The following is a 121,896-nucleotide window of genomic DNA, read 5'->3' on the forward strand; positions in this document are numbered from 1 at the left end:
GCATTTCTTGCAGCAGATGAGGAAACTTAAGCCGACAACCAGGATGTTGGTGCAATTCTACACGGCCATCATCGAATCTATCCTCACCTACTTCATCTCTGTGTGGTACGCTGTTGCTAGTGCCAAGTGACAAGCACATAGTGAACTGCTGAGAAGGTAATTGACTGTAGGCTCCAATTCATCAAAACCTGTACATCTCCCTTGCCCGTGGGCATACAGTCTTGATTATAGAGGCGGTAACTCAGTCTGGACACACACCTATTTGACCTTCTCCCCTCGGGTAGGACGTTACGTTGCATTCTGACCAGAATCTCCTGCCACGTGAACAGTTTCTTCTCACCGGCTCAGACACGTGACGACTAAATAAGCAAGTATCAGTTTAAAGGGGAACTGAAGACCTTTCCGGATTTTGGTGTAATTTTATGAATATAAACTTGGGACAAGTTCGTCAAAACAACCATGACATTATCAACACGTAATTGTAAGGATAATTTGCGTTTTTTTTAGTTTTTTTGCACTCCGTTAATGATCCCTTCGCAAACCCGGAAGTGTGACGTAGGCAACAGAAGACTACTCACAGCTAACATAGCAGCAACAACGATGTCAGTGATATTTCCACCAAAGGTAACCATTCAGGATCGCTCTTTCGTGACGCTACCGATGGCAAAGGCTCCCAGGAAAGATGAACTACAATTAATCCCTACATGTTTGAACCTGAGGCGTCAGATGACGGCGATTTACTTGACACAGCAGATGGCGTCATGACGCCAATTGACAGCTCGACACTTCACGAACGGGAGAGTGGTAAATCCAGCATCGTGATTTTTTTATTAGAATGCGATTACATGATTGTATATTTTTCCATGCTCTACATATAGCTAAAACTGGATATTAGGTAATGGGACAGCTCCTACCGATCTAAATATGATAAAGCTAGCCCAAATGTGGCTAAATGAATGCTCTACACATAGCTAAAACTGGATATTAGGTAATGGGACAGCTCCTACCGATCTAAATATGATAAAGCTAGCCCAAATGTGGCTAAATGAATGCTCTACACATAGCTAAAACTGGATATTAGGTAATGGGACAGCTCCTACCGATCTAAATATGATAAAGCTAGCCCAAATGTGGCTAAATGAACGCTCTACACATAGCTAAAACTGGATATTAGGTAATGGGACAGCGCCTACCGATCTAAATATGATAAAGCTAGCCCAAATGTGGCTAAATGAATGCTCTACACATAGCTAAAACTGGATATTAGGTAATGGGACGGCTCCTACCGATCTAAATATGATAAAGCTAGCCCAAATGTGGCTAAATGAATGCTCTACACATAGCTAAAACTGGATTTTAGGTAATGGGACAGCTCCTACCGATCTAAATATGATAATGCTAGCCCAAATGTGGCTAAATGAATGATATGGTATTGATATTTCAAAATAAATGACAAAACCATTTTATTTTTCAGGTGTTGCTGTAAACCGTCAAGTAATTACCCTTCCAAGAGTATGCCTGTGTCATCAGGAGATCCCAGACGTGAGAGCCAAACTTGCGGAGGCTGAAGCACTGACAGGGGCATGAATTTCATTAAAAAAATAAAACCATAAATTGTTAATAACATTGAAACATTTTGTTGACTGTTTAATGTATTCTATTGGTATATAATATATTGTAATTATATTACATTCTGAAAAAATATTCAATAGGCCGCAATAATAAATGATACCAGGTTTATGTTGAATCAGCATTAGCTTTCGTTGTCAGATTGTGACACGTTATACCAAGCACACAACGGCACACATCAAAGAGCATAATTTTAGTAAGCAACACAAAGTTAGGATAGCAACGGACTAGCGCAACATTGAAAAATGATAATGGCAGTGGGAAATATGTATTTACTCTTTTCTGTAGCATGAAGTGTTCTCTATACAAAGATAATGCATTATCATTAAAATATGAAGGTAACTTGATTTTTCTTTAAAAAAATGTGTACTGTATATATGACTAGTTTATGATTTCATATCATCAAAATTTGCTACATTTATTTCTCCTAAATCATCGTCATCTGATGTCGCAGACGGAAGAAATTCAGCATCTGGCAGGCCTCATAGGATCTCTTCAGTCGTCATCGCTGGACACCGCATCACTTCGGTCATCATATGACTCGACCCACTCTCTCTTGATTTTGGGAAACTGGGTGGCAACTGACTTGCAACGCTTTTTTTCATCGTGTTGAGGGTTTCCGCCACTTAATTTTTTATGTTTGGCTTCCTGGAGGAAAAAAAAAAATCACAGCAGCATGAAAATATTGGATGAATCCCAATTTTAATTTAATAATAATTTCTTGGTGATCAAATAATAATGCCCCAGTCATAGCAGCATCTATTTGATGCTATTGTTCCCTCTTCAAATAGGCAGACCTTGATGTTGAAATATAAAAAACAACGAGCCAAGGACCTATTTGGTGCTGGGGACATTTGAATTTACATAACACCTATTGATATAGTAATAAAATCACATGAGTAGACGACATGTCAGCCAACCTATCTACTTATGACAGGCCAACAGCAAAAAAAAAAAAAAAAAAAAAAATGTCGCACTTCAACAAACTGGCAGTAGGAGTCCCCCTCGTTTATAAAAAAAAAAAAAAAGCCATTAATGTTCTACTTACGTCTTTGGAAAACCAAGGTTGCATTGTTGTAGGTTTTCAAAGCTGTCGTGGCTGAAATGATGAAAACAATGAGCCGATTGGGGACCTGTATGCATGCTAATAAAAACGGTCCAAACCTTTGCAGGAGAAGTTTTTTTTTGGACCACTCCTAGAGTCTCGAGTCTTCCTGTGAGTAATTCATATCGCTACACATCGAGATGGCATGACGAATCCCGCGAGTAAAACCCAGAAAATGTTTGCAATATATGGCGAGGATAGCGTGGTGCTATATTTCCGTGTTCAGAGTGGTGGCGAGACTTCCTGGAAGTTACGTCACGAGGTAGGGGTCGGCAGGACGGCGCGTCCCTCGTTGCTATGGTGTTGCTATGGCCATAACTCAAAAACTACGCGGTCAATTATTATTATTTTTTTTATATGTGACTTTTTGAGAGAGCGAATGACGCATTTAATACAATTCAACTGAGTAAAACACTTAAGAGCGAAATCTGAAAAGCTCTTCAGTTCCCCTTTAAACTAGGGCTGTTAAACGATTAAAATCTTTAATCGAGTTAATCACAGCTTAAAAATTAATTAATCGTAATTAATCGCAATTCAAACCATCTATAAAATATGCCATATTTTTCTGTAAATTATAGTTGGAATGGAAAGATAAGACACAAGACGGATGTGAACATTCAACATACTGGACATAAGTACTGTATTTGTTTATTATAACAATAAATCAACAAGATGGCATTAACATTATTAACATTTTGTTAAAGCGATCCATGGATAGAAAGACTTGTAGTTCTTAAAAGATAAATGTTAGTACAAGTTATAGAAATTTTATATTAAAACCCCTCTTAATGTTTTCGTTTTAATAAAGTTTGTAAAATTTTCAATCAAAAAAATAAACTAGTAGCTCGCCATTGTTGATGTCAATGATAATTATGGTGCTGAAACCCATAAAATCAGTCGCACCCTAGCGCCAGCAGAGGGCGGCAAAATACCAAAAAACACAAGTAACAAATGGAAATGACACTTTGCTGTCATTTTAATCTGTTTGAGCGGGGCATGTGCGTTAAACGCGTCAAATATTTTAACGTGATTAATTTAAAAAATTAATTAACCCCCGTTAACGCGATAATTTTGACAGCCCCAGTTTAAACTGAACACCAGCCTAATTGTACAAGGGGCTATCTAATTGGCCTGGAGAATACAAGTTTTCGTGACGTCTCATGAAGTTTAGCGATGTCACCATGCAGCTGTTTTACTTTTTTCAGCATTTTTCAGAGATGTCACAGGGTTGCCAGATGTTTTTCAGAGCTTACAGTTTTATTCGGGTTGATATGGCAAAGAGAAAAAAAGTTTCAGTGGAAGTCAGCTAATAAATGTATTGTTTTTATTAAATTGTTTTTATTCCTCACAAGCAACATTTCAAAAGATCATGTTTTCACCAGTGGGTTACGCCTATTGTCTTGTGGCCTCTGATCAGTGGGAAATTGACAAGCAGAACTACAAAGTCTATATTAAAATATTTTAACTTATTACATAACTTGGTCAACATCAAAACAATGATGACAGGAAACAGTTGAACTCTAAATGAGTCACAGGCATCTACTGCAGTTTATCAAAATAGGACACTCAAAAGGCGAGCTGATTATTTATTCATGTGTTGATTTGGTAGTTGTTTTTGTCCTCAATGTCACACTTGCGTTTCAAATTTTGGAAGACCTCATTTGGCCAGTTACAACATATACCAAGAATATGTCATAGCCTGCTCACGGATGGATTCTGCAATTTTGGAACATCGAATTGCAGTGAAAGCTTTGGTTGTCAGCTTTTCGCAATCCTTTCATGAATATGGATCACATTATAAAAAGAAACAGGATTTGAGGCTGTTGATCCATGTCATTTACCTAGGAGTGATGGGAGAAGAGAAAAATAGTAGCTCAAGGTCAGTATGAAAAATTGTCCATTTGTAAGATGGATCATAGACTTCATAATGTATTGAAGGGACACGGGGCCGATTCATAGGGGGCCTATCTTCGTCAAAACTGACCGAGTGGAAACACAGGCAAAGAGCTTTTTCCGTTGAAAATTCTTTTGAATAAGTACTTAAATCCCTAAATTCTTTATAGTTATGGACATAAAACAGTCTCGGTTCTTGGTTAAAAGCAAAAAACCGTGCAGGTAGCATTTATTTTACATAAATATTTTGAACTATGCGGTTAGTCAGTAAGATAATTAGTGGCCACCATATGTTAAAAAAGAGCTTTTTCCGTTGAAAATGATTGTGAATAAATGCTTAAATCCCTGAATTCTTTATAGATATGGACGTGAAAAAGTCTCGGTTCTTGGATTAAAAGCAAAAAAAACGTGCAGGTAGCATTTATTTTACGTAAATATTGCAAACTATGCGGCTAGTCAGTAAGGAAATTAACGGCCGCCATGTGTTAAAAACAAAGCTTTTTCTGTTGAAATTTTTTGTGAATAAATACTTAAATCCCTAAATTATTTATAGATATGGATGTAAAACAGTCTCGGTTCCTGGTTAAAAGCAAAAAAAAAAAACGTGCAGGTAGCATTTATCTTACGTAAATATTGCGAACTATGCGGCTAGTCAGCAAGAAAATTAGTGGCTGCCATACGTACAAAAAGAGCTTTTTTCCATTGAAAATTATTGTGAATAAATGTTTAAATCCCTGAATTCTTTATAGATATGGACGTAAAACAGTCTCGGTTCTCACACACCAGCTCGGGCTCCTTCCCTGCCAGAGAGGTGACATTCCATGTCCCAAGAGTTTGCTTCTGCAGCTGGGGATTGGACCGCCAAGGCCCCCGCCAATGGCTGCCGCCCAACTCACTACGCACCCAACCCCTTTGGCCCTTCCCACAGGTGGTGAGCCCATGGGAAGGGGAACCCACGTTGCCTTTTCGGGCTGTGCCCGGCCGGGCCCCATGGGGACAGGCCCGGCCACCAGACGCTTGCCTTCAAGCCCCACATCCAGGCCTGGCTCCAGAGGGGGCCCCCGGTAACCCGCGTCTGGGCAAGGGAAACCTGAGTTCATTCATGTCATTCATCATAAGGAGTCTTTTTGAGCCATGCTTTGTCTGGCCCCTCACCTAGGACCTGTTTGCCATGGGCGACTCTACCAGGGGCCCAAAGCCCCAGACAACATAGCTCCTAGGATCATTGGGACACACAAACCCCTCCACCACGATAAGGTGATGACTCACGGAGGGGAGAGAAGTTTCGACTACATATAGTCGGACTCTCCTCCACACACAGCTTGGGTTCTGGTACCAATCCTCTCGAGAGGCGTTGGACTCTCTTCCACTCTGGAGTTTCCCACGGTGAGAGGCGCCGAGCAGGTGTGGGCATTCTTATTGCCCCCCGGCTTGGTGCCTGTACATTGGGGTTCACCCCGGTAGACGAGTGGGTAGCTTCCCTCCGCCTTCGGGTGGGGCACGGGTTCTGACTGTTATTTGCCCTTATGCACCGAACAGCAGTTCAGAGTACCCACAGGTATGGTTTGGTGACCTCAACATTGAATCTCTGCTTTTTGCAGATGATGTGGTGCTGTTGGCTTCATCAAGCCGTGACCTCCAACTCTCATTGGAACGGTTCGCGGCCGAGTGTGAAGCGGTTGGGATGAAGATCAGCACCTCCAAATCCGAGACCATGGTCCTCAGTCGGAAAAGGGTGGAGTGTCCTCTCCGAGTCGGGGATGAGATCCTGCCCCAAGTGGAGGAGTTCAAGTATCTTGGGGTCTTGTTCACGAGTGAGGGTAGGAGGGAGCGAGAGATCGACAGGCGGATCGGTGCAGCATCTGCAGTAATGCAGACTCTGCACCGGTCCGTAGTGGTGAATAAGGAGCTGAGCCGAAAGGCAAAGCTTTCGATTTACCATTCGATCTACGTTCCTACTCTCACCTATGGTCACAAGCTGTGGGTCGTGACCGAAAGAACAAGATCCAAGCAAGATACAAGCGGCCGAGATGAGTTTCCTTCGCAGGGTGTCCGGGCTCTCCCTTAGAGATGGGGGGGGGTTCGGTCATCCGGGAGGGATTCGGTGTTGAGCCGCTACTCCTCCGCATTGAGAGGAGCCAGCTGAGGTAGCTCGGGCATCTGGTTCGGATGCCTCCTGGATGCCTCCCCGGAGAGGTGTTCCGGGTATGTCCCACCGGTGGGAGGCTCCAGGGACGACCCAGGACACGCTGGAGAGACTATGTCTCTCGGCTGGCCTGGAGAACGCCTTGGGATCCCGCCGGAGGAGCTGGCTGAAGTGGCTTAGGAGAGGGAAGTCTGGGCTTCCTTGTGAAAGCTGCTGCCCCCGCGACCCGACCCCGGAGCAAGCGGAAGATGATGGATGGATGGATGGATGGATGGATGGATGGATGGATGGATGGATGGATGGATGGATGGATGGATGGATGGATGGATGGATGGACAGTCTCGGTTCTTGGTTAAAAGCAAAAAAAAAAAAATGTGCAGGTAGCATTGAATTAATGTAAATATTGCGAACTATGCGGCTAATTAGTATGAAAATTAGTGGCCGCCTTATGTAAACAAAGAGCTATTTCTGTTGAAAATTATTGTGAATAAATGCTTAAATCCCTGAATTTTCTATAGTTATGGACGTAAAAAAGTCTCGATTCTTGGTTAAAAGTAAAAAAAAAAAAAAAAAAAGCGTACAGGTAGAATTTATTTTACGTAATATTGGGAAGTATAATGCCAATGGTGTAGCAGCTAATTTCTACCATTGATTTTTTCCCACAACGTTTCAAAACGCATACATTGTACGAAAATTACCTTGAATCCTCAACCAAATCACTCCTGAGACAATCCTTCCTGTTTGTATGCAGTACAGCTTCCGTACTTTTTCAACCTAAATCCGGCATTAGATCGCTGCACGTGACCGATTGCTAATAAATGAAGCGGAGTGTTGGACGGCTCCCTTCGGGAAGTCGTGACGCAGCGAATGGGGAAGGTGTCATGTCAATACATAATGAAATTTACGGTCTGATGTAAACAATTACAGTTTGTGCAAGCTTGTGAAATTCTTAACTGTGACTTTTGCTTGTTAAAAAAAAAATGGAGTGTTGGGCCTTGTCACAGGGAGGGAGAAGGGGAACAGAAAGCAAAGGCTCATGGGCTTAAGATCATCAGTTCCAAGTTAATAAATTAACTTACCCCATTGGCCTTAATTTGATTCATCTTAACACTGTTTTCTCCAAAATGCTTAACCCTGAGGAAATCGTAAAAATTGATAATGGTGCCATTCTTGTTCAATCATCAAAGTGGCAGAATTGTAATTGAGGCCTTTGTAGTTTAACTGTCTTTATCAAATGGACCTTCCTCTTGGCAAAAAGGCTATTGAGCTTGGGCACAGTGTGCACAACAAGGCATCAATAATGAGACAATTAGTGATAGAAATTGATATTCTTTGCTGAGACACTGCTGTTGTCGCGAGAGGATGCTTGGTGTAAGATTATTATACTTGTGAGCCCCCCCCACCTCCCCCCCCAAAAAAAAATAAAGGTAAGGAGTTGCTTTGGTATGATCCACTCCTCTTTCTATTTCTCCCCTCATGTTGATGCCTACAAGGATGTGTAGGTTTGGTACAGAGGTGAGCAAGCTGCCCGACATCCCTCCCTTCAGCCCCCACCCCCCTTGGTAAGCTTGTGCCCAAGAGCGATCCATTTGAACTTCAATGAGAGGCAGCTTTCTTGTGAACACTTGAAACACACACTTTGGGCGGCTTAGAAGTGCCCGGGCATGTCTTCTTTACCTGATGTGATGTGAAGCTTACTTTTGTTTGATGATTCCATACATAGATACAATCTGGTGTCCTTGGCTAGAAAAGAGGGGAGAAGAAACTGAAGAGAGGACAGGGAGAAAGAACAAAAAGATGACTGACGTAATACAACAGCTTTACCATACCTGTTACACAACAGTGCTGAGGGTAAAGTCCACAAACTTGAATTCAATAGAAAGTTCCCCAGTATACTGTGTTCTCAACAATTAAAGTTTCAAAGTTGTGAAACTATAATACGCACCTGTGTCAATAATAGTTTTAAGACGAATATTTTTGTCGTGACATGATTTTTTTTTTTTTTTTGCAAGGATCTCAACTTATACCATCATAAAGTTGAGAGCTCTGGGTGTGGTTATCTGATATGTGTCTGTTGCTGCACAACTCAAGTAGGGCTAAAGCTATCGAATATTTTAGTAATCGAGTAATCAGATAATACATTTTTTTTTAGGTAAAGAGCAATCATACATGTGAAAACAAGACATTTGAGCTAATATTGAACCATTTTCAGTCAATCAATGTCTTTATTTTCGATGTACATTGTTAAAAACAGCCAACAATTGCCTCTCAAATGTGACTAGGAAAAAAAAAAAAAAAAGAGTAATTCACTGCTTTCACTCAAAAAACTTTAGATTAGGGAAGTCCCGATCCAGGTTTTTGCACTTCCGATCCGATACCGATATTGTTTTGCACTTCCGATCCGATACCGATAATGGCCGATACCGATACCGACCTATCTGAGCATGTGTTAAAGTTTAAAGTTATTTAGCCTCCTTACTTAGTTGTCAGACTCATGTTGAAAAAGCTTTTAGTACTCTTGATAACAACTAGCCAGCTGAATTAGGTGAGTTTGAATAACACACAACGGTTGGTAACAAGAAACTGACCTGTTTATTCAGTGACAAACACAAAACATTATAAATAACAAACAGAAATGGCATAGTCAGTCAGTAAAACGTGCAAATAATATTGTAAAATGTCTTAAAAAAGCAAAACACACCAACAACCTCAGTGGAAAATCCTACAAATCCCCCAAGCTATTAGATGCTTTTAATGTTTCGTGCATTAGTTACAAAAATTGTATAAAAAGCCTCTCAGGTTTAAATAAACGACTATTTCAGTATCAAGTTAACATTTTAAAACAGTAAATAAAATACTCAAGTCCCCATTCTGTATCAGCAGCTTTAAACTACATTCAATTCATTTAATTTTGCGAAGCAACTGTTAAAGTTGTTAAAATTGCTCCCGTTATTCCATAATTTCCCTTCTGTCTACTTTCGACATGTGAAAGTTTTAAAACTGTTTTGAAGATAGATTCAAGTCAAGATTTTGCCGATTTAGGAGTATTTTAGATAAAAAGTTAATTAGGTTCGCCTGGAAGGTTCACAACAGCCTACTAGGGAAGTCTTCTGCTTTAAGATGGCGGCTGTTTACTAACGCATCTGGTTTTCAATACTTCAATGTTGCTAACGCAGTCGAGTCTGTCGTGTAGCATCTAGTTCTATATACATATGATATCTATTATCTCCAGTAAAACGACGTTGACGTAGTTTGTAGTGGCTGTCAGCAGCAGTCAGGTATTCTTGTGTTTTTTATCCAGCGGCATGAGTTGAGCTAAAGCCGTGAGTTGAGCATTGGCATAACCCGGGTCTATGACAAGCATTATGTTTACTTCGGGACGCAACGCGGTCAGTTTCTCGTTGCGTCCCGAAGACCGCGCTGTGTATTAGTTCCGCTTTACTTGACATATTTCAATAATCGGAATTTGGATGTTTGTGAATCGTTCTCGAATCTTCCACGGCCGAATCGCTCAAGGATGTAATGACGGCTGGGCATGTTGTACGGTGGTTCTAAGTGTTGGATGGTGCGTCTTTACTCACGTGAGATAATGGCTCGTCATCCAGAATGAATTCTTCGGCAATGACTTTTGTTATTCTCTGGGCTTTGGGACTGTCGAGTGCCAGTTTGTTACGCATAGCAAAAGTTTCTGCCAGTGTTAGTTGTGTAGGACCTTTCTTTTTGTCTTCAGTTTTCTTAACATACTCCTCATATTGTTTGTGGTGGTATTTCGCTATATGCTTGATTAGGTTGGTTGTATTCAAACTTCTTACAGCTTTACCACTACGCTTGACTTTATTGTGGCATATGTTGCACTCTGCCTCTTCGTCTTTGTCGTCCTTTAAGGTTAAATGATCCCACATAGCTGACATTTTTACCGATAAAGTCTCTCGGTAAATTGGGAGACGGTAATGTAAATGTAGTGTGTTGAAGGTGTGCCGTAAAATGCGGACCGGATTTTAGGGAAACCGAAGCAAAAACTAGAATGGATTATGGAAATCGGTGCTCTGGAAAACCCGGACCGGACTTTAAAAAAAAAAACTGGATCAGAAGTCCTGATTGGAATTTTTCCGTGTTCTGATCCGATACCGATGCGCATTTTTTTGCCCATATCGGCGTCTGATCTGATCCAAATATCGGATCAGGACATCTCTACTTTAGATCTATTAAAAAATATATGTATATATTTTAGGGCTGTCAAAATTATCGCGTTAATGGGCGTTCATTAATTTTTTAAATTAATCACGTTAAAATATTTGACGCAATTAACGCACCCGCTGGCATATTGCCTCAAACATTACAATGAGGCCGTTTATGGACATTAAGAGTGAAGAGAATGCCGCTTGGGGGCAGCGCCGTTCCATACTCATGTTATGTCTTCTAAACATGGGAGAATTAGTAGTTGTGAGACGTTTATGCTGTATTCACAATGCAATGCAAATTGCTATTTGTGCTCCACACATATTTCGGTAAGTTTTCTTTCTTTTAGTGGCAATTATGTGTCTCTTGTTTTATTTTGGGTAAGATATGTACATATACAGTGGTGAGAACAAGTATTTGATACACTGCCAATGGGTTTTGGCAGTGTATCAAATACTTGTTCTCTCCACTGTATATGTTATACAGTAAAGGCGAGTGGACACAGGCGTTTATTGGCATAAGCTTCTCCTTGACAACAAACATAAGTATCGTTTAGTGAAAGCACAACACAAATAATATTCCTATCTCTCAAAAAAAAATAATGTTCTCAAAAAGAAAAGCACTTCAGTCTATAGTAATGAGGCCCTATTCTGACACACAGTTAAACAACAATGCTAAATAAACTGGCATTCCATATCAATTTAGCTATGCAAAATACACGTAAGACTTAGACTTTGGTCACTCTATTTTTATTCTTCTTATTATTATATTAACTCTAGTTTTGATTGAAAATTTTACAAATTTTATTAAAACGAAAACATGAAGAGGGGTTTTAATATAAAATTACTATAACTTGTAAGTATAACATTTATCGTTTAAGAACTACAATTCTTTCTATCCGTGGATCACTTTAACAGAAAGAATGTTAATAATGCCATTTGTGGATTTTTTTGTTACAATAAACAAATACAGTACTGATGTACAGTATGTTGTATCCGTCGTGTGTCTTATCTTTCCATTCCAATAATAATTTACATAAAAATATGGCATATTTTAGAGATGGTTTGAATTGCGATTAATTAGATTAATTAATTTTTAAGCTGTAATTAACTCGATTAAAAATTTTAATCGTTTGACAGCCCTAATATATTTCTCACCTAAAAATGCCAACGCTTGATAACATACATCACTTAAAAGTTTTTCCCACGTGTTTTACTTGAATTTGTGTCAAGCTTATTTTTAAGTTCTTGTTAAGTTTTAAGTTAGTCTAAACTGTAAGTCCTAATAGGATTTTGAGTTTTTGCAGTGTTCAAAATAAAGGTATTGTAAAATATCAGATTATAATACGGCGGGGATATTTGCATGCATTCCTGAATGTACCGCGTGATGTGCGGGGGTGAGGGAGATCTGGGATAACGAGAGACGTGCCTTGTTGTTGTTGTAGTTCTGGCAGGTGCGTGTGCGTCGGCTTCCGCAGATGGCAGTCATGTGTTGGATGTTCCACAAGTTCCCCAAAAATAAATAATTGCAACCTAACGAAGCGGGTGACTTTTTGTTAACGTTACAGTATGATACCTGCTGTATTGGAGCACATTAGGGACAAGTGCTACTTGGTGTTTTATCCAGCAATGAGTACTGAGCTAAAATTGACAGCATTATTAAGTTTTTATTTTACACCCTCATCACTCTACAGCACTATGTTTTCACAGATTAAATAAAGCCTGTATGTAAGACACGTTTGCCACGCATTGGCAGTGGTCGTAATTAATAGAAACCCTCCGCAGGGCTAACGTTATGTGAGCGAGTGACAGTAACGTTAATCGTATTTATTAGCTCTGAGAAGTGTACTGCTTTAGGATGGCGGCTGTTTACTAACGCCACTGACTGTCGGCTTAGTTTGTAGCGGCTGTCGGCTGCAGTAATTTAATTTTTTTTAAAATTTTTATTGCTTCTTTCTCTACGCACGTGCCATCAGCGCGTTGTCCCGCATTAAAAGTAGTGCGGGCAAAACGTGATGCTTAGAGCTGGCAAAATTAAACGATTCCTCGAGGTGAATAAAATTACTCTGATCAGTTTTTAAACTGGAATTACTCGAGTATTTGTTTCAGCTCCAAACTCAAGTAATTTTCTAGAGCTGAAAGGAAACATGATTTACCATTAAAAGTTAATAATGATTTTAAAAATTATCATTCATGGAGTGCCATGTATCAAAGAAATTTAACAACCTAATGTGCTCCCCAACTCTGCTATGGTCTGTTCAATTTATTTTTGACCTAACGGCCATTTACATGGTGATGCTCCGAAAATACGACAAATTTCATGTTTGCATTTATATGGTTCCGTCTCCATTCAAACGATGTCGCAATTCCGCGATGTCCAATGTATCATTACTAAAACATCCAGTGGAGCATTACAGTAAATTAGCCATAATATGTTAAGTCCACGACCGCATATACAGTATTGGTATCGGTTTGATATCGGTATGCGATTTTTGGAGTTGGACAGCATCGGGATATTGGTTAAAAAGTCATTAACGGACAACTCCAATTTTTTTTAGCAATGAACAATAAATTAAAAATCCAAGCGATAACTCACAAGGTTTCTGCAGGCTATATTCACAGCAAAATATCTTAAATTTACCCCTTTGTTGCAGGTTTAGATTTACTAGTTTCCCTGTAATGAGTCGGTATCGGCATAATGAGGGGCCATGATGGGCTGATTTTTCCAGAGATGATCCAAATATTATACTGTCATATCGTCAAGACAATTTTGGCATACAATAGATGACAACAAGTGTAAAAATAACAACTCTGGAAATTATGTCATGCAGTCATCTTTGTTTCTTCCCACAGAGTCTCCAAACAACTTGGTTGTGAGCATGCACAAGCATGTGATGTTCATTCATAAAGGAGAACGTGCAACAGTGCTGCAAAAAATAATTTTGCACATGTACTCTGACCAGTGTAGACACATTACTCCTTTAACTCAAAACCTCAACCCAAATATTTGCAAAGTAGAATATATAAAATATACATTTGAGAAGAGGGGGAATCAGTTGATGTTTCCACGTTATTCTGGCACTGTAAGCCAATTAGGATTTTCACTCAGTTTTTTAGCTCCGTGTGAACTGACATCAATAAAAAAAAAAAAAAACCTTCACTAAACAACTTTTCTAATTCTTCATTCCAGGTGACATTGGCTTTTTTGGAGTGCCCTAGTTCTGGGCACACAGTGACACATTTCCAACTCCCTTGTCAATTACAGATATGTTAATTAGTTGATTCAGAATGCTTGGATGACAAAACACTTCCATCTCTTGTACAGTAGTTTGTGTAGAGATTTTTAAAAAATAATTACTATATGAATTGATAAAAATCGATGGCTGATGCCTCGTCAATTTTCAAAATGCAATTTTGTCTGTTTTGTGAAAAGCTGAATTTGTCAGTGTACAGTATGATGTTAAATACAAACGAAGTACCCTCAGGGTGACAGGCATCATGTTCAAATGGCTAAGTTGGTCAAGTAGCAAAGATGTCACCAAAGAGCCCATCCTGAATTACTTTTCATGAATCTTCCTTTTAACAAGACTCCTTTTAAGATCTTTTCCCATCATCGAGATCGAGAAAGGGCAAGAGACAGCAGACAAAAGAACTCAAAAGCACAGACTTCACTTCTCCCTTGAAGATGTTAAAATTAGTGTCTTCAAAAAAAAATCAAAGGCCTAACATTAAACGTTAAAAGATTCTTGAAACGTCGACACTTCTGTTTTTTCTGAATAAAGGACATTAGATGAGAGATACTTGGAAAACCACTTTGGTGTCACTTCAAAGGCTTAGCTTTAAGAAAGTGGGCTAATATAATACTGAGAGGAGAATCAGTACCTGGCTCTGCTGACCTCTTCTGCGGCTACTGACAGTCCCACCAAGGATCCTGGGACGATGCCTTTGCACCATTGGGAGAGGGTGGCCGCCAGGGTCTGACGGTCAAGGGGGTTCAGTTTTGACGAGTAACCTTGAAGGTCGTCTTTGGTGTCTTGCTATGTGATGGTTTCTTTCTTCTTTTACTGCAGTAAAAAATATGAAGGCCTTCTTTGAACTCCAAAGTAGATATAAAATCGGCTGGATTTTGTCCACTCGCGATCGGCTGTCAGTGCCCGACTGCGCCGTCGTGATGGGCCAACATCATTAGACAATGCCATACACAGGACAGATTTGTTGACACAGCGAGTAAAAATAAAGTCCCGTGGAAGAGTCTGTGTCAATTTGTTTGTCTTTAGGGGGTAAGGGGTCCTTTTAATTGGGCTGGCCAACTAACCTAGAGACATTGGAGAACTCGTGAGCAACAGGCCTCTTGTATTTGGTTTTATTTCAGTGTGGTTTGTGGCGTTTTCATGTCACTGATTTAAGGCTTTGCGAAGGTTCACATCTCCCGCAAGTGCTACATGCTGAATCTGACCCCCGAAAAACAGTCATGGTAGTGAAACAGTAAATCCTAGCCATCCAAAAAGAAATCAGAACTTACACAATGTGTTCCACTGCATAGCAAATGCTTTGACAAACAAGATTGCTATATCTATTTACAATAGCTGCCAGTTACTTCTTTGCAAGGCGTGTGAATATAACCCGCCTCCTTTGATTTTTTGGTCTGGGCAACTTTAAAGGCTGCACAGTTTGGGAGTTCACATCTCTATTTCTTTATTCCAACACCCTGCTAAGTAATGACGTACATTAGCAACAGTAGATTTTACTAGCTGGACTGGAAAACGAAGGTTCTTAATGTACAGTGTATCACAAAAGTAAGTACACCCCTCTCATTTCTGCAGATATTTAAGTATATTTTTTCATGGGACAACACTGACAAAATGACACTTTGACACAATGAAAAGTAGTCTGTGTACAGCTTATTTTCTCCTCAAAATAGCTCAAAATATAGCCATTAATATCTAAACCCCTGGCAACAAAAGTGAGTACACCGGATGGGAACTACGTATATCTCTAAATGTCCAAATTGAGTACTGCTTGCCATTTTCCCTCCAAAATGTCACCTGACTCGTCACAGGAGTGCTGTCAGCATTGCTGCAGAGATTGAAGAGGTGGGAGGGGGAGTCATTCCCACCACCATGCTTGACTGTAGGCATGACACACTTATCTTTGTACTCCTCACCTAGTCGCCGCCACACATGCATGAGACCATCGGAACCAAACATATTTGTCTTCGTCTCATCAGACCATAGGACATGGTTCCATTAATCCATGTGCTTTGTTGACATGTCTTCAGCAAACTGTTTGTGGGCTTTCTAGTGTACCGTCTTCAGAAGAGGTTTCCACCTGGGGCAGCAGCCAAGCACACCAATTTGATGTAGAGTACGGCGTATGGTGCGAGCACTAACAGGCTGACCCCCACCTCTTCAATCTCTGCAACAATGTTGACAGCACTCCTGTAACGAGTCACATGAAATTTTGGAGGAAAAATGACAAGCAGTACTCAGTTTGGATATTTAGGGATGTACGTTTTACGAAGGGGTGTACTCACTTTTGTTGCCAGGGGTTTGGATTTTAATGGCTATATTTTGAGTTATTTTGAGGGGAAAATAAATTAAGTCTATTATATAAGCTGCACACAGACTACTTTTCATTGTGTCAAAGCGTCATTTTGTCAGTGTTGTCCCATGAAAAGATGTACTTAAATATCTGCAGAAATGGGAGGGGTATGTCACTTTTGTGATACACTATAAATATTAATATGAATCATAAGGATTTACATTTGTTTCTTATTCATAGAATATTCTTTCATGACTCTTTCCCTTACAGAATTAGCAAATGAACTGTACACACCAAACTCCTCTGGATTCATAATTTCATTGGGTGGAAGACACTCTTGTTCAGTGGCGCCTCCAGAAATCTTTCATAGGGGTGGCCAGATGGGGCCAAACTAAAAGCCATAATTTCAGGTTTTCATTATATTATTGCAGTAAAAAGGTCAGGGGAAAACTACCAGAAAGACTTAAGGACACGGCTACTGATATACTTAGGTGTATTGTGTAATATTTGATGTTACTAATTATTTAATGTGCATAGTCCATAACTGTCCAGTCAACATTTTGAGTTCCACAACAATTCCATTTTATTGTGTACATTACACATAAAGTGTACATTTAACAAAACAAAATAATTACTGGGGAAAAGCAGGTGCTGGCAGATACAAATAAAAGCAAGTACAGAAGCAATCACATCTTAACTCGATATTTCCCAACACAATGGTAATGTGACACAAAAATAATTATTACTGAATAAACAAAACATAAAAAGTTATTCCCAAAAGGGATCAACAGATTACCAGGCTATAACGTATATGAAATGCATAACTGATGCTACAACAATCTAACGATATACTGGCAAGCGGGGTGGCCAGTGGGGTGGCCAACAGATTTATATGGGGGGGCCGTGGCCACTCCTGGCCACCCCCTGGTGGCGCCACTGCCCTTGTGCCCTCCGCCCCCACACCTTTTCCCCTTGAACCATTACGTGTTTTTGATTCCGCTGGTTGTGTTGTCGAAGATCAATGGAAACACCATTGCAAGTGCCTTTTGTCATTATTTTTCACACTGATAAAAATAAATGACAGGCAAGTGGGGTGCAGGTGCGAGAATTTTAAAGGGACTCGGACTTAAAGACTTGTAGGCTCTAATAAGCCACAATTGATTTATTTTACTAAAATATGTCATTAGAAACACATAAAATATTGCCATTGATTTAAAAATCTATAATACTTAGTACATGTTTTGACCTACGGAGGGCATCATGTTTTATGGATGCTTGGGGTGATGACGTAGATTGTCACTGTCATTCGAAGAATACTACCGGGTTTTTGCAATATCTTCTACGCAGCAAGACGTCAAACACATGCACTCATCGGTTAAAAGCGGCAAGTACTTAATATTTGTGTTTTTAGTGTCTTTTTTTTGTTGTTTTTTTTGTTTTCAATGTCTCAAAATACTTTTTGCATGTGTTTCCCTCTCGTACTTTTAAGCATTGTGTTTTCTTGTGATAGCTTTAAAGCATATTGTTGATCTGTTGACCACATTAGTCACATAGCACATTTAAACCACGCTTATTTGATATTGCTATGTTTTAGTATTTTCTTAAGGCATTTTCAGTATGTTCTGTCTGTATGCAGCTAAACAAAACAAGCTGGAAGCGCACAGTAGTACTTCGGGTGTCAATTTTGCCTCTTGTAGCACGTTTCGCCGGTGTAGCACGTTTTAGGAGAACACCATTTTTTCCCCCTACTCTCGTCTCGTCTCATCCCATCTTTCCTTATTTCCTTAATTCCTCATTTTGCTTTTGCTGCTGGTTTTGTGAAATATCAACAGTGCTGTCATGCTCTTTAATGGTCCTCTCGGGTTCAATTTGAAAGGGTCGAACAGATGACATGTTTATGTCACTAGAGTCATACTCTAGAAGCCCAGCAAGAGGGGTTTCAATATCAAATTATTTTATCTCATAATAACGTTTATTTAACAACTACAACTCTTTCTATTCGTGGATCCCTTCAAGAGTTAGTCTAAAGCCTGAGTCATGCTCCCGCGTTGCGGTGACGGCGCAGTGACTACGGCGTCATTCGACATTCGATGGTTCTCCGACCAGGTGACGCGTTGCTCTGTAATTCACCACCAAGCCACTAGAGTGGTGTGCCGTTATGTTTGTACGGTTTTGGGGCATGCTTGTTGACTTCCTCTTGTCTAGTTTAACGGAGAAAAAATAAACAATGCAAGATGGAACGCTTGAATGTGGATCTTCAGCTCATCAACATTGAATAAGTGTTGATCATACAAATGTTGAGGCGCAGGCGATGCAGAAGACGGTTTCGAGGCAGTCCATCCAACTTTTAATGCCGCATAGAGTTTTAGCCTCGGGTGAAAACCAAGTAGCTGTGGCGGCTAGCTTCAAACTGGCGTCGAGCATTGCGTCCAGCATTTTGTCCGAGGTCTGGAAAGCCCTCCAGACCGATTTGTTTGCAGTGTTCTACAACCAGCCAGTTGGAAGCCATAGCAGATTTCTGGCATCTATGGAACTTCCCAAACTGCGTGGGAAACCTTGACGTTAACGTTATCATAAAAGCACCGAGGCACTCTCAATCGGTGATGATGTATCTTGTGTGAACTGTCTGTTGTTGAAAATGAAACATCAAAACAACTATTTTGACACCAAACCTGTGCTTTATTATTCATATACTTCAAGTGTGACCAGTTGCGGTCTTGGCAATTTTGGGGCCTAAGGCGAATATATCCAGGGGCCCTCTTCATGGGTCAAGGGTTAAGAAGGTGAGAAGGGGTGTGGAGGAAATATGTTCAGGTACACTAGGGCTGTCCTAAACGATAAATTTTCTCCTGATTAGTCAGCCGACTAGTTTTACGATTAGTCGACTAATCTAATAATTTTCTTCACCGGATGTACGTTCGCTAAACCGCTAACCGAAAGCTTTACACTCTGTAAAAAACATTCTTAGTCATTGCTTGTGGTGTCACTAATTGATTTTTAAAAATTTTAAGTTTAGTTAAGTTTATTTTTATTTTTTTGTTTGGTATGCTGACATAATTATACATGACGAATAGTTGGGGGTGCTGCTGGCTCCGGTGGCCCAAGCCCTTGCTCGTTAGGGCAAGGCAGCTGGTTGGGGGCCCCCTACTGGTTGGGGGCCTAAGGCGATTGCCTACTTCGCCTGAATAGTAGAGTGTGACACGTAAATAAGTCACAGACTCACAGCAAACAGATGTACACAATAAATGATGAAGTGCACAAACCAAAGATACGACATGAAGTGATGAAAAGCAGACAGTTTTTGGCCGACTGGGTCACCGCTTCGTGTGGCCACTCGATTCCGAACACACACGTCTCGGTGGTTCTACCATTTTTTTATTCGATCACTGACCTTTCCATTTTGCAATCTTAATGATGTCTTGACGAGACTTGCTCTTTGATGATACTTCCGTCTGCTTGGTCCATTTTTGCTTGTACAATGGTGGTGATTTCGAGCTGAACCGGAAAGAACAGTCTGAGCAGTCCATTTCCGTCACGTCATATGCGTCGACGTGATGCTTGGGTTTGAAAATTCAATAGGGCCGCGTCAGGCTACGGCGCAGGGTCGTAAATCGGGTCTTCGTTGACGCAGCATGTCTGACGTGGAAGCATTACTCGGCCTTTATGTGTAAGCAATTATCATTCTGTGTCAATTTGGGGAAGGTTGTTATCAAAGTGTATGTTGCAAGGGTTGGCACATTTATTTAATGGACCAAGTAAGAAATGAAGTACGCAAATTAAGAAGTAGGTATTAATTAGGTAAGGAATTAAATTCTAGCAAGCCACCAGTGACCATGCTGAGTGAAATGAGAATTAGGGTCATTAATATGCAGGTGTTTGGTGCCCTTCCAGTTTAACACAGGGATACTTTGACCTACAATTGCCCCACCTTTTAGGTTTTTTCGACTAAAGAGTCATTCAATTCCAGCCATGTATCTCAGTCGCAACAATTAATGGAGAGTTTATTATAATATCTTAAACTAAATCAGTTTATGAACTTGGTGACTAAAAGGATCAAACTTACTTAAAATACGTGAAAACAATAAAAGCACATCAAATGCTGAAGAAGAATGTGTCCGTTTCCTAAAATGTCACCCTGGAGGTAGTTGTGTCACTGTACATTTGTACATGGTAATGGAATCTTAATTAATTAACTTTGTCTCAAGTGTAGGTCTAAAAACGTTAGAAAAAGTTGTAAAAGTTTTAAAATCGTGAGTTTGACTTCTGTCTTGCCAAGATGTGAAGAAAGCATTGCCCTCCACCTTGAGTTCCCTCTCCAGTAAGGCACCGTGAGCCATGACTGAAGCAAATGGGGATTGAGGCATCCCACAAAGTATAATGAGTGATGGGACTTCTTTGATTCCTACTAAGCTTTCATCTTCAGTCAAGACCTTGGCTGCACTTTCTTTCTCCCTATTCGTCTTTGTCTCTTGCCCTGATGTCTTTCCGTGGTGAAGATGAAGAAAAACATCTTTCATAGGCCCCATTCCGATTATCTACAAAATTTCCAAAAGTTGACATCCAGCATTACCTCTCCTTTTGTTCAGTTCTTTCTCGGGATTCCATCGCTAACTCATTGTACCTGTTGTCGTGCGGTGGAGACATTTGGCATACGCGACAGTTCAAGACAATTAAAAGGCTCACATGGGCTTTTTGTAGAGTTTTAGGGGCACATGAAGTCACAGAGGCAAAAAAAAGTTTGCATGATTTGAAAAAAAACCCAGACAACTTAAAAGTAAAACAGCACAGCAGCCATTTGTTCTTTCTCTGCATGCTCTCTCAGTCTAAGGCTCTAATCTTTTAGTTTTTCAGACCTACACAAAAAAAACAAAGAAGTCACAGATCAAAACAAATGACTATCAAGCTATCAAATGAGCACCACCCTGCCTAACGCTGACTGCAGGAGAGTGAGAAGCGAGTCAGAGTCAGACGGGTCGCGTATTGTTTCCACTCACTTTGATGCCGAACTTAAAACGCTTGCAAAAAAAAAGAAAGAAAGAAGAAATCAAACGATGATGAAAGAAAGACGGAGGAAAATGAGAAAAAGAAGAAAAAGCGAGGACAATGAAACACAACGTTTACATATGTGCTCATGCCTTTGTTTCATTAGTGGACCAGCTGATAACCTTTATGGCGCTTGATCTGGAATTAAACTCATGGACCAACAGAGCTTTGAAGCTCCTTTCCTGTTTGTGCTCTAAATGTAGGTTGTGGTGCGGAGATAAAGAACTTCTGAAGGATATGCAGACTTGAAAGTCTCTTGGCTATTCATCGGGACATATTTGATGTTGTTCTTTTGCTCCTTTGCTAAATTAGCATATCTCTTTCAAAGCATTCCTCCCCCTCCCCATAACAAATGCAATCCTCTACCATCACGTGTTCAGCAAAAGTCATAAATGATAGAAATATAGCGTGTATGCTACTGACACATCAAAGCTACTATAACAAGATTAACGACGATGACTCAAGTTTGTTGTCTCCCCTCCTTCTCCGCCTCTCTTTCTTCTCATCACTGTAATCAGGGACCTTTTGCTCCCGCCTTTATTTCTCACCACTTTCTTTTCAGACAAAATCACAGTCACTGTTGCTGCCGCCTTTCCAGTTGCAATGGGTGAGATGACCTTTGCTTCGATGTGTTCACTTTCATTCATTTTGTCGACATAAAGCGTTATCGCAAGCTAAATTTAGTAGCTGTTGCACCGTCTCCCTGTGTGACAGATTTCTCTTATCCCGCACGTTTCTCTTCTTGAAACAAGTCTTGTGCTGTGGGTGACAGGGCAAATGTGGCACACAACTGTGGATGAGCAGCCCTGTGTAAGTTAAACAGCAAAGCACATTCCGCGCCTCATCACAGTGCACACATCAAAACAAAAGACAGTGACAGAATCATTGTGATCTATTATTTAGCCCTCCTCCACATCAGATCACTAGTGCGTGCCATAGTGATGATCATGCAGATTAGACCTCTTTTCTTCCTGCTGCCCCACTAAACTCCTTCGCTTTTATTTCTTAGGGGATCTGCATTTTTTACTTTGCTTGCAAAGTGACAAAGTGGCTTACTTTTCAATAACCAAGCTCAGTGGACAGTTGATGTGTCATGAGGTAACAAGTAAGTGTAAATCATAACAATATTGAAGGTTGGTACACAGTAAATACAATGGGTTGCTGCAACGTGACCGTAAATGAGGACATAGAAACGGAAACAACTTGGTCTAACCCTGTCAGACCTGAGCTTGCTGCTGAAGGGCATGACTTGTTCGCGTCTCTAAAGCCCCTTTCACACACTCCGAAACACCGGGAATATCGCGGGATTTAACCGTGCAGTAGTTGTATGTGAAAACAATTTCCCGGGTCGACTGACACGGAGATTACGCGGACATTTCACGGGTCGCGTCTTACTGTCGTGTCCGGGACTTTCCCGGGAAGCTGTGTGCGTGAAAGCAGGCGTTGAATTCCCGGGTCACAGCACGATGGCTAATGAGGTAAATCCCGTATTGGCCCGAATATAAGACGGTGTTTTTTGCATTGAAATAACACTGAAAAAGAGGGGGTCGTCTTATATTCGCGGACTAGACATTATACCTATTTACGACGCTAGATGGCGCCAAATCTCATTGAAGCGATGTTCTGTCATGATAGATCTCAGCTACTCTCAAGTTTAACCAGTTTGCATTATTTTATTGCAATGTTTTTCCCTATTCAGATTTGTTTCAAGACTACAGTTACAGTTAGTCTTCACTTTGATGGTTAATGCAGTTACTGCAATTTTGTCGTTTTATTACAATAGATTGGTTTATTTACATTTCAAAAACAAGAAGCCATTCATTTACAAATATGATTGCACTTTAGTTTACATATTTAAATGTTTAGATATTAAGATCTGAATGAGGCAAAATAACATGCTTTTTCGCTCATATATATTGTTATAATGATTTGTTTCAGATGTACTGTAATTAGGTACTGTATAAGAATTAATTTGGTGTTCAAAAAGTCTTTTTTCAATCTTGAGTCTTATAATAGAGACGGTCGTCTTATAATCAGGGCCGTCTTATATTTGGGCCAATACGGTATCATGGCGGGCCGATCGTCACTTCCTCCCTCTTCGCAATAAGACGAAAAGTGGTAAACAAACACCACAATTCTCAACATAGCAAGCTGGAAATAGTTAAATTAAACTGAAAACATTAAAAAAAATAATTGCTACGCGATCGTAGAGCCAAGGAAGAAAGTCCATCGTGCATCTTTGGAAATGTGTGGTTTATTTTGTTGCCGATGTTAGGGTCCGCTACTGCGGAAACAAGGTTGTACTTAAAATCACAAAACAATGGAGGGATGCGTTCAAGGGTTTATTGGATAGAAAAATACATGCGATCACTGAAAAGGGGGAATTCACAGTGCGTCCTTGACAATGGAACTGAGAAAGTCCATCGTCCATCTTTGGAATTGTGTGGTTTATTTTGTTGCCGATGTTAGGGTCCGCTACTGCGGAAACAAATTTGTACTTCAAAGCAGAAAACAACTGAGGGACGCGTTCAAGGGTTTATTATATACAAAAATACGCACGATCGCGGAAAAGGGGGAAAAACACAATGGGTCCATGACAGTAGGTCGACAAGGATCAATAAAATACTAACCTAAGCGACCGATAGGACAACAAAACAAAGCCAGCGGGATTCTTCCTTCCCAAGCCAGTGGGATTCTTTCATCCACCCTTCTCTTGGATCGCCTGAGCTAGAATACACTCTTGATGAGCTTGAATTGGCTGCAGTTACAACGTCGGGAACACTCCCTCTGGAACAAAACGTCGACCAAAAATGATGTAATGTCTGGGTTATAAAATTGCGCCAGCAGGCCTCCTCGCACAGAGAGCACCAGTGGGCAACATGGGACAAGTCTGTGAAAGTGTCCACCCCGCGTCATTCTCAGGACATCTCTACATGTGTGAAAGTAATGATGCGAGTAAATCCTGCGTCCCTTTACACGGGAATTTCCCTGGATATGTGTGTGAAAAGGGCTTAGTTAATAAATACGCTGTATGTACTTACTATTGCCACTTCTGGGAGATGACTGGATGAAACTTTGCCCATCGAAATCAAATCATGAGGTTGAGCATGCCCTCTTTGCTATTTTTGGCTCTTTGAAAATGGCTGAGACAAAACGCAACTTCAAAAAGGCAAACATAAGTGCTCATTTCTCATTAAAAACACATTAAAGGGGAAATGTGAACTAAGGTTGGCCAACCATGTTTTTGAATAATATCAATGGCTAAACAATTATAAGCATATTTTCATTATTTTTTTTAACGCAACCCTTCCAGATTCTTTGTTTAACCCATAGCAACGCCCTTGACAACGAAAATGCTTTTCTTCGGCAATCTTCGGAAATTACGTCACACCGGGAAGTGCGAGGGAAGTCCGCCATAGAACAGTATTGTTTGTTGCATTGCTTCTCGGTAAGATGCCGCGGCGGTGTGTGGCGATGTTTTGTTCTCGCTCAAACGAAAAGTTGTATGAGTGGCCAAAGGATAGCAGGGCACGTAAATGGACATCTTTCATTCGCACAAAGCGAATGAATTTCATGCCATCATCGAGTAGTGTTCTCTGCTGCAAACACTTCGAAGATGCCTGCTTCCTTAACCGGTCTGCTTATGATCAAGGATTTGCCAAAAAGTAAGTGTGATTTTTGGATAGATGACTGATGACATAGTGTCAAAGCAGAGCTGCCAACTGTTGTGGAATGAACAGTATAAGCTAGTGACGTTAGCCGAGGCTATCCCCGATCATAGCTGTTGTTGCGTTCGCTAGGTTAGGCGTGTTTAAATTGTGCGTCATCTACGATCTTGTCCGAAATGGTTAATCCACTGTCAATCGGGAAAGGGGTGTGGATGTGCACATAAGCGGGTCGGCGTCGCGGTAATTCACGGTCATGCTGCAGTAAGAGACGCACATTTATTTGTATTTGTATTATGTATTTCCACCTTCATGCTTCAAGCATTGCATTGCACTTGAACGGTTCGCCGTTTCTTTCATGGTGATCGCTTGATAGCCTTCTAGTTTGTGTTTCGCCGCTTCGCGAGAGCCGCTGACAGGTGACAAGTGTTGCTTTTGATGTCTGGCAGCGAATCAGCGAGCGCGCAGGCCACGCAGTGAATCATGGGAAATGTAGTCTCGGGAAAACACTGAAGTGGTGCTTTGTAATCTGTTCGCTTGTGTGAATAAACTACATTTCCTCACGCCATTAGACGCCACTTTGTTTTCTTATTGTTGCCACAATAAAGTGGAGAAAGCCATCGGCGACTGTGATATAGTGGATATTATTTAGTTGTAATACGGGAGTTCACCAGTAGAGTGTACGCATGTCATTTAGATGTGTTATTGTTTGTGCCTTACTCCTTCACTAAAAGAGAGAAAAGTTGTTCAGAGTCACTTGGCAAGACGTTGAGTAAAGTTGTAAAAGCCAATAAAGGTGTCGTGTGGGTCACTCGGTCAAGATATAACAACGACTCATCTCCTTCTTTTCCCCCCAACGTTTTTATATTATTATTTTATATGCACGAGAGCTGCCGTATCTGCCAAAACGAACATGAAGTCTGATTATTATTTTTTTTAACAATGTCATCAGATAGACAAAAACATAAAATTATGTGCAAATTTCTGCATCTTCAAATCATGGAAATAATAACAGCCTATATCTTACCAATGTTGTAATCTCGATGGGTCTTGTATCCATTCCATGTCAGGAAGTCTAGGCACATTGTTTGCATCCTGATTAGCGTCTGGCTTATAACATAAAATTCCAATCTCCTCTTCTTCCTCCAACTCTTCAAAAACTTGGATCTCCTCCCTTGCGCTTGATCTATCGCTTATATCGCTGTTTGAATCATTGTTTGAAGGGCTTTGTATGGCGGCCGTATGTATGGAGGTGCCATCGCGTTCCCGGTGTGGCGTATCACTTCCGGGTTCGTCCCCTTTCAGGCTCGAACTTCGGAAACGCGATTATTTTGTCAAATATACAACATATAAATTCTTTTTTCATGCTTTATTTGTTGGACAATGTTTAATTACTTTACTTGTGACCCTTTTTGGCATGTGAAGAAATTACTTCACATTACTGCTTTAACATTAACATAAAAAAATAACCAATAAAAGCATGAAATATCCCCGACCAAAATATTGCACTTTGTTCTGGTGTTTGAGTAAAGTAAAAATCAGCGAAGATTTTTTTTTTTCCCAGCAGGAAAAAATACAGGTCTAAAGGTTTTAAATGGTGCCCTAAGCAAACAGAGGTGTGTGCGCCCTTCGTGAGGACTGGACATGTAGGGGTGCAAGCTAGGGATAGAATGATACAATTCTCACGAACTCACAATACGATGCACTTCTATATGCCAAGATAAGAAAAATTAAAAAAAACAAAAAACAAACAAACTGTAAATACATGTATTTTGTTCCACATATGGGAACACAATGCCTATCAGCCAATTTACATGTTGTGGATTTGGGGCTGTGAAAGTATATTATCTAAAGCTAGTGAAATACTTTCCTTAAAAAAAAGAAACTGTTTAAAGTCAAACACTGTAGGAAGACTATTTTTCTAAATAAAAATGAATAACAAATTATCCCCATAGCACTTGTTGCATTTTGTTCATATACTGTAGTAACACAAGCACATTAATATCATTTTCTTGATCAAATATCATTTTCTTGAACAAATACCCATAGTACTCTCAACACAGTTGAGCTTTCTTGCGTCAAGACCACTTGATAGCGCCATAGAGAAAATGAACCACCATGAAGATTTGAAACAACTGGCTGCAAAGCTTCATTGCTTCAAGAAGATTCATTTGGCCATCAATGCCCTATGTAATTTCTCACTTACCTTGTAACAGACGGACAGACAAAATCTGTGGCTAACTGCTGTCAAACACTGTCCAACATTCCTCATGCCTCTCACCTTCCCCTCCCAGTTGTATGGTAAGCGGTGCTACGCTTCTTAAGGTGCAGCAAAAATGACGCCTATCTGTCTTGCGCTCACTATTATCAGGGAACAGAGACATACTTTGTGAAATGATGGCCCATTTCCACTGCAGAAAATGTCTTGTTGTGACTAAATCTCCCAATTTTTTGTTAGCGTAGTATTGTGCACAAGGGCGTAGGTTTGGTCTTAACATTGGTAGGGACGATGTGACAGCATAACCTGCATGTACACTTTTTGCTGGGGACTGGACATTAATAAGACCAAACATATATGGTGAAATGGGGCTCAAGGCTACATTTCTCACCTATATGAACCTAATTAATTGATAGGCTAAATGATTAATGCAAAATAAATCTGAATTGACCTTTACTAACTTTCACACTGCAAATTTATAACATCTTAATCTGATAATTTTTGTTAAATCTAGTCAAATAATTTTCTCCGTCTTTTTTTGAGTGTAAAAGGCTAATTAAAAGATTAATGCGTCATATTCTTCCACTTACTTTAAGTAAATATTACTATTTGTTTGTATTGAGTCCATACATCTAAAAGTTGGTCATTTTTCACCTAAATCAAGAAAAAAAATCTTTCAAATAATGTTTTGAACAATATTCTTGAATTAAGAACATTTCTGACGAACAAGTTTTTCTTTTAAGATTAAATATTAGAGCTGAAACGAATACTCGAGCAACTCGAGTAACTCGAGTTTAAAAACTGATCCGAGTAATTTTATTCACCTCAAGGAATCGTTTAATTTTGCCAGCTCTAAGCATCACGTTTTGCCCGGACTACTTTTAATGCAGGACAACGCGTTGATGTCACGTGCATAGAGGAAGAAGCGATAGAAAAAATATAAAAAACCTTTCTGCAGCCGACAGCCGCTACAAACTACGCCGTCGTTGCTAAAAACTAGCCCGCATGATGCGGTGGTAGCAGGTAGCATCTGATGCGTCTCATAGATGTCACATGTATGTTGAACTAGCTGCGAAATGACAGCGGTGTTAGTAAACAGCCACAATCTTAAAGCAGTACACTTCTCAGCGCTAATAAATAAGATTAACGTTACTGTCACTCGCTCACGTACGTAACGTTAGCCCTGCGGAGGGCTAGGTTTCTATTAAGACCACTGTTGATGCCTGGCTAATGTGTCTTTCATATAGGCTTTATTTAATCTGTAAAACATAGCGCTTTAGAGTGATGAGGGTGTAAAATGAAAATATGATAAAGCTAACTGTCAATTTTAGCTCAGTAGTCATTGCTGGATAAAACACAAAGTAGCACTGGCCCCTAATGTGCTCCAATACAGCAGGTATCATACTGTAACGTTGACAAAGAGTCACCCGCTTTGTCGGAAGGCACGTCTCTCGCTCTCCCGCACCTGCCTCACCCCCCGCACGTCACGCGGTGCATTCAGGAACGCATGCAAATATCCCCGCCATATTATAACGTGATATGTTACAATACATTTATTTTGAACACTGCATAAACTCAAAATCCTATCAGGACTTACAGTTTAGACTAACTTAAAACTTAACTAGAACTTAAAAATGGCTTGACACAAATGGAAATTCATTTGAAACATGTGGGAAAAACACCTAACTTTTAAGTGATGTGTGTTATCAAGCGTAATGGCATTTTTAGGTATGAAATATATATATTTGTTATTAGATCTAAAAGTTTTTGGAGTGAAAGCAGTGAATTGGTCTTTTTTTTATTCTAGTCACATCTGAGAGGCAATTGTTGGCCGTTTTCAACAATGTACATCGAAAAGAAAGACATTGACTGACTGAAAATGGTTCAATATTAGATGAAATGTCTTTTTTTCTCATGTATACTTATAATTGCTCTTTACCTAAAAAATATGTTTTATCCGATTACTCGATTAATCGATAGGATTTTCAGTCGATTACTCGATTACTAAAATATTCGATAGTTGCAGCCCTATTAAATATACAACCCATTTGCTTAAAATAAGTCTGTTAAGCTTATTTTCAGCTAGCTGTTTTTCTTATTTCAAGAAATCTCAGGGAGTAAAATCGACTTGAAGCACTGTAGCAGTATCAAAATGAGTGAATTGTTCCCCACCTCCACAACATTGACACCTTTTTACATTACTTACAGTGGCTGCTGCTGGTGGAAAAAAAACTTCTAATATGCCTCTTCTTTGAAGGGGGCGGGGGAGGTGGCATGTTGTATTTCTGTCGGGCTGTAAATTGGTGTATGTGTGTGTGTGTGTGTGTGTGTGTGGGGGGGGGGGTTCAAGTTAACAGCCAATCAAACGTGCGTTTGAGGCGAAAAAATGAGCTGGCACATTCAGCGAGTGAAAAGGGGTCAGTGTAAATCTGAACATAATGAAAGTACTGTATTCAATTAATAATGGTGGGATCAATTCTATCCTGACAACATATAGGAAGGCAATCTAAATGACCTATATAACTGAAATCATTATATAATGCAAATAGGGTTGCTTAAAAGTTGGTGGGGATAATTTGAGGATCCTGAAAAGTTGGTAGTGTTATGTCCCTACCGTCCCTATGCAAACCTACGCCCTTGGTTGTGCACAGTGTTGTTAATCTTACTATAAACAAGTTTTTAATTACAGTTACAAATTACTTCTCCAAAAAAGTAATTGCGTTAGTAACTCAGTTACCTGAATTTAAGAGTAATTAGTTACTTGGCAAAGTAACTGGTGATAATTTTCATGCTTTGTTTTGTTTTCTTCAAAAAAAAAAAAAAAAAAAAAAAAAATAGGTGAAGTGAAGTTTAAAAGGTTTTTGGGACAATTGGCCCTAGCCCAATTCTTTACCCTAATTTACCGTTTACCCTGAATCAACCGTTAAAAGGTGTTAAAATTGTTCACATTATTGCGTTAGTTCCCTTCTGTCTACTTTTGACATGTGTAAGTTTTAAAACCGTTTCATCGTTTAAAGATAGATTCAAGTCAAGATTTTGCCGATTTAGGAGTATTTTAGATAAAAAGTTAGTTAGGTTCGCTAGGAAAGTTCTCTACAACAGAGCCTTCCAAAGAAGTCTACTGCTTTAAGATGGCGGCTGTTTACTAACGCATCTAGTTCCTATACTGTACATGTTGCTAACGCTGCCGTGTCCGTCATTTCGCATCTAGGTCTATATATATATATATATATATATATATATATATATATATATATATATATATATATATATATATATATGATATCTACCATATTTACCATATCATGTGGGCGTAGTTTGTAGGCTGTCGGCTACAGTCAGGTATTATCGGAGCCACCTAGCATCGCGTTTGCTCGGCGTCACAACTTTTTTGCCTCCTCCCCACTCCTGTTCTGTCGTCTCGGTGAGTCAGTCTCCCTCAGACTTTTCTCGAGTCATTCAACCAAAATAGTAACACATAGTAACGCACGCCTTTCCAGCCTCAGTAACGGTAACGGCGTTGCCAAGATGAGAAAACTAATTAATTAGATTACTCACTACTGAAAAAAAATAACACCATTATATTGTAACACCGTTATTAACAACACTGGTTGTGAACGTATGTGTTTTAGAAATTAGAGGTAAAAGATGGATGAATTAAGGTTCAACAACTACAATGCCAAAATGTTTCATTGTTTGGGGAGCTTACTGTGTATATTTTTTTCAGAAAAGAACTCATCATTCATTTCATTAAATACAGAAATCCTGAAAAAGTCAACTCAATTTAAAGTTCGCCAAAATTCATACACTGAAGACAAATTTGAACATAAATAAACACAACCCAAATTATTTCCATCAAAATGTAAAATTACAACATATTACTTGATACTATTTAAAGCACTGAATAGTTTCAAGAGTGATGTGCTTGTGTCCTTTGCGACATTCCTATTCTCAACATACTGAATTGTTGATTTTATTAATTATGTAAATAATAAAGTTGTCACTTTGATAGTTTCAATTCCCAATATGCCTCACAAAATAAAGCACTACCTTGCACTCAAACGAACTCACATAAAACCAAAAAAACTGCAGTGACCAATCGAAAGGGGCCCTCAACTTTACTGTTGATAGCAATGTCTTGAACTAAGAGTTTTGACCAACATTTCCTGGTATGTTTACCATGTTTACTTTTATCCCGCTGGATCAGGATGTGACATTGCAGTGACTCTGTTTCAAGACATCTACTCGGCTTGAAACCGTCATGTTTGTCACATCCTGGCGATCTGTCGCTCAGTCACACAGATACAAAGCTTAAAGATTTCCTCTTCAGAGAGCCGTGGATATGTGTGTGTGCATGTCTCTGAGCCAAAGAAGAGGGGTGCAGCAATATGAAGTGGAGGGGCTTTTATCAGCTTCTAAGATGGAAGCCTTTGAGGGCCTCCTCAGAAGCTCAGCACTTCTTCCATTGTTCTATTTCCATCCCTCGTTTCACTCCTGTCACATGTAAAATTACAAAAGGCCTCCTATACCCCCTCTCAACTCCTCATGCGTACCCTTCCTCTTTGCTTATATCCCACCTCCTTCCCCTATGTTCCAACGTCAGGCATATAACCCACTTAGGTCTTCTCAAAATACTTCACAACTTTACAGTCTTCTCCCTACAAATTGGTGTTCGTGCAAAGAACTGTAAAGTCGAGGTTGTGAACTTCTAGGAGTAGCTAATTGAGTCTCACTTAATCTGTCATACACACAATAGAGGACATAATTTACTCTGAAATTCTTTTACTCTTCATGGTGTTGGAATTAATGTGATCCTGGAATGTGTGGCAACACCAATATTGTTTTGTTAATATTACACCCCATACAATCAGAATAACACGTGCTCCTATTCATATTATTCCTTTCAGCTCTTTTCTGCTTTCATGCTTTTTGGAACCTACAGAAAGGACTTTATTATCTGAGTTAGCATGTATTCTTTCATTCCACGGTTACATGTGTAAATGATTTGACACTCAACAGTCAATCATTTCCTGAAACCACATGTCATAAAACCCAGAAAGAGAACAGATGGTCAGTGTTTACCTAAACGATTCAATTTTATACTGATTCTGTTGTTTTGGTCAAATGATTGTTTTGAAACTACAGTGTTTTTTTTAAATGGAACCTCGGATTTAAAGACTTGTAGGCTCTAATAAGCCACAATTGTTCTGTTTTACTAAAATATGTCATGAGAAACACATAAAATATTGCCATTGATTTAAAACTCTGTAGTATTTAGTGCATGTTTTGACCTACGGAGGGCGCCATGTTTTATGCGAACAATGGACGCTTGGGGTGATGACGCAGTTTTGTCACTGTCACTGCAATTCCTTCTACGCGGCAAGATGTCCAACACATGCACACATCAGTTAAAAGTACTCACTATTTGTATCTTTATTGAGTCTTTTATTACCTTTTCATTGCCTCAAAATACCTTTTGCATGTGTTTCCCTCTCAAACATTTAAGCATTGTGTTTTCTTGTGGTAGCTTTAAAGCAGATTGCTGATCTGTTGACCACATTAATCACATAGCGTATTTAAACAACCCTTATTTTATTTTACTATGTTTAAGTATTTTCTTAAGGCATCTCTCTAGTATGTTCTGTCTGTATGCATCTAAACAAAACAAGCTGGAAGCGCATGGTAGTACTTCAGGTGTCAAATTTGCCTCTTGTAGCATGTTTCGCCGGTGTAGCCCGATTTAGGAGAACACCATTTTTTCCCCCCACTCTCGTCTCGTCTCATCCCGTCTTTCCTGTTCAGTTTGCTTTTGCTGCTCGTTTTGTGAAATATCGACAGTGTTGTCATGCTAATTAATATTCCTCTTGGGTTCAAATTGAAAGGGCTGAACAGATGACATGTTTATGTTGATGGATTCATACTCTGGAAGCCCAGAAGCGTAACCCAGTGACGTCACCACCCTGCAACCTCAACAACAATGGTGACCTATGAGTTAAACTAATTTTACAAATTGTATAAAAAACAAAAACATCAAGAGGGGTTTTGATATCAAATTATTTTAACTCATAATAACGTCTGTCCTTTAAGAACTACAGGTCTTTCTATCCGTGATTCCCTTTAAGGTAATTGAATTAAGATCTAAATAACCTTGTCAAGAGTCAAGAATCTGCATTAGACAAGGTGATGATGCTGGAACTTTTGTTTGGTGCTGTTCCAGTGAGATTTGCAAAGATGACTGCCTGAACAAGACATCAAAATTCCCTCAGTCCTTGATCATATGGGGCTGCATGACAGGCAAAGGCACTGGGGACATGGCTGTGGTTAAATTTTCAATAAATGCACAAGATTACATTGAAATTTTAGACAGCTTTCTTATCCCTTTAATTGAAAATATGTTTGTCATTTTCCAAGATGACAATGCATCATGCAAAATAGCTAAAACTGTTAAAGCATTTCTTGGAGAAAGCCAAAGTCAATGTCATGGCCTGCAAATAGCCAAGATCTCAACCCTATTGATAACCTGTGGTGGAAATTGAAAAAAATGGTCCACATCAAGGCTCCGACCTGCAAGGATGATCTGGCAACTGCAATCAAAGAGAGTTGGCACTAAATTGATGAAGAATACTCATCAAGTCCATGCCTCAGAGACTCCAAGCTGTCATTAAAGCCAGAGGTGTAGCTACTAAATACTAAAGATGTGTTTTGATTGTTATTTCTTTGTTTGTTTCTCATGATTCCATATTTTTTCCCTCAGAGTGGAGTGATTCCATATATATTTCCCTGCACTTGCTCTATAAAATCAACATTTACTGACTACCACAATGTTTTTTATTCATTTCTTGTAGTGTTTCTGAATGCTAAAGAGTTGCACTTTAGAAGTTATTCATTATTTTTTTTCAAGCTTTTTATCCTAGTTTGTTCTACATGATAAAATGTCTGAGTGACTGCTCGTCTGAGACTGGTGATTCCATACTTTTTGGTCGGGGTTGTACTAGATAATACCACTTTGATTGAGTGAATAATAGTGCAACACACCGAAAAGCAGAGGGGCTAAGCTGGGGAATGAGCGCGACTCGCGTGTGTCATTGTATCCGCAGATGTTGTGTTTTCTCTAGGTTAAGGATAAATCATTTGACATGGTGAACACTAACGATGTGACAAAATGCCGAAAAGGTAGATATACAGTGGGGAGAACAAGTATTTGATACACTGCCAATGGGTTTTCCCATTGACAGTGTATCAAATACTTGTTCTCCCAACTGTATGAGAAAGATATATCGTGATACTTTGCATCCCAAAAGGGTTAGCGATATGCTCATGCCAAGACTTGAGATGTCGTTTTAAAAAGGTGTCAATGTTTAAAAAAAAAAAAAAAAAAAAAGGAACCAACAAGTTGCAAACAAAATCTTCCACCATGATAGTGTCTCAGTTAACTCTATGGCTGCCTTTGACGGCGCTCGCCGCCCAATTCATTAAGACCGGGGAGGGTGAATGAAATCAACTCTTTCCAATTTTTGGATCATTTCCAGGCCACTTCCTGTTGAGTTTGAGGCAATGCCTATTCATTTCCGGGTCATTTCCTGTTCTGTAACCCCACAAAATGCCACAAAATCAAAAGGAAGTGATGGAAAATCAAGTGGCCCTAATTACCTCATTGTCTGGCATTGGTTGCCACTGACGGCCATTGAAGTGGGAGGGGTTCATTCGCTGCCACCCTCCCAGTTTAAATAGTTTGCACGTCTACTAGTGATAAACCTACAGCAGAAGGATGAAGATAGCTTGTTTTTTCTGTTTATTAGTTTTTTTGTAGAATGATTTCCTGTCCATTGTATCGATAATCACCGTATCGCCATATCGTGAGATCATCTTTATCGTTTTCTTTGTATCGTAAATCGTAAGGTATCGTGAGGTATCAAGAGGTTCCCACTCCTTGTGAACACACCATACACATGCACACGCACGCACCCACATTGATACGTGAGACTTTGAAAATGGTGCCTGCGGGCCGCTAAACAGGTGATACCAGTATGTCACGTCTTAGCTTCAGCAGATAGACCCCTTCCCATTGCTGCTTTATCTTCTTCAATTACCACCCCCTTTTAACCTTTATCTTTCTCCCCTGCTCCCTTTTCCTCTACTTATTTTCTGTTACTACTGTTGCTGTTGTCAATTTGACTTTTGCCCTAAGGTACATTTTGACTTCAGATTTCAGTGTGACAAACACAGGAAAAAGAAGATTAGCTGACCATTTCCCTAAACATAAACGGCAGCAGGTGCATTGGAAATCCCCCGATTCACATTTTTCCAAAGCAAGGATCACCTTTGTGAGATGACATGCCCACAAGCATGTAAAAACAAAATGTGCAAAGGAATGTAAAAAGTTTTATGTCCCTGAAATAGATGCAAACAAAACACGCTGATGCTATTGTTGGTACCATTCCTCGTGATGCACAGCGTTATCAAGGCATACTCCTACTCCTTTTATTATGCGGCATCAGCAAACCTAGTTGATCATTTCTATAGATATCGTGCAAATAAATCAAACTGACTTCCAACCAAAAACTTGTTGGGAAATCAATGATAAAATCTTGATTTATCCTTGGGGCTCCTTCCAATGATTGTCAACGTGTTCCTGAATGTGTCTTTATATTCTATCAAGATATGGTAAATGGCGTTACACTTATATAGCGCTTTTCCACCTTTCAAGGCGCTCAAAGCGCTTTACACTATCTCACCATCCACCTACTGGTGACGCAGCACCAGGAGCAACGTGGGGTTCAGTGTCTTGCTCAAGGACACTTAGACGAGTTCATCAGGGTGAAGAATCGAACCCACAACCTCCGGGTTGGGGGACAATTACTCTACCACTGAGCCACGCCACCCCAGCTAAGATATCATTGTTTTGGTTCCAGGAGCATGTCTGTGCAAGTTAGATTTTACCAGAGGATCTGGAGAACAATAGACCTCTGTTAAAGTACACACCTGAGTCAGTGGGGGTGGGAGTAAATGGGTCCAAATACAGAAAGATTACACAAGAGCAGACTCAATTAAACCCGGGGCAGGGAAGAGATAGAGTAAAATGAGTCAGAGAGGTGCAGAAAAGATAAAAGAGCAAAAGTCTTGACAATTTTTATGGTAACTTCTTAAATGTCTTAATGCATTACAGTTTAATGCAAATAAGTTTGCGGATGTGTTTTTTTAAGAAGGGTTCCAAAGTGGATGAATGGATACGTTCATACTACAGGTTTTAATGCACCAATCCGATTTTTTCGTGTTTTTCCGACTCGAGTGAGGCATTAAAGTGCATGTGACACGAAAAAGCATGTTTGTTTCATAATACACGCGGTATTTTATGCTCTTGAATGATATGGACCGCTTGGATGTGTGTGGAAGCGATCGCTAGGGAGGGAGAGGCGTGTGCGCCTTTTTGGAGTTTCAAAAAGTTCCCATTCACCGTGGATATTGGCCAAGCCCTACTACTGTGGGACCATTGGACTTACGAGGAAGTGAGTAAACATCTTGTTTTGTATTATGTCAAATATTAATACAGCGATTACAAAGTAAACACTACAAACTTTCTTTAAATAAAGGACTACTTACGTTTGATCATTGATAGGCATGTAAAAAGCTCTCCTCGTGCACATTAGCTGCACGTTAGCTGCACAACAACTGCAGCCTCCCTCCTTCGGGGAACGTACTGTAAATTGCTCTCCGCCGGGCGGTTTGCCAATCCATGAAGACAATTGACAACCCAGTCGTCATGTCAAATAATCCGGGCTGGTTATGTGTGATTTTCCACTTCGAAGACTTTGAAACATGACTCGGTTCGGGTTAGCATGTCGGCTAGCTGTCGCGCCTCTTGGTTTGTTTACATTCTCCGAAGCCGGGGAAGGGAAATGACATATGTCCGATTTAGGTGTCATAAAATATCATTCGGGAGGTGCGACAGTAAAGGTGAAGTCGACAGTTTTGACCATTATGGAGTAATTTTGCCATGTCGTCCTGAATAAGTGCATTTTTATTATTTCATATTCCGTTTAGCACAAGACTGTTATTTGTCATGATCATGCCATTTATTTAGCAATTGGGGAAAATACTTGGATAAAAAGAATATCCTGTAAAAATATTGAAGTAAAGAGACAGAAACAATGACATTTTGCAGCTCTCTTCGTCGCGTTTTCCTCGTTGTGAATAGTTCCCCCTCGACAGGCTGACTAGTCCTTCTCAAGCCATTTATTTAGCTATTGGGGAAAAACACTTGGATAAAAAGAATATCTTGTAAAAATATTGGAGTAGAGAGACTGAAACAATGACATTTTGCGGCTCTCTTCGTCGCGTTTTGCTCGTTCTGAATAATTCTCCCTCAATGGGCTGAATAGTAAAAACGATGAGTCCAGTCACCCGCTGACGTCATCCACCTGTTGGGGATACTAGAGCCCTATAACGGTAGGCGCGGCTAACCGGCATATTAAAAAACGAATTTCTCGTCATCTGCGCTTTGCTAAGTTGTTGTATATAGTCGAATCGTCTCAAAATATGATTCTAATTCACATAATAATGCTATTTAAGTGTTGTTTTCTCCTGTCGTATGCTCATTAACTTGACGGTCTGAACGGGACAAGTCGCATAGAAGTGGACCATTTCAAATCCGATCTGGGTCAGTTTCGTATGTGGTCTAAATCCGATCTGAACTGGTAAGTGTTGCAAATCAGAATTCATGCAGCAATTACGTCATCAAAGAGCGAGAGAGACAACGCGCTACGGTAGCGGTGCAGCGTTAGCTTCTAGCTCACCTTGAACGCGGGTTTTGGGGAGGGGTCGGGCTTGGCAACAGTCATAAAAAAAAAAAAAGGGTTGAGGATAAGACTGAAAATGATCGTTTTTCTCTCTGCTCTATATGAGCAATACGTATTTCAAGATTGCTTACACGGCCGAGAGTCGCGGCAAACTGCCCGTACGTGTGCGTGACATGCACGGACAGTGCGTGCATGCTATCGGTTTGCAGAAACTTTGAATATAAGCTTAAACGGGGATTATTTATGTCTGTTATTTGTGTCTTCTTTTTGGAAATCAAAATATGATTGCCCTGGAATGACGGATGACAGCCAGCATGTGTAGTCTTATTTTTTTATGCTTCTGCTCATGCGGGTCTTCTTGCTCCGCACGTGTCGGACTGCGAATTAGTGCGCATGCGCAATACTTGAACAGTCACAATGGACAAAGGCAGTCTGAACGGGCACGCCAAAAAAACAAATATGACAAAAAAATCAGATTTGTGCATTAAGACCTGTGGTATGAACGTAGCCATAGTGCCAAAACCTTGACACGGATTTCTTAACCTTGTAAAAGTATAGACCCCCAAAGTTAAACTTGGGCACTAACCGAATGCTTTGAAATTGGAAAATTTATTAATTTTTCAAAATGAACCACACATAAGGTGCACATGCAAAAAAACTTATCTGATTTATTATTTAAAGTGGTACCTCTACATACAGTATGACATTAATTCATTTCGGGACCTTGTTTGTAAGTCGAAAGGTATGTCTTGTATGTCCAGCAGGATTTTCCCATAAGAATACATTATAATTCCATTAATTCATTCCACAGTCCGAAAACCTACACTAAATACTTTTTAAATACTGCTGGTACTATTGCAAATAGCAATTACACAGATCAAAATAAATAAATCATAGATAAAAATCGGAATAATATAATAATAACGAATTGGGTTCTAATGTGGCGGATGTGTTTTGCGTGGTGTACCTGAACGCACCACGTGGCTGACGACAAAGTGAGAGAGTGCATTAGAGTTTTTACTTTCAGTTGTCATGCTCTGTTGTTGGGCGTCAATTGCAGCAGACAGTAGGGGTGTTGTCTCGCACAAATTCTGAAATGATTAAAAACCTGATGAAGTTGGCGATTTCTTTGGCGATGTTACAATAATAATGTCACGCTAACTTATAAAGAATAGTGAACGGAGGTCGGAGGAGGACCGTCAAGATCGTAGACATTCTACGGCCATATTGTCGAGCCAGTTCACAGACGCGAACACCACGCTCACATTTTACTATCATTTCCATCTTCGTTTCAATGGTAAGCGTCATCTTTTCCCTTTTTTCACCACCTGGACTAACATTCTTGGAAACCTATGTTGATTTCTCACAAGAAAATCAGCAGCGCTTCCGTCTTGCGGGAAAACAAAGAAACGGCGACGCTGTCATAAATCATCGTATTTCAAGCATGTCGTCGGATGTAGAAACAAATGACGGGTCAAATTTTACGTCTGATGTTGAAAATATCGTGTGTCGAAGCGATCATATGTCGAGGTAACACTTTACTTCCAATCAACCTGCTTTGTGCTGTCGCCTTAAATAGACATGTTTAAGAAAGTAAGGCTTAGTGGCATTCATATCATCCCCCCCCCCCCCCCCCCCCAAAAAAAATGTTTTCTTTAGTTTGAATCTGTATTGTTGTTAAAATATATATATATTTATTGATGGAAGGATAGAAACTTTTGCACAATGTGTCTTTACATCTGATAAACCACTGACGGAAACACTCCCTACCAAGGGTGTAGATTTGGTCTCAACATTGGTAGGGACGATATAACAGTATAACCTGCATGTACACTTTTTGCTGGGGATGGGACATTTATAAGACCAAACAGACTGGGTGAACGGGGGTCAGGCCTACATTTCCTAACAGTTTGAACATAATTAATTGATAGGCTTAATGATCAATGCAAAATAAATCTGTATTGACTTATACTTTCGTGTGTATTGGTTCAGGTGATACACTGTTCAATTTAAACCTTTGTTTTCAAAAACTACTAAAGAAACATTTTGAAAACTTCCAAAATATATGTCTGGATTTTATTAGCAAATTTAAATTGCAATATTTGAACACAAATTATATTAACATACACTAGAAATACAAACTTGTTAATCATCCTTTAACTATCTATAAAGGGGTAATCCTTAGTTCACTAAATATCTTTATATCTTAAACAGTTTAATTAACCTTAACAGTAGAAAACATACAGGGGGATATTTCTCTCAAAGCAGCTTCCTCTTTGAGTTCGAGAAATTTACACAGATTAATGTTATGCTAACTCTGATGCAGGTCGGACTCTCAGTAACAAAATTAGTGGTGTGTTCCCCACCTCCACAACATTGACGTCTTTTTACACTACTTACAGTGGCTGCTGCTGCTGCTGCTGCTGCTGCTGCTGGCCGGAAAAAAAAAAACTTCCAATATCCCATGTGTTCGATGGGGGCGAAGGAGGCGGCATGTTGTACCGTATTTCAGTCGGGCTGTGAATGTGGGGGTGGGGGTGGGGGGTGGGGGGGGCTGAAGTCATCAGCCAATCAAATGTGCGTTTAAGGGAAAAAAATGGACTGGCACATTCAGCAAGTGAAAAAGGGTCAATGTAAGTCTAAACATCATGAAAGTACTGTAATTCACTTAATAATGGTCCGGTCAATTCTATCCTTACTACATATGACAACTGACAAGACAATCTAAATGACCTATATAACTGAAGTCATTAAATAATGCAAATAAGGTTACTTGAAAGTTGGTGGGGATAATTTCAGCATCCTGAAAAGTTGGTCGTGTTATGTCCCTACCATCCCTATGCAATCCTACGCCCTTGCTCCCCACCCTAAAAAAAAAAAAAAAAAGGGATATGATCAAACGCTGGTTATGTAACATTGTCTTTGAGTGACATTCAAAACTGGAAATGATTAAAAAATTACCTAGGTAATACTGTTTGCGAAACTATCATTACTATGTTATCATTGTTACCTCATACATTAGTAAGGTTAACTATGAATGTGTCATGCTTTGTCATTGCTTTGTCAGGTAAAATAACAGCACTGAACATTCACTTTAAATCGTAAAGAAGAAGCTTCCAGAGGCTTTTGTCACTAATTCATGACAAATATGCTGTATTGTTGGATAATAGGGAGGAGACACAGTGACATGATGACAAAAAAAGAAATTACATCGGCATAGTATGAGATTTAATTTGGCTCTCATCTCCCTTTCTCCTCCTCCAGCTTTCAATCATACTTCCCGCTTATGCATCGTTGCAAAAAAGTTCAGAAAGTCAAAGCATTCGTACGTTCACTCAGGATGAGCTCTGTTTCTGTCTCAACTTCTCAAAGATGAAACCCAAATGAATCTTTGATTCTGTTTAATGTTTCCGGGCGACAAGGTACAAACAATAAAGAGTTTTTTTTTTTCCCCAGCGCACATACCTTTAAAGTGTTACAGCACACCATTACAGGACAGTGGACTCCCTGCTGTGAGGATAATAGGAAGAAATTGTTTTGGAGTGAGATGATGTGATAAGCGGAAAAGTATCATATTTCAAAGACTGCATAACACCTTTAATGTGTTCCATCTGGGGCTCATGACAGAGAAAAGTTGAGCGTTAATTGAGGGATTGCTGATTGTAAATTCTAAATCTTTGAAGTTTAGTCTTTTCTTTGCAGAGTATGTCAATTCAACATCAAGGAAGTTGAGTTTTCCACATTAAGGGGCCGTTTACATGGTGACTCTCCGAGAATACGAAAAATTTCAAATGTGCATTTGCATTTGCGTCTCCATTCGAACAATGTCGCAATTCCGCCTGAAAATGATGTAGTATTCATGCCAGGCCCTAGGGGGCAGTGCAGATTTACAGGGCGACAGAGAATGATGCTCCCTCGGCCCGGAAAAAAACATGCCCGCCCACTTGAAGCAATGACATTTTTCTTTTGTTCAAAAAGGCACAAAAATTGAAAAATTCAACATATTTTATTTAAAAATATTATCAAAACAGTAAATTAAAGCCAAAATTCCGCCATACTTGCTGTTTTTTATTGTTTAGTAGAACCGCTGCGCACGCCCAATGTGACGTGTACGAGTGCTGACGTTAACGGCGCGATCTCGCGCCGCAGGAGCCTTTGATATGCATGCCGAGGAAGCCCCCCTCAATCCCCAGCAATCGGATTCTTCCACTTTCGAGGCAGGATTCAGAATTTTTTGTCTTCGCCTTCTGTCTTCGCCGACACCATATGCACGCGAGGCGAGTCCGCTACTCAGTCTTTGCGTCTTTGTGTCGCAGAGTCGCCATGTAAAATGCCCCTAAGTGAGAAGGCCTCAGAATCATATCCCAAGCAACTTTAAGGGGCCGTTTACATGGTGACTCTCCAAGAATAAGAAAAATTTCCAATTTGCATTTATATGAGCCCATCTCCATTCGAACAATGTCGTAATTCCGCATGAAATCGATAAAGTATTCATGCCAGGCCCTAGGGGGCAGTGCAGATTTACCAGGCAACAGCGAATGATGCACTTTGACCCCACCAAAGTTCCTCAGCCCGGAAAAAAATCTGCCTGCCCACTCGAAGCAATGGCATTTTTCTTTTGTTCAAAAAGGCACAAAAATGGAAACATTCAACATATTTCATTTATAAATATTATTAAAACAGTAAATTAAAGCCGACATTCCGCCATATTTGCTCTTTATAATGTTTAGTAGCACCACTGCGCACGCCCAATGTGACGTGTACGAGTGCTGACGTTATCGGCACGGTCTCGCGCTGTGGGAGTCTTTGATATGCATGCGGAGCCAGCCACCTTCAATTCCCCACAATCGAATTCTTCCACTTTGGAGGCAAGATTCAGAATTTTTCGTCTTCGCCCTCCGTCCTCGCCGACACCATATGCATGCGAGGCCACTCCGCAACACAGTCATTGCGTCTTTGTGTCGCATGTAAACTGCCCCTGAACCTGAACCTGACAACATTTATTTATGCCTTTTTCACCCCCTCATGATTAAGCAATTTGTGGCCACTTCCTGTCGTTTGCTATTAATCTCCTGATTAATGCTCACATTTACAGTAAATATCTCGTTCCTTCTGCAATAGACTTTGCCTAATTTGTTCATGAACATTTGACCTCAGTGTGTTGTCACTAACATGTCACTGTAATCTGATTACTTTCTTTTATTAACGAGCAATCTAACGCGTTGATTTTTTCAAACCTGTAATCTAATCAGTTTCCTTAGTGTCTGGATGTTACTATTTTGTTATTGCCTCATAATGTATGTAGAATGAAGAAAATTGTAGTCATGCACAAAGAGCATTTTGAATAGAAAATGTTAGAAAGGTTCCCACAATGAATTCGTTTCCATGGTAACCGCTCACAGTTACTTCCTGTTTTAATCTCGAGTCACACGCGCTAAGTGGTTTGGGACTGAGAAAGACAGTGGCAGTGCGGGTGTTGAGATGTGCTAGGGAATGTTAATCTGTGTGTGTCCGTGAATGAATGTATTTTTCCTTCCTTCTGAAGGGTTCCAGTGATAGGTTGGAGCCGCTACATAAGCGGCCGTTTCGTAGCTTTGCCGTTGCAACGTTGCTTCCGCTTGTTCTCACGAAGTCGGCAAGCATTCTTTACATCACATTTCTGTTGCACATTTATGCCCTGAGGTGACGTGTTCGTTTAGCACAGACGTGTCCAAAGTCCGGCCCGGGGGCCAAATGCGACCCGTGGTCAAATTTCATCCGGCCCCCAGCCTCTGTCATAAAATCACTAACGTCTGACCTGCACACAGACTTAATAAATTGGTCAGCAGTACTGCTACCAGAATATGAAGTAGCTTACACACTAAATGCTGCTCCTCATTTACCCACTAAAAGTCAGCAGCACTCTAAGCTACATTACCCCGTGTGACCCTTTACCTCCAATTTTCTAAAATGGCGATAATCAACAAAAAAAGAAAGTTGACTGCGACGGCCAACGCTTCAAGGATAAGTGGAAACTGGACTATTTCTTCACTAAAATACGCAAAAACTGTGTGTGCGTCATTTGCAAAGAGACATCGCTGTTTTTAAAGAGTTCAATGTGAAGCGATATTACCAAACAAGACACGCTGAAATGTACGACAAGATTAAGGAGAAGATACGCAGCGAGAAATTGAAGCAACTTGAAGCTAGTTTGTTTTCACAGCAGCAGTATTTCGCAAGAGCTCGAGAGTCGAAAGAGAACGCCACAAAGGCTAGTTGCGAGACTGTTGAAATTATTCATTTAAAAAAAATAATAAAGCAAATGTGACATACAGAATGGCTTGCTAAAATTTGCTTAAATATATTGGTCTACGTACAGGACGTCAGCCAAGGTCGTCCCCCCACATTTTTACCCCACCAAATCTGGCCCCCTTTGCAAAAGGTTTGGACACCCCTGGTTTAGCGTTTTTGGGATGTGTTGATCAGTCAGATTTAGTGTAAAGTGTTTAGTTGCCGTCACGATTTGGTGACAGATTGACCGCGTGTGTATACGGTGTACCTCCAGGTTGTGCGCGCGCATTCACACCCACCCCGACTTTTGTGTTTAATCCACTGTGCAATTCATTTGTGTATTGTTGATTATTGTGCAGTCAATGTGCATTAACTAAACCCTAACCCGAAATTCTGAATTTTTGACATTAGGCTTAATCTTCGAGTTGTGGGGGTTCAATTAGTCGGTGGGGTTGATTTAAAAAAATTCCATGCAGTTTGTCAGTTATTTGTTTCAGGGCTCCGGAGTGGCTAAGCTAGCACGAGTCAAAGGTGGTTGAAATCAACGCCATCAACTAATTAAACCTCGCTAACTCAAAAATTAAGCCTTTTTTAACGAATTCTGATCGTCCCCTTTAAATTCAATTAATGGAAAGTCGTTTATTTGCGATGACATACAGTGGTGTTACCAGGATGCCAGGTGTGTGTGGGCATTAGTCTTACCGGGGGGGGGGGGAGCTACAATGCTCAAGTAGGTTGAAATCCAGCGTAGGGCTACTGCACCTTAAAACATGTTTTGTTTTCTCTTTGAGATAACTGTTGATGTGATTTGGTCCAAACAAATAAAAGTTTATTTGATTTTATTTAACTTAGAACACATCCATAACTGAATAGTTTGGACATGCTGGTGAAAATGTTATTTTTAGGTAACCTATTGTGGTTCCTCGGTTTTATTATTATTATTATAGTTATTATTTGTTCCGCAGCCCCTTTGAGCTCAATATGACCCCTTAGAATGCTTTAAAATGCACCAAAATCGGCAGGCAGGTCCAGACAGGTGCAATCTTCGATACTGTGTAAAGACAAATTCCAAATAAACTATGTAGCGCCCCCTTGCAGTCATTCTTTGCCCTGCTGACGCTTTGAGCCCTACATTGACCCCCTCAGAATGCTTCAAAACTCACCAAACTCAAAAGCCACGTGAACACTGGTGAAAACTTTGATAAAATGTACAACAACAAAAAAAAGCGAACATGTGTGTAGCACCCCCTAGGAACAAAACCAACATTTCATTTTTTTATTTTATTTTTTTTAAGGTGAAAGAGGCGGTAACAACGCAAAGGTTAAAACTTAGAACACATCAGTACTATATGAATGGGATACCATACGCGGTGCCCTGACTGCCGTTAATACTACATCCAGTTTTCTTTAGGTGGGCAGAGCGTGGGTGGGCACATATTTCTGTTGTCATTCTTATGTTGAGGCAGCAAAGAAAAGAAAGAATTGGTAAAAAGTAACCGATAAATTACTTTTCAAGTAACTTAGAAACGTTGATAGTACAGTAATCAGTAAAGTAACTAGATGACTTTTTTGAGGCTTAATCAGTAATTAAATTACTTTTTCAACTAATCTGTGACAGCACTGGTCGGGCAACTCCAGGGGTTAGGTTAGGTCAGGTTAGGTGAGGTGAGGTGAGGTGAGGTGAGGTGAGGTGAGGTGAGGTGAGGTGAGGTGAGGTGAGGTGAGGTGAGGTGAGGTGAGGTGAGGTGAGGTGAGGTGAGGTGAGGTGAGGTGAGGTGAGGTGAGGTGAGGTGAGGTGAGGTGAGGTGAGGTGAGGTGAGGTGAGGTGAGGTGAGGTGAGGTGAGGTTAGGTTAGGTTAGGTTAGGTTAGGTAAGGTTAGGGTGTAGAGTAGTCCAACCCTTCTCAAGAGGAGTGGTACCAGAGCAGAAGCTTTATGTCCAGGTGAGTCCGACTATACTGTATGTAGTACTAACTCATCCACCTCACACAGCTACTCAGGCTCCATCCATGCAAGAGTGGTAACATTCTATGTCCCAAAAACGAGCTTCTGTAGCAGAGAATTGGACCGCCAATGTCTCCTGCCTTCGGTCTTCACCCAGCTCTGCACTCGAACCCATGCTAAATAATATGATTAATCTTATGTTCTTTATTGCAAGTGAAGATGGTCTTGAGATTGAATATGGATATCAAAAGAATTGTTAATAAAAATAGCTTGAAAGGGGAAATATAAAATATGGAGTCTAAATTAGACAAAAATCCTCGATTACTGCGTTCAAACTGCTTGTCTTAAACCAACAAAGAATCTGTGTGTATGTGTGTCTACACTGACAGGCTTGATGCAGCTGGGCTTGACAGCAGAGCACACATGAAAGAAAGGCATGGAGGAGTGGAGTGGTGAGAGCAATAGGAAAAAAGCAAGGGATGAACAGAAACACACACTGGGCTCCTGCTGTTCACAGCAGCAGGTGCAAGAGAGAGGAGAGGGAGGGAATTGATGAAGGGGTGCTAGCGGTTTTATTTAAAAGAGAAAAAGATTATGCGTGTTGGCTAGTCAGGGGCCAGTGGGTGCAACATATGTGTACCATTTACTGAATGAAAACCAAGGAGATGGATTTCCAGCAGGAGCTTTTATAAATGGGATCCCTGTTAGATTTTTCTATCATGAAGCTTTTTATTAAGATCTACTGCATTTCAGCTGCCTGATGATGTTTGTACTACAAGAGGCTATAAACAGCAGGAAGCCAAACATTGAACTGTCAGTTGCTATCACTCTGATGCTTAATAGAGGAAACATCAGGCTAATGAGCATAAAGGCACAAAAGAAATCCTTCTTGATCAAAGTCATGGCTATGACTATATGGACCAAGAGTTGATGACAGTTCAGTTCTAGGTTTGCATACATGAAGGAGAAGGCATAAATGTAAAGAAGACATGATGAATACACATCGCAATTTCAAGCAGTGTTTGCATTCTAGTTATGTGTCATTCTCTAACTCTAACTGTCGCTAGTTCATTGTATGTTAAGAAATTCGTGCCAGTACATGGTATTGAATGAATCAAAACTGAGAAAAATTGTGATTGTTATTACAACACGATGGATTTGGTAATGATCCTTTGACTTGGTTAGCTGAAAATGTCCAAAAATATGAGGGAAGATGGTGACTGTGCTTTGAGGTCACACAAAAACTCAACATTAGGTTAAACAGATTGCATAGATAAGGGTAACTCAGTTTACACACATTATATACAAAAATTAAAGACAATTTTTCATTAGTTTCCTCCAAATTAGAAGTTCACATGCATTATTTCGGTACACCACCTCCCTTGAAACTGATTGAAAGTTTACATTTTTTAAGGGGCATTTCATAAAGGGAACCTCAGACTTCAAGGCTACGTTCATACTACAGGTCTTAATGCACGAATCCGTTTTTTTGTCATATCCGTTTTTTTGGCGTGCCCGTTCAGACTGCTTTTATCCATTGAGACCGTTCAGGTATTACGCATGCGCACTAATTCGCAGTCCGACACGCGCTAAGCAAGAAGACCCGCATGCGCAGAAGCATCAAAACAAATGACACACGTCATCCGTCATTCCAGGGATATCATGTTTTGCTTTTCAAAAGGAGGACACAAATAACAGACATAAATAATCCCCGTTTAGGCTTATATTCAAAGTTTATATGGATCGATAGCATGCACGCACTGTCCGTGCACGTCACACACATATGGGCAGTTTGCCCCGACTCTCTCTCGGCCGTCCGTGTAAGCAATGTTGAAATATTGCTCACTTGTAACAGAGAAAACTGAGCATTCTCAGGCTTATCCTCAACCCATTTTTATTTTTTATGACTGTTGTGAAGCCCAGCCCTTCCCCGAAAGCCGTGTTCACTGCAAGCTAGGCGCTAATAACGCACAGGTGCATCGCTACGGTAACGACTCTCTCGCTATTTGATGACGTAATTGCTGCATGAAATCCGATTTGCGGGACTGGACAGTACAGACCGCCGCGACAGTCTGGAAAAATGTGGCCCAGATCGGATTTAGACCACATACGAAAGTGACCCAGATCGGATTTGAAATGGTCCCGTTCTATGCGACTTGTCACGTTCAGACCGTCAAGTTAATGCCTCACTCGAGTCGGAAAAACACGAAAAAATCGGATTCGTGCATTAAGACCTGTAGTATGAACGTAGCCCAAGACTTGTAGGCTCTAATAAGACACAATTGTTCTCTTTTATTAAAATATGTTATTAGAAACACATAAAATATTGACATTGATTTAAAGATTCATAATATTTAGTATGCATTTTGACCTACGGAGGGCACCATGTCTTAAGCGTGCAATGGACGCTCGGGGTGATGACGTAGATTGTCACTGTCACTCGATGAATACTACCGGGTTACTGCAATTCCATTACGCGGCGAAATGTTCAACACATGCACTCATTTTTTTTAAAGCGGCGGGTACTTAATATTTGTGTTTTTATTGAGTCTTTTATTGTCTAATCACTATCTTTCATTTTCTTGCCTCAAAATACTTTTTGCATGTGCTTCCCTCTCATACTTTTAAGCATTTTGTTTTCTTGTGGTAGCTTAAAAGCAGATTGTTGATCTGTTGACCACATTAGTCACGTAGCATATTGAAACCACCCTTATTTGATATTACTACGTTTAAGTATTTCTTAAGGCATCTTTAGTATGTTCTGTTGTTATGCATCTAAACAAAATAGGCTGAAAGCGCACGGCAGTACTTTGGGTGTCAAATTCGCCTCTTGTAGACGTTTTGCCGGTGTAGCACATTTTGGCAGAACACCGGTTTTGTCTTACTCTCATCTCATCTCGTCTTTCTTGTTCATTTTGCTTTTGCTGCTCATTTTGTGAAATATCGACAGTGCTGCCATGCTCATTAATGTTCCTCTCGTGTTCAAATTGAAAGGGTTGAACAGATGACGTCATACTCTGGAAGGCCGGCAGCGTAACCATGTGATGTCACCGCCCTGTGACGTCAACAACAATGGTGACCTACAAGTTAAACAATTTTTACAAATTGTTTAAAAATGAAAACATCAATGGGTGTTTCAATATCAAATTATTTTAACTCATAATAATGTTTATCTTTTAAGAACTACAAGTCTTTCCATCCGTGGATCCCTTGAAGCATCTCACAGTGGTTTATATGATAGCTCAGGGGTGTCCAAACTTTTTGCAAAGGGGGCCAGAATCGGCGTGGTAAAAATGTGGGGGGCCCGACCTTGGCTGACATCCTTTACGTAGAACAGTATATTTATGCAAATTTTAGCAAGCCATTCGTGTGTCACATTTGTTTTATTATTATTTTTTATTTATTAATAATTTCCACAAAATCTTGCAACTAGCCTTTGTGCCGTTCTTTTTCATGTCTTGGGCTCTTGCGAAATACTGCTGCTGTAAAATTAAACTAGCTTTAAGTTGCTTCAATTTCTCGCTACGTATCTTCCCTGTAAACTTGTCGTACATGTCAGCGTGTGTTGTTTAGTAGTATCGCCTCACATCGAACTCTTTAAAAACAGCGACTGTCTCTTAGCAAATGAGGCAAACACCGTTTTTGCGTATTTTAGTGAAGAAATAGTCCAATTTCCACCTATCCTTAAAGCATCGGCTGTCACAGTCAACTTTCTTTTTTTTGTTGTTGTTGACTATCGGCATTTTAGAAAATTGGGAGTAATGGGTCACGCGGGGTAATGTTGCTTAGATTGCTGCTGCCTTTTAGTGGGTAAATGAGGAGCAGCATTTAGTGTGTAAGCTACTTCATATGCTGGCAGCAGTACTGCTGACCAATTTATTAGGTCTGTGTGCGGGCCAGACATTATTGATTTTATGACACAGGCTGGGGGCCGGATGAAATTTGACCACGGGCTGCATTTGGCCCCCGGGCCGGACTTTGGACATGTCTGCGTTTAGCTTAACAAAAAAAGTTCGAAAAAAAGTCAAAGTGACCACTATATTATTAGGTTTTTCAGCATGTGAGCCTGGCAAAATTTGAACAATATCACAATGAAGTTAGGTGACCTTTTCAAAATGAAATTTGTCTTCCAACTCGATAGCCTATTTCACCGTTTCGTATTGTTATATTATGCTGTTAAAAAGGATAGCTAACTGACTGAACAAGTGCTAACATCCTTGCTTGAACTCCCTTGAGCCAGCATGTGCCTTAACAAAGATTTTTGCAAACCCCCATAGTAGGAAAGCTAGGGCGGGTGGGGCTTTGGGGGGCATATCAAATTACAGTACTTCAGTCTTGAGGAGAGGCATCCTTCTTGAAGACTGGGTGTTGACAGACTGTAATAGAATAGGCAAGGGGGATAGGCGCACATCTCTGCGTTTGATGAGACAGAACAATATCCAAATCCCCAACCGCCTCTTATTTAAGTTACTGAGGACTCTAAAAAGGGGAAGTTCTTCCAAAGTTCCTCAGAAGCTTGTGCGCTTATAGGTGATGGGAGGGAATGGAGGGAGCAAGAAGTAGAGGGGCGGGAGGAAAGAAGATAATGTTTATGCATTAGATTTTCAAAGCCCCTTTCTCTGCAAGGAAATTCAGATTCAAAGGTGTATTTCTTGCAGGAAGATCTGAAGGATTCTTTCTCCCTGTTATTGCTTGAGTGACAAAGTCTCTGTAGCTTATCCAGGACTTTGTATGCACATGGTAACTGAGCGTGAGGAGGCCCTACATAGCAACACTTTATCCACTCCGGCAAGTGACTGGTGTGTAACTGTATATATAATATTGAATCTTCTCTCTCCTCGAACTACATATTTGACATCAAAGAGAAGAGTAACGCCGAATCGTAACACTTTGGCTGTGCAATCAAAAGCTACTGTTAAGTCAATCACCTAGCCCCTCAAAAGCAACAACTCTATGCACACAATTGAGCCTGAAGGGTGCGTATGCATGTGTATGTGGCTGTGCTTGTCGCCGCGAATTCAAACAGGGTGGAACAATATTAGCTGAGACTTTTTCTAAGAGGAAGTTTGAACTTCACAACTTCAGAGGCAGAGCACTTTGAAAGAGCTGAAGGAGCAGAGATGAGAGTGTTAGGGCGTGGATGTGCACACTTGCGTCGAGATAGTTGCTGAGTGCAGCAGTCATACATACGTGTGATTAAAAATTCAAATGAGTGCCTTTAGAATCAATGCGAGGCTTTGAGGCTTCGTAATGAGGCTGATATATGAAGTTTAAACATTCCCATCTGCTGGAAGTGCCACCGTGGAAAAAGAGACAGAGAAGGGGAGGGAAGCAAAGAAAAAGGGGAAGATTTGTGCCTTTGATGCTGGGGTTTCACCGTGGGGCATGGCTGCGCGGCTGGCTGTTACTGAGATCCGGAGCCCATTCAGTTTGCAACCCTACCGAAGATACCATTTTGTGCAAATGTTCACCAAAACGGGCGCAAATTGAAGCCGAAGAGAGGCTTGAGAGACCTGTTGAAAAAAAGCAAATAGAATAGAATTAAAGAGGATGAAAAGGGCAGCTCAATGAAGTGAATGATGGGGAAAATGCTCCCTTTCACAATGGGGCATAAATGTAGAATTTACAGTGGGGCAAATAAGTAATTAGTCAACCACTAATTGTGCAAGTTCTCCCACTTGAAAACATTAAAGAGGCCTGTAATTGTCAACATGGGTAAACCTCAACCATGAGAGACAGAATGTGGGAAAAAAAAAACAGAAAATCACATTGTTTGATTTTTAAAGAATTTATTTGCAAATCATGGTGGAAAATAAGTATTTAGTCAATACCAAAAGTTCATCTCAATACTTTGTTATGTACCCTTTGTTGGCAATAATAGAGGCCAAACATTTTCTGTAACTCTTCACAAGATTTTCACACACTTTTGCTGGTATTTTGGCCCATTCCTCCATGCAGATCTCCTCTAGAGCAGTGATGTTTTGGTGCTGTCGTTGGGCATCCATTTTTCTAATAATTGCTCCCACAGTTGATTTCTTTACACCAAGCGTTTTCCCTATTGCAGATTCAGTCTTCCCAGCCTGGTGCAGGTCTACAATTTGGTCTCTGGTGTCCTTCGACAGCTCTTTGGTCTTGGCCATAGTGGAGTTTGGCGTGTGACTGACTGAGATTGTGGACAGGTGTCTTTTATACCGATAATGAGTTAAAACAGGTGCCATTAATACAGGTAACAAGTGGAGCCTCGTTAGACCTCGTAAGAAGTTAGACCTCTTTGACAGCCAGTAATCTTGCTTGTTTGTAGGTGACCAAATACTCATTTTCCACTCTAATTTGGAAATAAATTCTTTAAAAATCAAACAATGTGATTTTCTGTTTTTTTCCCACATTCTGTCTCTCATGGTTGAGGTTTACCCATGTTGACAATTACAGGCCTCTCTTATCTTTTAAAGTAGGAGAACTGCACAATTGGTGGTTGACTAAATACTTATTTGCCCTACTGTAATTAATTATTGCATCCATGATCTGTGGTGCAAAGGTCAAATTGTCATGGAAATCAGAAGAAGAGTTGATTAAAGAACAACAACATGACAGTGTAGGTACACGATCCGCTCGGGGTGCACAGTCTGCTTGGGCCTGCGCCTGCTGATGGCGTCACAACCCTCGTGTAGCATTCGGGGAATGTGGGAAGTCAGACTTTTTTCAACCTCCGACAAGAAAAAATGTAATCACGAGTTGCTTTAAAGTGCCTGTGACAGCATAAAAAAAATCTTAAATAGCATTATTATGTGAATTAGAATCATATTTTGAGACGATTTGACTATATAGAACAATTTGGCAAACTTCGTCTTTTAATCTGCCATTTAGCCCCGCCTCGTCATTATAGCGCTCTAGCGTCCCCAGCTGGAGGATGACATCGGCAGGGTCAGAATGTCATCTGATTTAGAATTCAGCCCATTGAGAGGGAATTATTCAGAACAAGGAAAATGCGACAAAGAGAGCAGCAAAATGTCATTGTCTCATTTTCTCTACTCCAATATTTTTACAGGATATTCTTTTTACCTAAGTATTTTTCCCCAATTGCTAAATAAATGGCATGGCCATGACAAATAACAATCTGGTGCTAAACGGAGTATGAAATATTAAAGATACATTTAATCAGTATGACATGGCAAAATTACTCGATAATGGTAAAACTGCTGACTTCTTGCACCTCCGAATGATATTTTATGCCACCGGTATCAGTCTGGCTTTTGTCATTTCCCTGCCCCAGCTTTGGAGAGCGAAAACAAACCAGCAGGTGTGACAGCTAGCACACATGCTAACCCGAACCAAGCGGCGTTTCCAAGTCTTATTCTTGCCTTTCCAGGCGAAAAATCACACAAAACTACCCTTACACGGTGGCAGGGTTATCGATTGTCTTCACCAACCAGCAACCCCCCCACCCCCGGCGGCGAGCAAGTTAAAGCTTGTCGTTCCCCTGCTGTGGGCAGGAGAGCTCGTTTGCCCTGGAAGCAGCTAGAGAATGACCGCCAGATAAACCAGCCGACGTCGGAGGAGTGCTTAACTGCCCAAGCCCACCCCGAGGATAGTGGTCTATTGCCGGGCACACAAAGAGGGCATAGGGGGCTGGACGATATTGGAGAACCGCACGAGCATAAACCGAGTATTGCGCTCTCCCGGCAGGCATGCGAAGAGGACCAAAGTGGGTGTGCAACAAGCCGCCGGTCGTCGGCCGAGTGGCCTTCTTGGTGGACAAGGAGCATTGTCACCCACAAAATGCAAGCCATCTCCTTATTAAAACGTGTGCCATAATCCCAAAATTTGACATAATACAAAACACAATGTTTACTTACTTCCTCGTAAGTCCAATGGTCCCACAGTTGTTGTTTTGGCCATTCTCTGCAGTGAACTGGAACTTTTTGAAACCCAAAACGGCTCTCCCTGGTGCAGCAACAAAACCCTGCAGCACATTTGGCTGGCGTGATGCGAAAAATGAACGCATTAACCAGCTGAATAATTAGTCCATCTGTATGCTATGAAGCAATGCTGTATTGTGAGATGCTGACCCAGGTGACGTCACTTTCTCATTCCTCCTCAATCCAGGAAGTTAGTCATTTTCATGGCGCGGGATTAAAAACATTGAATATATAAATCGATCGCTTCCACACACATCCAAGAGGTCCATTTCATTCAGGAGCATAAAATACCGCATGAAATATAAAATATACATGCTTTTTGCTGTCATAGGCACTTTAATCACAAGACAACGTAGTGACGACCCAATAATGATGTTAAATTAAGTTTGTTTGATGCCATGAATTTTTTCTAATAGAGTAAATTAGTTTAATGAATTGATATTTTTATACTGCCTTTTAGCATTTATGTAACTTATGAAGGCAGGTTCAGTGTGTGCAATTATCTCGACCATAATTTTTCCTCCACTTTTCGATCGCTTATGAAAAGACAGGTTTGCTGGAGGTCAAAATGTCTTTAACACTAGAACTACTAAGGGTGGATCAGTTGATACAAATCACTTTTGTAACCAGAGAAGGATCATCTGACCCTAATCAGCATATCTTTTGTGAGCACTATGGTCCTCATTAGTCATTCCCATTCACACTCGCAAAACCACAGGGTTGGATTGCTCCAATTAGTATCTTGAGTGTTTGCAGGGCAGGAGTGCCTTGGCTGATGGGGGAAGGATAAACTGGTCTTAGGGGCAGTTTACATGGCGACTCTGCGACACAAAGACGCAATGACTGAGTTGCGGACTCGCCTCGCGTGCATATGGTGTCGGCGAAGACGGAAGGCGAAGACGAAAAATTCTGAATCCTGCTTCCAAAGTGGAAGAATCCGATTGCAGGGGTTGAGGGGGGCTTCCTCGGCATGCATATCAAAGGCTCTTGCGGCGTGAGACCGCGTCGTTAACGTCAGCACTCGTACACGTCACATTGGGCGTGCGCAGCGGTGCTACTAAACATTAAAAACAGCAAATATGGCGGAATGTCGGCTTTAATTGACTGTTTCAATAATATTTTTAAATGAAATATGTTGAATGTTTCCATTTTTGTGCCTTTTTGAACAAAAGAAAAATGCCATTGCTTCGAGTGGGCAGGCAGATTTTTTTTCCGGGCTGAGGAACTTTGGTGGGGTCAAAGTGCATCATTCTCTGTCACCCAGTAAATCTGCACTGCCCCCTAGGGCCTGGCATCGTTTTCATGCGGAATCGCGACATTGTTCGAATGGAGACGCAAATGCAAATGCAAATTTCACATTTTTCGTATTCTCGGAGAGTCACCATGTAAACGGCCCCTTATTCTAGCTGTCCTGTTATCACTTTCAAGCCCAGAAGACAAGTTGTGGTGAAAAAGCCACCATAAAATTGACCAAACTACTGACAGGATGTGACTTTTCTTTTTAAGTGTTTACTTGTCCCTCCAACTTTTCCAGTTTTATCCTCCGTGTAAACCAAATGAAACATACTAGCCAGTTTTTTATTTTTTGATTTTTTAAACTTCATGCATCGAACCATACTGTGGTCATATTTACAGTATGTCTCAAATACAGTATACTGTATGTGTGTGTAAACTGTATTGCGACATAAAGGTGCCATTGGATGGTTGCCTGAGGCAATGAACACCTTTAGAGGTCATTTAGTCTCCCTCTTCCAAATAGGCTTGTCCAGTTGGACAAAACAGTTGTCATGAGCATTTGCAGACGATCTGAAATACTCACATTTGATTAGCTAAAACAGTTCTGTCATTTGAAAATGTCTGCTCACGGCAATTGTGTTTACGTCCCAGAAATATTGGCTTTTATTGACATGTTCACATGTTTCTCCAATATAAAACTTCATAAAAATGAATTTCAATTTTGTTTTCAAATGATTAAAATATATACAGTAGTATATATATTTGCTGGGATGGACATGATCCAAAGCGTTCCTATTTCTTTAACCATATTAATACTAGCTTATGTGTGCAGTACACTTTTACAGGATTTAAACTTTAACCCAACTTGTTTTACCTTTTCAAGGGACCGAGAGTGCATATTTGGCATGAATGTGCTTGAATAACAAGGCAATGCATCCACACGCACACACACATGCACCTTTCAGAGGAAGCAGTGGGAGACTTGTGCCACTTTGAACATACTCGTCATTAAAAGCCAGAAGACAGTTTTGAAGAGGCCCAATGAAAACGAACCTGGGCAATTATGATGAAAATGTGTGTGTTTATTTTTTTATTTTTTTTTTTTTAAACCTTTCGATTTTGCCCTCTGATTTTTATTACTTTGATATCCTGTCAAATTCATCATATGCACATCAAATTTAAAGGCGGAAAGATGTCCATGACCTCATTTTTTTTCTTCGCTACAATTAAAAAGACTTTCAACTTAAAAGGACTTGGCTGAATATTTGTGCTTGATTTATTTTAATATGCTCATCACTGTTCCATCCACATCGCATGTAAGGTTGACTTTCATAACCGACTCATCAGAAAGACAAAAATAACTCATCTTGAAAAGTATTCCACGGCAGGCGGATTTGCAATGTCTTTTACTTTGTTAAAGTTGCCTCTTATTCAATAACTGCTTCAAATGGCATTCTGAAATTCATGCACAGACCTTTTGTGTTTTTATCAGCTCAAAAAGATTTACAGTAAGTACTCAATTTCTTCTGACATTTCCAATCACATCTGAGGTTTCTTTAAAACCAAACCACATTATAATCCAAACAGACATGCATCCTTTGAAGTGACACACATCTGCATTCTGACGACAGACAACGTACTCATGAACAAAACGAAAAACAGAGATGAAAACACTGTAACCCCAATTCCCATGAAGTTGGGACTTTGTGTTAAACATAAATTTAAACTAATACAATGATTTGCAAATCATGTTCAACCTACATGTAATTTATAAATGGCGGAAAACACAGACAAGACTGAAAAAGCAGTTTCTGCTCTTGCACTCCTCTTTAAAAGAAACTGCTTCATTTTAAGCCAAAACAACTGTTGTGTTTGATAGAACAATATGTCTATATGCTGCCATAGCAGATTCATGGTGCGTTAAGCCCCCGAACTATTTTTAATTTGTCCGTTTTACCCTGGAAACCCCCGTTTACAGACGTTGTTCAACTAGGTATAAAAAGAAGGTAAGTAATCGTATTTATTATTCAAAATGTCTGTCATTTTTAGCTTCGAATCATTAATTGATGTCTTATATTTAGTTAAAAAAAAAAAAAAACGACTTAAAAAAAAAAAATTCACTCGCATATTTTAAACTTTTAAACAAATTACGTCACAATGAAAAAACTAGCGTCTGTAAAAAAGTCACGGATATCTACCTCATAACTATCGCTTAATCGTATTTTTTTCGTTACTGTCGCATTTTCCCCAATGTTTTAGATGATAAATAATCTATCCAAACGAAGAAAAATTGGAAAAAAAAAAACTTTTAAAAGGGTAAATATATGAAAATGAAAATCTCGACCACTCCACTTAAATGCACCTTAAACGTAGTGCGGACAGGTACAAAAACAGTCGGCAAAATTCCCAGGAGAAAATTATCCGTCCTAGTGTTGATAACGATGCTGATTATTTGCGTCAGGTGTGTTGGAGGAGGGAGACATGGAAAACAATCTGGATAGGGGCTCTCGAGGACCGCAGTTGGATACCCCTGGTTTAAGGACAGTCTTCCCCAATGTACATTTGCAAGGAAGTCAGTGATTTCACCATTTACAAACACTATTTATTGTTATTGCTGCGTAATTTCAACAATTTTTTGTGTTTAAGATGGTGGTTAATACACGTTATTTGAAATTTTTGATACAGATAATGAATACATTTGTTAATTTAGGTGTAACCAATGATTATTCCATAGACTTCATAATTATATTGACTGGACACATTCCCCAGACACTGCGCCACGCCTTCAAGTAGGCGGCCGTCCCCCACTCCACTTCAGTCGGTTGAAGTCGGTCGCAGTTATTCTCAAACGCATGCAGCAATCCAACGCCGGATTTAGGTTGAAAAAGTACGAAAGCTGTACCGTATACAAACAAGAAGGATTATCTCAGGATTGATTCGTTCAAGGATTCAATGTAATTATTATTGTATTAATTATTATTTTTCATACCATGCATGCATTTTGAAACGTTGTTAAAAAAAATCAATGGGAGAAATTAACCACTACAGCATTGGCATCATAATTCACAATATTTACGTAAAATAAATGCTAACTGCCCGGTTCTTTGTTCGTTTAACAAAGAATCGAGACTGTTTTATGTTCATATTTATAAAGAATTCAGGGATTCATGCATTTATTCACAAGAATTTTCAACACAAAAAGCTCTTTGTGATAAGATGCCGCCACAGTGGCTTAAAAACTAACAGCACATTCGACATATTTACGTAAAATAAGTGGAAACTGCCTGTTTTTTTTGTGTGTGTTTTTTTTGCTTTTACCCAAGAATCAAAACTTTTTTACATCCATATCTATAAAGAATTCAGGGATTTACGGATTTATTCACAAGAATTTTCAACGTAAAAAGCTCTTTGTGTTTCCACTCGGTCAGCTTTGACGGAGATAGGCCCCCTATTAATCGGCCCCGCGCCCCATGTCCCGTCAACATATTATGAAGTATATGATTATTCCAATGACTAATTGTCAGTTTTGTATTTTAATACTACATGAAGGACATATAATTGTTGGTGTTGGTATTCAAAATGATTGTTTGTTCGAACTGATAAAAAAAGCACTAAGCTATCGTCTATAGTATAAAATATCTGTACTGTAGGTGTCAGCATGTTAGGCAGAGCACTATATCATCAGATTACATTGACACTCTCTAAACAAGTACATGCACTTTAAGACACAAGATACTTATTAGAGTTGTGGTGTTTTCACTTGCAGACCACCTATAGGTTTAAAGAAGAAAGAGACTTTTTGCTGTATTCACTTTCGCAAACAAGGATGCTGAGTTGTTGTGCCCGTCATTGGCAGCAGAGTCTTAATAAAGCTAAAACCCTGCCGTGCACGCTCTCTGTTCCACAACTCCTGCTGGTCGTCAGTCTCAACAGTGTCGTAATTTACTGTCAGAGAACTCCTCAAACTGGCCACCACACAGCGCGCGGAGGGGGGACCACAGACAAGGTAACAAAGATCACAGTCGATAAGAATGAGTGAAACAGTCTTGCTTTCCTCTGCTGGGGAAAAAAGTGAATAAAGGCTTCAAAATAATAGAGGAGGAGGAAGATACAGACTGAAACACAAACAGCAGTTTGTCTAGCTTTGTTTATGTTGGCTTCAGTTTTTCAGAGAAGTGCAAAAGGAAGGTGCGGGGTGGGGGGGTGCAAGGTGGTTGTCAACAGTTGAAGTTACAGCCGCACCTGGCGACGTGTGACTGGTCTTTGATCACTTGTCGAGTGAAATTCCACCAGTGGATTAGAGTGACTGAGGGGGCAGCTGCGGGTGGGAGGGCTAGAGGGATGACAAAGGAGGAAACGAGAGAGCATCACCTAAAATGTACTCTGTGCATAAGCTGCTCCAGATGCATGTGCTCTGCACTCCCGTGACTCTGATAAAGATCTACTATGTTCACCAAATCTGTACTACAGAATGAACATTTGGAATTAAATATGTCACTTAATGAACTGTACTTTTATAAAAGACAAACACAAACCGGGTTGCACTAGAATTTGTGTCACTGTTCATCTCAAGCTGAATCTTTGTTTTCCCTTCAGAGTGTCATAAAGACTTCCCTTGGGAGAGACAGAAAAACTCTGCTGTCACCTGTCAATACTGTTGTCATCCAAAATGCCTCATGCCTCCCAGAATGCATCACGGCGCTACAGATTTAAATAGCATTCAAAGTTCATTCTCTGTGCAAATTATTTTTTGTTACTGTTCCTATTGTATCATTAATCACAAGTTATGCTATTTAGTTTGTTGTTATGCAATAATTTTATTTTCGCTTTGAAGCCATGAATTTGAATGACCTTTGATTTAATGACATTCTATTTCTTGTACTGCTTTTGAAGTGGATAAAAGGCTCTTCTGCTGCTACACAATATACATAAGTGGGAATTGTGCCTTTGTCTCACACGATCGCCATAAAGTGACTGGTGGCCATTAACTCATTTGCTCCCAAAAACATATAAATACGTTCTAGTTCTAATTGTTTCAGTGTCCCAAAGACGTATTCCTTTTTTTCTTCTTCTTTTTTTCAAAAAAGACATCTTTGGGTCGTGATTCAATTTAGCTCCAAAGCACAAAGCTGAAAATCCATTTTAAAGCAATAAAACTGGCCACTGGAGGGCAGTAGCGCATTTGGTAAGACCCGCAACCTGATTCAGCGGCCAAGCCGCACGGCTGGGCGCCAGCGTAAGACGACCGAATGGATGCCAGGCGGCGGACGACCGAGCAGAACAATCGGTAGGATGAGGACGCCCGGGATGCCAGGCCCTGGACGACCGAGCAGAACGACCGGCACCACTAGTGCAGCGTACGTAGCCTTTGAGTCCGTGCTGCTGGCGAGCAAAGCCCGCAGAGACTAAAAAAAAATCATCTGTATGAGACAGACGGCGATGAGGGAAAACTTTAACCGGCTGTCGCGGCCAGAACAGCGTCATCTTTCAGTTAGTTATGTGTAAATAAATTGTTACTTTGCTATCAAAAGCTCTATTTGTCTTGTTGTTCATCTTATTTTATAAAAGGAAAACATTATTCAGATGTTTGGGATGTAACTAGAGCAAAAAATAGCTGTGTATAAGTCAAACTTATATTTGAAATGTATGCTTTCACAAAAAGATCAATTTTTCTGTTTTTTCATCAGAAATTGGAAAATTGCTCAAACTAAGCTATTTTCTAATGCTGATTTCTAAAGAATGGAAAAAGATATGAACGAACATTTTTTTCTGCTGAAAGAAGGGAGTCTAATCTTTTTTTTGGTGGGTTCCATGTTCATATAGAGGTAAAACAAAATTTTCTGTGGGCCTTGCAAAATCAGTCAAAATCCAGTAAAAGGGCATTGTTCCGGTGAAAATGGCTGGGAGTGGTCGCGGGGTATATATACACACACATTTTTTTAAATCATACTTTGGGGAAAAAGTGAGAAAAAAACATGTCTTACATGTATCTCTTTCCAATGCTAAATCTGAATAAATACATTGAGCACACACACAAAATAAAAATTTAGGGGGCAGGGTGCTCAACTTCGCGGTTTTTCACTTATCGCGGCGGGTTCTGGTCCCCATTAACTGCGAAAAACGAGGGATCACTTTACACTGTGGTCATGGTGAGTCATCCAAAGTCTTTCCAAACAGCTATTCAAGTCATCTAATGAAAATGTCTTTAAAAAAAAAAAAAAAAAAAAAAAAATATATATATATATATATATATATATATATATATATATATATATATATATATATACAGTTCCTTGCAAAAGTATTTGGCCCCCTTGAATCTTGCAACCTTTCGCCACATTTCAGGCTTCAAACATAAAGATATGAAATTTAATTTTTTTGTCAAGGATCAACAACAAGTGGGACACAATCGTGAAGTGGAACAACATTTATTGGATAATTTAAACTTTTTTAACAAATAAAAAACTGAAAAGTGGGGCGTGCAATATTATGTGGCCCCTTTACTTTCAGTGCAGCAAACTCACTCCAGAAGTTCAGTGAGGATCTCTGAATGATCCAATGTTGTCCTAAATGACCGATGATGATAAATAGAATCCTAATGTGTGTAATCAAGTCTCCGTATAAATGCACCTGCTCTGTGATAGTCTCAGGGTTCTGTTTAAAGTGCAGAGAGCATTATGAAAACCAAGGAACACACCAGGCAGGTCCGAGATACTGTTGCGGAGAAGTTTAAAGCCGGATTTGGATACAAAAAGATTTCCCAAGCTTTAAACATCTCAAGGAGCACTGTGCAAGCCATCATATTGAAATGGAAGGAGCATCAGACCACTGCAAATCTACCAAGACCCGGCCGTCCTTCCAAACTTTCTTCTCAAACAAGAAGAAAACTGATCAGAGATGCAGCCAAGAGGCCCATGATCACTCTGGATGAACTGCAGAGATCTACAGCTGAGGTGGGAGAGTCTGTCCATAGGACAACAATCAGTCGTACACTGCACAAATCTGGCCTTTATGGAAGAGTGGCAAGAAGAAAGCCATTTCTCAAAGATATCCATAAAAAGTCTCATTTAAAGTTTGCCACAAGCCACCTGGGAGACACACCAAACATGTGGAAGAAGGTGCTCTGGTCAGATGAAACCAAAATTGAACTTTTTGGCCACAATGCAAAATGATATGTTTGGCGTAAAAGCAACACAGCTCATCACCCTGAACACACCATCCCCACTGTCAAACATGGTGGTGGCAGCGTCATGGTTTGGGCCTGCTTTTCTTCAGCAGGGACAGGGAAGATGGTTAAAATTGACGGGAAGATGGATGCAGTCAAATACAGGAACATTCTGGAAGAAAACCTGTTGGTATCTGCACAAGACCTGAGACTGGGACGGAGATTTATCTTCCAACAGGACAATGATCCAAAACATAAAGCCAAATCTACAATGGAATGGTTAAAAAATAAACGTATCCAGGTGTTAGAATGGCCAAGTCAAAGTCCAGACCTGAATCCAATCGAGAATCTGTAGAAAGAGCTGAAGACTGCTGTTCACAAACACTCTCCATCCAACCTCACTGAGCTCGAGCTGTTTTGCAAGGAAGAATGGGCAAGAATGTCAGTCTCTCGATGTGCAAAACTGATAGAAACATACCCCAAGCGACTTGCAGCTGTAATTGAAGCAAAAGGTGGCACTACAAAGTATTAACACAAGGGGGCCGAATAATATTGCACGCCCTACTTTTCAGTTTTTTATTTGTTAAAAAAGTTTAAATTATCCAATAAATTTTGTTCCACTTCACGATTGTGTCCCACTTGTTGTTGATTCTTGACAAAAAAATTAAAATTTTATATCTTTATGTTTGAAGCCTGAAATGTGGCGAAAGGTTCCAAGGTTCAAGGGGGCCGAATACTTTTGCAAGGCACTGTATATACTGTATATATATATATATATATATATATACATATATTTATTTATTTATGGCGGAAAACACAGACAAGACTGAAAAAGCAGTTTCTGCTCTTGCACTCCTCTTTAAAAGAAACTGCTCTATTTTAAGCCAAAAGAACTTTTGTGTTTGATAGAACAATAGGTCTATATGCTGCCATAGCAGATTCATGGCGCATTAAGCCCCGAACTATTTTTAATTTGTCCGTTTTACCCTGAAAACCCCCGTTTACAGACGTCACGCAACCGCTTTTGTTTTAACGCAGCCATAAAACTAAGGTAATTCATTGTATTTATTATTGAAAATGTCTGTCATTTGTAGCTTAGAATCATTAATTGATGTCTAATATTTCGTTTGAAAAAAAAAAACTACTTTAAAAAATTATTCACTCGCATATTTTAAACTTTTAAACAAATGACGTCACAATGAGAAAAAATGGCGTTTGTAAAAAAGTCACGGATATCTACCTCATAACTATCGCTTAATTGTATTTTTTTTGTGACTATCGCATTTTCTCCGATATGTTAGATGATAAATAATCGATCCAAACAAAGAAAAATTGAAAAAATTGTTTAAAGGGGTAAATATATGAAAAAGAAAATCTCGATCACTCCTTGATGTCTGCGATTTCTGCATCACGACCCTTGTTATACTAACATGTTATAGCCTTAAAATCCCCCAAAAATCCAGCTGTGGGCATTCAAAACTGTGTCTTGACACTCAGTGATATATATATATATACTGGACTGTCTCAGGAAATTAGAATACACAATATTCTAATTTTTTGAGACAGTCCTGTGTATATATACAGGACTGTCTCAGGAAATTAGAATACACAATATTCTAATTTCCTGACTGTCTCAGGATTCTATTTTTCTATTTTCTAATTTCCTGAGACAGTCCAGTATATATATGGCAGTGGGTTGACTCCCCCCTGACGCTCCCTAGCACCCTGGTGATGGTTCACTGCCACTGGTAGTGACATAATTTTAATCTTATTTCATGCATTTATTATATTTATAAGGTGTCTTGAAATACAATAAAAATGCTTTGGTATACAGATATTTATATATCATATGACCTTGTAACGGGGCAGCAATGTGGCAGGTGATATGTATACCTAGGCTTGCCTGTTAAATTTGTCAAACATGCCAGCATATTTGGGGATCCATGACAGAGGAGCACTGAGGGTGGGAGAGATCGTTGAGAATTGTTCTCTACTTGACAGCTGGTTCCCATGTATGACCTTCACATAGCATGCAGTAAATCTGTCAGTAATGTTTGGGAAGTGCACTCCGGGTATGCAAATCTGCACTGTGTCTGTCACATTGCGAAAATGAAGTGCTCATGACATGAACAGTAAGATTCCAATCTTTATAGGTGAATATTGATCATTCCATTAGATAAATTAATACCAACCAAAGAAGTGTTCCAAATTGCTCCAGATATATGATCTGGAGTTTGCGTAATCTAGTGAGGAAAAAAACAAACAAAAACAAAAAAAAAACTAAGAAGCTGCGATACAACTACATTCGACAAGACTTGAACTGTTTAATCCATAAAAAGACAACGCCAAAGCATGATTAGGCAGAAATTTATGCCAAGCCATTCAGAAGATGTGTTTAACGCACCACAAATCAGGTGCACATACAAAAATGCAATGTATCAAACACGTTTATTTATTTATTTGTTTGTTTGTTTGTTTGTTTGTTTGTTTGTTTGTCTGTCTCAGGACGGGCAACAGTGCATTCATCTCCATTTGCAAGGAACACAAAAAATGTAGGCCTCTGATATTAGATTTTTTAAAAAACAACAACAAACATCTGAATGATTCCCAGAACTTTTGGTATAAAAGTCTATGGACTTTCAAGATGAAAAGTTCATTACATTCCTTACGTTCATTACAAAGGTCATTACATCTGGTCTAAATGTAACACCACATTCACAAAAAAGAACATCATACCGACATTTAAGATATGATGTTCTTGGGCTGCTTTTCTCTTTCAGGACCTGGACATCTTGCTTTGAATGATGGCACCATGAATTGATTTTTTTTTTTTACCGGAAAATCCTAAAAAAGAATGAATCATATGTGAGTTCTGTAGCCAGCAAGCCAACTCTGAATGAACAAAAAACATCGGATTCTGGTTGAAGTGCTATGGCATGACCTTAAATGCAGATCATGCTCACAAATCCTCAATTGTTGCAAAATTAAAACAAATCTGCAAAGGCTAAAACATCTCCACAGTAAGACTCACTGGCTTTTAAAGAAAATGCTTTAATACAGTTGTTGCTGCATTGATACAAGAAAAAAGTGGTAGGAGTGAATTTGTATTATAAAATATAGTGATGCCAATTTTTATTATTAAAGTTAGCTGCTCATTTTGTTGTTGTTATGTTTAACCTGAAATGCAGTAAAAAAAAAAAAAAAAAAAAAACTGGTTGAGAAAAAGGAATACAACATAAGTCTGTTTGAATGTATTTAAACAGAAATGTAAAGTCATTCCTCTTTAGAGGTTTAAGAAATGCTAAATATCCTACGTTTGCCATCATTACCCATATTGCAAGAATTTTGTAACATGTTGCAAACGATGATTTATCCTATTAGAACACCTTATTTGTGAAATGTGAAATTCATATCAAACTCTCAAATTCTCATGTCGTTGATACTATTGTCTGTCTAATGTAATAGAAAGATATCCCTTTGAATAGCTCTTTGACTTTGGGGGTTTAAACTTAATATTATACAATGCCAAATGTTAATATGAAGCATTCAAGATTTTGCTAATGGCTGTTCATTCTTTAATCCATACAGAGCTCTTGCTGAAAGATGTCTCACAATTTTATACTTGAATGAACATATTACATGATAACTAAATATACATGTGGTTAACAGAATGTTATTATTCATTGCTCAAATGGTGGTTGACTTTTAATTTTATTTATTTTTATTTTTTGGGGGAGGCGGCAAAGATTTAATGAATTCTATCTTTGCTTCAGCGGTATGAAGGGGTTCTCAATGGACATTTTTTTGTATCATAAGTCCTCAAAGCTGTAACAACGCCCCCTGCTAGTCAGTACAGTATATTGAAAAACAGAATGATTTTAATCAAGAATCACAGTTCAAACTTTGAACCAGCAGAGGGCAGCACCAACAACAACATTTTTGTCATCATTGTCTTCACATTAACGGGAGGATTTTTGTTTATAAACTGAAGTATTGAAGTATCATGTATTATATTATAAATAAATTAATAATTCAACAATATATAATACAATAATAATACAGGGACAGCAGTATACCATACCATACCATACCATACCATACCATACCATACTATAAATTGCAAGCACAATAAACAACTCTCAAGTTCGCGTTTCACTCTCATCAGTTTATCTGACACTATATTTCTATCTGCACAATGGCAAAACAAACTACTGCTTTTCCACCTGCTCTCTTTGACAGGAAATATCGTATATTTACTTATCTCATAATCATCAATTGTCAGCAAGTTTTCCTCTCATAGTCCCAGCATTCAAAATTTTTAATTTCAGTTGAAGGCTATCTGCTTTCCTCATCTCTTACTGTTCATGAAGCCGTTTTCCATCTCTTCCCCTTTACCTTTGACCCACAGTTAATGGCGCTGATAGAGGCCACAAATGAGCCAGTGTGAAATACTTTGCATGAATACTCATAAATGTTTTAAGCCAGATGCCCATTCTGATTCAACCCTCTGATTTTATTCAGGCTTGGGAATGGTGTACAATTTGTACACTTACTGTATGACATTTGCTTCCCATAGGACTGCATTGTGCGATGGAGCACTGACAATGAACAGCCATACAGGGCAAAGGCGTAGGTTTGGTCTCAACATTGGTAGGGACGATATCACAGCATAACCTGCATGTACACTTTTTGCTGGGGCCGGGACATTAATACGACCAAACAAATTGAGTGAATGAGGTTCAGGGCTACATTTCTCACAAATATGAACGTAATTAATTGATAGGCAAAAACATTAATGCAAAATAAATCTGTACTGACATATACTAACTTTTATATGTATTGGTTCAGGTGATACATCGTTCAATTCAAACCTTTGTTTTCAAAAACAACTAGAGAAACATTTTGAAAACTTCCAAAATAAATGTCTGGATTTTATTAGCAAATTTAAATTGCAATATTTAAACATAACTTAAATTATATTGACATACACAATAAATAACAAACGTGATAGTCTCTCAACTATCCAGTAATTAAAAAAAAAAAAAAAAAATGTCTTAGGACCAGTGTTGGGAGTAACGCCGTTATAAATAACGCCGTTACGTAACGGCGTTATTTTTTCAGTACACTGTAAAAAGAAAAACCTGCATCTTACTTATAAAAAATAAGGCAAGCGATTGCATTGGTCTTTTTAAGTTGAGTAAACTTCAAGCCTTTTTTAGGTAGAATGAAAATGATTTTAATACTTTACATGAGCTCATAAAAATTAAGTTGAGTTAAAACAATACTACTGATAATGCCTAGTTGGATCAATCAAGAAAATTAAGTTTATCCAACTAGGGATTTGCAGTGGTATTGGTTTAAATCAACTGGATTTTTATGCGTTTAATGAACTCAATTTTCTTGATTGGGCCAACTAGGCATTATCAGTAGTATTGGTTTAACTCAATTTTTTTGAGCTCATGTAAAGTAATACAATAATTTTCAATATACTTAAATAGGCCTTAATTGAGATTCATGTACTTCTGGTTATTCGCCAGAAGTACATTCATCTCAATTAAACAATTCTACTGTAAAATTTATCATTAAAGAGAACGTAAGTGATGGTAAAATATTCATTTATTTTGTTTTTTAGTTCTTTATTCAGATAATACATTTTTTATGGTGTTTAGTTCATATAAGCAGCCTGGAGCTTCATTACTCCGAGAGAATTTAACTGTTTTGTTTTCTGACAGATGAGATCGCTTTCGTTCTCTGTAAAGCACACCAAAACATTGAAATAGACTATACAGTGAAAAGCAACGATTTTAAATGAAGAACAAGCTGAAAAGACATTTCAAATATTTATTTTTATATTTTTATTCTTATTTTTTATTAATTTTTTTCCTGGCATAGATATAGCCATAATGTACAAAATTTAGCATAACAAAGATGGCACAGCGATAAAAGACAGTCGACCGACCGAGCAACCAAGCGAGGGCACGCACACACTGGAAACTGTTTAGTGGCTCAGCTGCGTTGCCACAACACTTATTTCATAAAAGTTTTGCTTTGTCTTAAACATGGCCAAAAATGTCCTAACTTGAACACAGCAAAACAAAGAGAAGTCAGTGCAGTCCTCTCAAAACACTCTGCCAACTACCATGGCAATCAATGTAAAAACAACAAAAGCAAATCTCACACTCTCAATGTGGCTGAAAATGTACAGAAAAAAATCTCAAAACTGAAAATAAAATTTTAACTCAGCTTGTTCAGCAAATTAGTGTACTTTGGTGATGGTTTGGGAGGCATGACATTCATGGCAAGAAAGAGCTGCTGAAAGACTTCATATGTGTGCACCAGTTTTGCAGGATATTTCAGCTCAAGAGCATAGATCAGTCCAAACAGAAGACAGCATGCCTTTGCCAAGTTGGGCAAACCTCTGATGACTGGGTATCAGTCAATGACGATGCCGGCAGTATCAGCACTGCATGCACCTAATTTTCAAGTCCCATTTGGTAGAGACAAAGAAGAAAGTAGTTTGGTGAGTGAGGTAGTACAGATCAAATAGATAAGTAGCTTTAAGCCGAACACATACATTATGGTCATTTATAAGGTCCTCTTCATGGCCCCCAATGTACTCAATCAAGCATCTCAGGACCGCTTCCCTTCTCTTATCAACAGAGACAGTTGTGTCCTATGAAAAAGAAGGGAAGGATATGGTAGAAGAGAAGGGGTGAGAGGAGATGAGAATAGTGGAGATGAGAAAAGAGGAGATGAGGAAACAGTAAAGGAGCGGAGAGGAGAGTACTTGTAGAAGAGGGGAGTGGACATGAGATTACATGAGAGGAAAGGTGTTTGAATGTAATGAAAAATATTTAATGTAAGATTATTTTTTCCCCTCTTACCTGGATGCGTTGCAGCATCCGTGACTTGATCCTTTGGCCCACAGCTCTTCTTTTTGCATGGAACAGTGACAACATCTTTGGTGTGTGTTCGGTATGTCATTAATTGGGCGGAACTCCTTACTGATCTGTAAGCAGAAGCATGCCATCTTTATCACATACTGAAGGGGGTAGGAGTATTTTGTTATTGAAGATACATGCTTGAGTTGTAGGCAAAATTTAGTTTTAGCCCATACATCAAATTAACATACATGATGACCTCTAATCAAGAAGTAAAGGGACATAGTCACCATGTTTGTATTTTTGAGTATAAAAAGTAATGAATTATTACCTTACTCTCCTTACCTTAGTCTTAAGAACATATGCCAACATTTCCACAAACACCGTTTAAGGGGATTCTCACATTATTATCAGTCATTGGGGCAATATTTTCTTGTTGGCAGAACATCACTACATCTTTTACAAGTCCAGCTCGCTTAACCTAGAACATCATGTTAAGAATCAAAAGGTCACAAAAAACAGGAATTACACAATGGATTCATCATCATAATCATCATATTCTCAGAAAATTGTCAACTTCTGTAGGCCTACTACGCCTGCCAAAAATAAGTGTAAGGGTGATATTGGCTAAATACTCTGGCTGAACACTTTTATACTCATTATACATTAAAAAAAAAAATCCCCCCCCCCCTAAAATTTTCTCCTCGGATCTATACATTTCACGCAGGTCACCCTTTTTGAGTTCAAAATGGCGAATTTCGCCAAAAGGTGAGAGATTTTCATGCCGGACAAATAAATCACCACTAAACTTTATCTAAGAAATCTTCTGTGTCAACCTTCGGACTCTTCTTTACAATGGAAAGGCTGCAGCCCCACTTGTCTGCCTTTCTCCCCCCGCCCTCACAGTGCACTGGTGTAATGTGTCGTATATCACCGCAAAGCTCTGTTTCTCAGCTTTAAGAATCCATTTGAATTATGTTGATAGAGGAAAAAAAACACGTTTGTTGGTTAACTCGTAGCAGTTAGCTTACATTTACCATGTGTGACGGCAGGTATAGCTAAAGTGCGATTAGCTAATGTTAACTGAAAAAACGGGACCTCTAAAGCAAACATTGCAAGTCACAATAGTTTTAGCACAACTAATCACTCAGATATATTAGTGGAACTTACCGTTTTTTTTTCCTGAAGGAAATTTGCTCTGTAGGGAACATGCCAAAGGACGTGTATTGTCTGAGTCTGCCTCCTCTGCCGCCTTTGCTGCCAAGCTTCATGGATAGTCACTAACCTCAACTCAATTTTTTCGTTTAAGGACTACTATGAATTTTCCAAGTAAACTCAAATTTATAATGTTTCATGTACACAACAGTCACGTGGAAAAAAATACTCAAATATAATGTGTCAGTAGCACTTACAATAAATTCTTATATATATAATTTTGCATTTCAAGTAGAGGCAAATAATTTTGATCCTTTTTATGACAAAACAAATAAAATAAGGTAAATCACAAGCATTTGAAATATACTAAATCTACATTGTGGATGTAGCACTTTTAACAGTGTAACGGGGTAATCTAACTAATTACTTTTTCTGCCGTTACAACGCCGCTACCGTTACTGACGGTCAAAAGCGGTGCGTTACTTACTCTGAATAAACTGACGAAACTACCAGCCGTGTCGAGTCGACTCTCTGCTCTGTTGATTTGTTATCCAAGACTTGGGGTGCGTTCAGGTTCGAGAATAGTGCATGTACTTCTGACTCCAAGCTGTTTGTCCCTGCTCATTCAATTAGACAATGCTTTTCAAAGTTTGGTAACGTTTCTGTGTTTGCTACACCTGATGCTAGCCTCGTTCCCATCTCCCACTGTCAGCCAGCAATAATTCTGCTTCCATCTTGAGGACAGCAGACGCTTTGAAGGTGACGTGAATTGTCGGGAAACGAGCCTACCTGAAAGCAGCCCCTCGAGAGATGCGATGGAAGTGATTGTGATTGGCTGAGGGTTAGAGTCATGTGTCGTGGTAAGCCAATCAGAGCCGGTGATTTCACAAGCAAACCGTAACAGCGCGTGCGGCAAACACACACACGCAAAACAGATGCACAGGGTCGGGATGGCAGAGCATTCAGAAGAAAAATTGTCCTTTAAGAGGTGGAGATATAGACACTATTTCAAGTTTGTCGAAATTAAAGGAAAGAACCTGCATGTAATGTGTAATTTATGTCCCGGGGCAAAGCTTTTGTCGACATCTGTGGTAAGCAATTCAAATCTGCTGAAGCACCTAACAAGTTAACTACCTGTCTGTTCTTCTCTATTCCACTGACTCGAATACTGCTCAGAAAATTTCAAATTCTTTGACATACAACAAGTTCTTTTTAAAGTAACGGAAATAGTTACTTTCCCTGGTAACTAGTTACTTTTACTATAGAGTAATTCAGTTACTAACTCAGTTACTTTTTGGAAGAAGTAGTGAGCAATGTAACTAATTACTTTTTTAAAGTAACGTGCCCAACACTGCTTAGGACCAATCAAATTGACTGCCTAAATAAATGAATTAAGTATAACTGAAAAAACTTGTTAGTTATGGAATAATTGGAGCCTTCCTTCAGGTAAAACACGACTGCTTTTGTCTACAAGCACAGCCAAACTCAACAAAAAAATGAAAGCTCCCCTGGGCTGCTTGAAGACCTCATAAATAAAATAAAAATGAAATTTGGGGAGGAGTGGGTAAACCTCGGTTCACAACATTTCTCACAGTTAATTAACGTTAACAGTAGAAAACACATACAGGACGACACTTCTCTAAGCAGCTTCCTACTCGAGTTTTGCAGGTAAGCAAATTCACTGCTTAATGTTATGCTAACTCTGATGCAGGTCAGACTTTCAGTAGCAAAATTTGTGGTGTGTGTGCGTGTGTGTCTCAGTGCGTGTGTGTGTGGGGTCAAATCATCAGCCACTCGTGACTTTGAGGGGGAAAAAATAGACTAGCACATTCAGCAAGTGAAAAAGGGGTAAATATAAGTCTGAAAATAATGAAAATAATTCACTTGATAATAGTAGGGTCAATTCTATCCTTACAACATATGGGAAGACAATCTAAATTACCTATATAATTGAGCTCATTATTTAATGCTTAGAAGTTGGCGGGGACAATTTGAGCAGCCAAAAAAGTTGGTAGTGTTATGTCCCTACCGTCCCTATGCAAACTTACGCCCTTGATACAAGCTGACTGTAAAATGTGCAGTTTATCTTGATGAAAAACATTCAGACAAGAACATGAGGCAGATAGGCTGCTACTATGTGTGCTGGCCACATTTCACCCCACTCGATTCAATACCTGAAACATAAGCATCATTTAGATATTTATTGATGCAGTATTATATTAGATACGGCAGATCTGTAATAAATGTTGCAGACATCTGGGAATTACGAGGAACCTTTGAATAAAATTTTAAAGTATTCAAAACTGTGTGGGGGGGGTTACATGAGTGTGCACAGCCGTGTGTTTGTGTTGTTGCTGTTGTTGTTGTTAATGATAGTGTTGCCATAATGCAGGGGTTGGGTGGACCCAATAAGCCCTATCGACCTCTTGTTGGTTCCATGGGAACCTGCAAACTGCTAATCCTCATTTTTGGCTTGGCAGAGCTTCTCCAAACAAATCATCTGGCTCCAAAGCCTACTGTTCCTGAAGTGGGCTCCTAATTCTCTTTGCCAAGTCGAACAAAAAAAAAAAAAAAACACTTTGCTTTCTTCTCACTTTTCTCATACCCGCCACATAAAATAGGTTCCTAGCATGAGGCCAATCCCCTTCATCTATGTTTCTTCTATGGGCTAAAAAAGGAGAATTGAATGGGGTGTAAAGAAGACACAACAGCAAGTGATTGTCAAGTTGGGGAATTTGAGATGATCTGTTGTAGAAAATTGGGCGACTCTGAGTAATACTGTTTAAGAAATATTTGTTTTATTGTGAGCAAAAAGGAAAGTGACCATAAGAGAGGCTGCAACTTGTCTGGCACATTCATTTAATTGCTTTACTATGTAAACGCAGTAAAACAGGATAAGGACTTAGTAAATAGACTGCGGAACAATATATACCTCCATCAGTAAGTCATCTTCGTCCCTTGATGTCCCTGCAGTTTCCCCAGTGTTTCATGTCATAGATTTCCCGCATTCTACCACTGAATAGATCATGTGTTTTGATTTTAGGGTTTAGCTTGTGTTTCTTGTTTCGGCAATGTCTTAAAAGACAAACAAAAAAACATAAATTTGCAAAACCTATGTTTTCAAGTCATCCTATTCCACTTGCATTTGCAAGTTTGGAAAGCAAACCTTGATTTAGGCAAGCACAACTTTCAACAACTTTTAAGTGAGCAGTGTGCTCTGCATGGTCAAGTGAGCTACATAGTCTGACTGATTAAGATATTGCAATCTTGGTAATAGGTTGTTTTTTTCCCCAGGAGTGTGGTATAAACGTGACACTGGTTGAGTTAATGCTTACTCCGTTGGATTCAAACGGTGCCCACTGTCATGTGAAGCATTGCACTCGAAAATGAACACAAACGTGGCTGTAACCAAATGGATCAAATATAATGGGAAGTTTTAATAAAACTGGACTTTTTGTATGCGTTCAAGTTTTGAATCACCTGCCTTTGTTAAAAGAATACAGAAAATTGTAGTGCAGTGAAACCAGAAATTTGTTGTAGATGTTACTGCTCACTTTACCTTGAAGAAAATGTTCATATATATTGTATTGATTGCCAAAGTCAGGAAAATGTATTGATTAACAACGATAATCTAACATACTTTAAACTGTTTTGTAGGCAGCTGTCAAACAGTGTTGAACTGCTCAACATTGTTCCATATGGTGAAATAATTTAAAATTGAAATTGTTTACATCTGAAAAATGTGCTCCAAAAATGTGGTTATCATTCATACTTTTCCTTTTTATTTTCTAAAGGTTATTGTTTTTTTTCCTTTTTTATTTTTTACCACACCACTTCAAATAGTGACAAAGGACTAAACTTTTAAAAAAATATTCATTCATTCATTTTCTGAGCTGCTTATCCTCACGAGGTTTGTGGGGGTGCTGGAGCCATCTCAGCTAACTATGGGCTGTAGGCAGGGTACACCCTGAATCGGTTGCAAGCCAATCGTAGGACAGAATGAGAAAACAACCATTCATGCACACACTCATACCTAGGGACAATTTAGAGTGTTCAATCAGCCCAACAGCCATATTTTTTGGGACGTGGAAGGAATTTAAATATAATACTAATTATTTAAAAAAAAAAAAAAGATTACATTTTACTCTCGAAAATGGTTCAGTTTAACACTGAAATTGGGTAATAATAGAAATAATAATATAGTTTAATAATAAATAAATTAGTAATGATTAAAAAAAAAAAAAAAAAGCTGTGATCACAATGGCTTAGACTGTAGGTTGCTCAGAAAACAATGATAGCATTCCGTGAGAAGCAAGCAGAGGGAAGATAGTTTTGTTTGCATTTACCTTTTATTGTGGCCACCTGCACCTTCCTGTTTGAGACTTAATGTGCACTGCAGACACCTCAAAAAGGAAGTAGGCGAGGCTTATTGTCATAGATTCAGTAAATGCCACAATGTAAATTGTTGGTCAAAGGACAACGAACGAACGAACGAACAAGTGGACATTTTTAACATTTTTTTCTGCAGACAAACTCAAGAATTTAAGGGGATGCTACAATGTTGGAATCTATATTATCTGGCTAACAGGCACATTCCCAGGAACTGAGAAAGAGAACATTTTACGCTAATCTGCAAATATCTCCATATCTACATATAAAATTGTTCAGATGCCTGTAATTGTACTTGAAGCCAGAGAATTTGCCAGTCCTCTTTTTTTGGTGCGATCATGGGAAGTGTTATCCAGCTGTACAACATTCAGTCTGGTGACAGTGCTGGAATCAGCAGAGTTAACCAAGAATCTATTGCTTCTGGAACACCTTCAAGCCATCAAGATCTTATGTATTTCAACCTGGTGCTTCTTCTTCATATTGACCCTTTTGATCCATATTCTCAGCACTATCCAGTTTCACAGCCTCCTTCCGCTGTCATGGAAAAACCTGACTGTGACTGTGGCAGTTTTGGGGTCACTAATGTGTCTTACTGCCTCCATATATTTTCAATGGCTCATCATGGATCGACAGCAGGCCTGGCCACGTCCTGTAACGGCTGCCGTGACATCTGGCCTTACTTTCCTTGCCTACTCCTTGGAATCATTCATCTTATGCTCCCAGGTCCAGGAGCAAAGAGGTTTCATGGGCAGTATACTTGGTTTTCTCAAGATTGTGCAACTGTGGGGGGGCCTTCAGATGATTCCGCTTTTTGTGGAAGCGAGTCATGGTCTGCTCAATGGATTACATCATTGGCAACTGTGGGTGTCTGGAATGTCATATTGCGTCTGTATCATCATGTCTTTTGTCACACTGGTGGTAATATTGGGTGACTTTGCAGGACAATTTTTTCTCCCTTTTGATAGATTAATGGTTTGCTTCACTGTAACGGGACTATTGCTATACATAGTAAATACAGTGATTTGTTTTAGCAGGATAATACAGCTAGGAAACAGTGCAAGCAAAGGTCCAGAGCTGGTCATAATGGAAACAGTGGTTGCTTGTATCACACTGTTGTCGTATACCGTGGATCTTACATTCTCCATCAAACTCTTGTGGGACAGGAGTCGTACATGAATTTACTCTTTGTTCAAAATAGTCTATTTTTCTATGAATTTTAAACATGACAAATTGAAGTGATGTTTGTTAATAGACAATTCATGTAATGTTATGGTCTTTATCAAGTATTCAATGTAATATGGAAATGCAAAATGTTCACATATTGTAATAAATTACGAAACTACTGACACTTGGCTAAACTACTGCTCGGTATTAACTGAATTTGTACATTTTAAGCTTGTCGTTGAATTTAAAATGTTTGGAGTTATTAATAGAACAATGACTGAACTTTACTTTTATGACGTCTAGTTCACCTCACACATTATTTTACACAATTTTCTTATTCATGAAAAAATAGACTTGTATAGCTTTGTTTTCTTTTTTTCTTTTACGTTTTATGGTTATTACAGTATATACTGTAATATACTTACCGTATTGGCCTGAATATAAGACGGTGTTTTTTGCATTGAAATTAGACTGAAAAAGAGGGGGTCGTCTTATGTTCGCTGTCTAGACATCATACCCATTCACGACGCTAGATGGCGCCAGATATCATTGAAGCGATGTTCTGTCATGACAGATCTTAGCTACTCTCCCCATTCACGACGCTAGATGGCGCCAGATATCATTGAAGCGATGTTCTGTAATGACAGATCTCAGCTACTCTCAATTTTAATGAGTTTGCATTATTTTATTGCAATGTTTTCTTTATTCAGATTTTTTTCAAGACTACAGTTACAGTTAGACTTCACTTTGATGGTGAATGAAGTTATTGCAATTTTGTTATTTTATCACAATAGACTGGTTTATTTACATTTCAAAAACCAGAAGCCATTCATTTACAAATGTGATTGCACTTTAGTTTGCATATTTAAATGTTCAGATATTAAGATTTGAATGAGGCAAAGTAACATGCTTTTTCTCTCAAATATATTGTTATAATCATTTGTTTCGGATGTACTGTAATTATTTTCTGTGTAAAAATTAATTTGGTGTTAAAAAGTCTTTTTTCAAACTTCAGTCATGAAAAAAAAGGGGGGGGGGGTCGTCTTATAATCAGGGCCGTCTTATATTCGGGACAGTACGGTACTTTGCCTTTCGTACCTGCTACTTTTCGTACCTGCTGCTTCTGCTGCTACTTTTGCTTTATCAAAAGTCTGTCTAGCAAAAGATTGGGCTGTTAAAATCAAGGGCGGTTTGGTCTCAACATTGGTAGGGATGATATAACAGCATAACCTGCATGTACACTTTTTGCTGGGGATGGGACATTACGGTAATAAGACCATACAGAATGAGTGAACTGGGGTCAAGGCTACATTTCCCACGAATCTTAATCTAGTGAATTGATAGGCTAAATGATCAATGCAAAATAAATCTATTGATTTATACTAACTTTCACGGGTATTGGTTCAGGTGACCCCTCGTGAGGTTAGGCGGCTCGGAAAATGAATGAATGAATGGTTCAGGTGATACACTGTTCAATTCAAACCTTTGTTTTCAAAAACTACTAAAGATACATTTTGAAAACTTCCAGAATAAATGTCTGGATTTTATTAGCAAATTGGAAATTGCAATATTTGAACTTCAATTATATTAACACACACACAAAATAAATACAATCTTGTTAATAATCTCTTAACTATCCAGGAATGCAAAAAATAAACATTTGTCTCAAGATCACTCAACATTGTCTAAATCAGGGGTGCCCAATCCCAGTCTTCGAGAGCGCCTATCCAGCTTGTTTTCCATATCTCCCTCCTCTAACACACCTGAATCAACTAATCAGGATCGTTATCAGGCTGCTGCAGAGCTTGCTGATGAGCTGACCATTTGATTCAGGTGTGTTAAAGGAGGGAGACACAGAAAAGAAGCTGGATAGGGGCTCTCGAGGACCGGGATTGGGCACCCCTGGTCGAAATAAATAAGTTAAATATAACTGAAGAAAAACTTCTTAGTCAGAGTATAACAAAAATAAATTTAAAAAATGGAGCATTCCATCAGGTAAAACACTATAACTTTTGTCCAGGGCAAGGCAAGGCAAATTTATTTATATAGCACAATTCAACACAAGGCAATTCAAAGTGCTTTACATCACTTGAAGATCATAAAAATCACATTTAAATCAACGCAACGTAGAAACGAAGACAAAAGATCGCATTTAATCACAGAATAAAAATAAATAAATAAAATTAAAATAAAACAAAAACTACTACTACTAATAATAATTGAAATCAGCAATGGAGATAAAAACAAGAGGAATAGAAAGCAGGTAGATTGAAATATATAGACAGTTATAGATATGCAGTGCTAAACAAAAGCATTTTTAGCCCTGATTTAAAAGAGCTAACAGTTTGAGCATACTTCAGACGTTCGGGTAACTTGTTCCAGAGGTGAGGAGCATAATAACTAAATGCTGCCTCACCCTGCTTGGTTCTTGTTCTTGGAACATGCAGAAGACCGGTTCCAGACGACCTTAGGGGTCTAGATGTCTCATAGGACTCTAACAAGTCAAGCATGTATTTTGGTCCAAGGCCATTAAGTGTTTTGTAGACGAGCAGTAGTATTTTATAGTCTATCCTTTGACTTACTGGAAGCCAGTGTAGCGATTTCAAAACTGGTGTAATGTGGTCCAGCTTCCTTGTATTTGTGAGGACTCTGGCTGCAGCATTCTGTACCAGCTGCAACTTCCTGACTGATTTTTTATCAAGACCTGTAAATATACCGTTGCAATAGTCCAATCTGCTGAAAATGAATGCATGCATGAGTTTTTCCATGTCTTGTTGAGTCAGAAGCCCCTTAATTCTGGTTATATTTTTTAGGTGGTAATAAGCGGATTTAGTGACGGACTTTAAATGGCTATCAAATTTTAGGTCTGAGTCAATAATTACGCCAAGGTTTCTGACTTGATTTGTAGCTGTAAGTGACATTGTGCTAAGTTGGCTGCTTATCTTTGACCTTTCCTTTTTTGGCCCAAAAATGATCACCTCTGTCTTCTGCACATTTAACTGGAGAAAATTCTGGCACATCCATTCATTGATTTAATGAATGCATTTGCTCAGGGTGACTAAGGGACTATAATCATGTGGGGACACAGAAATGTACAGTTGTGTGTCATCTGCATAGGCGTGATAGGAGATGTCCTACTGTTCCATTATCTGAGCTAACGGAAGCATATAGATGTTAAATAAGAGTGGTCCAAGAATTGACCCTTGAGGGACTCCACACGTGAATTTGGTTCGTTCTGACTGATGGTTTCCGATTGACACAAAGAAATCCCTATCATGTAAATAGGATGTGAACCACTGAAGAATAGTGTCAGTAAGCCCTACCCACTGTTCCAATCTGGTGAGTAGTATGTTGTGATCAACCGTGTCAAATGCGGCGCTGAGATCCAATAGTAGCAGAACAGATGATTTGCCTGCATCGGTATTCCGACGAATATCATTTAGGACTTTGATAAGCACAGTCTCGGTGCTGTGTTGTGGTCGAAATCCAGACTGAAATGAGTTAAAAAGATTGTTTTGCATCATATAATTCTGGATCTGTTCGAACACAACCCTTTCGATAATTTTCCCCAGGAATGTCAGATTTGATATTGGCCTGTAATTACTAATGGTTGAGGCATCCAGATTAGGTTTTTTTAGGAGAGGTTTTATTACTGCAGTTTTTAAAGTCTGAGGAAACTCTCCTGTTTGGAGAGAAGTATTTATAATCTGAAGTATGTCTGGGGCTATGCAATGAAAAACAGTTTTGAAAAAGTTTGAAGGAAGGATGTCAAGGCAGCATGTTGTGGGCTTAAATTTCGACACAATTTCTGTTAAAGTGGCATAGTCCAAGAGGCTAAACTGTCTAAGATTGACGTGGGGGACATTTTGGGAGGCATTTAGTGTAACATTTGTTAATCTGGAGTTGCACACAGTCTGTCTAATCTTTAGTATTTTGTGTGTAAAGAATGCTGCGAAATTATTACAGGACACCTCAGATGCCAATTCCTGAGGTATTGATGCTTGTGGGTTTGTCAGTTTGTCAACAACAGAAAATAGTGTGCGGGTATTGTTAGTGTTTCTACTAATGATCTCTGAAAAATATGACTGTCTAGCATTTTTCAGTTCCTGGTTGTATTTGCGAAGACTGTCTTTGTAGATATCATAAAAAACTAGGAGTTTGTTTTTTCGCCATCTGCGTTCTGCTCGTCTACAAACTTGCTTTTGTTTTATAGCTAGTATGGCATTTCTCCAGGGTGACCTCTTCTTTCTTGACAAAGATTTTGTCTTAATCGGGGCAATAGTGTCTATTACTGTCATCACACTGGAACTGAAACTATTTACAAGTTCTTCCACTGGAGCTATTGTAGGGGTTAATGGTGAGGCATAGGCCTGTGTGAATAACGCACAAGTGTTATCACTTATGTAACGCTTCCTAATTACCTCTGTTTCCCTTTTCAGAGGATGGACTGGGGTGGTCATTTTAAACATAATGAAGTAGTGATCAGACAGAGCAACATCATTCACTGTGACCTCAGAGATGTTAAGACCTTTGGATATTATTAAATCCAGTATGTGCCCTCTGTTATGTGTTGGAACTGTGACATGCTGAGATAAACCAAATGTATCCAAAATATTTAAAAGCTCTATAGCACATCCTTCTTCAGGATTATCAACATGAATGTTAAAGTCACCCACTAGAACAACACAATCAAAGTGCATGCAGACAGAAGACAGCATTTTGGTAAACTCATCAAAAAACATTGTGTTATACTTTGGTGGTCTGTAAAGTGTTACCCAGGCAGCTCTGCAAGGGCTTTTTAGCTGAATGACAATATATTCAAAGGAATCAAACTGACCACATGAAATATTTGTGCATTGGAAACTGTCCCTGATCAGACTGGCAACCCCACCTCCTTTCTTATGGGTTCTTGGCGCACTAAAGAAATTGAAGTTTGTGGGGGTTGCCTCAATCAGAACTGTCGAGCTCTTATCTTTATCTAACCAAGTTTCTGTTAGGAACATCATGTCAAGGTTATGTTTGCTGATAAAATCATTAATTAAGAAAGATTTGCCAGCTAAAGATCTTATATTTAGCAGAGCCAATTGGAGATGCCAGACTGGATTCACTGGTGAGTTTTGGGAATGACATACTATGCTTAACAGATTGGCAGAGTTGATTGAACGTTTTTTATTTCTCACCAATCTAGCCCTTTTTGTGTTGTTTATCACCACTGGGATTGTTGAGCATACAGACTGTACTCCATAGGGCCCCGGCTTTTGCTGGGACAGAACAGTCTTTGTAATGTTGTCACAGCCTGGACCCGGTGCATATCATATTGGTGTCGCAAACATGGCTTCCTCCATAGAAGGATAATACCGTGTAGTTCCAGAGTTGTAGTGCTTTGGCTTTGCCCCGAGAGAATTCCAGGGAGATCTGAGGAGAGAGGAGGAGATCAAGAGACTGGTTAACCTTGCTATTTAGATCCATGGAGTCCAGACCAGGTTGACTCATTATTCCATCCAAACTAAGTCGTCGGCGGGGTGGCTTCCGGGACTGTGGGGATTTAGGCCTTGATGAGGCCTTAGCCTGACTGAGTCGGCGGAGTGGTGGCATCTTGGAGTGTGAGGATTTGGTGCTGGATGGGGCCTTATCCTGGAGTCGGCGGCGTAGTGGCGTCTTGGAGTGTGAGGATTTGGGGCTGGATGGGGCTTTAGCTTGGAGTCGGCAGCGTGTTGGCGTCTTGGAGTGTGAGGATTTGAGGCTGGATGGGGCCTCGTCAGCAGAGGATTGCACGGTCAGGTGGTTCTCCTCCTGTTGAGCTGATGGAGCCGCTTCTTGGGTCTCTTCTGAAGGAGGTCGATCACCTGCTACCAGGGTCTCCTCCCGTTGAGGCAGTGGAGCCTCAGCAGAGGGTTGGTCACAGCCTGGCAGGGCTGGCTTAGTCACTTCTCCTTCAGCGATTGTAGGCTCCATTTTTGGAGGAGACGATCCTGCGTGCTCACCAGCCTCAATGTTTATCAGATGTTTTGGGACAGCTTGCCTCCTTTCCTCGAGATAAGCAGACTGTCTGTGCCTCAAGAGATAAAACATGCTGCTGCTTAGTAACCGCACTCCTGACTTATTTAGGTGAAGGCCATCGTTTTTAAAGAGATGCCTGCGCCCTGAAAATATGTTGAAATTGTCAATGAAGTACATCGATTGTCCACAAGCATAGAAAAACTCCACAAAATGAACTTTTTACCTCGATTAGGAATAATGTATGATTATCTGAAGAAAATCTCTGTATAGGCTGCAAAAAACATTTTAAACAAATAATGTAGAATATAAATGAATACATTTTAAATAAATGCAAGTCATCAGCCAATCAAACGTGCGTTTGAGGGGAAGAAATGGACAGGCACATTCAGGAAGTGAAAAGGGGTAAATGTAAGTCTGAAAATAATAAAATAATTCACTTAATTATGGCAGGGTCAATTCTATCCTTACAACATATCGGAAGACAATCTAAATTACCTTTATAACTGAACTCATTATATAAGGCTGCTTAAAGGTTGGTGGGGACCTCTATGGGGATCTCTATTTTTTTTTTTTTTTTGCTCTGTCTGTCTGTCTTTGTGTATTTGTGTGTCTGTCTGTCTCTTATCTCTGTGTATTTGTGTGTCTGTCTGTCTGTCTCTCTCTCTCTCTCTGAACGTTTGAACCCCTTGCCAACTGACAAACACAATTGATCAATTGATCACAACTACACAAACATTTGCCACGTTTACATGGAGCCAAATATTCCAATTACAATCGGAATATTTGTTCAAACCGAATAAATGTGTTCCATATAAACACCTCATTCGGAATGAACAGGCCCAAACCGAATGGAATTTCATTCCGATTCAAGGGGTGGAATATTCCTTTTCCCAAACCGATTAGAAGTAAAATTATATCATGTAAACAGGGAAGCGGAATGGTGTCTGGTTGCGTTCTTTCTGCACATGCTCCGTACTGACATGGTGACGTCACTTGGTGACGTAAGTAACGTCACATGCAACATGGCTTCCAAGCACACGCACAGCGCACCCACACAACTTTTTAAATGAACGGCGTGTCATTCTGAAGTTTTGTTTCCACTCGAAAAGTTAGAACAGCAGCTGATCTGACGATCGATCTCCATGTTTTGCAACGTGACGCTTTGTTTTGATTGATCTGCGCATGTCAGACGGCAGTTGTCAAACGTCCTTTCGGAATAAAGGCAGACACATGTAAACGCTGGATCGGAATAGATGAAGTGACATGTAAACAGCTGATGTGAAATTTCCATTCGGAATGATTAGAATCGGTATGAATAAAAGTCAGCATGTAAACGTGGCTAGTGATAGACACTAAACCGACTAGTTTACAAGTTGGGAGAGGTGCAAAGATTTCTATGTACTACCAAGATTTTACACTAGATGGCAACATTTGCATTCACTTGGATAATGTATAATCCCTTGTCAAACGTCATATTGGACTATTTTTCCTTTTAAATATGCTTTTGTTTAGTTTTACTCCCAAGAAACGTGTTTTTTGCTCTGCAATTCACTGTATACAACAATTAATCTGATCAATCAGGTAAATATGTCATTTAAAAAGAACAGAGTGAAATGAGACTCTTTAGTAATTTTATCTGGTTAATTGATGAAACGAAATACATTGTCATTGTCTACATTCCAAGGTTTACAGTATTAAAAACTTGTGAATATACAGTAAGTTTTTATCCACAACTTCGCATTGTTTTCTTTTTCACAGCTGCCTCATCTGCTCTAGACTCTTCAAGTGGCTTATCAGAAAAATCGTTCCATGAACTCGAAAGCATAGTGAGTTTATGATCATTACTCGGTGATTGACTTGTTTAGCCTTTGCAATATCAAATACGTTTTTTGGACAAGGAGTTGAGTCAATTGTCAACAGGCTAAGCAAGGCAGTGTCACAGTGAGTGAGCTGTTCGCAATATCTGATATCGGACGTTTGGATACACCGTTTTAGTGCGGAAAAAATTGGTGTATTTTTCTCACAATCACGGTTTCTGGTACACGGTAAGATGTTTTGTTTTTGTTTTTCAAGCCTGTTCTTATATCACGAGTGTCGAGGTAACTAACCTTCGACCAATATATACTTGCCAACACGGTGATTTAGTAAGTCGTAGGAAACTAGCCACTTTGTTTCATCTGTTCATTGTCGAGAACACTCAGTCAATGTTGTTATAATCCATGTTTGCTTCTCTAAAAGTATAGTAATTGAGAGTTTGCTGATAATTGTCCAGAGTTCGACAATACATGTAAAACACATTTGCTTGCCACGCAGTTATACAATTCCTTTAGATATTAGCTTCCACTACTTTGGTTTGTTTCGGGTGTGCTTGCTAGCAGCACGAATTATGAGGCTAAGTACTGAACGTCAGTTTAATAATCAAAGCAGTACTTCCCCACTGATGTGTTTTTTTGTTTTTGTCGTTTTTTAACACGCGGGATGATTTATTCATGTTCATATGTTCATATTTTTACAGCAGGCGTCTGAGCATCATGAAAATGTGAAACTTGACTCTACAGTGGGCAGATGTACGTCCCCAGCTGGATTGAATGGCACTGAGAATAAAAGGTAAGCACTTTGCCAGTAAATGCGAACTCATTATCGATCGGTTTCCTGAGTTACAAATAACCTTATGGGAGGGCAAAGTCCCGACAGAGAGAAAAGAGGACTGAGAGAAGAGGTAAATACTGTACTCTATAGGAGAAGAGTAGGATGAAATTTATAAACGCAAACCGTTTCTTACAATTCAAACATACTGTATATCATGCGACTAAGTACATTGCATCATAACATTTATTGACCATAATTGATCATTCAAAGTATGAATAGTTTTAGCCAAATTCGTGCTCCAGAAACCAAGCCTAAGGCAATCACTGTTGCATAATTTTGAAATTTTGCCCTGGAAACGCCTCTTCTGCCCCCATGACCCGACCTCAGATAAGCCGAAGTTTCCCTTGAAACCAACAATTTCAATTTGTGTTTGATAATGTGTATATTTAAGTCAACAGAAAAAAAAGGGGTTTTACTGGTTTACCTGCAAGGAACCTGCTTTGCAAGGTTGCTGTCTAGAAACTCTGCCTGTCCTCACACAGCCAGGTTTCTACTTATCCCATACATTTAATACAAGTACCAGGACAATGGGCTGATAATTTACATCACAGTAGGCTTAAACCAAGCCATTTGATGATTATTGATTGAGCTCTGTCTATGGAAAGATACTTCACAATGTTAAGCAATGGCCGTTATCAATGATAGCCATCCCCAAAAGATTTAGTAGTGACTCATTAATAATGTTTGACAAACTTTACAAATCTTTCCCCCAAAACATTCCTAGAAACATAAAATGTCCAATCACTGAGCTACTGGCCACTCATATGGCCCTTCGAGGAAAATCTGGCGCCCGCAGGCATGTTCGTGCTTCTCTCATTAATATTCTATACATAGATTATTTTTGCTGTAATTGCTTCAAATTCCTTAAATTCAATATGGAAGTCAGCTTTGTTCTTTTTTTTTTTTTTTTTTTTTTTTTTTTTTTTTAAACCTGTCCTGTTCAGCTGTTTGACACAGAGAATGGAAGTCTAAGTGCCCGGATTCTGAACAGTTTTAATGTTTCACATTGAGAGTCTGACATACTCCCATTGTGATCATTCAAAATACCTTTTTATTATGACAAAGCAGCGAACAGGAAGGGATTATGGGGGGACAGAAGAAAAGAAATACAAGAGAAGAAAGAAAAGAAACACATACACAAACAACAACAAGAAATACATTGAACATCTAAACTAGCTACTAATATGCTGGTGCTATCGTCAGCGAGATGTATTTCCGGTTTACACCATGTGGGGGCCTATTGGCCAGTGAAAGAGGAGAATGGGGGTGTCTATAAGACTATAAACTAAGTGATTGAAAGGGGTAGAGTGTACACAAATCAGTTCTGTGATCTAGAACCCAGTAATCGTGTGAATCTCTTATGAGTGAAAGCCCGTTGGCGACCAACCCTACGCCGCCGCATCGCCAATCCCGGCACCGGAACCCCCAACCCGAGCATGCCCTACCACATCCAGCAGCACGCAAGCCCCACCGGGCGCGCGACAGCCACGCAGACGGGCGGAGAGACCGCGCGGGCACCAACCCAGGGCCACGGCCCACACCCAGCCAGCCCGGGGAGGGAGGGAGGGCGGGCGGGGGGATCCACGCGCAGCCCATCCCTCCTCCAACCGCCCAGCAAAGGAGCCACCGTCACCCCCCCCCCGGGACCCAGGGTGGTCCCCCGGGCCACCCGCGCGCCCATCAACCGGCCTTCAGGGATGGCAGGAGGGGACGCATCACCAACCCCACGCCTACACCCACCCCCGCCCGCCCACCCGGACCACGAGCCACAGCCCCCCAACCGGCACGGCACGCCACGGGACCCCCAGCGGCCCACCAAGCCCCAGGCAAGGCAGGGTCCCCCGCCGGTGCAGGCGACACCCCGCTGATACACCGGCGCCCAGCCAGCGACCCGCGACGGAGCGCAGGGCGGACGCCCAGCCAGAGAAGAGAGGGGAAGGCGGAGGCAGGAGAACGCCCAGGGACTGCCATGGGGCGACGCAAGATCGGAGACCCGACCCCCCAACCCACTCCCGCGGCCGGCAGCCGAGGCAGAGGGGAGGCCACACCCCGGGAGCCACGCCATATAGAAAAAGTGTGGGACCCACCTACCACCCTATTACTGTGGCTGCCAGGTTCCCGACTGGCAGCCATCACCCAGCACCGTGATGGGGGTGTGAGGGGAGGGTAGTGCAATGTATGCATTAAAATGGGAGAGCTTGGCTTGGGGCAGTGGGACCGCAGCATGGAGTTTCTGTCCAGCCGCCCGTCCCACCGCCCTTTGCCAGAGCTCTCCTGTGGAGTATGATGTGTGTGGTGCATTTAAAAAAGGTGCAGGGATGGCGGGGCCTGTGGTGAGGAGGCAGCCGTGAGGCCCCCCCCCCCCCCCAGCAGGTCCCAACCATCCCACAACCTTGGTGTGTGGTGCATTAAAAACAGGGGGGAGTCGGGCTGGGACTGTAAAGCCCCGTCCCAACTCTCCCCGGAGAAATGAATGAGCATGTAAGTGCCAGGGTGAGAAATATTTACAGTGCCGAAGTGAGAAGTGCGTGAGTTAAGAGGCAGGCTCCCGCGGGCGTGGCCCCGTCCACCAGAACCACCGGCCCCAGGGCGGAAGAAGCGTCAGGGCCCCGATCAATCCCCGCCCCAGAACACCCACGGCGCCTCCGCGACCGCCCACCCCCCTCCCACCCACCGAGCACCCACCCCGCACCCCGAGCAGGCGCCACACCAAGCGCCGGCGACCAGGGGACGTCCACCCCACCGGCAAGGGACAACAAGCCTCACCCTAGGCCCCGCGGGCCCCAAGAGGCCCCGCTAACGACCCCGCCGGCCGGGGGGCAGCCGCGGCCGCCGCGGCCCAGGGAGGCGGACAGGGCCGGAAACAGACCAAGGGGAGAGAAGCGCACCCCCCACAACCCACCCCCGGGCCAAGAGGGGCGCGCGGTATGGCACCAGAGGGCACCTCCCCGGCACCCGGTACAGGGAGACGCGGCTCCGGCCGGGCGGACCTGGGAGGGAACCATGACTGCCGCATACACCCCCCGGCCCCCACCCCAACCCCACCCCGGCCGGCCGGGGAAGGGCCGCGGCCCCGGACCGGCACCCGCACGGCCCCCCCACCCGCCCACGACACCAGCGCGCGCCCGACGGGACCCCCCGCACAGCCAGACGCAACCGGACAAGCCCCGGCCGAAAATCCCGGGGGCCAAGACCTGGAAGTCAGCTTTGTTCAATTTGTTGTTTGGCAATACTTTAGCTCAGCAAGTTTGGAAAATGCATTGCCCTTACATTAGGCATTTATCACGATAGTTGCAGGGTACACTTTTGGAAATATTACAACAGTGACAAATAGCTTGTGATGTCCAAGCATTCCTAGCAATGTCACTTGTTAAAATTGATTAGCTTTCTCTCATTCACTTACTTAAATGTATCCGGCACTGCACACTCAGTATGGACATTTTTCGTGTACATAAGCTTCACTATTTCACCTGTAGCATGTACAGTATGAAGTTACAAATAAGTATTATGAGTAAAACACAACATATTGTATGATTTTCATATAGGGTACTTTTATGGCTTGATGGCAGCTCTTGGGGGTGGCTGGCAGAGTCTTGCTCAAAACCCATGTTTGCGTGATCGTTGCCTCTAAACTGAGTTGAGTGGGTGGTTACGAACCACAAAGTAGGGAGGAACTCAGACAATAAGTACGTTTCTATGTAACAGCAGCACCCTTAATTCAGATTTACTCGTTTGCCAAGCTGTTTGTCTTTCAAAAGCTTATGCAATCAATCAAGGCAAATTGCGTGGATGGTTAACCTAAATTAGGTCCAGGGGTCGCGTTAACCGAATATTTTCCGTCGTTGACCGATTTTTTAAAACGGTGACGGAAAAAACTGAAGTCCATCCGTCATTTTGACAGGTTGCAATTCACACCCCAGACCACAGGGTGGCGAGTGGGCATATTAATTAGCTATTGTCTCTCTTGATGCATGACGTCGTTGGCTTTACTCTGAAAAATGTCAAGGCAACTGAGTGTCCGAAGTTTCTTCAAAAAGCCCCAAAACGACGATGGTGTTGATAAAAGAGGTGAAAAAACAGGGACTGCACAAGCGGGCACGCAATTCAAGTCCATGCGCACCAGGAGGAAGACTGTGTTCAGGCCACAGCAGGTGAACTATTAATTTCATTGTTCCATACCGACCTGGGCCACAGTCAGCTGTTTTTGTCACTGCGGAGAAAAAGTTACATATTCTTCTGCTTGATGTGTGATGGCAGGGTGTGGATTCTCTGTTAAGCTTGTTCGGACAGAATATTAATTTGAATGAAAACTAAATGAGTAAATGAAGCACAATGAAGCTTTGCTACATGTGCAAACCGATTGGCTGCAAAGCTTCATTGCTTCATGAGGCTTCATTTGGCCATCACTACTAAATACTGTTGAAGCGGTATGCAATGTTAAGAGTCTTGTTAGCTCGAATTGCTGTGTCCAACCGCTGAAGCTCTGCTGCTCGCTGTGAACTCTCTATTCACGCCGGAACGCGCGCGGCTCTTAAATGTCTCTGTCACGTGACTGTGTCGTAGCCGGTAACATGCTCGGCCAAATGGACACACAAGTACGGAAGGTGAATTATGCCAAACAAAGGGTCACCACAATGTCATTAACATCATTTAAAAAATTTAAGTGACTGGTAAAAATAGATTATGACCGGATTTTTATGACCCTGTCAGTCAAAATGACAGACAACGAAAAAGTCTAGCACAACCTCTGATTAGGTCACTGACGCATTTTGACCTGCTTCATGCATATTTAGTGTTGGGTATCATTGGAATTTGAATGATTCCGGTTCCGAGCCCCAAATAGGAGTGGGAACCTCTTGGTACCTCACGACACGATACGATTTGCGATACAAAGCTCACGATAACGATGATCTGACAATACAACGATTATCGATACATTGGTCAGGAAATCATTCTAGGATGTTCTACAAACAACTACTGTATTTTTCGGACTACAAGTCGCACCTGAGTATAAGTCGCACCGGCCATAAAATGCCCAACGAAGAGAAAAAAAACATATATAAGTCGCACCGGAGTATAAGTCGCATTTTGGGGGACATTTACTTGATAAAATCCAACACATGGAACAGATCTGTCGTCTTTAAAGGGAATTTAATATAAAAATACAATAGAGAACAACATGCTGAATAAGTGTACAGTGCATGAACAACGAAATGCGAATATACTGGCCTCACCAGGACGCTACGGCTCGGTCCTGGGTATACAGCGAGCTAAACTCCCAAATGATGATGCTTGGTGTCCGTATAATTTGCTGAATCCATTTCGTCCTCGATACCAAACAGGTTCGCATCAGCGTAAATAAATGATAATTAGGTGCTGTTACAGCAATGACTAGGCCTGTCGCGATATCAAATTTTAGTGTGCGATAATTATTCTCATAAATTATTGCGATATGCGATATTATTGCGCCCCCCCCCCCCAATTTTTTAAAACCAATTTACAACAACACAGTGAGAATACAGTATATATTAATAGATCAAGTACACCCATTTAAACACGATAAATATTTACTCTTAAATTCAAAAATACTTTTTAAGAAATCACAACTAAAAACAATAGACCATGCCTCTTAAGTAAAAAACTGCAATATTGATACCGCACAGAAATACAGAATAAATAAAATGTGTTTAAAAAAAAAAATTGCTCTTAATAACTTAAGCATTTAGGCAAATGAAAACTTTTCGCGTCATAGCTTCTGCAGTGGTGTTCCATAGGGATGCAACGATAAAGTTAAGTCACGGTTCGGTATGATTTTTGATACGGGGGACACGATTTTCGATCGGATTCAATACATTTAATGCTCTGTAAAAAAAAAAAAAAAAAAATTTTTTTGATTCGGGTTTTTTTTTTGTTTTTTTTTTGCTAACGAGCAAAAATTAAATTGCCATCAAATAAACATGCATTTTAGTGCATAATGTTTATGTGCTCACTACTTACTGATCTGAAAAAAAATTGTATAAAAGTGCTGAGAACAATCTTTACTGTTTGTAAAGTGAGGCAGGGCACACTGTTGACTGCTACAGCTCTTTTAGCAGCTAGGTTTACTACATGAGCAAGACATCCTATTTGTGGTCCGAATCCATCTGTGTCACGTACTGAATTAACAATATTTGCAACATTATCTATAGTCACTGGTATGCATTGATTTGGCCTTCTTAACTTCCATTCAGTCATGACAGTTTAGAATTCATCGATGTAGTATATGGACATAATCACTCTGGGCTCACGTAGCCAATGGCATGGAACGAAGCACATCTAGTTTGCCATTTCATGATATTTAGTGTGTGGGCGCATTAAGAAAGTTAGCAAGCGCCACTGAAGTCACGTCTGCTCATTACTACACAACACCAGCATATGAAAATCGACTTTCATAAACAGGACGAGTTCGAAGCACAGCGCTCTTAATTTCATTCAGCTGTGTGTTGTCAAAGCGAGGTTGTTCGTAGCAGCCAAGTCGGTAACAATGTTTTGGCGGACTTCGTTGTAAATATCCGGCGTTGTGCCGAAAAATAGCCGCCCCGCGTGAAATGTCACTCCTGACGGGAGCACCCACACGTCAAAACACCGGCGCGCCGTAGATGGTCCACAGTCACTCTGGAGCACTGACGCGGCCGGTATACGTTGAACAATAGGATATAATGGGAACGATTGGCTCCGGCGCTAGTTTTTGCCGGACCTGGAACGAAGATGCATTTTGCGCAGTTGGTAACGAGGAATCCGAACTTTTAACAGCACGTCTGCCGCATGCGCACACGCACGTGCACGCGAGGCGATAAATCGCAGCGGAAAAATTACCGCCTTCATTTTAATTTATCGCGCGATAAATGGAATTATTGCATATTGCGACAGGCTTAGCAATGACACAAACGGTTAGCATGTGTTCGCTAGTATTAACACATCGTTCAAACAACCACACAACTGGCTCTAAGTGTCTGATCGCGGGTGGAAAACACACAACTAGAGAAATGATGATACACACAGGCGTTGCGTAGAGATATTTTACAAGCTTAAACAATGAACGTAGGTTCGCAGCCATGTTTCTCTCTCGCTAACTCGCCCACTCACTCAGAGCTGCGTAGCTGTCCGTCTTATTCTGGCGTGTGAGCCCTCTTCTTCACGTAAACAAGCGCGAGTGCGCCCTCACGTTGGCGTGATAGCGGCATAAACTAAAAGCAGGCATTTTAATTTAAAAAAGTCAATAATAGAATTGAACACACATTGCCAAAGGCAGAACGCGAACTTGGCCATAGCTATTAAGAGTTATTCAGATAACTATAGCATAAAGAACATGCTAACAAGTTTACCAAACCATCAGTGTCACTCCAAAACACCAAAATAACATGTGAAATGATATCATAGTGTGTTAATAATTTCACACATAAGTCGCTCCTGAGTATAAGTCGCACCCCCAGCCAAACTATGAAAAAAAACTGCGACTTATAGTTTGGAAAATACGGTAATAAACAGGAAAAACAAGCTTCTGCTGTGAATTGGAATGAGTTTATCATTAGTAGACGTCCAATCCATTTGAACTGGCAGGCTTCATTCGCTGCCATCCCTCCCACTTCAAACTGATTGAACGTCTATGGCTGGAGTGGCAGCCAATGCCAGGCAATGAGGTAATTTTGGGCCAATTAAGGTCATTTACCTGTTCATTTTCAGTTACTTCCTGTTGATTGTGGGGTATTTTATGGGTCTCTTCCTGTTTATTTTGAGTTACAGAACAGAAAATGACCTGAGAATCACCCAAATGAATAGGCAGTGACTCAAACTCAACAGAAAATGACCTGTAAATGCCTTAAAATGAACAGCAAGTGACCTGTAAATGCCCTGAAAATCGGACGGAATGACTGTGAATGCGCTGGTTTCGAATGAACAAACATTCCCAGTCCAACTGGATTGGGCGTCGAGCACCGTCAATGCAGCCTTAGAGTTAACTGTGACACTATTATGGTGGAAAATTTTGGTAGCAACTTCTTGGTTCATTTTTATTTATTTTTTTTAGACATTGACACCTTTTCATAACGATATCTCGATTCTTGGCAGGAGCATATCGATAACCTTTTGGGATACAACGTATAACAATATATCACCATTTCGATATTTTGTCACACCCCTAGTTCCAAATGATTCTCGATTCAGATACTTTTAATAGGCTGGGTAAAAAAAATAGGCATAGTTTATATTAATTTCTTGGCTTCTCGATTATTTTTTAAACTATATGAACTTTCAATTAACTATTAATTTCTCACAGGGCGATTTTTAACTTGTATATAAATATCAGTCTTTGAACTTGAATATGATGTTTCTTTCCACAGGAGTGCACTTTCACAAAGATGTTTATTTTATTATTATTATTATTATTTTATTTTATTTTTTTCAAAAGCTCACGGAGAAAAAATTTACACATATTTTTAGAGTGTCTTATTCTGCAGGCTTTTTTACATGTTATTGAGTATATATTATATAGCGCTTTTCCACCTTTCAAGGCGCTCAAAGCGCTTTACACTACATTGCCATCCACCTACTGGTTACGCAGCACCAGGAGCGATGTGGGGTTCAGTATCTTGCTCAAGGATACTTAGGCGAGTTCATCAGGGCAGAGAATCGAACCCACAACTCACACTCTGGGTTGGGGGGACAACTACTCTACCACTGTGCCACGCCATCCCCATCGTCATCCTGGTGCAGAATATGAAACAAACAAACAAAAAAAAATCCACTTGTAAAACCCAGTCCAGATTAGCAGCGGGTACAGTATAAAATCAGAAACAGTTTTTGTTGAGGAAAATGATCATATCTGCCTTTTCTGGCAGTAAGCGCGAGTATTCTGGACGGATAGTGCATTCTGCAGTGGAGAACACACGTTCACTGGGTGTATTGTTAGAATAAAACACGGGGAGGATTTACGGTCTCACACATGGATGAAATGGAAAGGACATGTTCGTGTATATTGACACCTGACGACTCTAATCAAATGATGTACAGTAGACGTGCTGGGTTCCACATTGTCGCGGACAGCAAGGTGGCTAAGGCTAGAAATCTGAGCAGTTCTTGAACGTGACACAAGCAATACCTTGCTCGTTTGCAAACGACCGCGACCTTCTACCTACTCCTTCTTTCCTACTGCAACTCCGCTCGACGACGTAAAAAAAAAAAAAAAAAAAAAAAAAAAGGCCGATATTGGATAACTTCTCGCGGCACACCTGACAATCTCTCGCGGCACACCGGTTGAAGAACACTGGGTTAGAGGACCGGCGCAGCGTGTCAAATACGCGGCACTCAGCTATCCAGTACTTGGCACTTGTACTGTATTCCATGAAGCCGAAGGTGTTTAATCATATTGGTCATGTATCCACCTTTGCATAATATAGCTGTGTTGCGAATGTTTCACTGAGCTGACTGGTTAACTTTTGAGCGCCGCCGCACCATGTCTATGGTTGAAATCAAGTTGCAATGCACAAACACACGCATCATGTGGCTTCTTCTTCGTGGTGTTCGGAAGCTATTTTTTTTCCAATCGTCGGTCAGGGCGCTGAAACATGGAATTAAAATTTATAAATTCGAAAGGTTCCGGGAGTAACCCTAGTAGGAAAATAGTTTGGATGGTTACAATGGTTTTTGTCTTTATGTGTATTGTGGGATTGGGACGGTGTGGCTCAGTGGTAGAGTAGTTGTACCCCAACCCAGAGGTTGCGGGTTTGATTCTCTGCCCTGATGAACTCGCCTAAGTATCCTTGAGCAAGATACTGAATCCCACATTGCTCCTGGTGCTGCGTCATCAGTAGGTGGATGGTGATGTAGTGCAAAGCGCTTTGAAAGGTGGAAAAGCGCTATACAAGTATAACACCATTTACCATAATGTGTAAGTGTACTTTATTGTGTATATTTTGCTGTGAATGGTTAGTTAAAGGAAGATGTAACTATTTGTTACTACCCTATGCATTTACTGTATGTCCCTGATATAGATCAGACAGGACCAACAATGTGTGTGTAAACTTCTAAGCTGTTAAAAATAGATAATTGACATTCGTCACAGAAAAAATAGCAGGCACAAAGAAATAGAAGACCTGCAAGAAAGGGTGGGGGTGGTTAATGTTTTGAGCAGCAGGTGAGGAGCAATGTCAGTTTGATGTCTCGAGGCAGTGCAGCCGGTGGCATATCCACATGATTGAGTGAATTGGGTCTCCCTTATCTGTCAATGAAAGCGAGATAAAAATACAGTAATTGTATGTGAGGTCAAGGTTTATAGTCAACTCATCAAGATTGGAGTACATGTGGTAGTTTGTATTGAGTTACCCAAGCATTGAATAAAAAAAAGTACTTGGTGTGCTGTCTGTTTGAAAGGCAAACAGCTGTCTCTCTGCTGCTTAAAATGCAGTAAAACAGGTAGTGGCAGTTTTGTTTTTCTTGCCTTTGTTTTCTAAGTTGTTTGTTGGATGATTGGACAGGTTTGGCTCCTGAAGGGAAGTTTTGACCATCTGAGATAGAGATGGATAGATTTATTTAGTCTTTTAAGAATATGATACATATAGTTTTATCCTGTAACTGTGCATTCTTAATATTTTCTTTGAACAAAAGATCTTTAATTCCATCGTTTCATTTTTATGTGGGCATAACACAATATTTATCTTTTAGATGCAAGTTGTTTTTTTCCCATGAATACAATTAATTATGCACGCATTCGAATAAATGCCTTGGGACTTTTTGATGCAGACGATAGAATAATATGTTGTTGTTACAGGTGTTTTATAGGTTTGTTATTAGCTATTTTTAGAAAATATTTTCATATTCCCTCTAGAAACACTTATGATTTGAGTAAAAAGCTCTGTATACTCTACTTTTTAAATGATGGATAGGTTTGTTTAATCTTTTAAGAATATCGTTTTATAGTTTTATATGGTTTTATCGTGTAACTGGGAGTTCTCTATATTTTCTTTGAACACAAGACCTTTAATTCCGTCATTGTATCATTTTTATGTCTGCATGATACAATATTTATCCTTCAGACACAAGTTTTTTTTTTTTTTCATGAGTACAATTAATTATTAGGGTTGGGCATCGTTTGAAATTGAACGATTCCGGTTCCGATTCTTTTAAGAGGCAGGCCCCCCCCACCCCCCAAAAAAAGAAGGCGGTGTCAAAAAAATCTATAGTTTAAAAATTTATTTGTTCATATTAACGTCTTAACTTTTGATTTTTTTTTTTTTAAATTATATGAATTTAAAATGTATCATTATCATTATTATTTATTACTAATACAATTAATATAAAAATTATTAATTCTATGAACTTCTCACAGGGTTATTTTTAACTTGTATATAAATATCATTCTTTGAACTCGAATGTGATCAAGTTTCTTTCTACATGAGTGCACTTTCACAAAGATGTTTATTTTTCAAAAGCCCACTTAGAAGACATTTACTTATATTCTTTTGCCATACATGTACCTTAGCTGGGAGCTACGACGAAGCATGAATATATATTCTTCTATTGATTGTAATTTGATAAAGATGAGGCAAAATAATGTTTCCTTATTTGTAAAACCGATTCTGTTGTGTTTACAGACACATACAATGTTTATTTTGTGACTATACCAGTTACGCCAGTGAGTGGCGCTGTAGGAGTGTGTACGTAAAATGCGGAGAAGAAGAGATGAGAGCGTCTGACTAGGATGCTTTGTGATGTAATGTGATGCTGTTTTCACTGCTACGAGTTCATTAAAAAAGTAATCGAATCCTTCATATGGCTGCTTCTTTCTAAATAAGCAACACAACAGATTCCAAAACAAAAATCCTTTTAATACTGTTGTTTTTAACAGAGGCGTCTACTGCTGTAAGATGGCGGCTGTTTACTAATGCCAGCGAGTCTGTCATTTCGCATGTCGTTCTATATACATGATATCGACCATAGCTCGAGGTAATAATAGGACTTATTCTCGTACTACTTTCCGTGCGTCCATCCATCCATCCATCCATCCATCCATCCATCCATCCATCCGGGGTCGGATCACGGGAACAGCAGAAGACAGACGTAATGTATTGTTTTACTTACCTGGTTCTAACGGCTCAGTGTGGCAACTACGTAGCACTCAGCTAGCTATGCTCTTGGTTCTTGTATTCAATGAAGCCGGTCGTGCATAATTGGTTGTGCAGCCACCTTTGCAAGATATAGTTGTGTTGCCAATGTTGCACTGAGCTGACTGGTCTTTTTTTTGTTGGTTTTTTTTTTTGTTTTTTTTTGGTAAAGTTTAGCCAAAGTTTTTAGCGCTGCCGCACCGTGTCCATGGTTGTAATCAACTTGTTGCTTCTCCTTCGTGGTTTTCGGCAGCATTTTTTTTCTACTCTGCGGTCAGGGCATCGAAACATGGAATTGAAAATTAAAAATACGAACAGTTCCGGGAGAACCGGCGTTAGAACCGGGTCCCATCGATGCTCGATGCCCAACCCTATTTATTATGCAGTCATTCAAATAATTCTCATAGGATTTTTTGATTCAGACGCTAGAATAATATGTTGTTGTTACAGGTGGTTATAGGTTTGTTATTAGCTATTTAAAAAAAAAAAAAATTCATACTGCCTCCAGAAACTCTCATGATTTGAGAAAGCGCTCTGTATCATTTATTTTTCTTTTCACTCAATGTTTGTTCTATTAACAGTGCAGTGTTGTTTTGGCAGCCCTTTTATTTTTTGTCTCTGTCTTGTGAACGAAAATACTCATTGGTCTTAGTCATATTTTAGTCATTTCGAAATGTGTTGAAAAATTGAAGGCTTCCAGCAGTTTCAAATGCACATTGACAGACGGTCAGATATTGTAGCATTTACAAGGACAACGCCAACTTCACGATGATAATACACACTCAGCAGGAAAACAGTACATTATTTTCAATTAATTAAACCCACCTGCACACTACAAACTGTATGTAAAAAAAGAAAAATGTCAGAGTTTTAGATGACATTCGCCATGCTGGTGTGTCAAGATCACTCAGCACAAACCTTTAAAGGCTAAAGCAATATTGCATATTCTCTCTTGCCAAGATAAGAAAACCAAATTTACCATGTGTTTCAAAACAAGCAATCCTGTAGCGCAGCTTAGCTTGAAGCACATCCTAACCAAAGGGGGGGATGGGGCAACACATCTCACAAGAGTGACACGACCCAAACACTGCAACGATGCAGGCTGACGTACCAAACGTACAATAAGAAAATGCCACGCATTTCGTCAGACAAAAACTGATATTCGCGTCATTATGCTTCAGTCCCTTAAGAGGTTTTTAGCTTGCTATCGTCACATTATCTTTACGAAAATTTTGTTCCTTGTCGATTTTCATTATTGTCATCATAGACGAACACAACAATGTACCAGTAGTTTGCACTTTGTTCTCAACTGTTTTTATTAGTGATTCGATAATACGTATTTTAACCGATACCGATAACCGATAATTTCCTCCTCGTTCCAGGTGATAACCAATAATGTCAAGCCAATAATTCTATTAAAAAATACAGTGGGGCAAATAAGAATTTAGTCAACCACTAATTGTGCAAGTTCTCCCACTTAAAAATAATAGAGAGCCCTGTAATTGTCAACATAGTTAAACCTCAACCATGAGAGACAGAATGTGGGAGAAAAATAAACAGAAAATCACATTGTTTGATTTTTAAATAATTGATTTGCAAATCATGGTGGAAAGTAAGTATTTGGTCAATACCAAAAGTTCATCTCAATACTTTGTTATGTACCCTTTTGTTGGCAATAATGGAGGCCAAACGTTTTCTGTAACTCTTCACAAGCTTTTCACACACTGTTGCTGGTATTTTTGACCCATTCCTCCATGCAGATCTCCTCTAGATGTTTTGGGGCTGTTGTTGGGCAACACGGACTTTCAACTCCCTACGCAGATTTTCTATGGGGTTGAGACCTGGAGACTGGCTAGGCCACTCCAGGACCTTGAAATGCTTTTTACAAAGCCACTCCTTTGTTGCCCTGGCTGTGTGTTTGGGATCATTGTCTTGCTGAAAGACCCAGTCACGTCTCATCTTCAATGCCCTTGCTGATGGAAGGAGATTTTCACTCAAAATCTCTCGATACATGGTCCCATTCATTCTTTCCTTTACACATATCAGTCGTCCTGGTCCCTTTGCAGAAAAACAGCCCCAAAGCATGATGTTTCCACCCCCATACTTCACAGTGGGTATGGTGCAATTCAGTATTCTTTTTCCTCCAAACAAGAGAACCTGTGTTTCTACCCAAAAAGTTCTATTTTGGTTTCATCTGACCATAACACATTCTCCCAGTCCTCTTCTGGATCATCCAAATGCTCTCTAGCGGACCGCAGACGGGCCTGGACGTTTACTTTCTTTAGCAGGGGGACACGTCTGGAAGTGCAGGATTTGAGTCTCTGGCGGCGCATTGTGTTACTGATAGTAGCCTTTGTTACTGTGGTCCCAGCTCTCTGTAGGTCATTCACTAGGTCCCCCCGTGTGGTTCTGGGATTTTTGCTCACCGTTCTTGTTATCATTTTAACGCCACGGGGTGAGGAGGGAGTTGAAAATCCGTGTTGCCCAACGACAGCCCCAAAACATCACTGCTCTAGAGGAGATCTGCATGGAGGAATGGGCCAAAATACCAGCAACAGTGTGTGTGAAAAGCTTGTGAAGAGTTACAGAAAACGTTTGGCCTCCGTTATTGCCAACAAAGGGTACATAACAAAGTATTGAGATGAACTTTTGGTAGACCAAATACTTATTTACCACCATAATTTGCAAATAACCTCTTTAAAAATAAAACAATGTGATTTTCTGTTTTTTTTTCCACATTTTGTCTCTCATGGTTGAGGTTTACCCATGTTGACAATTACAGGCCTCTCTAATATTTTCAAGTGGGAGAACTTGCACAATTAGTGGTTGACTAAAGACTTATTTGCCCCACTGTATATGTAGAATTTTAAAGTATACACAAGAGCAAATATTACTGTGCAAAAATAGAATTTATTTTTTCCACATCAAATGTGAACAAGTAGTAAATTCCAACATATAAACAATGACATGGTTTAACTTTAATGGCTTAGCTTTTGACAATAATTACTTACAGAGTAAATGCTTAAGTTATACAAAAATGCCTTTAAAATGTTATATATTCATTCCTAACATATACAACATTACCACACTGCAAAAACACACCTACTTAAAGCTAACTTCCCTTGTTTTTAGTGTAAATTAATGGAAATAAGTGAAATTATGTGCCAGCGCTTCAATTATATTTCACTCACATTTCTGGAAATAAGCTTATTTTCAGCAAGCTATTTTTCTCTACAGCCTTATTTTAAGCAATCAATTATTGTTTTTAATCCTAAAAAAATATGTTTGTCGGAAATGTTTTTTTTTTAATTCAAGACTAGATATGGTTCAAAACATTATTTGAAAGCAATTTTTCTTGATTTAGGTGAAAAAATGACAAATTTTTAGATGTATGGGCTTAATAAAAACTGATATTTCAAGTAAGTGGGATAATCTGGCGCATTCATCATCTGTTTACTTGTCTTTAACACTCAAAACAAGATGGAGAAAATTATTTGCCTCGATTCAAGAAAAATAATCTGATTAAGAAGTTATAAATTTGCAATGTACTGAATGCATTACTGAGCCAGGCAGTTCTTGTGAGTGTGGTTTGGTGCATGTTGAAATTATCATCTAACCACTGTGCCGTCATGATAAGCATCCTTACTTGACTGACATCACTTGTCCAAATGTCCGTGGTGAAAATGATATGATCGGCATGTTTTTCACGAAGAATGGTGGTCATATGAGGCAGGGGTTTTGGCTGCTTTTACAGCATCTGAAGCCCCGCTAGTTTTCGGATGCATGCTTACCATGTCCTCCATGATGGCTGGTCACCGAAGGCTATAAACAGCATTATTTTTTCATCCGGGGCTTTGGCTCTTGGGTCACTTCGGTCAAAACGTCTCTCGTCCAACCGAGCCTGGCCTCTCCTCCCGCCTGTGCTCTTTCGTCCGTCAAGCTGCAAAATGAGCACCCGGGCCAGGCCTCAGTCCAGCCGTGGTGTTTAATGAGTTGAACCAGAGATGAGTGGGGTTGGCGATGCCTGAGACCGAGCTGGGGGCTGCTTCTCAAAAGCATCTCCGATCGTCACAAGCCCCATAGCATTCCATTTGTTTAGTATTAGCTTTAGCCTTCGCGCTAGCGGCAGCCTCATATTCGCTCCACAAATGATTTGATTTTGTGATGCAGTTTTAAATGGCTGATTAGATTAGCAGTGTTGGATGAGGACGCTTTCTTTCTGCTTCGTGGAACTTCAGTAGTACATGTTTTGCAAATGGCGAGAGTGTTAATTGTTTCACACACGTAAAAGTAAACAAACACTTGACGGAGCCGCGATGATACAAAGCATTTCGTGTGACGTTACTTATGCTACAGGGGCTTCTGAGGGAGGAGAGGTTGGGGCGGGAGTGCAGAATTGGACAAAACTGTGTCTCATATTCGCGGTCTAGACATTATACCCATTCACGACGATAGATGACGCCAGATATCATTAAAGCGATGTTCTGTTATGACAGATCTCAGCTACTCTCCCCATTCATGACGCGAGATGGCGCCAGATATCATTGAAGCAATGTTCTGTAATGACAGATCTCAGCTACGAGCCAGTTTGCATTGTTTCATTGCAATGTTTTTCCTTATTCAGATTTGTTTCAAGACTACAGTTACAGTTAGACTTCACTTTGACGGTTAATGCAGCTATTGCAATTTTGTTGTTTTATCACAATATATTGGTTTATTTACATTTCAAAAACCAGAAGCCATTCATTTACGAATGTAATTGCACTTTAGTTTACATATTTAAATATTCAGATATTAAGATTTGAATGAGGCAAAATAACATGCTTTTTCTCTCAAATATATTGTTATAATCATTTGTTTCGGATGTACTGTAATTATTTTCTGTATAAAAATTAATTTGGTGTTCAAAAACTCTTTTTTTCAAACTTGAGTCTTGAAAAAGAGGGGGTCGTCTTCTAATCGGGGCCGTTTTATATTCGGGCCAATACGGTATATAATTATCAGATTGCGTTATCGATTGAATTTTTTTTTTTATCTGGATTATCTGTGTGACGTCATAATTGCCATTATCGGCCGATAATTATCGGTAACCGATATTATCGTGCATCTTTAGTTTTTATTTAAATACATGGTGTCTCCTACTTGTAGATTTTGACACTTATATCCCCAACGTCTCCAGAATACTCATCACTTCTTAAGTTACTGTGTGTTTCTGTCTGTATGTCTGAGGCAACGTCTGGTGGGAAAGTAATTAGTGCGCAAATGATAAGTTAATACTTATTAAACTTTGTTCGCAGCTCGAAGGATAGTGCAGCTGTCCATTGCAAAATTAAAGTCACTACTTTAACAATTTTGAGCCGAGTCATTCGCCATGAGCTACAGATTAGTTTTTAAAACAATGACATAACACTCGCCATTTCAGTCTCCCATGAGTTGATCACTCATTGAATAACAATGTAGCCCTTTGTCAGTCTGGCTTTACTAAGAAATGCTTTGCCCAATTATGCTGCCCTGACTACAATGATGTTTTGTTAAGGTTGATTGGACATGGTCATGTGTGCCCAGTTGTTCTATGAAAGGCGGGGGGGGGGGGGGGGGGGCGACCTATAGCACGTACTACTTCGAAGATGTTAAATAAACCTTGAAAAATGCTATTTCACAACAATATCATATTTTATTTTCTCATGTAAAGGAACACTGAGCATCTTGACGTTTTTTTACTCCATGAGCTTCCTGTTGTTAGACAAATCATGAGACGTCCTGTCAATAAATGTCAAGATAGAGAACAGTTGCAAGAACTCTTCCACAGGAATTCTGCTTTGACACAACATACTATGTAAGAGTCCAGTGTACTGAATGTTTATTAATGACAGGAAGTTACTCACGTGACAATTAAAATATATGATACAATTTGTCTTTTGAACATGGTGGTATATGTGGGAGGGTGCGTGTGTTTGTATGTGTGTGTGTGTGGGGGGGGGGGGGCGTTTTTTTTTTTTTTTTTTTTTTTTTTTTTTTTTTTTAAATACTTGGTTAGAGGTTTCGCATTCTTCGTGTCCATGTATAACACTAAATATGGTAATTTATCTGTATTAAAACATTGGTACGATTGCCATTTATTTAATGTTGGCTCACAAAAGGAAGCTTAGTGTGTGTTGGAAGTCGCCAGTCTGTGAGTGCTATATTCAGTCTGTTGATTTTATGAAAGCACATAAAGGACGCAATACAAAATTCAATCTTTTATTTGAATAGCCTGCAGCTCAAGGCAAAAACCAAGAAAAGTATGACTGATTCTTTGAAGAACAATACACTAATGTGTCCCTCCCCTCCCTCCAAACTCAACATCATACGAGTTTGATTACTTATGGTTGTCATTTAAAGGGCATGTCAAATTGTCAAGGAAGCTATTGTAAAAATCCCATCCCCAGGCAAGGCAGCTTTATTCACAGTTGACGCCAGAGTTTTACATACACTTTGCAAAAAAAACACACATCTCAGTTTTTGTAGTATCTGATAAGAACTTTTTTAACCGATAACCAAATTCTGATATTGTCCAACTCTAAAAATCCGAGACTGATATCAGACCAATACCGATATATGCGGCTGTGGACATATTATTGCCAATTGTATTGTGATGCCTCACTGGAAGCTTTATTAATGCTATTGCTCACATAACGAATCCCAAGCATCTTAGTTTGGAGACATTTAATGGTCAATAAGCATAACTGCTGTGGTAAGCTGTGACCAGCCCTTGTACAAAGGCAGAAGGCGTCGAAATTCACTTTGAAGGCAAAATACATATTGGCCCAAAACTGATAATGAAAAGCCAATTTCAATATTGTCCAATATCATTTTAAAATGCTTTTATCGACAGATACTATCGGCTACCCGATAATTTCGGACAACTCAAATTTTTTGTCACACTATCTATAGTGAAATCAGACTAAACCTTTCCTGTTTCAGGTCAGCCAGGATTACAGAAATTATTTAATTTAGTTAAATGCTACAATAAAGAAAGAGTTACTTTTAGAAATATATTTTATACTTACTGTATATTATTTTATTCAAGGTCAAAAGTTGACAAACACAAAAAAGTACTATGTCGGCATGTGCCGGTTACCGGTTTCACGGTTTACCGTGGTGTGAAAACGTCGCGGTTTCAAAGCCACTAAAATTTTCCATCAGACCGTAGTACGGTATTCGCTATTTTTCTTGTGTCAAAAATGCAGCCAGAAGCGGCTTGGCGCAGCAGCGCTCACCCGGCTAGACAGCCAGCTAACCCAAAAACAAGTACTCCAAACATAAGGCGTACTGTTTTTCAATTTATTGAGCTCTCAAATCGTGATAAGTGTAATATACAAAATGAATACATTTAAAATGTTGTACAATTAGATTTTTCCATGTGAGTAGCCTCAACAGATTAGCACCATGGAAAAACTTTGCCAAAAACAAAACACACATTTTCCTTTCAAATTCAATATACAAACTAACTAAAAGCTTTCAAAGATGAATGTTAGCCTAGGCTTAGCTGGGAGAGCAACTTCGTTGAGTGTTACAGCAGTGAGAAAATAAGCTTGATTCGCTTGAATGAAGGGGAAAAAGTGATAGCGTCAAAGATTGCTAATTGCGAAAGATGATCTTGCCCTAAGCACAAATCCACGTTCGCTGGATCAAGGAGAGGTCTCACTCCCAATGTTTTATTTTTTATTTTATTTATTTATTTTTTTATTATAGATGAAACCTTTCCACAACAATATTGACATTTTAACTAACTTATACATTTTTAACTAACTTATGAATTCTTTATGTTCTTTTTAACACAAAGGCATGACATCATTTAGACTAGAGTTGACACAGTGGCTGAAAATGGCGAAACTTCACTTAAGCTTTTCCACCCTCAAAAAAAAAGTCATGCAGTTTAAATTTTTTAAAAAATTATTCAGAAGTGTTTTTACTTTTTTCTAGAAATTATTTTGTTCTTGCTCTAATCTTGAGCAACTTGAGCTGCGGCTGTGAGTATAGTCTATAAGTTATATTTATTTTAATTTTATTTAAAATATTTTTTTATATTGATAATTTATTTATTTTAACAATATATTCATGTTCCAATTTGCAACTATGGTCTGAAAAAAAAAAATCCTGTTCAATGGAAAAAAGTGTTTTGTTTTGTTTTTTTAACCCATACATCTCAAAATTTTTGGGAGCTATAATTGCAATACCGTGAAACCGCGGTATTTTTGCTCACGGTTATCGTACCGTCAAAATATCATACCGGCACATGCCTAGTACTATGTCTTGACAGAATGGTCCAAATGATGAGGTCATGGGTTTGGAAGCTCCTGATAGGTTAACTGACAATATGCAAGTTAATTGATGGCACAACTGGGGATGTATGTAAGGCCACTCCTTAAACACACTGCTTCCATGTTGAAATTCATGGGAAAATCAAAAGAAATCGGCCAGGAATTCCAAGAGAGAATTGTGAAACCCCACAAACATTAGAAAGTGCTTTAAAAGATGCCGAATGCAAGCGTCTATTCAGATAGGATTCTCACTGACTCTAGTGACCAGTCCAGAGTGTGCCCTGTCTCTTGCTCAAAGTCTGCCTGGAGAGGCTCCAGAGCACGCCGAGTGAGGATAAGTAAAAGATAGATGGATTGACTTATGTAACTTGCACTATGTTGGCATCCAGATAGGCTCACGTCATCATGCCCCAATACAACTCCTCAATTGTATGTTGTCATAAGATTTTTTTGTGTTCAGTCACATTTCTTTTAAGAGATAAATACATTATACTGACACTCAATCCCTAATGGTACTCGCTCACTCAATATATTTTTTTGTGCTCAAAATCTATCATTGCTCAGTTAGAATAGTGGCACAAATATAACGCTATAGTTGTGTTCCTAATTGACCTTTCTCTTAAGTCCCACCTTAAAACAGCCTTTGACCAATCATACAGTAGATTGACTATAGCTACAATGACTGCTGATGTTCAACATTTCTGAGTAGACTTACTTTTGTGGTGTCTTTTTCTTCTTAACAGACAAACTGGGAGTGCTGCAATGACTAGCCAGCACCCTAGCCATGCAGAAAGCACTTACTCCACAGACCCAAAGCCACCTGCTTTGGCGCCGAAGCTCCATGTCCATCGATCCGAGTCAAATGAGAACGTTACAATCCACTTCTCAGTACTTGGGAAGGAAGAAGAAGAGGAAGAGGAAGAGCTTTACACAACATCACTCTCCTCCACATCTACCACACAGGATGACTTAAATATTGTGACAGGCATTGAGGCCAGTGAGGAGATGTTTGAAGCACAGCAATTGGATCCTTCTGTTGATGAGGCTCCCACATCCCAATCTACTAGACTTTCACCACGCTCTACTTCTCATACAACTTCATTGCCACATCTCGCTGAGCAAAAAAGCACAAATTCAAGTTCATCACCCACAAAATCTTTAAGCTTTCCGTCCACTGACAAGTCCTTTATTACTTTAATGAAGCCTTTTTCCTCTGATGAGTCTAAAGATGGAGTTTCTTCTATTACTTCTAACACAACAAGACATAGGCAATTGATGAAATCTCTAGTTAAATCCTTATCATCTGACACATCTCAGGACTCCTCCACCTATCGCCTATCAGAGTCTCGCCTTAATCTCCAACTATTCAAACACTTCACTCAGTCCCGAATGCAGAATACTACTACGTCAGCAGCCAGTGATTCAAAAACAACCCCTTCTTCACCATTGATCTCACCAGATAACCGCAGCTTCTTCAAAGTTTCTGAGGTTGAAGCACGAATTGAAGACACTAAACGTCGTCTCTCCGAGGCTATCTACGAACCACTTCAACTACTAAGTAAGATCATGGATGAAAAGAGCAGCAGTAGCCTCAGTCGACCAAAGACTCTGTCTGCCAGTGCGTCCGAACTCTATAACCTGACTTCTGCTGATGGCCATCTTGAAAGTAACAACAACGACTGTATCAAAGAGGAAGAAGGCAGTGAATTGGATGGAGAAAGCGCAAACAATGGACCAACAGATTTTCACGTGGCACCTTTTGACATTAAGAGCACCAACAAATCATCCTCATTTCCGATATCGTTGGACAAGTGCTCTATGTCTGCACTCGCAAAACAGGAGGATGAGGACTTTTACATTTTGTACAGTGAGGACTTTGATTCTTGTACTGACACTGATGTCGATGTTGGTTCTGGAACTAGTAGGCAGTCTCAAGTGCCATTGAGTGCAAGTACTGAACATTGCAGTGAGGATAAAGATGAAGATGCTGAGCTTCTGCCAAGTGTTCCTTACTATGCCCTTTCTATCCTTACTCTGCTGGTCTATGGGTGTTTTATATTGCCTTTGCCAGACTATGTCACAGGGATGTTGCTTGGAGTGGCGTTTGGATTCTATGTAGCAATAGGAATTGTGTGGCTGGCTGGACCAGAACCTGACAGACGCTTCAGATATTCCAAAGACCATGAAAAATTGTGTAATGCCACACGATTAGACATTAAAGAACCACAAATCTTTAAGGTCAGTGAAAAGTATTTGTAAATTCAATTTATCTATTTTTTTAAAGGCAAGCATATTTATATATTTATTGAAAGGTCATTATAGTCCTTTCTAACTACTTAAACCTGTAAAATGTTCCTCCTCTTCAGGGCTGGATGAATGAAATAACTAACTATGACCCAGAAACCTACCATGCCACATTGACACATTCTGTGTTTGTCCGCTTGGAGGGCTCCATCATCCGTCTGTCTAAACCAAACCACAATATTGCCCGACGTGCCATACACGGTGAACAGAAACCAGATGTAACCTACATCAGTCAGAAGATCTATGACCTAACAAACAGCAAAGTATGTAGTTAAATAACTTATTCATGCCATAAGCACACACACACACTCCATACATGATCAGTTCCAACTGTTCCTTAGGTCTTGGCACATAATATGTTCAGCAAAGCAACAATCATTTAATTTCATTCAAACCATCTTCTAGGTGCATCTAGTGCCTCAGAGCCTGGCCCGGAAACGGATATGGAACAAAAAATATCCCATCTGCATTGAACTTGGCAAACAGGATAATTTCATATCTAAAGTGGAAAATGACACAAATGAGAACGGCGCAGAGGGGACAGGAGCCCAGGAGCCAGCTCGGTCAATGTCATCCAGTAGAGATCTGACTCTCTATCTATTCGGAAGGACTGGGAGGGACAAGGAAGAATGGTTTCAGAGGTTTATTTCAGCTTCTATGACTAAGGTGGATTTAAAGAAAGCTGCAAGTCCTGCAAGCTCCAAAGGCGGTAAGCATGGATGATTGATTATATTTCCCCAAAACATACCCAGTTACTCCCATACAACTGTTCATTTTAGTTGATGAGTCATACATTTTTCTCATGCTACATTTCAAGATCCTTTTTAAGCACAGGTGTCAATCCTAGAAAGGGCCAAGTGGGTGCAGGATTTCATTCCAACTGAAACAACAGCGCCTGACTGCACTCAACTGATTATACAGTACTTGTAAGATAACAGATTGATGAAAAGCTATCCTCGTCATTGGTTGGAACGAAATCGTGCTCCCACTTGGCCCTTTGTGGAGTTAGTTTGACACCTGTGCCTTAAAGGGACTGAAAACTTGAAATAATTCCTCAGCCTGTTCTTGTAATTATGGCCCATAGCTCTCAGCTCTGACAGTCGCAGTAGTAGCCGGAGTAGCTTGGATGATGCCCTGGCATCACAGCCCAGGACAAAAGATTTGCCAACAGCAGACAGTGCCAAAACCCAGCTGTTGGACTACAGTGTCTACATGGCATCATTGTTGCCAAAACAGGTTGCCCTCCATTCTCCAGAGAACAGCTCTGAGCTATACTGTCCACAAAGCAGCCCAGCAGCGGATAAAAAGGTATTACATATTCCTTTTTTGACTAACCAAGTTTCCTCCAGTGCCTCAATACTGTGTTAACAGCACCTATATAATTATGCAGTATGTGTTCATTATACGATAGTAGAATCATAATTTGTTCACTATACAGTACTAAATGTGTACCTGTTTATCAACATACTGCTCCTATAGCCTCAGAGCCCCACGTCAGCACAGGAGCAGCTTATGGAGGAGTGGGAGGATCATGTTGCCTGGGTGAATGCAGCTGTGGGCCGTCTCTTTTGGGATTTTCTGAGGGAGCCATACTGGGCCCAAGTTGTCTCCAAGAAGATTCAAATGAAACTTAGCAAAATAAGGGTGAGCAGATGACACCCTTTTTTTTACACATTCGACAAATTCAAACAGTGAATGAATTGTTTTGTCACACTTGTTGTCTTTGTGAGGCTTAAAAAAACGCACGTACAGTATTCAGTCAGTGTAATTTTGATTAGTTCTAGAGGTGCACATAATTATCGGTCCGATAATAGGAATTATGACATCATCCCAATTAATCCAATAACATTATTAATAGGCCCGATAATACTTGTGGCGCTGTGTCGGTGGATTGGAATGTGTGCATTTGTTTCCACTTTCGTTTTGCTAGTATGCAAAGGTTTGTTACTGTTCTAGAGGCCGCATTTTTCCATCACTGAGTTATAAACCTTACCATGGCAATTAGCAAATGTTGGCATTTTACAGTGTTATGTTTACACGTTCTTGAGAGGCCGTTTGGTTATTGATAGGCTTGCTATCCTATAATTGCCAGGTTATGAAAGTTTTTTTTATGGCCCAAGACCACAAAAGTCTCCTCTCCTGTTGCACCAAATGTTTTATTTGCTGACAAAGCACAATACCTGTTGGGTTTGTTTGTTTTAGCTCAGTGTTCATTGTTCAGGGGAACACATCGTCAATTATATTGACTGATTGATTGTGATTGACTCATTTATTTGAAAAAATGAATATGGGCACTTAATTAGAAGTCAAAACTGTTCTTTGTTTTGTTCGTTATAATAATGTTCATGTTATCATGAAAATTCTGGTTAGGTCATAGGCAAATCTATACTGAATCCACCACTAGTATTTTTTACCTACAGGTGTTCAAAAACTTAACGGTATCGGCCTTGAGGTGCAGGAAGTGATATCTGTATCGGTTTCAAAAAAATGAATATTGTGCACCCCTAATTGGTTCATCCTTAGTTCATCTTTGTGGTTTGTTTACAATCTTTGAGTCATTATTTGTTTAATATTGACATCGTTCTAGAATCCTTAATGGTACTTAATATTAAGGTTTGTAATATTGTATTGCAGTCTCAGTACCATGTTGAAAAATGTTTAGCTTACACATATTCACAAAGAAGTGACATGTAAAAACAAGGTCTATCTGTGGTATTTACTTTTTGTTTACTATGATTATTTTTCAGAGGTTATTCAAAAATCATAAAATATTTTTGGGAACAATTAAATTCAGTTTCTCTTTTACAGTTGCCATACTTCATGAATGAGCTAACCTTGACAGAATTAGACATGGGTGTGTCCACACCGAGGATCCTTCGAGCATCCAGTCCTTTCATCGATTATAAAGGCAAGCGAGAGAAACAAATGCAAATATGGGTATACTTCACGGTTTACGCTATTTCTCGTGCGCACAATTTCTTGACATAGGACTATATTGCCACATAACTATTGTGCAAATTTACTCAATGACTGCAAGTTTTCAGCACTGCCATCAGTTACTAAGCATTTTGTTACACTATTCCGTTGTATCTGATTATACATATGTAACACATTACAAATGAAAAATATAGTACCTTCTTTCAGCAAGAAAAAAAATAACCTTTTTGTTTTTTGTTTTTAATAATTAATTAGTGGTAGAATAAAGTATGTTTTCCGAATTGTGGCAACTAACCCAAAAACTGGATGAAAATATATTTTGGTGAAGGAATTATCAAGCAGAACTGAGACTTTGATGCTAATATTTCTTGCTTTAGTGACACTGCTGTCTGAACAGTGTCTTTTCCTACTGGAAATTACAGTTTTACTTGGCAAACTACCTAAGCAGTTCCTTTTCAGTCTATTGGTTGATATGATTGGCCATTTATACGGGTTCTAAATCAACTTTTCTTCCAAGCCCAAAATTCCCTCAGAGAAATTGATAATAATATCGGTGAATCTACCACTTCAACATAGTCAATTCAAATTTCAGAGTAATTGCAGAATACTCACACAAATGTACTGAATATGAGCCAAATCTAAGGCAGACATGCTTACTAGCAGGGATGTGTATTGCCCCATATCTGGTGATACGACTCATATCACGAGTCACAGGTCACGATTTCATTCGATCCCGATTAATCCCAATACTACACTTTAAGAAACAAATCAAGATGGACATAAAAGTACATTTATACCAATTTATTCTTGAAAGCTCATCTGGCACCCAAGTAAACATGTTTTTGTTTTATGTTTAAACAATTTTTTTTTTTGTGCAAACCTGCTTTAGTGCAAACCTGCTTTAGTCCAAATCTGCTAAAGTGTGGGATTCTAAATAAGGAGAAAAAAAAAAAAAAAAACATCTTAAAGGATGTATAGTCAAAATATTAGCTTGAGCATCCACCTATACCAACCACCACAGGCCAAAAGACCAAAAATAACTTTGTGTTTCCGCAGCATTTCTTCTGCATTGCACAGCTTGCATATGGTGTGGCTCTTGTCACACTCCATGCCTCCGTTTTTGCAGTAAAAAACAAAATTAGCCCATATTTCAGACTTATAAAGGTGCTTCGGGGCATCGAAGATCTCTATCTCCGCCATGTTGAAACTTTTTCTCCATGGCGCCAAATCCCGCGAGACTATAGTATGAATAAGCCACCTGGGATAACTCAGGCGAGATGTTGTTGCTACTTCAGCAGATTGCAACGCAAGGCAGCTGTGCCCTGCCAATTAGTGTAAGTGAGTACCGTATTTTTCGGACTATAAGTCGCACCTAAGTATAAGTCGCACCAGCCATAAAATGCCCAACAAAGAGGAAAGAAACATGTAAAAGTCGCACCGGAGTATAAGTCGCATTTTTGGGGGAAATTTACTTAATGAAATCCAACACATAGATATGTCATCTTGAAAGGCAATTTAAAATAAAAATACAATAGAGAACAACATGCTGAATAAGTATACAGTATGATAATGTTACATGATGCATGAACAACGAAATGCGAATGTGGCCGATATGTTAACGTAACATAGCTACTAAGAGTTATTCAGATAACAATAGCATAAAGAACATGCTAACAAGTTTACCAAACCATCAGTGTCTCTCCAAAACACCAAAATAACATGTGAATGATATCATAATGTGTTAATAATTTCACACATAAGTCGCTCCTGAGTATAAGTCGCACCCCCAGCCAAACTATGAAAAAAAACTGTGACTTATAGTCCGAAAAATACGGTAGATGTGCAGCCACTGTATTATTTATTTCCACCAAAAACACACGTGTGAGGACAGACGGATTTTGAATCGATATGAGACTTTTTTTTCTAACACCCTGACTAATTACGACTATAAGCTGTCCTCCAAATCAATGCAAATTCTAATGTTACCTCTCTGATTATCACTTTTCCCCCACAGGTCTGTGGTTTGACTTGGACATATCCTACACTGGGTCCTTCCTGATGACCCTGGAAACTAAGATGAACCTGATTCGTCTGGGCAAGGAAGGAGAAAGCCTCCGTTTAGGGGAAGATGGGTAAAGAATTCAAACTGCAATGTCATGTTTCCATGATTGATGATGCTACGAGATTTCCCCATGCGTATCGTATAAAATGCTGCTTTTCATTTTCAAAACAAATCACATTTTGTCGAGCCAACTTCACCTTCTTCTGTTGATTTTTCCAAACCTTCTCTTCTTCCTTTCTACTCTCTTGGACTCTGCTTCCTTTGCTGCTTTTAATTGGATACGTGTCACTTATTGGTAAGTGCCCACTGACCATATTCAACAATCTATGACCATTCAGTTTGAGATTTTACATTCAATAAGTGCAACGGCATTATTTCCGAGGTGTGTTTTATAAGGATGTCATGATCTGATCATGTGATCAGAAGTTGTGCTGATCACACCATTTTTCAGAGGATCAGAATCAGGTGAAAATGATCGTGTTTTTAATTTAAAAATTGTTATTCTGCTTCACGCTAGTACAGCCTCTCATCCTCCCTCCTGCTGCATTTCTTGCTCACTAGTTCAGCGCGCGTTTGGTACTTCAAGTTAATAATGATTGACAGGTTTACAGCTTTGATCTGGCGAGAGAAAGGCTCGGTAGCGCTACGATCAAAGGCAAAAATTTGTTAATAATCTTTTAGTCAATCCTCGTTGTCGAGAAGCTATTCTCGATAGTGTGAGCGTCAAAGCATGAGTGAATTTGAATAGACTCACTCAATGAGGCATTTAATAAAGACAATAATTTTTCTACGTTATTCTTGTTTAAAAATGAGCATGGGTTTTCTTCAGGTTCCTGCCACGTCTGAAAAAAACGTGCATGGTATGCTTATTGAACACTCCAAATTGTCCGTAGGTGTGAGTGTGTGTGTGTGTGAATGTTTGTGTGTCTATATATGCCCAGTGACTGGCTGGCAACCTGTTCAGGGGGTACCCCACCTTCTACCTGGAGTTAGCTTTGTTAGCACCAGCACCCCTGCGACCCTCGTGAGAATAAGCGGTTCAGAAGATGAATGAATGACTGAATTATATTAATGTTATGGCGAGTGATTAAAAGTATTGTATTAAAGGTGAGGAAATGTGCTTGCGCCTTCATTTTGTGCTGGTGCAACTTAAAAAGAAAGTTAGGCGCACCACTGCGACCAATGCATCCAAGCAACTGTGGAGCCTTGAGAATATATATCACAATGTTATTTTTTTCCCAATAACGTTGAGGCCTAATCAATACTTATTTTTTCCCCAACTTTTTAAGGGCTCAAAAATAGCAAAATAATCCAAAAATAAAATGGCACTGCAGAGAGATACAAAAATATATGGTAAATGGTGTTATACTTGTATAGCGCTTTTCCACCTTTCAAGGCGCTCAAAGCGCTTTACACTATCTCGCCATCCATCTACTGGTGACGCAGCATTAGGAGCAACGTGGGGTTCGGTGTCAACTACTCTACCACTGAGCCACGCCTCAGTTTGTTCCCCAACCAGAGGTTATGGGTTCAATTCTCTGCCCTGATGAACTCGCCTAAGTGTCCTTAAGCAAGACACTACACTGTACATGTTTCAGTCACATGTAGAAATATGCTGTGGGTTTGCACACACTATATACCAAAGTGATATGTGGGCCTTTGAATGATACTTTGGATGTCTTTTGGTGTGTTCTTAGATTCAGACCCCGAACTTACTGCCTGGCTGACAGTGACGAGGAGTCTTCCAGTGCAGGCTCATCAGATGAAGAAGATGCCTCTGAGCAGTCAAACGAAATCCCTGGAGCAGAAGGGTGAGAAGGTTCCTCTAAATGTATCAAATCTGTATAATATAATCCATAGAGATAATGATTTTCTTATACTGCACAGTGACCCACGTCTACCAGACTGTGTAAATACTGTTTGTATACAACTACTATATACTAAATACTATTTGGAGAAGCATCCCCTTCTTTAAGTCACTTGCGCTCCTGCCTAGCCCAAGCATTCCATTTCAACTTGAGTGATTGTCCACTTACCAGTCTTAATGCTCCTCTTTACCAAATAAGGATTGTAATTTTGCCTGTGAATTTTATTATCGAGATTTTTTCATGTTTGTAACTAAGACCAATTGCCTGTGAGCAGTCAAATTTGACCTGTCGTGTCTAGCCTATGTGCAAGAACTGATGAAACCTGTACTAATGTAATGTACTTCTCAGATAACTAGAACAGTCGATATAAGATCAATTCAATGGCCAGAGAAAGGTGCTCATTCTTATCAGTCTTCAATGTAATCTGTAAAGTGAACCTTAAATCATATTTTTTCTGTCTCAAATCACAACTTCCAACAAACTCCTCTTTAAATAATGCAACACAAAATATAAGCTATTGAACTAAATTCAACTCAACAATGCTTCGAAACGCCATGTTTTTGTGATAACAGATTAGAATTAAGATGAATTTAAAATATTTTGCAACTTCAATGCAACATTTTTTTAAAGTAAAATAAAAATGGAATGAGATAAAAATACACACTGACATATTTTTTGCACAATTGTGCACATTCTATCATAACTTGTGTAAAAATGATAATGATTTAATTTTTTTCCCCCATTCTCTTTTGTGTTTTTTAATTGCAAGCAAAATAAATGAAGATATTATGGCCGAAGCATTTGTAATTGCAATCATTTTCTGGAAGAAATTGAGCATTATCTGAGAGAATTGCAGGGGTGTCGATACTTTTGGCCAACAGTGTTGAACAATTCATTGTATTGCATGTCATTTCTATCTATACCTCCAATAAACTATACCTTAGCATTGGATGATTGAGTAAACAAATTCATATTTTGAAATGTTTTCTTGGTATTTTATGTAGATATACCTTTGTTGGAGGCCACAAACCCAACAAAATAATGCGCTTTGTCGACAAGATCGCCAAATCCAAATACTTCCAGAAAGCCACGGAGACAGAGTTCATCAAGAAAAAGATGGAGGAAGTGTCCAACACACCTCTCCTTCTCACAGTTGAGGTGCAGAAACTCCAAGGAACTCTTGCTGTCAATATACCTCCCCCGCCCACTGACAGGATTTGGTATGTTCAATGACATTTTCATGACCTGTGAAATGAATGTACAGCACAGGAATTGTAAAACTAACGGATCTGTTTTAATGTCAGTAGTTAATGTAAACTCTGTGGAGGGTTTTTTTCCCCATATGTTTGGGAAGGAAGGTCATTGTGGAAACATTGGGTTTTTCAGGTATGGCTTTCGGAAGCCGCCTCACCTGGAACTGAAGGCACGACCAAAACTTGGAGAAAGAGAAGTCACTCTGGCTCAAGTCACTGACTGGATCGAGAAAAAACTGGAGCAGGAGCTGCAGGTACTAATCTGCTGTGTATTCAATTAGTGCGTTTGTATTCCAAGATGCAGTGTATCTCCTGAAGTCAAACAGTACTTATGTTGTGATTTGAGGCAATGCCTGATTTCAGCATGCCTCGAAGAATTCGTGGTGTCCTTTTATTGTTCGTGCGTTTGGTGATCTTGTTTAGGCACAATACCTAGACGGAACAAATGGATGATTTTTGTTTAATTTACTACAGCATAGGACAAAGAATTAAGGCCACCTTTACACGACAATGATCTTGCACGATAACACAAAAGTGGCGTTTTGCCGTTATTTTAATTCCACGTTTCACGACGATTATGTGTGGGGAAAACTGTACACACTGAAGGTCAAAAGTACATGAAGCCTCCAATTTGCCGATGTAGTATGAATACCCAATGTTTAGGTTGCAGCACCACCAAAACTTGAGTCCTGTGAGCAGTTTTGTTAATCTTACTTTGAAAAAGTGATTAATTACAGTTACAAGTTATTTCCCCCAAAAAGTAATTGCGTTAGTAACTCAGTTACCTGAATGTAAGAGTAATTAGTTACTTCGCAAAGTAACTGGTGATAATTGTCATGTTTTTTTTTTCTCAAAAAAAAAAAAACAAAAAAAAAAAACAGGTCACACAATGTGAAGTTTAAAGGGTTTTTGGGAAGCCCAAGTCTTTACCCTAAACTTAACTAGACACAGGGGTATTGCGGATATTGCGATAACTAGATAGTAAGCTTTGCTATGTGTGGAAGTCATTTAATGTTGTGAATCAACCGTTAAAGTTGTTTATATTGCTCCCGTTATTGCATTAGTTCCCTTCTGTCTACTTTCGACATGTGTAAGTTTTAAAACTGTTTCATCATTTAAAGATTTAAGTTAAGATTTTGCCGATTTAGGAGCATTTTAGATAAAAACACATAGGTTCGCTAGGAAGTTTCTCCACAACAGAGCCTTTCTGAGAGGTCTACTGCTTTAAGATGGCGGATGTTTAATAACGCATCTACACTCACCGGCCACTTTATTAGGTACACCTGTCCAACTGCTCGTTTACACTTAATTTCTAATCAGCCAATCACATGGCGGCAACTCAGTGCATTTAGGCATGTAGACATGGTTTAAGACAATCTCCTGCAGTTCAAACAGAGCATCAGTATGGGGAAGAAAGGTGATTTGAGTGACTTTGAACGTGGCATGGTTGTTTGGTTGTTGGTGCCAGAAGGGCTGGTCTGAGTATTTCAGAAACTGCTGATCTACTGGGATTTTCACGCACAACCATCTCTAGGGTATACAGAGAATGGTCCGAAAAAGAAAAAATATCCAGTGAGCGGCAGTTCTGTGGGCGGAAATGCCTTGTTGATGCCAGAGGTCAGAGGAGAATGGCTTTTGGTGTTGGTGTAATGGTGTGGGGAATATTTTCTTGGCACTCTTTCGGCCCCTTGGTACCAATGGAGCATCGTTGGAACCCCACAGCCTACCTGAGTATTGTTGCTGACCATGTCCATCCCTTTATGACCACAATGTACCCAACTTCTGATGGCTACTTTCAGCAGGATAATGCGACATGTCATAAAGCTGGAATAATCTCTGACTGGTTTCTTGAACATGACAATGAATTCAATGTACTCAAATGGCCTCCACAGTCACCAGATCTCAATCCAATAGAGCATCTTTGAGATGTGGTGGAACGGGAGATTGGCATCATGGATGTGCAGCCGACAAATCTGCACCAACTGTGTGATGCCATCATGTCAATATGGACCAAACTCTCTGAGGAATACTTCCAGCACCTTGTTGAATCTATGCCACGAAGAATTGAGGCAGTTCTGAAGGCAAAAGGGGGTCCAACCCATTACTAGCATGGTGTACCTAATAAAGTGGCCGGTGAGTGTAGTAATACATGTTGCTAATGCCGCCGAGTATGTCATTTGCATCTAGTTCTATATTATCTGATATCTACCGTAGCATCATGTGGGCGTAGTTTGTAGGCTATCGGCTACAGTCAGGTATTATTGGAGCCACCTAGCATTGCATTTGCAACGCCATCTCAATCCCTTGCCTCCTCCCCACTACTGCTCTGCTCTCTTGTCTGCGTGAGTCCGTCTCTCTCAAACTTTTCTCGCGTCATTCAACCAACACAGTAACGCACGTCCTTCCCGCCTCAGTAACTGTAACGGCGTTGCCAAGATGAGAAAAGTAATTAATTCGATTACTCGCTACTGAAAAAAATAATGCGGTTAGTAACACTGTTATTAACAACACTGCCTGCGTCCAACCCTTCTATTTGTTGCATGTGTCGAAAGGAAGACACAGTAGATATGCGTTGGTCACGAAACCCTTATCAAGAAAGTACGAGAGTGCATTACTTCCATGTCCTAACTCCTGCGGCTGACTGAGCATACCAACTATTTTAATAATAGAGGGGCGTCCCAACACCTTCTGCTTTTTCCTCTTTTGTCCTGACCAAATAACAACATGGCGAAGCTAATTAGGCTATAATTAGAATAGTGACTAGTTGACAAGATTCTTGAATTATGTTGAACGCAGTTAGGCTGTGTGTAAGGTTGCTACTTGAGGACATGTTTTCATACACTGTCGGACTGTCTGCGTGCACCGACTTCATCAATAATCTTCACCCCATTCACTGGCAGTATATTGGAGCATTATTTTTACCTCACCTAAAACTCAATTTGCGTTATCAACTGTTTAGATAACGTCAACACCAGGGAGCATTTTCCAGATTTCCATTGTGGAAGGCCTTTTTCAAATTTTTGCGTTTTCAGCCCCTCAAAATGCTGTTGCCGTGTAAACGATATGGCTCTCTGGAAAAGTTTTTGTGTTGTCACATCCGTTGCCATTGCCCTGTAAATAAATATGTAAATATGTTTAGAGTTTTCATGTTTTGGTTGATTGTTTGCTAACAGTTTGGTTTGTTTAGGTTATATTTTGTGTCCATGCTTTTCTATTTAAAATTTGCTTCCAAATATAAATGAATACGAAATAGAGTGGCTTCCTGGAATGAGTTTTGTTTATTAAGGGGTCCAAATGTTGAACCTGCCAGTCACTCTGTCTTTGCCTTTTTTCAGAAAATTTTTGTAATGCCGAACATGGACGATGTGTGGCTGACTCTCATGCACTCAGCCATGGACCAACGAACAGCTACTGGACTTTCGGGTTGTTCTGCAGTGTACAAAGTGCCATCCCATCCAGAGAGGGAAAGCACCAGCTAACCACAAAAGATGCTTGTTTACAATACAGTGTTTCCAAATTTAGGACCAAAAATACACCCCCACTGTTTGAATAGTTTTCCCTCAACCGATACAAAATGTAAGCAAACTAGATACTTACACAATACTGTCACTAAACAGAAGGTATGTGCTGCTCCGTTCATTGTATTTGTCATTTCTTTGAAGGATTTTCATGCAAGGAAGAATGTATCGGCGATAGAATGGCTTAGTTATAGCTAGTAACATGCAATGTATAACTAGTCGCCTTATTGTGCTACACATTTAGAAGCATTCACCAGATGTCTTATGGCCTGCAAAGAATAAGGTTTTCTTGAGGCCACCGAAAAAGAGTAGATTGTGTGTCAGGTATTGACTAAAATTTAGCAGGTAAAGGCACAGATTCTTATTGATCAGGTGTTAACTAACAGTGTTCATTTGTGTTGTGACCTCAACCTGAATGCCACGTTTTATGTCAATAATGTAACTTATCAACATCTATATAGATAATATATGCTCAAAGACAAATCTTATTTGGGAAAAATCAGAATTGACCGTGTACATTCCATATAATCGTAAACACAAGTGCAATGATGTAAATGCTGCATTGACTAATGAATGATGTGATATAGATACAGAAGTCTAATGAGAAGTATAATTTGTAAAAGATTGATTGAATGTATGTGTTATGTAATGTTATAATGAACAGTGTCTACCTTTTTGATTGCGATATGCAAGTGACTGCACGAAGAGTTTGCAATGTACAGTGTGTCTCACGAATTATGTGATGTAATTACATTTGCATCATTTATATTTATGGAACATTTAAGCTTGTTGACTTAAACAACTCCAACATCAACCAACTGTGCTTACAAAGAGCTCTACACACCATTTGTTGATGTCATTTAAGTTTGGCCATACTCTGATGATGCCAAGGTACTTCATTGAATGCTTCCCTCCAAGAATATAAGCTTATAGATTACATGTGTGGAAAAACGTGTTGTAATTACAATTTTAACCAAAGTACTACCATTCGGCATACAGTGCCAGTCATCTTTGTTAAAAGGAACACACATCTGTTGCTATTTACTGTGTCAGTTGCAATTGCTACACTTACAGTTGTCATTGTTTACAAGAATGAATACTCTTTGTTTTTTTTTTAAATGATACTAATGGGGTGCAACACCATAGATCTGCTTATGTGATTGTTTACCCATATGCCTTAGTGGGATATGCTAACTTTTTTTTTTTCCCAAAGAGATGGCATGTGGCTTCTGTTTTTGTCTACTTTGGAGTAAATAGAATCACAAAGTTGAGGGTATATGAAGATAACAGCGACTTGTATCTGTGAATTATTACTGACATTTTAAAATTAATGTGCAATTTTTAAAGCCAAATAAAGTGATTGTCTATCTGCCTTATTTATAAAGCAAAATAAATTTCAATCAGTAAAATATTTATATTGGTGTAAGTATTTTTCTGTGCTTTTACAATTAGCTTTCTGAATTGAGGTGTGTCAGCCTTTAATAAAATGCTACAACAATTTTGCTTGCTTATCCTTGACATCAAAGGCGTAGGTTTGCATAGGGACGGTAGGGACATAACACTACCAACTTTTCAGGATGCTCAAATTATTCCCACCAACTTTTAAGCAACCTGATTTGCATCATATAATGACTTCAGTTATATTGTCTTCCTATATGTTGGAAGGATAGAAATGATCCTACCATTATTAAGTGGATTACAGTACTTTAATTATGTTCAGACTTACACTGACCCCTTTTTAATCGCTGAATGTGCCAGTCCATTTTTTCCCCTCAAACGCACGTTTGTTTGGCTGATGACTTGAACCCCCCCCCCCCCACACACACACACACACACACACACACCCGCGCATTCACAGCCCAACAGAAATACATGCTGCCTTCCCTGCCCCTTCACAGAGGGATATTAGAAAGTTTTTTCCGCCAGCAGCAGTCACTGTAAGTTATGTAAAAAGACGTCAATGTTGTGGAGGTGGGGAACACTCCACTAATTTTGCTACTGTTACACTGCTTCAAGTCGATTTTACTCAGTGAGATTTCTTGAAATGAGAAACTTAAAATAAGCTTAACAGACTTGTTTTAAGCAAAAAGTTTGTATATTTAATCTTAAAAGAAAAACTTGTTTGTCAGAAATGTTCTTAATTCAAGAATATTGTTCAAAACATTATTTGAAAGAATTTTCTTTTTCTTGATTTGGGTGAAAAATGACCAACTTTTAGATGTATGGGCTCAATACAAACAAATGGTATTATTTACTTAAAGTAAGTGGAAGAATCTGACGCATTAATCTGTTAACTAGACTTTAACACTCAAAAAAAAAGATGGAGTAAATTATTTTTTATTATATATTATTAGATTTAACAAAATTTATCAGATTAAGACATAAATTTGCAGTGTGAAAGTTAAGTATAGTTCAATACAGATTCATTTTGCATTAATCATTTAGCCTATCAATTAATTAGGTTCATATTAGTAAGAAATGTAGCCCTGACCCCCATTCACAGAATATCTTTGGTCTTATTAATGTCCCATC

General features: G+C 39.7%; 2 protein-coding genes and 2 long non-coding RNA genes across 10 annotated transcripts; 2 read left to right on the forward strand and 2 right to left on the reverse strand.

Moving 5' to 3' along the window:
- Nucleotides 1-1,691: 1,691 nt before the first annotated feature.
- On the reverse strand, nucleotides 1,692-3,001 carry LOC130920802 (uncharacterized). Its single transcript, XR_009064221.1, has 3 exons — nucleotides 2,794-3,001; nucleotides 2,678-2,728; nucleotides 1,692-2,277 (listed from the first exon to the last, which is right to left on the reverse strand). It is a non-coding gene; the product is annotated as an uncharacterized LOC130920802 (long non-coding RNA).
- A 64,889-nt stretch (nucleotides 3,002-67,890) lies between these two features.
- On the reverse strand, nucleotides 67,891-71,183 carry LOC130920584 (uncharacterized). Of its 4 annotated transcripts, none has more exons than XR_009064187.1 (4): nucleotides 70,796-71,183; nucleotides 69,629-70,106; nucleotides 69,319-69,530; nucleotides 67,891-69,217 (listed from the first exon to the last, which is right to left on the reverse strand). It is a non-coding gene; the product is annotated as an uncharacterized LOC130920584 (long non-coding RNA). The 4 variants fall into 4 exon arrangements; XR_009064188.1 differs by lacking the exon at nucleotides 70,796-71,183 and having other exon boundaries at nucleotides 69,629-69,753; nucleotides 69,957-70,309; XR_009064186.1 differs by lacking the exon at nucleotides 70,796-71,183 and having other exon boundaries at nucleotides 69,319-69,417; nucleotides 69,629-70,309.
- Nucleotides 71,184-75,268: 4,085 nt separating this feature from the next.
- LOC130919812 (myeloid-associated differentiation marker homolog) lies at nucleotides 75,269-76,345 on the forward strand. The gene has a single exon (XM_057842371.1). The coding sequence runs from the start codon at nucleotides 75,449-75,451 to the stop codon at nucleotides 76,343-76,345; it is 897 nt and encodes a 298-aa protein (XP_057698354.1). The 5' UTR covers nucleotides 75,269-75,448.
- A 7,796-nt stretch (nucleotides 76,346-84,141) lies between these two features.
- LOC130920469 (testis-expressed protein 2-like) lies at nucleotides 84,142-120,779 on the forward strand. Of its 4 annotated transcripts, none has more exons than XM_057843722.1 (13): nucleotides 84,142-84,159; nucleotides 84,849-84,940; nucleotides 106,166-107,660; nucleotides 107,789-107,989; nucleotides 108,132-108,435; nucleotides 108,811-109,034; nucleotides 109,206-109,370; nucleotides 110,535-110,634; nucleotides 112,678-112,795; nucleotides 114,423-114,536; nucleotides 115,598-115,813; nucleotides 115,980-116,100; nucleotides 119,182-120,779. In XM_057843722.1, exons 3-13 carry the CDS (start codon nucleotides 106,185-106,187, stop codon nucleotides 119,323-119,325), a joined length of 3,183 nt encoding a protein of 1,060 aa, XP_057699705.1. In that variant the 5' UTR covers nucleotides 84,142-84,159; nucleotides 84,849-84,940; nucleotides 106,166-106,184; the 3' UTR covers nucleotides 119,326-120,779. The 4 variants fall into 4 exon arrangements, with proteins under 4 accessions (XP_057699705.1, XP_057699703.1, XP_057699707.1 ...); XM_057843720.1 differs by lacking the exon at nucleotides 84,142-84,159 and adding an exon at nucleotides 84,212-84,378; XM_057843724.1 differs by lacking the exon at nucleotides 84,142-84,159 and adding an exon at nucleotides 84,212-84,378 and having other exon boundaries at nucleotides 114,429-114,536.
- The last annotated feature ends 1,117 nt before the right edge of the window (nucleotides 120,780-121,896 follow it).

The sequence above is a fragment of the Corythoichthys intestinalis genome, chromosome 8 (genome assembly GCF_030265065.1).
Source record: "Corythoichthys intestinalis isolate RoL2023-P3 chromosome 8, ASM3026506v1, whole genome shotgun sequence".
Lineage (NCBI taxonomy): Eukaryota > Metazoa > Chordata > Actinopteri > Syngnathiformes > Syngnathidae > Corythoichthys > Corythoichthys intestinalis.

What these genes read in the sequence shown, in the direction of transcription:
- LOC130920469 (XM_057843722.1), top strand. Translation starts at nt 106,185, where the DNA reads ATGACTAGCCAGCACCCTAGCCATGCAGAAAGCACTTACTCCACAGAC. An exon ending in ATGACCTAACAAACAGCAAA is followed by an intron (nt 107,990 to 108,131) that starts GTATGTAGTTAA and finishes ACCATCTTCTAG; the next exon opens with GTGCATCTAGTGCCTCAGAG. An exon ending in GAAATCCCTGGAGCAGAAGG is followed by an intron (nt 114,537 to 115,597) that starts GTGAGAAGGTTC and finishes TATTTTATGTAG; the next exon opens with ATATACCTTTGTTGGAGGCC.
- LOC130919812 (XM_057842371.1), top strand. Translation starts at nt 75,449, where the DNA reads ATGCCTGTAATTGTACTTGAAGCCAGAGAATTTGCCAGTCCTCTTTTT.